The sequence below is a fragment of the Vitis riparia genome, chromosome 2 (genome assembly GCF_004353265.1).
Source record: "Vitis riparia cultivar Riparia Gloire de Montpellier isolate 1030 chromosome 2, EGFV_Vit.rip_1.0, whole genome shotgun sequence".
Lineage (NCBI taxonomy): Eukaryota > Viridiplantae > Streptophyta > Magnoliopsida > Vitales > Vitaceae > Vitis > Vitis riparia.
The window spans coordinates 12,477,493-12,580,284 of NC_048432.1; the positions used below are offsets into that span (position 1 = coordinate 12,477,493).

Consider the following 102,792-nt stretch of genomic DNA (forward strand, 5'->3'; position numbering starts at 1 on the left):
TTTGAACTAAATACATTTGCCTAGGATGAGTTTCAAATTTTATCAAATACCTCGTCTATGTTATGTCAAAAAAGAAGTCAAAATAACACATAAATATATGAGGGAACATGTTTAATGAAATTTTAAACTAGTAGTGACTAGGCATATTTAACCCAAACCTGATGAAAATAATCCTAAATTCTTACTTTAAAGCGTAATTGCAAATATAAGAAAATGATCATTAGAAATATATAAAAGATATGCGACTGATCAAAAGTCGTAGAGACCAAATATAAGAAATTGAAATTCTCTTAATTCACCATAAATCACATGATTTATTTAACTCAAAGTTCATCTAACATAACATAATTATCAAGTTTTTTTAGCTCTCTAATTTCATATGATATAATATACTCTTACCATCAAGTTTTGCCTTTTGGAAAAGCCCTAAAAACTCATCATTGTTTAGAGTTTTATAAACTGCACCATTCTCCTTTACCAGGTCTTGCAAAGGTCCAATCATTGCCTTAACATTTGGAAAGTGAAATGCGGCAATGGAGAAGCGTTCATGTTCTGGATTCAAGACTGTTTTGTGCTCTATACTCTTATATTCTCCATTGCTCATTACCTGCTCACAAATGAAATCATAGTGTATTTATCGTCTTTTGGTTTTTAAATGAACTATACTAATACACAATTTGCCTATTTGGTTTAATAATGACCCTATTTAGATTGACTTGTGAAAAGTCAAAAACTCTTTATGTTCGATAAAAGTTTTTATACTTATTATACTAATTTTATTTAAAGAACTTATGACTTAAAACATAATTTAATGTAAAAGTTACGAAAAATATTGCTTTTTGTAGAAGCTCTATTTTGGATTATGTCAAACGTTTTTTCATGATTAAGTTACGAAAATATTAATAATTTGATAAAACAGGAAATTATTTAGTTCAATTTCCTTTCAAAAGGCTTTTTTAAAAAGTTACAATAAGTTTCTATTTTCTCTTTCAATTAAAGCAAAAAATAGAAAACTATTTCAGGCAGATTAAAAAAGAACTCAATATAGAAGTTAGGAAAATGTTGCTTTTTGTAAAAGCTGCATTTTGGCTTATACAAAAAGTTTTTTCATATTTAATAAAAAATTTACAATATCAATATTTTCCTTTAAAATTATAACTTTGACCGCAATTTTCACTTTTAGTTAAAGCCAAAAACAGAAAGCTATCTCAAAAAGATTAAAACTAATGCTATTAAAGAATTTAGATTTAATTACCTCAATAATGTCGCCAATGTTGACAATGAATGCACCAGGGATGGGGGTAATTGGTATCCATTTACCATTTCTTTTGATTTGTAGACCTTGCACTTCATTGACTTGAAGAAGTAGGGTGAGTCCAGGGGCATCTGTATGGGGAGTGATGCCCGTAACATTGCTTTCATTCACACAAGCTGGATAATAATTCATTCTTACTGCTTGTCTTCCATTCTCAAACATGTCTGTAAGATGCTTAGGATTGTTCCCAAGGTTCTTAGCCATCAACTTAACAAGACAAGTTGAAACTTTTTGGAGCTCCAATGAATACTTGTCCAAGGTTGCCCTAATTTACAGGCTGAAAACTTAAGCACTGCATAAAAGAATTCATTTAATCAGAGATAATTTAGCTATATTTACCTGAAAGAAGAAGGGTTTTCAGGCCAAAACTTCATATTTCTTTGAGAGGCTGGTTGTGAGCCAAGCATAAACATATCACCACAATCAAGCTTCCGGCCCTGTCCAAAAATATAGGGTTGGCCATAGCCCTCCATGCCATTTGGTAGCCGTGCATAAGCATTCTTCTCCTCCAGTGGTAATTTAAAGAATTCTTGTAGGTCCGCCTTCATTTTCTCTATTACTTCTTCTGCTACCCCGTGATTTATTAACTGGTTTATCATAACGTAACTCAAACCTAAAATGCTTCTCCATAAGGTTAAAAATAAGAAAAAAAAAAAAAAAATTCTTTCTATTCTCCACAAAGTGGTTTAGAAATTGAGATTAGACATTATTTGAATAACAATAAATTCAAAATTCTTTTATTGAAAGTGTTTTTTCTAGAAGGTTTTTATTAAGAAGCATTATAAGTGATTTTTCAAATTTTTAAAAGTACTTTTTAAATTTCGTCAAACATTTGATTTTTCTTCAAAAACATTTTTTTTATACTAAAAGTATTGTCAAACGGACTCTAAAACCTATTCCATTTCAATACTATATAAAAAGGTGAAAATATTTAAACAAATTAAGTAGTGTTTAGGAGGGAATTTTGGATAAGTGACACCAAATAGAAATGAGGACTTGAAAGGAGAAACTATTGAATAATTAAATTTGACAATCTTCAAAGGTATAAACTTCCAAAGAAAAAAAGACATCAACCAAATCATAATTGAGTATCTTAATAAAAGTAATTCATTCTAAGTAAGAAATCACAGAAGATAGAGAATATGGATTAACTATTGGATTGTGAAGTTTAAATCAGTTTTTGTTACACTTTGCTTAGAATGTTGGGAATCAAGCTACCCAATCAGCTCACAGGGGTTGAGTTATCCGGTCAATTCATGAGAGTTGAATTAGACAACACCCCTTGGAGAATTTTTTTTTTTATGTGATAATTGACTAATTTGTCTCTATTACATATTTTAACCCATTTGTTTTAGGGTTTTGTTTTCTAAGAAAGTGTGACCACAATTAAGAGATGTTTTTCAATAATTTCACAATTGTAACTCTTTTTGTTCCTTTTGATTAATGATATTGATGCACTCCGTGAACATAAGGATCACATTGATCGTTGAACCACATTAAAAATCTATGTTCTTTTTATTTTTTGTTCTCGTGTGTGCGTGATTTGGTTAACATTAACAAATAGGTGATATGGTTCCATGATGAGAATAGCAAGTGAAGTATGGCTTCCACTTCCAGTTGATAATTGCATGAATTATTCCCAAAGCCCATGCTTAGAAATTACACTGATCTTATTATTGTTGTTTAGAGGGTGATCCTCCTATATCAGATCAGATATTGGATCACTTATCAGGCCTTTGAATTGAAGAGATCAAATCAGATCATATGTAGGATCACTTGTCAGGCCTTTGAATCCAAGAGAATTTGCCATAACCTCCCAATTTTTATTTATAATTAGATAATTGGATGACCTGTAGAAACTATCTCTTTGTTCTACCTTAGGGTTCCATAGAAAACCATAACCCAAACCTTCAGTCCTCGAACAAATCTATAAACCAAAACCAAATCCCTGCATGCATTCTAACCCAATCCCTCCATTCTTAGAAACCCAGAAAAGAATTGCTTATAAGAGTCTATAAACAACAGCTAGAGACAAATTCCAAGAAGTAAAGTATAGATGCAGCTCAAAATAGGAACTTGATAAAAATCCCAAGAGAGAAGCACCCGGAGCAAACATATATAAATAAGATGACTATACCTGGAAAAAGCCCCATTCTTTACAGGCCAAGTGAAGTTTACCCATTTCATCATCTTCAACCATGAGCTTCCTCATGTCTATGATGGGAATTTGGAGAGACTCATCCACCAAGGGGTTGTTGGAAGCAAGAGCTTGTACATTTTCAACTGGAAGTGAACCTCCCAACTCTTTCCTCATCTCTTCACCCACCATCTCTGTCTACTCCTGATGCCACTCTCTCGTAGCTAATCTTCCTGTTTTGTAGTGTGCATAGGGGTGTTTCAGTTCAATAATCCAATTCCTTCTTCAATTATTGTATGCTTTAGTTTTCAATCATTGTATGGGTTGGGTAAAGTCAATGACCTAATTCATTGTATGGGTTGGGCAGTTAATGCATTTGCTCTGAGCAAGAAATAAAAAAATAAAGATAGTTGACGGTTTTCTGTTAGCAATTATTACGAAAGAATCAATAGTTTCAAGTGTGAGAAAAAAAAATTAGGAATTAGACTATTTTAAAATTACTAATGATGCTATTGTTTGAAAGTTCATGGTCAAATAATGCATAAAAATGGCAAAAATAATGTCATTTAAAAATACTTCTTGGAAATTTTTTCTGCATTTTTTGATCTTGTGAGTTCTTTTTTCTCAGGTTCTACTTCTGAAATTAAGGCTAAACAAAATCCCTGTAAAATTTTAATTTGGAACATGGACAAAAAAGTATTTTCTTTCTTGGTCAACAGAGTTTATAGTTCAGTGTATCAAAAAACTGCATGCAAATTGAAATTCTTTTATCTTAGAATAAATCACATCATTTATTCAATTCAAGCCATTGATCACCATCTTCTTTTAGTTCTCAAATTTCAGATGACCTGATAAATTGGGCATTTTTCCAATTTATCAGTCCCCATCCTCACAAGGAAAATCACACCTCATTGTCATTCATTTTAGTGGCTATTATTTTCTTGGATCTCATCTAGTTATCTCCGTTGGAGTTAGGTTTAGGTGCCCAAGTGAATAAATCTAACCCGACTCAATAAATGAAAAACGGAGGAAGCAGTTTTTGGGAGTTTTAAAACCCAAAATTGCTACTATTTATAATAATAATTTTAAATATATATATTTTTTTCTTAGAAAAATCATAAATAACATGCTTCTAAAGAAAATCCTCTATCCGTATGTGTTTTTCTTTTTTCGTGTTAAGGCACTAGTGTTGTGGAAATAGAGTGATTCTCATTTTTGTAGTTCCATTCAAAAACAAAAAAAAAAAAAAAAATCATCAATAAAACCCGAAACCTTATTTTCCATCAACCTCAAAATCAATTTACATCCGGTAAAGAAAGGTTAAAACTTTTGTGACATTCAATTACCATTATTTATTATTTATGTGACTTCTTGGACTTAAAAATAGTATTGATGCACCCCTATAATTCTAAAGATTCTCTGCATAGTTAAGTACTATAAATATCACATTGATAAATATTCTGTTTCAAAAGTCCTATTTATGTTTATTTAGTTTGAGAACTTTAATTAAATAATTTAATTGATAGAGAAATAATTAAATAATCTCAAAGCTTATTTACTACAAATTAAATATTTTATTTACTAAAAATTCCTATTTCCATATTTCTCAGTTATTTAATATAGTTTATTAGAATGGAATGGAACAAGAATTTTAACTTTATGAAAGGGCATTTTAGGGGGGGGGGAAAAGTAAATTTATGTATTTATTTACTTTTTAAATTTACAATATTGAAACAAATATTTTAAACAATAATTATTATAATTTAATTAAAGTAACACATTTATCGAAAATCAAAGTAGTGCACCAGAAGCGTGGTGGGCCAATAACCCTTTCTCTGATAAGTATTTTTATTTTTAAATAGTGATAAAAATTAGGGATAATTGGGGTCCAAAAATTAAGTTTTGTTCCACATAAGTTCACCATTTATACTCATGACCTAGAAGAAGTGTAAAAATTGAGAAGGATGATATAAATTTTTTATCTTTCTAAAAATGTCATTTGTTGACTAAGAAAAAAAAAAGTAGAAAAATATTAATTTAAACTTATTCATTTTGTAAACCTCAATAAAACTCAATATAATTTTGTAATTTGAAAAAAAAAATACACCCTTTTTCAAAAAAGTAAAAATAAATTATTATTATTATTATTATTATTATTATTATTTAAAAATCAAACATCTTAAAAAGTATATATTTTTAAAATTGTATATATAAAAATAACTAAAAATATGTTAAATTTATTTTTTTAAATAATATGTTTTTAGAATATATTTTTAAAAAAATTAGTTTCCTAAAAATAATAAATTTTTAGAATAATTATTTAAAAAAAATTAAGATTAAAAAAATGGTCAAACTCTTTGAAACTTTTTTCGAAAACACAATTGTACATAAAAAATAAAAATTGTCAGATGTCAGTATGTACAACAAAAATCAGAGTGGCGCAGCGGAAGCGTGGTGGGCCCATAACCCACAGGTCCCAGGATCGAAACCTGGCTCTGATAAATATTTTATTTTGTTTAAGTGCTAATAAAAAATTATAAATTGCAGATGTCAGCGTACACAACAAGAATCAGAGTGGCGCAGCGGAAGCGTGGTGGGCCCATTATCCAGGTCCCAGGATCGAAAACTGGCTCTGATATCTCGAGCCTGTTGCTCAACCCAGATTTAAGCTTTTTGTATCTCCTCCACCATGCTTTTCTTTGGATTGGTGGATTGTAGTGATCAATTTTGGGATGTTTTGTTAAGCAAATAGTGTTTCTATTAGGTTTGGGCTTATATAGAGGACACTCAGGACAGGAAGCTTCGCAGGAGCATAGTAAAAGACTAAGTCTGTGATAGGTTTTCTTTAACATTGGTGCATTCTCTCATCTGGGTTTTGTTTGGATTTGGAGCTCATTGTCACGACCTGCTCAAATGACCTCCCCATGGGCTTATATAGAGGACAGGAAGCTTCGCACGAGCATAGTAAAAGACTAAGTCCGTGACATTATGGTGATTTACTTGGATTCACGACTGCTGGATATCTTCCTTCTTCTTATAATTTATCTAGCAAATAGTCCTTGTATTGCTAAATTTGCAGGCTTTTTATAAATTTCTTCTATGATGGATCTTCTGGATTGGTTCCTCCTCCATTCATCAATCTGCATATGCTCTTTATCCCATTCCACTGTGTTTCTATCAGCTCAAACTTCCAAATTTCCCTCTGTTTTAAATGTCTTTGCATTTAGATTTTGGAATATCAACTATCATGGTGAAGTGTGACTGGAGTTCAGTGTTCTTCCTGCATAGACTATAGTTGGGTAAGCCATGAAGCTCATTTTAAATTATGAGTTGATGCTGATAAAGAACTGTTTGGCTGAAAAGGGATGTGTTGTAGGCATGTTTCTAAAATATTGTTCATATCACCCCATATGCTGGTGCAAAATAAATACCAGCATTTTTTTAATTGAAGAACCTTTAGTTGAAGCTGCAAGAAAAACACAGAAGGTTGTATTTTTAATGGGAAGTCTCATCTTTATCATGCGGTTTCATCTTAGTAAAACACAGATCTTGCACTTTAATGAGAAGCCTCAGCTTCGTTGAATGGCTTTAAATTAACTTAAAGTAAAGAGGGTCATTTTGAACAATGAAATCTGTAGTGCTTTGAAATTTATGTTTCTCAAAACATGTGGTTGATAATAAAACATTTCTTGCTTTGAGGAAGCTTACCAACTTGTTGAATGTTTTTAGGTTGAGATTTACATGAAGCTTTCTCCCTCTTAGCTGATGGCCAATGTTCTGCTTTTGAAAAGCTATTCCCTGTTAATTTTGAGTTGTAATGACATTCTATTTTGGCTAATTAAATTAAAAGTCCTGCCAACAGAAATCGAGACCTTAAAATGCCTAATGATTCTTTCTTCCTGACTCCTTTTAAAGTTTGTAGAATTCCAATTTACAATGGATGGGGCCATTTGACTTTTCTTTGTTAGAGTTTACGCCAATTAAATGAAGCTACCCAAAAGCTGAATATCCTTCATTTATCATGGATTCAACCACCATTGCCTATTCAGCAGCCAGTTCAGGAAATTGAACTTGTATCAGAACATTCATTATTCAACTGAAATTCTTGTTGCTGAACATGAATCAATCTGCAAATTTCATGTGTCCTAATAAACTCTTACCATCAAGTTTTCTGGTTACAAGAATTCTTACAAAGTCATCATGACTTATAGTCTTATAGTTTGAGCTGTTCTCTTTTATAAGGTCTGGCAGAGGACCAATCATGGTCCTATGATCTGGACTGTGAAATGCGGCAATGGAGAGGCGTTCTTTTTCTGGATTCACCACCGCTCTGTGCTCTATGCTCTTGTATTCCCCATTGCTCATGATCTGCTTAGAAATGGAAGAAAGAAGTCTTTTTATGTGGCAGTTCTAAAATGGTGGCTGCAAAGCAACAAAGGACTGATCCACCTTGGTATGCAAGTTCTACTATTAAGTTAACAATTTTTATAGATTATTTAAGATTAATTACCTCAATGATGTCACCAATGTTGACAACTAATGCATCAGGGACAGGTTTAATGGGAACCCATTTGCCATTTTTCTTGATTTGCAGACCTTGCACTTCATTGACTTGAACTAGTAGGGTGACTCCTGTGGCATCAGAGTGGGGAGTGAGGCCCATAACCTTGTCTGCATGCACACAAGGTGGATAATAATTCATCCTAACTCCCTGTGTGCCATCCTCAAACATGCTTGCAAGCTTGTCGGGATTTACCTCCAGGTTCTTGGCCATTGACCTCAGAAGGTTGATTGAAACTCTATGCAGCTCTGAGGAGTAATTGTCCAATGTTTCCCTGACATACAAGGTGGAAATTCCAGCAACCGACCAACCAACAAGTTAGTATATTTCCCATCATAGATCAAAACTTGAAGGATCATGAGGAATAACTAGTTTGACGCTTGGAACCTCAATGCCCTAACATTATGTACAAAAAAATAAACTAATATATTCAATCTAATCTACTGTACAAAAGATATAAACGTTTTCTGCTTTAATATTAAGAAAGTGATTTAAAAAGGCAAGCATCAAGGATTGAATGTGTTGTCTGTTTTTATGTATGGGATATGTGCATGTTTGTTTTAGATCAAAAAATTTCCAACTTTAATTCACATGAAATAAGTATATATGTATGGGTGTTATTGTTATTTACCTGAAAGAAGTGGGATTCTCAGGCCATAGTCTCATATTTCTTAGAGAGGCTGGCAAAGGATGAAGGAAAAGCATGTCACCCCAATCAAGCTTCTGGTCTTGAGAAACAACAAAGGCTTGACCATAACCTTCAATGCTATTTGGTGGCTGTGCATATGCATTCTTCTCCTCTAGAGGTAGCTTAAAGAATTCTTGGACATCCATCTTCATTTTCTCAATTACTTCTTCTACCCCATGATTGATTAACTGTTTCACCACAACATCCTCAGTTTCTAATATTCATAAATTCAAACTGTATAGTAAACTCAAGCACAAATCTTAATGTATTATGTCGACTAGAAACAGAATATGAAGCCCTGGAGTTAGTTATACCTGAAAGAAGCCCCAATCTTTACAGGCAACATGGAGTTTTTCCATTTCATCATCATCAACCATGAGCTTCCTCATATCTATGATGGGAATGTGGGGAGACTCATCCACCAAAACTTCTTCTGACTGGAGTTCTGGCCGGAGGTACCGGATTGGTATGTCACCAGAATTGTCGGAAGCAAGAGCTTGGACATTTGCAACAGGGAGAGAGCCACCAAAATCCTTTCTAGTGCTCATTTCTTCACCCCCCCATTTCTTGCAATACATCAACCTCTCTGTTGCTTTACCTGCATTTTATAGTGAGTCCCCATTTCTTGTACATATCATTTGTCTTTTGCTTGATCTCTTTTTATTCCCTACCCATTTGATTTCTTGACCTACTCAAATCCAAATATCATATTTTCCCACCTACCCACTCAGTTTCATTCCCAAGGCTTACCCGTGTAGCCATTGGGTCTTTTTCTCCCTACCCTTCAACATTCATTTCACCTGCGACCTCTCTGTATATTCATTCAGTTTATCTCTGCTTTGCATTGTATATGATCTCGATGTCTCAATAATTTAACTCATCTCTTTGTTGTAGATTAGTTAGGATATCCCTAGGCCTCACCTAACTCTAGGAAATCTCCACAAGTTTGCTCAACATAAGAATACTTCTATACGTATTGTACTCCAAGTTGGTCATAACACCTTTTAAACAGAATGGACGGTTACATTTTCTTGCTCTTGTTGCCCTTTCCTTCCTTTTTTTTTTAACAAATAAAAAATACTAAATAGGGAAATAAAAATTCGATGGATTGGGACAGATATGTTTTTTATAGTGATCCTCATGTGTTGGATGATTTCAAAGTCGTACCAGAGTTAGCTTCTGATGGACTTGAAGCATATGAACAGATGCCAGGAAGACAAAGGCAATAGAAATTTTATAAATTTTAATGGAAGTAAAAAAATATTTTCTTTGTTTTTGTCTCCTCTCCCAAATTTGTCTTGAATTGAACTGGATGACAAGAATACAACAAAAAGAGACACAGAGAAGTTATTGGAATCATTCCCAAACAATGCTGGTATCTGATAGCCGTCTGACACAATGTGGAATCACTAACAAAAAAATAATTCAGCTCAGAAAGGGTCTACTACTTTCATGATGGTGATTAATAATGCTATTGAATAATGTTTTGGAAATAAAGCTCCAAGATCATACCCCAGAAAATGATAGAAAATACACATTCTGCAATGGTAGTGGTTGTTTCTTTTCTCCCCTTTTGTTCTTCATATGCTAAATGAGTAGGGGATGGGAGAGAATCAATGCAGAACCCTTGGTGGTTGTTTCTTTTCCCCCCTTTTTCTTTTCTGTTTTTGAGGCAGACCTAAAAATATACAAGTCTTCTGCTCCAGGGTCTGTCATGCATACCCAGAAAGAAGCAAGTCAAGACTCAAGAGTAGCATAAAACAGAGATGGAATTATGAAATTTCAAGCTATAAAGGATTCAAAGCAAATATCAGCAAAGATATAGTTTGCCTGACCTGTTTGTTCTACATGAAAAGCCCCAAATCAATTGTGAAATACATCAAAGCAAGCATTCCCTTGCTCAAATAAAATGATAATTTATACATGTTACAGTACCAATAACCAGGAAGCGGTTGTTTGCCCTCAATACATACAAGCTTGGTGGGAATAAAGAATAATACATACCAAGAATTTTCATTATAAACTTGAAAAAGGGAATGGCATTGCCAGACCCGTTTATAAATATTGCAACTTTTGCCCTTTCTTTCCTTTTGTCATAACTATGTCCAGTTCAACCCATTAACCACTTCTCCAATCTCCAATTGCCGAAGGTCCCTTCACCCTTGCTGAATGAATACAAAGTCTGTATGCTCAATAGATTTGTTGAGAAAGTAAGCATCTTTATCACCAGAGATTTGTTAGATACATGGGTCAAGGGTCCTGTCACAATTTTGAGTCTCGTCTCCATGGGCATCCACCTTCAAAAGCCTGCTCCAGTACATCTTCCATTCGCTTAGCAAGCAGTATCTGTTACAACATGAAGCAGTGAGAAGACAGGAAAAGCATTCTACCAGTACAGCTCATAGAAAATAAAGTAATCCAATTATCACAAAAAATGAGCAGCTCTAATGCATCTGTGGGAAACATCTGGAGAGAGCCTATTATCTGACTATATCCCACCCACCAGCAAATTTGACTATAATTTTTAGTCTTTGCTCCCATATTCATAAAAATATGGTTAAGGAGATATAGAAGGTCATAATTAATGCCGTTCAAGTTTCTGAAGAAACCCAAGAGATTCCTTCAGGAGACAAATTAAAAATTGCAGGCTAAAGCCATCACAAATCAAATGCGAGCCCATGAGAATTTAGATCCAAGTTTAGTTAAATGATCCAAACATGGATGTACCACTGAGAAGTAAAAGAAAATTAAGTCCCAAGAGCAAACCTCAATTTTTACAGTTACTCTTATATTCAACAAACACTGTAGCCACTCAGAAACAAAAATACCTCCAAACTGGCAAGCACAGCTGTTGGCACTTCCACTAAGTCCTTCAAGTTCCTCTCTGGCAGAATAACTCTCTTGATACCATAACGATGAGCTGCCAATATCTGCAATGTAAATTCGAATAAATAATCTACAAGAACTTCATTTCCCATGTATGCAGTGGTACATATCGAAGTATGCATTTTCAATAATTCTGAGTACTTTGCTACTAAACTTGCTGGTTAATGGATATAGTCAAAGAATAATGAACTGTATCTTCATCTGCATATAACTGTAAACATCAAATTTGACTACCTAAGCGCACATGAGGATCCATAAGCCCAGGTTCCATAAACAACCTGTACTCAAAAATCTTTTGATGACATTTCATAATTTTCTTTTAAGGTGTAAATTTTATGATACAAAAAGGCCCCCATCATTGTTGGAAAGAGTAATCAATTGCCTGGTGGGATGGGTAGTTTCATCATCTGAAAAATGAGGTAATAGACATGACAATAAAAGGACTCAAAGCACAATATAACTGCAGTGTGGATATATCCAACATACTTGACAAAGCATTTGATGGTGATCAAAAAGAATAATCATTACCCAAACCAAGATGTAATAACCAATAATAGAGGAAAAAAGAAAACAGCCTAATATAGTTATGCACAATATCACAACCATTCTCTTACACAAACCAAATAAGAGTAGAACTAGCCCACCAAATATCAGAAGCATACCTTATCTTTGATACCACCTACTGGTAATATTAGACCCCTCAGAGTCATCTCTCCAGTCATTGCTGTATCCGCTCTTACTCTTTTCTGACTGAACAGTGAAACCAATGATGTTACCATAGTCACACCTGCTGAGGGACCATCCTTAGGCACAGCCCCAGCAGGAAAATGTATATGAACATCCCGTCCCTGCAGCAGATTGATTTCCTCAGCAGCTGCCAGCTTAAGATCTGCTGCCCTTGCTCTTACCTATTAAAATAAAACAATAAATAAATCTGCAAAATCTGACTTTCCCAAGGAAAAAGAAAAAGGCCAAAATGTTAAGAGTGGCGTGTTAAAGAGTACATTTTACAATGAAACTACAATTGTACAGCACAGAAAAGACATTCTGGTATGTAAATGATTGCCACACAATGTAAGTTTGCTTCCTATTCTAGTCAAAGAAAATTGAGCAACAGAATACAATTTCAACAGAACTATGCTCTGTCATATGAAGAGTGTTGATATATGTTTGCAATGAAAGGCTTGCAGAAAAAATGTTGTTGATAGAAAACATAAAAGCTTTTTCTGCTTTATTTGAGTAACAGTGTTTAGGTGATATAGTACAATCTTAGCATATAAGACGAAACAAGTAAAGTGAAATAATACATTACCCATGTAAGTGCTATTTGTGCTGATTCTTTAATAACATCACCAAGTTGCCCAGTTAGATGTAAATCACCCTTTCCCAGCATCGCCGTAGCCTCAACAAATTGAACTTCTCCACCAAAAGCAGTCCAAACAAGCCCAACAGATACCCCTGCAGTTGCAACTCGTTCCGCAGTCTCTTTGTCATCATATCTTGGAGGCTACATTAAGGTACAAGAAAAAACACTCTCAGATCTGTAAAGCATGATGAGAAACTCAACCAGGCTGTAAGTAAATAAGAAAACAGAGGTATTTGGTCTAACTGCAGTTTGCTTTTAGTTCAGGACAACATCTTACATGTGGTGCCTTAGCCTAATGCCCATGCTAAAAAGATACTTCCCTAGAACTCTTTGAATCATATGATAACAAAAGGCATTTGAGAACATAAAAAAGGAACGTGGAAATTCTTTCTCCCAGGTTCCATTCCACCAGAAGAGAAGGGAAACACTTCAAACTGCCTTCTAGTGTGCTTAAATGGACAAATTATGCATCAAAAGTCAATTAAGTGGAACAGCAGAGTAAAATTTTCTAACAAAAAGGCTACAAACAGTCATTTCTATTCAAAGAGGACATGGACTTAGAACTTCAAAAATGAAGCATTCTGATTAAAAAGTAACTAAATAAAAAGAGGAATGATTACCCCAAGTACTTTATCTAGCATAGCCTCATCCACAACCAAAGGCGAGGCAACCCTGAATGTGTTTGACAACTCCTGATTGTTTACACCCATTGGAATGACTTCCATTTCCATTTCAGACCCATCAGCAAGTCTGCTGTCCAGCAATGGTGAAGCAAGCCGGTGCATGTCTTTGCTGAGTGGAATGGTTTGTTCTTGCTCAGCAACCTGAACAGCTGCTGCACGAGCCAAGGCAGCTAAGTTCCTTTCCAGACTCCGAACACCAGCTTCTCTAGTGTACCTCTGAATAACAAGTTTCACCATAGCCTACCACAACAGAAAAGAATAAAGTTTACATTGTTGACCATCTGAAAACTAACAATCAACACACAAAATCTATTAACAAAGTGAATAATTAGATGCTGGTTCTTGTGTTAAGAGTTCATTCTGGACTTCTATCTTTTGGGTGGCATGAGAAGGAAAATGACCAGAGATGGCTTTAAACTCAGCAGGTGTATCAAAGCATGAAAACACCCAACTCTCTCATAGAAAAAGTCCACATCTTGTTTATCTTGGAATGAGGCATGGCTACATATTCCTTCCATTACATTAAAGAACATGCAAATGATTTGAATAGGAAACTTACACCTACGAATGAGATCCTCAATCCCAAGAACTAAATCTGCATATGTCAAATTAATATCACTAAAGCTTCATATGTCACCTCAAACTAAATCTTTCTAAACTCAGGAAAGAATACAAAAAGGAGGTGAGAGGAAGGAGGGAGGGAGGGAGGTAGAGTAACTTAATCATCATATTTTGCAGGGCAAAACCTCAAAGTGGTTCATATAACTGAAGTTTGTGAATTAGTCTAGTGCCTCCCCATCCTCATGATAAACCTTGCATCATCAAATATCATTGTTCCAAGCTTTTCTAAGCTCTTTTGGGATAACAGAGCTCGCCTAGTTCAACAAGTTACCAAGTTTTAACTATCATAAAAAATTATGAGATGAGCCAAGAGAGCATATTATTGACACTTGAACTAACGAATGTGTTGTAATTTGCAAACTCCTAAATATGAACATCCAGTGAAACATAACCCCTTTCTTTTAGTATTATCCATAGTCCAGACTCTTGAATGACCTTCCAGAATTGAAGAGGCCAATCCCTTCAGCAAAAGTGAGATTATTGAAACTATGCACCAGAAAATTTCCAGTGTTTCAGTTTCCAAATGCAACATCATGAAGAGGAAAAAATGGCACCATCTTATACTAATGTGCATCAGCACAAGAAGTAGAACTATTTGAAACTATTTCAGACGATCTCCAAAATCATGTGGGCCCTTTGTCCGTACAAACAAGGGCACTTCCAACTAATGCATGAAATAATAAATCACATTCCGAAGTTTTCAGCTACCAATCCATCAGTGGAACAGATGTACAGACACGCATAGACATAACAAAAACCTCTAGCATTACATGTTGATGCCATTCAATAATCTTTTAGAAATGCTACTGGAACCAGCAAAAACGATTTTAATCCCATCAGCGATATGACATAAGTGAATCATGATATATGATCTAAAATCTGAAAAGCATCATGATGGAGTATTTTACAAGTTTCATTCCATTAATGCTTGGTAAAAACACTGTAGAATAGATTCATTACCTCAGATATTTCTAGGAATTCAGAGCTCAACCCATGCTGATCCAAAACTCGTGGTATTAAATGTCGCATAGCTATTTTAAGCTTTTCTTCAGGGGTATAACCAGGCAGCTCAATGACTTCCATCCTGTCTAAGAGTGGCGGAGGGATAGGCTGCACCCTATTTGCAGTTGCCACAAAAATCACCTTTGAAAGGTCATATGGAACATTCAAATAGCTATAGATGTTTGATTAAGGAATACTTCAGATACAGTTGCATTAATGAACAATATCAGAACTTAAAGTCACCCAAACCCTATTGAAAGTTCAAAAATTCATATTGAAGGTTCAAAAAATCATGCAAATGCAGTTATCTCCTGGAGAAAAAACAAGGCCACTGGAAATGGGATAATTTGTTGCACAAGATTTTTAATTTATCCATAGAGTTGGGCTGTTCTTTTACATGGATCCCTTGCTTCACCAACCAAACTGCAGATAGGCTAGCCAAGTAAGATTTTTCTGTGTTAGAGGTGTTTGAAGGAGAGTTTTTAGCTCCCTGAACTTTGTACCTTGGTTTTGGGGTCAGCCTACAGTTATTTTTTAGTGCTATTTGTCATACTTCCCTTTTGGTGGTTCGATTGTATTTTGTTGACTCAACTATACTTGACACTCCTAGTGTTCTTTCTGGAAGGACTGCTTATTCCCTATGCTTTTCTTGATCATTGATCAATGAATTTTGTTGTTTCTTATCAAAAAGAAAATGTTTCATACACCAGAGACAAACCCTATCCAAATATCCTGTTTGTAACCTATGAAATTTCCTACAGAGGACAGGGTTGTAAGCAAGGTAATGAAGAACCTTGCCTGGTAACTGGAAGGAGCCAGGAAACAGAAAAAGTTAAAAACCTTAGCATATGAATCATCCAATTTAGAGTTCTAACATTCAACAGCCAACTATCACATGATAATCACTGGAAGCAAGACTTTTAGATCTGTATAATAAGATATTAGTACACAAGTCTTGCACAATGAATAAAACACATGTTCATAAGTCATAAGGTGTAAGATTTGTAAACCATTTTTTTTCAATGAATTACTCAAGAGTATTTAATCTTAAGGGGAAAAAACAGGCAGTTTAGAAGAGCCAAAACTAAGATTCATTGAAGAACATCCTGAAGAAAATAGGATACTGATCATTGAATGTTTTGTTCTGTTCAGGGTCAAGAACCTCCAATAGTGCTGAAGCTGGATCCCCACGAACATCAGAACCTGTTTTATCAATCTCATCTAGCAGCATAACTGGATTGCTAACACCTACTCTCTGAAAGTTATAATAAGAAATGACAGTTTAGTCTTCCTCAAGCAAGCAAATCAAAGTAACCATAAATAGATATTTAACCAGTACATTGTGTTCAGTCATAGAATATTAGAAAAGAATCCAAAACCAAAATAAGAATCCACCAGATCACATAGTTCAACACACTGCTGCATTCAGAATCCAGTCAGCTAGACCTACATTTGGTCACATATCAGCTCAGCCCCCTGAGGACCACAGGATCTGAGTGCACAAACAAATAATATCAACAATTTCAAACTCAACCAAATGATCTTGATTTGTAGCCTGTGGATTAAATTCTTGATTCTTTCAACAAAAAATTCAACAGATTAATGATACAAGATTATGCAGTCATCCATATCAGTCAATGTTCACGTATATTCACCCCTGAGGCCTGTTTAACACTTAGTTGAAACTCGTGACCACCTCAAGGGAGCCATAGAGACATTTCTGCTGTACTTTCTTTTATCTGCAACAATATTTATTGAACATTTCTGCTTTTCTTTAAATTATGAAAAGCATAAATCAAAGGAGAGAGGCAAGCCACTCCAAGGAAGCCATGGAGGCAGCTAGCCTCTAATTAGACACGCTCAATGGAGTAAATCAAAAGGGAATCCTTAATTCCATAATAATGCAAGCACTATAAGATGCTCACATGAAAATAGACTAATTTATGTTGTCAGTAATATGCACATACAACTCCTAGAATGTGAAGTAAAGATGATTCAAGGATTACAGGGTAGTAGCCCATAATAACAGGGGGTTACAGGGAAAAATCATGCTGAACATATTTGGAAATTGCAGAGCAAAGAAGCCAACTAACTAGTCAACAATTTCTTGAATTAATTAATGCATGGAAATACAGTATAGAACAGCTCTCTATGATGCTTTATCAATTGAAGAACAACCTTGTAAGCTCCATCTACAAAGCTAGAATAGGAGTGGGGAATCAGACAATAAATGGTTCCAGATATATATTAAAGCATTTCAAAAGACAATTGCTACAAAAGAGCATGTGTACAGAGAGCTATCCTAAGAGAAAGGGCTTTACTTTATCTAGGCTATCTGGATCAACATTAGGTGAAAAGCCAGGGTGTAGGATCCTACTTCTTTTTTTTTTTTTTTTTTTGATCAGTAAGAAAAAATGTGTAGGATCCTACTTCTGATATATTATTACTCATCCAACACCTCTCTTCTTTTTTTATTTTTATTTTCCCTTCCTTTTTTTTTTGTGGGATGTATCCCGCAGGTTTATTTTTTGGTGCTATCCAACATAATACCAATGTAATAGTGCATCACAACCCGTGTATGTTATAACACATAATAGACAGATAGTTGTCGTACATAATCAACATATGCATCTGAAAGGATACCATAAATTTTCTAAGAATTCTATTGCCAAAGAATACCTTGCTGCAAGCATTTAACAAAGCTAACGACAAACATTGCAGAAAACTTAGTATAATGTTGTATCCTTAAAATAGTTTCAACCTTTAATCCTTCAATAAGCCGGCCTGGCATACTTCCAATGTATGTCCTCCTATGCCCTCTAATATCAGCCTCATCCTTAACACCACCAAGTGATATGCGTACAAATTTCCTGCCCAAGGCAGAAGCAATAGATGATGCCAGAGATGTTTTCCCAACACCTGGTGGACCAACAAAGCACAAGACTGGGCCTCTCGCATCTGGTTTAAGCTGTTATATAGATAATTAAAATAAAACACACATGAGTTTCAATACAAAGCATTAGGGACATTCAACACCCCTAGAAATAGATAATTGGTCAACCTTGCGAACAGCCAGATACTCTATAATCCGTTGCTTGACCTTGACTAAACCATAGTGATCACTGTCAAGACGCTCTTTTGCAGCTCTTAAGTCCAATTCATGTTCTTCACTGGCCTTCTGCCAGGGCAGATCAGCAAGAAGCTCCAGATAAACACGTGAACTATTATATCCAGGTTGTTGAGGTTGCATTTTCTTGAGTCGCCTGAAATAAGTATTTGCAGTAGGAATCAAAATAAAGTACCAACTAGAATCTAGATCTTCAAAATCAAAATTCAGCACTTGATTAGAGCGCTGAGGGCTGAGAATGCAAGCATTGAAGTTCAACATAGAGCAAGTATTCAGCAAAAGTTTCTCATTAAGAAAGAATCATAAACTAGGGTGTATGCTACAAGATCTCAGAGCTAAATTACCAAGTATTCAGCTTCCTAAAACTAACAAGTTTAAACAAATATTAGCCACAAGAAAAAGAAACAAACATCAAGTACAATTTCCAGCATCCTCTTGAAATATAGGTAACTATTATTGATAATCAACAATCACATCATTGTATAGAAGGTGCCCCATAATGCTTAACAGTAAACAGTCCACCAACAAAGCATGAAAAAAGCTTTAAAAATCCTTTTCTGAAGAGAAGATAGATGATACTAAAAGAAAGCTAAAAGAATTTTAAAAATATAAATAAAGTAGAGAAGAAGATCTATTCACTAACAAAGAAACATAAGAAGATACAAGAAAGGGAAAAGGGGAAAAAAAAAAGCGCACACACACACACACATAGAAAGAAAACAAGGAATGCTAGCTCAGCATGTCTGGATAAAAGCATCACTCCCTCAAATTCGCTCCCCCTTTGAAAGCAAGAATCTCAGCCAAAGAGGGTGGGACTCCTTAAAGGTCTTTAAAATTACATAGAATATGGACAGAGAGGAGTTTACATAAGGCCTCAAACCCGATCAGCAGGTTGCCCAAGGATCATATAACTGGATGAAGAGGAGGAGCCTGAGCTAGTTTCAAGGTACTGCACAACATCACTAAAGGAAACATCCCAAAGCCCAAGAGAAACAGATGCCTTAAAGTGTGAAAAATCTTGGACTCAACCACATGAACAATGTGAGATATTTATGGGTACAACTAGTAGAAGATACAACATTATGCACTGGTTCTGGTGGATAAATTCTGTACATCCAACTGTCTGAAACCATGAGTCATCCTATTTTAGCATACCTTTTACCATGCCAAATGAATCAATACATGTGTTGAATACCATCTTGGGCACCAACACCCTATCACAGTTCATTTTGTACTGAAACATTCCAGTCGGACACTTCTCAAGTGCATATGTTCCAACAACCTGTCCTAATCACCTGGTTAGACCAGTTTTGGACTTTAAGACGAAGATCTCTACAACTTAAAATATAACTCATGATGGTTGAAGATCAAAAAAACCTCTCAAACTCCTACATTAGGCTTTTATGATTCTCCAAAGCATGAAAAGCATCCTTTTCTTTCATGCATGCTGAAAGACAATATCTATACACCCTTAGCAGGATAGTCATTCCTTTAAATCTACATTTACAACATATTATACCTTAACTCCCTTTGTGCATGCTTCCAGATATTTGGAGGCATTCCTGCACTTTGCATCTTTCTTTCCAGTGCAGCCACATCATCCTCATCGTCATCATTGTCACCAAGCTCCTCTTTTATAGCCCTCATCTGGAATACCAAAAGAAATTGTCCAAGGAAAATAACTCAGATATGTAAAGGTCAGAAAAGTGCAGCAAAGAATTTTAAAATAATAATAATAATATTTTTTCTTTTTATAACCGAGGAATCTTCCATGGCCAAGCCCTTAGGACTCTCCATGGGGACCCAAACCTCAAGGTGCTAACCGCCCTACAACAACCAGCATCAGGTAAATTCAGGTATCATCAGTGGCAGGAAATAATAAGAAGAAGAAGGCTGAGAAAAAGGTTCTTTAGCAGCACAATCAGCCAAGATGTTTCCAAAATATTCAATATAAGAAGTCACCCGAACATCTATATCAAATGCCCCAATAAAGCAGGAGCAGTTGTTCTAAACAAGGGCCATGTAACAGTATCATTATCATTAAAGCAGCTTAAGCATATCTAAATTTTTGCATGTTGCTTCTTAATGTGCCATAGATGGATGTGTCTGATTAGATCTAACAGCTAAAATCAAACATTAACACAGTCTTAGGGTTGGTTAGTATGCTTACAGATAGATACTACTAAACATTGTATGGGACTCACGTTGTTAAAGGAATTTTACTTTGGCCTTTAACTTCTTTTGAGGAACTTTCTAAGTTTGCCTGGATTAGTACCCTCTAAAAGTCTTTGGCTTTGTTTTGCCTTAATAAACTTGATGGTTTGACAAATGTTGAAGAGTATGGCTTTCTTCTTTAAGAAGTTCCAACCATGTCAGTACAAAAAGCCAAAGACAATCCACAACTCTTGATCAATGAACTTATACTCTGGGTCCTTACTACTGCAAATTCAATAAAATTGAAAACAAGAAAAGTTTGGTACTTCGTCCTTGATTGTCACACAAATTTGATGTCTAATGTACAGGAATGCATGCAAATTTAAATGCTTGAATGTATTCTAACCAGTTTAATAACTTGCAATAAATATAAACAGTTACATAAAGACATAAAGCTCCTAGTATGGCTACAGAGTGACCAGGCTATTTAAAAGGTTTGAAAATTATAATTCATCCCCAAAAATTATATCTTAATTCCAAGGCATGACTTCACTGGATCATGTAATCCCCAAAAAATGACTTTCAGCATGAGTGGATGACATAGAACATAGATGGTTAGCAAGAAAACCAATGGAACTACGAGCAATAATTTCCATCACTATATCCAGAGACTCAGATAAGTATTACAAACCAAATAACTTTCCCCTTCAATAGCATGCAATGTTTTAAAAGCCAAGGGATTTAAACTTACATACAACTATTAACTGTTAGTTTCAAAAACAATCATGGAAGAACAGATCCAAGAAAGAAAAAACCGTGTAGATGACAGAAGGTGTGCATATGCATATGTGTGCGTGACATATATATATATATATATATATATAGAGAGAGAGAGAGAGAGAGTTCCCTCCAATGCTGAGAAAGGAAATCCTTGATTTGAAATCCGGAAGGCATTGAGGGAAGAGAATTAGCTCTAGTGCATTGACCATATGAAATTTTGGTCATAGCGTGTAATTTTTTCAGAATTTTTTTTCTAAGTATGAAAGATGAATGCTTCAGATATAAGGATAGTCCATGAGGACAGTGCTGCGTGCATCTCAAAATCATAGGTGCAAGCATAAAAAGATATGAAACCGTAATTTTTCTTTTTAGGGATTTGCTCAAGTTTTTTCCCCAAGACAAAGTGCAAGCATCACATGCCTTCAAATATGGTCAACAACCATTAACTAATCAAACATTGTCGTTCCACCTTTTATGGCAATAAGGGCAAAACCTCACATAAAAAATGTTAGTACAAGCTCCAAACAAAAGGCCAATATTTTTTTGGTGAAATTCCTCTCACTTCTAAAGAAGGGTATCTAGTCAATAGAGAAATCAAACCTGCTGACGGAGAAGAAATTCCTTTTGTGACTTTGACAACTGTCCCTCCACCTTTTGGGTAATCTTCTCTGCTACACGTATCGACTGTCATAAGCAAACATAAATGACATGATTCCGAAAAGGCCAGAGGAAATATCTGGACAACTGGATCTAAATGAAATAGATGTTAAATGCCACTGAATTAATAGCTTACTTGCAAATGCCGATCAACTAACTCAGTGGCTTTTGAAAGCCTTACTTTCAGATCAACTGAATCCAACATTGATAACTGTTCCTCAAAACTTATCTCAAAGCTAGCAACAAAAATATCTGCCAATTTGTGAACTGGAACTGTCTCCAAAAGTACTTTCGTTCTTCCACCAGTTTTTTGCTTCTATGAACAAAAATTAGAACAAGAGTTACTAATAGAACAATGCTCCCAAAATATCATGCCAAACAACAATACTTAGACACCCTTATAGTAATAAAAGAATCAAAATCTTAAGGCAAAGTTTTCCAGTCAATATGAAATATATGCACTAATACCAAAATCAGATTCTGGTAGCATTGAGTGTGTGAACACACATTCAATCCTTAGCACATGCTACACATTCAATCCTTACATGAAGAATCCAATGACAATGTTCTTTAACCATGTCTTAGAAAGACAAGTCATTTTCTCTAACAATCATAATAAATAAGCAAAACATTAATAAGAACAAAAAATTTCAAAATGCTAGACTACCAGTCGCAAGATCAAGAATTGGGAAATGAATTCTCAGTGAGATCATTTTCACCAAAATTTTGAAGTTCAAAAAGTTACCTGCTCAAGAACAGAGATAAGTTCCATGGCAGTAGCTTTGAATTGGCGAGACAATGCTATGAACTCTGGATCTTGCTCTACTTGCTCCATTTCTGATTGGAAATAGAGAAATGAGAACAATTCAGAATCTAGACATGATGAGTGCTTAAAACTAGATCCCATCATTTACACAATAACGGTCATGTTATCATAATATTAAATTACTCCACTAAATGTTTTGAAAATAGGTATCATTACATCTAAAATCACCACTGAGGATGATCTGAAACAAGGTCTTTTAATACAGTGAGAAACTATTCATGATGCACGGCTTTACCATCAAAGAAATGTTAGTATAATGAGCTCAGAAACTCCATCAACTAAAAGACTACAGGTCCTTATAGAGAAACAAAGGTACAAAACCTCCTGGAAAAAGGGTTTACAGAATGCCCATAGACTGAAAAAATAATAACTACATGAAAAATAAAAATAAAAAACCCTAGATTTTCTTCACAGAAATTAACCTCCTAAGATATATTTATTATTTTAATGTAAAATGTCTTTGTTACCTGAAAACTTATCTCGACTTACGCCTTATTTCTAAGCTGGCCCATCTCAACTAGGTCCCAATCCCAAAGAGAAAAGAAAGGAAAACGGAAGTGAATAAAAAAATTAAAAAATATATATACATATATATAAAAACAAAAACCTTCCTCATAATCTGCAATAAATCATGCCTGAATTTTTTACAAAGTCAAATCAATGAAATCTGCTGATATCATACTTAAGAACAGTACTTCTCAGTGAATACTTGCAATATTATAATTCCAAAATGATAGTTTAATATAAACATATTTGTTCAACCTGCATTCCCCAAACAGATAAATGAAGTTCAATAGTTAATGGTGATCCATGGTTTAACAAACACGTAGTGATGCCATAATAGTAATGCCACAATAGAAATGCTCCATTTGAACAGTAACACATATATTCAAACTTGATTCTAGGATGTTAGCCCAAGGTTTCTCAACCTAATTTTGATGATAATAGAACAAAGGATTGGCACTTAATCATTTTCCTCAAGCGAATGCAGGATATAATATTACAAGTTGTATCAAATCAATTTCAAGAAGAAAGGAGGAGCTTGAAAATGAAGAAAATGGGAGTTTAAAAATGAAGATCATGCATCAACTAAAATTTCTTTTATAAAGTTAAGTCAAGGTATAATGAAAGTAGACTTTAATCCATTTAAAAAAAAAAAATTAAAGCATCCTTAACAAGATAACTATTTAATGATAGGTTTTTTCATTTCACGAAAACATTTTCAAAGTTGAGCTCATTAAAATGAAAAACCCATTTTAGATCTTATAAAACTTAACAACCTATCTAGCTTACCAACTACATGCCATTATTTGTCGAATTGAGAAAGGTAAGTTTAAAGCTGCAAAGGTCCAAGGGGATTTCTTTTGGGGAGAAGGAATGCTTGAGAGGAGTGGGGGCTTGAGTATTAGAAGCTTGTCCATTCTTAACAAGGCTCTTCCCAATAAATGGTGTTGGAAATTCACAACCAAGGACAAATCCCTTTAGAAACAGGTGATTACAGGAAGTATGTGGAGGAAGAGAGGAGATGGTGCTCTAAAGAAGTTAGGGAAGAGTATGGGGTGAGTGTGTGGAAGGCAATCAAGAGCGAGAGAAAGGTGTTTAATAGCAGAACTGGAATTAAGATGGGAAACAATCGAAAATTTTGGAAGGATAAGTAGTACGTTGATGAACCCATGGGAGAGGTCTTTCCTATGTTATTCTTGATAGACATCGCTAAAGATGCATGGGCAACTAAGGTGTTGGAGTAAGAAAGGGAGGAAGGTTGTTAGAACCCTAGGCTCACAAGATAAATTCATGATTTGGACGTAGACGAGGTCAAAGACTTTTTAGGAGATTGCAAGCGCAAACAATTAGTGGGAATATAAAGGATATAATAATTTGGCCAAATTCAAAGTGTGTCAAATTCACAATTAAATCTCTATATTCCTCTTTATCTAATGGAAGAATGGCAGCATTCCCCTCTTGTATTGTTTGAAATATGTGGGTTCCGATGAGGAATGGCTTTTTCGCTTAGGAAGCTATGTGGGGAAGAATATTAACATTGGATCAACTCAAAAGGAGGGGTTAGAGGACACTAATTAGATGCTACTTGTGTAAAGGAGAAGAAGAAACAATTGATCAAATCATCCTTTAATGCTCCAAAGCAGTCATGCTGTGGCAACTAATTTGTACTCTCCTTGGTGTACAATAGGTGATGCTCTCCTTAGATAAGTACTTCTAAGCTAACATGGATCTTTTGTTGGGAAGAAGAGAAAGAAATATCGAAGAGCAGTTCTTTTGTACTTATTTGAGACCATATGGAAGGAGAGAAATAGGATAGCATTTGAAAATACCAAAAGAGCAGGTCAATTGATCAAACAACCTTCATATATAATTCTTTAGAGTAGATTAGAGGGTAAATAGAAAATTACTCATTATCTTTATTGATTGGTTGAACTCTAAGTAAGACAAGGATGTTGTTTTTTGTATCTTCCTCCATTGTATTTAGCCTTTTGGCACTCTTGTATGCATTGTGCATGCTTCTATGCGCTCTTTTGTTAGGCGTTGTTAATATATTTGATCTACACCTATCAAAAAAAAAAAAAAACACCTTAAAAATAATTTCAAAAAAGTGCTAGAACCAAAACTAGACCAAACCAAGATGCTACAGACCCCAAATGTGCTACCTATTGGAGAAGTGCAGCACAGGTGCCAACCAGTTGGTTGACCAGTTAGGCAATGCTAACTTCCTCCAAAATTGTGTCTTTGGTTGTGGCTAAGGGGACGAGTGACTGATCAATCAAGCAATCTGTCTGTTTTGCCCTATAACAATCACCTGCAAAATGCATTTATTGCCAAAAGGTGGTCAGGTGGTCAACCGGTCAATCAACCAATTGAGCGGAATTTATATCTATGGGCTCTTTCTTGCATTTATCTGATATAAAAGACTCTTGAACCTCATCTATGACCTACCTAACTCTTGAAAATCATTGTTCTCAATCATTTTGAGTCTTCAATACATCACTAGTGTAATTATAATCAACTTGTATACCTCATAAATGCACCTTTGGGTCTAACTACTTTTCCTTGTAATCTCACTTGTTTAAGCTCTTGGATTAATCTTCATTCATACCAATTGTACCATGTGAGAGTGGGTTTTTGAGTGAGAGACAAAACTTAATGAACTTTGTAAAGATGATTACTACCTTAAAACCTATCGTACTTTGAAGAAACTTTGGTTTGAAGGATCCTTACATGGTGAAGCAACCATAAGGCTTCAGTGGAGCTTGAGGATCGTGGACATAGATAGGATTCTGCCGAACTATGTTAAATTAGGCATTTGCTTTTTCTCTCCCTCTATCTCTCTAATATTCTATTGCACTTGTTATTGTTGAATGATTGCATTTTCTCATTCTTGCATTGAATTTGAACAAAGGAGTTCACATAGAATGCCAGATGCATAGACTCTGGTTACTGATCAAACAGAATAGAGTTTTAATAAGTTCATGCATAACCATCACTGCTTGAGCAAAATGCACAACTAGAAGCTATGGTTGCATTTTGGCTTGTGAGATCAACTTGGTTTATTTTGAATAGTCTTTGTATTGGAATCATTTGAAAAGGGATTACTAGGTCTATGTAAACAACTTGGTTTACGAATAGGGATCACTGGTTTTATGTAATTAGTTTTTTTTTTTTTTTTTGGATAAATAAAGAATTAAATTAAAGAAAAAGAGCAGCCAGAAAAGCGCCCCAAGCTATACAAGAAAACAAACTCCCCTTCACCACCAATGCTCAACCAAAATGTAACAGAAAAAAACCTCAACAAGTACCCAACCATTCAAAAAAACCTACCAATCAGTGGGCAATCATCTACAAACAACTTAGACTCAGACCATATAAAGCAAACAAACTCCCTTTCCAGCTTTTGGATGGAAAAAAACCTCATTATTCAAAGCAATGTTGTTCCCGGCCTTCCACACTGTCCAAAACAAACACAAAGGGCTTGCTACCCAAACCTTCTTCTTTTTTTTGCCCACAAAAAAACCATGCCAACTGTTTTTATCAATAAGTTAATACCCACTAACTGCAATGGCAATGTTGTAAGTCACTTTAGTGGGCCCCTTTACACTATTTTTAAGGTTTTATTTTATGTTTCTTTTTCTTTTCATTTCTTATATCATACTTGTATGCTAAGGTCAACGTTAACGTTCCTGCCTCCTATCACTACAAATTGCCATACATAACAGAAAAAACAACATCAAAACATAAGAAGATAACACATGATAAAATCCTTCAGTAATTAGTGATCAACTAGGGATGCATAAGAAAGTAGGGTTATTTGATTAAAAGAGTCATTGAAAAGCCAATTTTGGAAATCTAACCCTTCATCCTTTTTTTACCTCATTTTAACAAAATGCCCTCATTTTTTTCTTGTAAAAATAACCCTTCCTTTTAAAACACACATGTAAATACTTGAAATAATGGAGGGCATTTATATCAAAAATGGGTTACACTTCAAACAAAGACATAGGAGGGGTTAAATTCACAAATATGGGGATTATTTCATCCTTTTTAATTAATTAATTCAAGAAAGTACAAATCAAAGCATCTAATGTAGAACTTATATAAATATAAACGAGAAATTCTAAGTTTGTCATTGTTCACTTACCAGTTTTGTTCATATCAAGAGAAGAAATCCGAGCAGTATAATATGTTCCCCTTGTACTAAGCTCCTGGACACTAAATCTGCACAAACCTTCAAGGACAACTATGTACGTAACCCTCCCACTAGGTTTCTCCACTCCTCTAGACAGATGTAGAGCTCGAGCAGCAACCCCTCTGAATTTTCAATTCAAATATGGTCATCCATTACATGTTTAAAACTCAAGTTGAGGAAATACTGAACAAAAAAAAATGTTACAACACATCAACAAGGAACAAATTGCAGCAACACCAAGATGAAACATGCTAAATGCACCAACCATCTCTACTATGTTGTGGGTGGTGATTGGTGGTATCAAAGGTGACAAAGGCAAAATACATATTACATTCTGATTACTTTTTCTACTACCACATAAGGCGGTGGTAAAAACAGTGATGGAATTAGTGCTACATGTGACATAAGCTTATCAGAATACTTAGAGAAATAGGGAAGTAAATACAATGGCAGTATCAACCATGCAACTGGAAAAGGACATTAAAACAAATACCGAGAAATAGCACAATAAAGGTGGGTCTTCCAAAAATTGTTGGGACTAAGATTGATACCTAGAAATTTCTATAAAAAAAAAAATTGAAATCACAACTAGATGGATGGTAAACTGAAGCATATAGATATGTTTGTACTTCTCCCCAATTACCATCTCATACATGTATACTATAAGTTATCATTGTTTTTATAATTGGACATTGCTGAGATAAAGCCAAGTCAAGTTCAGCATTAATGTGAGGACCTTCCTGCATTAGTTAATGACATAGACTTTATTTTACTTCATTCTATGAAGAATACCTTGTATGCCAATGAATAACTTCCTGCTGATTTTTTCCATCCGGCTTGTTAGATTCTGATGTGGCAACTTGAATTTTTGAGCTTCGCTCTCCAGAATCAGTTCCTACACCTGCAGATGAATAAAATGCATTTCCCTCAAAACATGCAATGAAAGAAACTTAATCCAAACGTGCTCATCACTACCAAAACAAAAAAGAGTTTTTCTCTTTCCCCTTTTTGATAGATAAAAGTATAAAACAGACTAAAACGCCTAAAGGGGTTGACCCAAGTACACGGCTGAGTGTATAATGGACCACCCAATAGGGGGGCCAACGTAACAAAAAGGAAGTTGCGTTCACCTTGGGATAACAAGGGCCCAACCGTGGTCATCTCGGCAGTATCCCGAACAGGAAGAATCCCAATTAATCCTTTCTCTTCCCTCTGCCATAACTCTTGCTCCACCAATTTCACACTGTATATATCAAAATACCATGTTGATTAGTTTCAAAAAATAAACAGAAATATAAGGATCAAACGATAGAAGGCGGAGAAGAATTCATGACAAATAAATACCAGATTCCAAGTACAACACTATTTTTGGATACAATAGAGATTCTCTCACTTTTCAATACAAGCATAGACCAGGAAAAGAACATGATGTAAAGGAAAATTTAAGAACATAACGTTCCGTTTGACTGCCAAAAAAAAAATGGAAAACGAGTCTTTGTGGTAGGACCACCACACAGATAATTCTCTTTCTCGTTTTCCATGGTTTTCTCATCAATCTTCACTAGCTCAAAGAAAACCCCATGATCCAATTTGAAAAATAATAGCGAAAGAAAATTCGTTATTTGGTTGCTGAGAACATGAAGAAGATTAAAAGAAAGACCAGACCTTAAGCTTTCATTCTGTCCGTTCCCAAGAACCAAAAAACCACAACTCAATTAACTCAAACTCAAACAAGTGGGTCTCAAATTATCAATTCCCCTTCTTTCCCCGCATTTTCCTACCTCCCGAACAGACCCAATTCAATTCCAACTCATAAAAGCCACCCAAAAAGGATTGGGTCATTTTCTCACAGAAATGACACTAGAAAACCCAAAAAAAAAACAAAAACCCAGAAATTTTCATCTCGAAAATGCCTCAAAAAGTACCTGCTCGGTGAAGTACATCGAATTCTAATTATCGCGCCAGGCAACAACACCTTGTTTCGGAATGGAAGAATCGCCAACCGGCTCGGTAACTCGACCGACTCCGCCATGAACCAAACTTAGATGAACCCTCAGAAAAAGGGCCGTAGAGAAAGGTTGAGGTTGAGTCAGAGCAAAACTGCGAATTCCATTTTGGGTGATTCTATTGCTGTATATCAGGTTTTCCTCAGCAGATTTTTCATTTTTCATTTTTCAAGTATTTTTTTCAAATGCCCTTTGTGTTTTCCTATATTGCTAAAAAAACCTCTTCATCTTTTGGTATTTTCATTTGTCGTCAAATGATTATTCCACCGTTATAAATGCACCTTCATTTTCCGAACGTTTGAAAAAATTAATTTTAATCCTTAAAATTTAATAATAAAGATCACCAGACCACAACAAAAACTCATCATTGTTTTTTGTCTGTTTATATTATTGAGATAAAAGAAATAATGATATTTAAATATTTAAATTCAAAAAAAATATTATTATAAATGAGTTATTTTGGGAAACTTTTGAATATTAATATTTTTATTTTTTTTACAATTTTTAAAAGACATGGACAATTTTAGCCTTGGAAACAATCTAAAGATCCACATTTTCATTATTTTAGAATAATAATTTTTTTAATAGGGTGATATAAAGAGAAATAATGGAACAAAATTAATATATATATATATATATATATATATATATATATATATATATATATATATATATATATATATATATATTTAAATAGGTTTTTCTAACATTTATATTCAAGTTTTATTTGATTAAAACTACTTCCTTTACTTTCATTTTCTTTTAAATCCCCTTAAAAAAAAGTAAAAATGATACGATGTTGTTTGTTTTTAACTTTTTTTTTAAAGAAATTTATTTTAAAATTTAAATCATTTGATTTTTTTAACTTTTTATAAATTTATTACTTATTTCTTAAAAATTTTATTGAATAAAAAAATATCAAAATATTTTATTTTTCTTAGGGTTAAAAATATCAATTGGTTTTTATTTTTATTTTTTTAATATTTAATAGAAATAAATTATTAAAAAAATAAATAAACAACTTAATACTTAACACTATTAAGTACTTTTTAATTTTAAGTTTTATTTAGATTTTAATACCTTTTTAAAATAGAGAATATAAAGTCAAAATTAACATAAAAAGCATATTTTGAAAATGAGACTTTCCCTGAAGTTGGGACAAATAGTTGAGGTTGGTTTTGGGAAATGGTGTATTTTGTCCAAAATAAATAAAAATTGGAATTTTATTTATTTATATTATGAGAGCGAGTCAATGTTAGAGTCCACTGAGACACAAATGTGCTAAATTTTGGATCTAAAAATTAATAAGAGGAATGTTGTGGTAGGCAAACCTTCACATCATATTAGAAAAATGGATACATTTTTCTTTCTTTCTTTATTTTTTTAATCATTTATAATAAAAAGCCAAATTCCAAAATTAGAAAGAGACAAAGTCTAAAAGGCCTACCATGAGCCACCCGACATCACAACCTACCAGGCGGCCATGCGTCACTTCCATTCACCTCATTGACTCAATCACATGCCCATAAAAATCCACCTTTTTTTTCTAATTAAATTTTATTTAAAGAATTTATAACTAATTTTTTTAATATAATATAAAAATATATTATTTGATTACCAAAAAATTTAAAAATTTAAACAATGAAATTAAACAAATCTTCACATTAACGTCTGAGATTGTTTCATATCCGATGTGAAACATTACAAATAAAATAGAAAAAAAAAATTTTAACTCAATGAATTATTTTTATATATTACTCCATACTTTTTTCATATATTTAAATATTTTATGTAAAAATTAAATAATTTAAAAATATATAATTTTTTTAATAATTATAATTATATTTAACTTTCTTTCACATTTTTCATTATAAAATCAATTATGAGAAAATTATTATTTTTAATATTTTTTTATGTTTTAATATTTTTTTTAAAAACCAAACATAGTCTAATATTATAATTTAAAAATCATGATTTTGGATTTTTACCTTCGCTTTCAACTAAAATTAAAAATAAAAAGTTATTCAAATGGACCATTTTTTATTCAAATTAATGCGGTAACCGCTCCGGTGGGTGGGCGGCTTCGCTGTGGACATGGGAATTCCGACATTTCCTTATTAAAAATTTAAAACTGCCTTCAAGGCTTCAACAAAGAAAAGTAATCAGATATGGGATCACTTCATTAAAAATATAATATTTAATAGGATTGGGGTCCAAACTCCAATTTTATAAAACCAAGAGGGCACCAAAATAAAAGTCAAACTCAGTGTCCAAAAATAAGTAACAGTACGGAACAGGAGGCTAGGGCGATTTATAAAGAGTTATGAGCCGTTGGATCTCCGGATAAGTTCGGTGGTACACGTGTCCATGGATGGGGGATAGCTGCGTCAAACTCAGCGTCGGCTGGGTGTGAAAGCCACCGCCGGTTTGTCGGCTGCACGGACACATGCCACGTGGCAAATTTGGATAGGGAATGGGATGGTGATGAGGAATAATTGGTGCAGTAAATAACGAGTTAATGACCATACATGGATCCACGTCACATGTGATGATGATGATATTGGGACTCGGGAGCAACACTAGCCACATGCGGTCTTAACCCACTTGTGCTCACAATTTGCTAGTCACGTTTTACGCATTTGAAACATGATTTTTTAAAGCAAAAAGCTTAATAAATAAATAATTTGATTAAAAGGCTTGAATTAAATTCACATGTATGAATAATCTTCACTTTTTATAAAATATGAAATAAATTTTTTGACATAAAATTATCTACAAAAAAAAATATCATCTATTAATTTTTTTCTATCATCTACATATATGAAAAGACGAGAATATGATCTTTTACATCTTAGATTTTTTTTGTTATTTTATATGACTTATGTTTTTCATATAACATTTAGATCGAATAACTATATAAAATTACGTCGATACTTTCATATATTACGAGTAACATAAAAAATATCTCTATTTTTCTCTCAAAAATCTTTAAAATTACCATCAAATGAAATATGAATAATTCATCATCCTCGTAATTTTAAAATAAAAATTAATTAAATAAATAAAAATTTTATTAATTTTTTTAAAAAAAACTTTTAATTTCTCAAACGTCAATTTAACAATAACATAGAGAGTATCTCTATTTTTGTCGTAGTAAAAAATAGATTTGAAAACCGTAAAAAAATTATCAAATTTAGTTTACTTTTTTTATGGCTTTTCTCATCCAATGTGAGATATTTATATGATAGGACGTATGAAGAAGACTTCACATTCGAAAGAAAGAAGTAAATCATTACAATGTGGACTTCTATGTTGATATATCTAATGAATATGGTGGTTCTAGTCTTCTAGATGAAGTAGAAAGGTCAACAAGATATGAAACCAACCTCGGCTAGTGGATTAGTAATGAACCTCATCATGTTTAATACACAAATTGCTTGTGGCAAGTATAATGAAAAACGGTTCTAATTACATTAGACAAAATTGTGAATTAATATAACAATCCTATCCTTTGACAACACCTTCGTTAATCAAATTTGGATGGCTTAGTCCCTTCCTTTCGTTCATCTACAATTAATTAGGAATAAAAAGTGGAGCTACCAAAAATTGGGATAAACATACTTGATCATGTTAACTTTAGGATGAATATATGCACAAGGTTTTTACAATTACTAATATGGAAGAATAACTCCATCTTGGAAGATATAGATAAAAAATAAAATTATAATGAAGTTAAATACATGCGGAAAATATTTGTTACTTGAAATATAGGTGAAAATGGACGTTAGAAATGACTTGATTGACAAAAAATTGTAGAGATATAAAGAAGCTCAAAAACTCCACAAAAAAAAATAAAAAAATAAAAATCAATGGAATCACCTATTATTGTATTATTTGTAGGCAAGTTAATTGGTGAACAATAAAAATTTCAAACTGAATGAAAAATTATCTTCATTATATTTTTAATTAATTGAATTAAGAAACAAATTTTGAATTTTATGGAATTTTATCTATTTATACTTTCCTTTTTTTCTTTTACCTAATTGTGGACGATGAATTTTATAAAAATATTTAAATTCCAACATCTCCCAATTGCCTACATTGGATATCATAAAATTTATATATCTTTTTTTCTCTCATTCCTACATCAAGTTTTTTTTTTTTTTTTTTCATATAGAAAATGGAGTGTGCAACACGACGAGAAGTTGTAAAACAAGAGTACTTATGTTAAGTGTCCATGTCATTAACACAACACATCACTAAAAAAAATTATCTCGCCTAGACCTCAGATTTGTCAATCACACCACTTCAAACACTTTCAAAAACTCCTCAATGACTCATATCTCAATTAAAAAATGATGAACCCTAACTTATATTAACATTGATGTGAGCATTCAACTCATATATTTTACATTGTATATGATTTAGGTGCATTAGGAGTTGCACATATAATATAAGTTATGAGTTATTTATAAGTAAATAAGTTGTTCTTGAATTTCTATAATCTAGTAAAAATTGTAGTGCACTACCTCATAATTAGAGGGATAACTTGTCTTGGTTGTCGAAATGAGTTTTTATGGTGAATGCATTAGTGTACGTGATGCACATTAGACAGGATCTACGGTGAATCATAATGTAAGACTATAGATTGTCATGATTCATCAAGCTACCATTGCATGCATTCTTAACCTTGAGAGGATATTGAACCTATACAAAAATTAATATGAGACTTTGACCTATGAGTAAAACCCTAAAGTGGTTATATATCTCCAAGGATTGATCGCTATTGATGAAGGCTAGTGACAATAGGTATTTTCAATAGAGGCACCATGATATATCATGGGATTGAGATAGTATGTTCATTTGAGTGATCTAAAGGACATGTGATCATAAAATTCGTGCCCACAATAATTTCTTTAGTGAAATTTGATATATGCTCATTGGAATTAGAGTATGTCAATTGATAACATAATAAATGAAATTTATAACTCAAAGATTGGAGATGAATTTTTTATAAGTGTGTGGACCCCGTATTTCGGCTCAATGCATTTCCCACTCGATGGCGAAACTCGCTTTTTATTTTATTAAAAATTAATTTTTATTTGATTAAGAAAAATGACTTGGAGTCGCCACTTATTTTTGTTTTATTTTTAAAAGGGTCAACAAAATAAAAAAGAAAAACCCTAAGTGTGACTCCTTATTTTGGAAAAGGCGGTCTGCGAAAAACCGGATCGAGTTTGGGGGTCAGGTTACTTATCAAGAAGGTACGGTAAAAACCGTAGCACCCTTCTAAGTCCCTAAAGTCGGGTCTCTACTAATAAAATGAAGCTGACGTGGCAATTGACGAGTAAATCAATGAATATTATGAATGATCGTGCACACATAAGAATCAAGACATGCATAGACAACAATTAGAGGGAAAATGGGTACATACCTGGGCGACGAGCCACCACGCGCTATCAATAGAGAGGGTTAGTACACCATATAGAGCACAAAGCATATCACAGGCATCACTAAACAGAGATTAAAATTGTTCGAAGGGAAACTAGATTTTTGAAATTTATTCGAGAATCGGAATCTTATAGATTATTTGAAAATAGGATTCTTAGGAATTAAATGTAAAAATGAGAATTTTTAGAAATTAAATTTGAAAGAAAATTAGGATTTTGAAGAATTATTTGAAAGTTTGGGATTTTCAAGAAAAATTAAGTCACGAAAATTGGGATTATGGGAGTTAAATTTTGAAAATGGATCAGAATCGTAAGTTATTTGAGACGTAGAAATTATGAAAGTTGATGTGTAAAAGTTGGAAATCTTAGAACTCATTCGAAGGCGGAATTTATAGAAATAATGAATAAGATGATAATGATAATGATAATAATAAGTAGCGAGATAAATACGGGAATTGGAGCATGGGAAACTGAAAATTAAGTTCAGAGATTGGAAAATTGGAGTTTCAAATAGCTAAATTTAGAAATCGGAATTTTGAAGGATTAGACCTTAATGATTGAGATTTTTAAGAGAAATAAGTAGGTAAATATGGAATAATGTTATTAATTAATCAAAACGATATTTGGACGGATGAATAGTGAATAGTGGGATTTTTGAAAATTAAGTTTGAAAGTCGGATCTTTGAATAATTGGACTCTATTTATTGGAATTTTCAGAAGAAGGAAATAAGTAAACGTGGAATTTATAACAGTGATGACAAAGATGATATTTGGATGAATAAGAATGAAAGGTGGAATTTTTTAGTCTAAAGGTTAAACTTGGAAATCCGGTTTTGAAGAATTGAATTTTAATGATTGAAATAAATGAATAAATAAACATGGAATAACGATACTAATTAAGAAAAATAATGTTTGAACGAATAATAAAAGAAAAGATTAGGGGAATTTTTCTAATTGAGAATTTGATTTAGGGCGTTGGGTTTTTAAAGGATACGACTTTGAATAAATTGGTAGGTATGAAATTATAATACTAATTGACGAGAATAAATATTTAGGCGAATAACGATGGATAGTAGAATTTTTGGGATTGAAGTTTTAATTCAGAAATTGGATTTTTGAAGAATTGGACCTTATATAAATAAATAGATATGGAGCAAGAATCCTAATTAACCAAAATAACATTTTAGACGAATAATGGAATTTCTGGGATTGAAAATTGAATTAAGACATGAGGTTTTCGGAAGATTGGACTTTGAATAGATGTGGAATAATGATTCTAATTGATGAGGATAAAATATAGACGAATTGTAGAATTTTTAGGATTGAAAAATTGAATTAAGACAAGAGATTTTGGAAGAACTAGGTTTTAAATTAATAGATGAATATGGGATAATAATCCTGATTGATGAAAAATAAGATTTAAATGAATTATTGAAAAATTAAATTAAGACAGAGAATTTTTTTGATGGATTTAAACTTTGAATAACTAATAAATACGGGATAATAGATTCGGTTTATGAAAATATGAATTAAATGAATTATTGAAAAATTAAGTCAAGGCGTGGGATTTTCGAAGGATTAAACTTTTAATAAATAGTTAAATGGGGGAAGATAATTCTAATGAAAATAAGATTTAAACGAATTGCGGAATTTTTAGGATTGAAAGATAAATTATGACATTGGGTTTTTTTTATGGATTGGATTTTTAATAAATAAACTAATACAGGATAATGATACTAATTAACGAAAATAACACTTGAAACGAATAAAAAAGGAATAGTGGAATTTTTAGGAGTTTGAAAATTAAGTTAGGACATCAGATTTCTGAAGGGTTGGATTTTAAATTAGTAGATAAATATGGGATACTAACTCTAATAGATGTTAATGAGATTTGAACTAATTATTGAAGAATTAAATTAAGACATATGATTTCTTTGAAAGCTTTAGACTTTAAATAGCTGGATAATATGTAGTAATGATTCTTAATTGATGAAAATGGGATTTAAACAGATTATTGAAATATTAGATTAGGATATGGGATTTTTCAAGGATTAGAATTTAACTTTGATGACTGAGATTTTTTTTTAAAAGATGACAAATAGATACATGCGAAACAATTATTAACGATCATAATGTTTGAGCCAGTGAAATTGGATAATATAAGCTTCAAGATAAAAATATAATTAACAATAATAATTTGACTTTCAATTGTCTTTAAGATGAGTTAACTAAATGGGTAAAAATAAGATGACAAATAAAAGGGAATGATTTGATTAATTAATTATGGATATTAGAGGTTTTGTTTTTTTTTTTTTTTAAAAAATATTATTTAGGAATTGGGCAACTTGATGGGCTAACTTGAAGTGGGCATGGGCCACTTTAATAAGGGGAATTGGCATAAGGCCTTCATCAATGTAAATGGGCCTGGGCTCCAACTTAAGCCCAAGTCCAATGACATTACTGGGCAAAACTCAAAGCTCCATCTTTAGCATAGGCTTGGGCCTGGGCTCCAACTTAAACCCAAGCCCAAAGCCATCATGGGCAAAACCAAACAGCCCTTCTCTTCATAGGCTTGGGCCTGGGCTCCAAGTCCAAACCCAAGCCCAAAGCCATGAATGGGCAAAACCAAACAGCCCTTCTCTTCACCGTTTGCCTCTCCGCCCGCGCATCAACATCAAAAAGAGTCTTCCACCACCGGTGGCATGATGAAGAGGGGAGCCGCGGCAGCACGGTGAATAGAGAGGAGCTGCGGCGGTGTGACGAAGAAGGGAGTCGCGGCGGCGGTCTGGCGACGTCCAGAAGGTGCTGCCGCCGTTGGTTGCTGGTGCGGATGCGTGCATAACCGGAGCGGGTGATGGCGGCTAGTGGCGAGCAAGCGCCTCGCCGGCGCGGTGCGCACAACAAGGAGATACAGGGAGAGGCAACAAGCGTGCTTGGACTCCACGCGTGCAGAAGAGCGACTTTGGGAGTCCTTGTGGAGTCGGGTATGGCGGTTAGAGGGAGAAAGAGGTGATGGGGAAGATAGGTGAGGGTGACGGCCATGCATGGGACGTGGGTAAGGCAGAGACGAGCATGGGGTTCGGAGAGAATGGTGCCAAAGCAATAATCAACAAGCCCAATGACAGAGAAGAATAGATTCACAACATGAACTGAGTAAAAATAGCGAAAAAGAAAGACCCAAAATTGAGGAGATGGTCGTACCTGAGCTCTCCAACTGAAGGTGGTGCCGTCTGCTTCTTTTTCTCCTTTTTCCCCCCTGTCCTCAAAACCCCCATGTCCCTCTTTTGTTTCAGTCTGCTCCCCGGAAAATCAGCACCCGTTCCGCTGTTCCCCACCTCAGCATCCCTAGGAGCCTCACCCACCACCATGGCCATGGTCCTCTAAAGCTAGGTGTCTCTAGTAGGAAACTTCCTTGAAGCCGGGTCCTCCATGGGGTACTCCCCGAAGGTGGCGTGAAAGTCTCATAGTCAAATGGGGGGGCTACAAAGTGATAACCAATGATAAAAATATTGGTAATCACGGATATATCGGTACTTGGATTTTATGGATATATCGAAGATATATCGGCGGATATTTTGATACAAAATATCGATAGACCAAAAATCCATCAAAACTTATGAAAATGTAAGAAAAAACTCTTAAAAATGAAATTAGAAGTATAATAGACATTTTAAAGTTGTTTTGTTGAACAAATTAATATATGTATGATATGATTTGCGATATTAAATTTAATTATATAGTATCGATTGATAAGAAATGTGAATTTTGTAAATGTAGACTCATTATGAAGTTAAATTATTACAAATATACTAATTATATGATTTAAATATATTACTATATTAAGTTAATTTACTTACCTCTATTGAAAATATATTAATTAATTGTAAAAATGTACGAAGTTAATTTATTCTCAATATACTATTATTACACTTGAATATCAAAATAAAATAAAATTATTAATTTAAAATTAAATATTTTCCAAATTTACTAATTATGTTATTTAAACATATTTATTATTTTTATTTTAAAATATTGGTACATTTTGATACAAAATATTTTTATTTAAAAATATTAATAATTTTATTTATGATTTTATATTTGTTTTATATTTAATTAGTATACAAAATAAATTATAAGATAATTAAAATTAACTTATTTATAATAATATAATTCTTTACCATTTTTTCATTGATATATCTCTGATATATCCAATATATCTCCGAAATTTCAACGATTTTTTCTCATTTAAGGTCGATATTTTGCTTATGTCACCGATATATCCGTGATTATTGATATATCGCCGATATATCACTGATATTTACAGATATTTATCGATATTTCCGTCAAACGATATATCTTATCTATATATCATATCTACTTTCTCCATTACACGATATATCGGTGATATATCGACAATATATCCCGATATTTTATTCCTCGGTGATAACACTACCTTGTTAGATTATGGATACTAGTTCATGGGGAATTTGCATGTAGTGGATAATAGGTCATAGTCGAGCTTTGTCTCATTGTTATTTACATTGAGTGTTGGAGTATAGTTAATTCTCTATAGTAGGATGTTGAATCAAATTCAAAAATGGATTCCAAGGGATCCAATACTCTTATTGGTCTCAGTGGCCCCTACTCTAAGCTAATATACCATGTTGGCATTGTTTATAAGAGTTAAATTGATTTTAGGTTCATTCTTGTGCATAAAGACGTTTTGGTAATTACGTAAAATCACATAAGAGATAGTAAATAAAGTCTCTGGATTAGACTAATTGATTAATTAGATGACCTTATGTAGTTAATTAATTAATTAAGATCCGTTTTAGGCTAGATTAAGTATCCCAAGCATATATAGGCTCAAGTTACTTAAACCCAATAAGGGAACCCTATAAATACCCCTTAGGGTTAAGGTTTCCATGACTTTAGACAATCTTCTTCCATTTCTTAAGAGAGAGAAAAAATAAATAAATAAAATCCTAGGTTTTCACATTTCCAAAGTCCATATTTTGGAGTGTCAAGGTTATGGTTCAAGTAATCGGGTGGAAGATCTTAGGTGAATGAGACCTCCGGACTATTTAGGCAAGTTCATCACCTCAAGGAATTGATCTAATAACATTTAGATCTAGGTATGAGTACTATACCTCTAGATCTATAGTTAATAATGGCTTTTATTCCAATTTTATTCTATTGTGATAGATTTAGAGATGCCTAAGCATAAATGCATGCACCCTACAAGATCCAAGGCTTAGGAGTGAAGTAATACGGGTTCCCAACACCTTAGTCTTTAGCTTACTCCACTTAAGCATGAAAGCTTTGTGATGTACTTTTCTTGAAGTTGAAATAAGGTTATCTTATTCTTCTTCTCAAAATTTTATGATATTGACTTCATTTTAGCTTTGATTTTTTCATTTTCTAATTTGACCTTCTCAGTCTTTGCAATTACAACAAATGGCTTATCTTGCAAATCTTCATATTTCTTCTTTATATTAAACTTTTTTTCATGCAAAATTTGGAAATGTTGGTCTTCCACTTCCTTTGCTTTCTTTAGCTCTTCTAGCACAACCTCTTTCTTATAAAGCGATTCATCATTGCCCTAATAGATAACGTCAAGTTTTGTTAACGCTGCCATCATCTCAACAATGATGGCTAGAATCTAGAATAAACAAATAAATTTATGATACCTACAACCTCATTGTTATATAAGTGGAATCATTTGAAAACTAAATGTGATTCACTATGTTTTAAGCACCTTCAATCTTTGTAGTTAAGTAGGAAAAAATATTTTTTAACACATCCTTGTTAGACAAGTTTATTCTTAGTGAAACAAAAGCCACCTTCTCAAACGTTTTTATTAACAATTACCTAAAAAACCTCTAGGATCTCCATGGGGCTAGGTCTTAGGGTCTTGAGATCAGGGTCTCGTATTCTCACCCTTCTATTAGAGCTTGGCTATCTAGATTTGGTTTAGGAGGCTTTTCTCTTGCGTCATCTCATAATGTTATTTGAGCTCTTATCCACCAAGACTAGTAGCACAATAAGGTCTCTATCTTTAGGGGGCTCAACGTATTCATTTCTAAGTGAAAGATGGAGCACTTGGCATATTCAATTATAGGTGAAACCTTGAACTTTGGTAGGACTTGCTTTTAATTTTAAGCGGCTCCTCTAATTCAAAATAATCAGAGTTAATAGAATGAAATATTGCTAACACCCATTAATCATTTTTCTCTATGGGTAGAGATGATCTTCCCTACCTACCATCTTTAGGGTAGTAATAGCAACAATGGTCTTGTCCTCTCTTCAAAGTGAAATAAGATCTTTCATGACTATCTACATTACATAGTTAATTGAATTAGTACTTGAACGAAATTATGGGCATTTAAAGTCAAATAAGAAATGAAACCTACCCACTTGATTAAATTGTGGGGTATATCCCATAACTTCTTGAAATCACAAACATCAAAATCTCATTACTGTCAATTCCATGTATCCATTCTCCTATCATTTTGTGTAATTATGAAGGATTTACATGAGAGAATATAAGTTCTTCAATAGAGAAATAAAACAAGTGTTCTCTTTCTTTGCCTTCTTGAGAATATATAAAATCACTATATCCCCCAATTTGAGATTATGTGATGAATGTGATTAAAGACCAAACACCAAGTTAGTAACCTAAATTAATTAGGGTGAATTTGAGAGGAGGGGTGAAGGTTAAGAACATGTAAGAAACACCTAATTAGTGGGTGCAAAAGAAGTCTAATGTCAACTTGGAATTGTGAATAATCACGAATAATCTTAGAAGAGTAATCAATATGGAAATTAGATATTCAAAATAGTGTAAACAATTCGCTGCCTGCTGTTCCGTTCAGAACTCCGTCCGATTGCCGAAGCAGAAGCACGAAAGTGTAACGACAGCACAAAAACCTTATCCTAACCCTAATTCTAGCATTTCGTCCGCTCTGAATTTCTCACAACATACATGGCATCCCCATCGCCTGCCCTAAGCAACACAAGCAATGACACCACCACCACCGCCACCACAACCACCGCCACCACCACTAACGCCGCGACTGCTGCCCTCGCCAACATTGCTGCCGCCGCCGCTGCCGCCGCCACTCCTTCCTCAATCACCTCGCAGCCGAAGAACCTGCGCGGCCTCAACAAACCCAAATGTATTCAGTGCGGCAACGTCGCTCGATCCAGGTATTTTATTTTATTTTTAATCGTTCAGTTGCTGTTCAGTCGAAATTTGAAAGATTAATTGGAACCATAGGGTTGATGCGTGGATGAATTTTGTGGAGTTGACAAAGAATCTGATGGAGCTTGTGTCCATCGTTAGGATTTTGCTAACACTGCTTAAAACGTCAATAATCAGAATGATTCGAAACGGGGAAAGAGGATGCTATTTCTTGATCATCTTGAATTTGGACGACAACCAATGTCAAGACTCTGAATGATGTCAAAACCTTTTAATGGATATGAACCATAGGGATTATCCCCTATGTGGTGGTCGCATTTTAATATATCCCTGTTTGTCTATCAAAAAAAGAACTCTAGGAATCATCCATGGAATTCAGGCATTTGTCAGTGATGGCATTGTTTAATAGAGAAACTTTGGGCTGGTGGCTCTCCCATATTTGGAACCAGGGAGAAGTTAGAAGCTTTCTCCAATTTTGGTTCCCTCTGAAATTCTCTTCACAAGGCCATAAAATGTTTTTGATGGCAACCCCACATTGCTTGTAGATCCTCATCCCCTGTAAGATCATCTATAGCTCTGATAACTTCCTCAGACTGAGGCAAGTTATCCATATTAGGAGGCCAGTTGAATGGCATTTATAGTAATGCCAGAGTCTGTTTTTGCTTATCTTCTTCTGTTTCTTGGTTCTTCCACTCTTTGTCTTTTTAAGGGGCAAAATAAATGCACCAATGACATAAAAAGAAGAGGGATCAACTCATATACATGGGAAATATACAAAAATAAAGCTGCCATCCTCAACACATAAACTACATCCCCGACTTTTCATCTTGAACTTGATCCCTCCGTTCTTTTGGGATCCTAGGTTATCTTTCCCAATCACAGTCAAATATAGTTATTTCCATTCTCATCCATTTAGTTTAATTCCTTTAGATGGACACTTAATGCAAAGATGAATAGGTGGTTTTTAGTAGTCACGTGTTTGTAGAGAACTTGAGCTTCATTCTTGCAGCTTTCTTTGAACTATTAATCATAAGGAACTTTTAATGAGTCTTTCTTTAACATTTTAAAGCTCTAGCCTATTACTTGTAGCCTGTTCAAAAGTCCTAAGTGATAAAGTGGGTGCCTATTGCCTCATCTTTAATCCTCTCACCTTCTAGCATCTCACTTCACATGTCCTCTCTAGGACAACACCAGCTTCCTTTTAGTTGATTTCTTGAATTTGAATCTTGAAGTTGATACTTGTCCTCCACTTGGCTAGATCAACCCAAATCATCTACAACCATCTTGTTCCGGTGATTAAATGGTAGGAAGGCTTTTCCTCAATTCATCAATTACAATCACTTTGCTTTCCTCATTGTACTTCCAAATGAGAATAGGGCTCCCCTTTTTGGATGCATAAAATCTTGAATGTTGTGCTACTCCCTCTCTTGGGTTCCCCATTCGTCCAACCAAGTCACAAACCAGTTAGTCAAAAAAGGAGCCATGCATTTGGCATCCCTTAAGTGTGCTATATTTCTCTCCTTTTGCATTCTCTCCTCCATTGAGGTTTGGTTACTTTTTAACTTTTTTGTACATCCTTGAAGGATTGTTTCTCCTTCTTGTACTTGTCTTTCCTTTTTCACTCAACCCATTATTTGAACAGTTGTTTTTGTTTTTTTAATGATAAGTAAAGAGAAGATATATATTAATAAAAAGAGCTATAAGGTCAATAGGTTGTATACAAAGGATAACAAAAGGCATAGCCAGGAAGAAGGTAAAGAAAAAATATTGATCCCTCTATCATTTAGATCCCACCCAATCCACAAAATCAATTAAAGGCATTGTCCTTCTGCTATGTATGACCAAACCCATGTTGACAAACTTTTAACTAAAGAGCTCTTCCATGATTGAGCCTATTGCTCTGCATTTTCAAAGGCTTTTCAATTTGTTTCCTTTCACAAAGTTCAAAAAATACACAATACGGTGGCTCTCCGGACCTTCTTGATTTCTTCCAAGAAAGGAGCCATGTCGATTGAAGAGGGTCTCCCTAACCGAAGGAGGACCCAAACAATTCCGAATAAAGAAAATAGTTAGTTCCATAACTCTGCAGCTTTAGGGCAACTAAGAAAATGTGATCGATGGATTCCAACTTGCTTTTATAAAGGTAACATTTGTTTGCCAAAGATCATCTCTTCTGACATTGATTTAAAGTCAGTGTAATCTCCTAGCAAGCTTTCCAAGCAATAAAACTTACTTTAGATGGAACCCACGAATTTCAAATAATGTCTTCTAGGCAAGGGATTGAGTGCCCCAGCTTCAACATGGAATAAAGAGATTTGATAGAAAAGGCACCACTCCTTGAACCTATCCATACCACCTTGTCGTTTCCTCCTCATTTCACAAATTTCCCTTGCAACCTTGAGAAAAAAGACTCCACAAAAAGGATGTTGAGAGAAAACCTGACTTGGTTAATTGGACTACCATGTGCCTAGACAAAAAGGATGGGGGGCTTGACATCAGAAAACGCCTTACTCTTAACAAGGTTCTTCTATTTAAATGGAGCTGTGGACTCACATCCCAAATAGAGTCCCTTTGGAAATAGGTTGTAGTTGGAAGGTATGGCTTAAAAGAAAGGCAATGGTGCCCGAGAGTGGCCACGAATGGTTATGGGGTAAGGTTGCGGAGGGCCATTGATTCATGCCTAATTGGTGTCTCAGCTGATGTATGTCCAACTGGTACTCCTTGATGGCAGGTGTAATCAACAAAATTTATAACCTATAACACCATGAACTAGGGTAGCAAATACAAAGCTACTATAGCATAGTGGCTCTAGGATCGTTCACTGGGATGGGTTTTCACTTCACAAATGATACTAATTCAAAGCTGAATTGGTGCATTTTCATTTCAAGGTTAGCTTTTAAAAGAAAACAAAAAGACGTTTGAATGAAAAAGATTGGTTTTAAGCTAACCAAAAATAGTAACTGATTTTACTTAGAAAAGAAAAGTGTTTCTTGGAGTTTCAGATCACTAGGCTCAGATTCCTCATACAAAAAGGAGAGTTCCGGTCACTTGTTTATTTTCCTCATATTAGAGAATTAACATAAAGTCAATTCTCTAATAGGTGCTGCACAAATGCTTCCCATTAATGGGTTCAAACACTAAATCCCTCTCACTGATGCAACTTGCAATGGTTCAAGCCTCTCACTTAGCCTTTACCATTCAAGATGATCTTTAACCTTGGATTACCCGTCTAAAGCTCGCAAGAGGTAACTAATGGATGTCTCCTTGGAGTCCAAAAGCTTACCAAGTGTTGGCTATTCTAGAAAATCCTACCTTTAAGTCACCTCCCAAAGGCTCGCAAGGGGTAAACTAGTGCATCTCCATGGATGGAGATCACTTGCCTTACCAAGTGTTGGCCCAGGTGATTTAAAGGAGTTTTAAGTTAACTAAAAAGATAAAAACCATCAACAGACACACTTTCTCTTCATTAAACACTAAAACAACAAAACTTCCAATTTATGCATGTGGAAACTTACCCGGTTACCTTAGCTCCAAGAGACAAAGAGCCTAGCCTCTCATCCTCTGAGGAAAAATCCTCAGAGTTTGGTTGGCTAGAAAGAAAACTAAAGAGAAAACAAGAATATAAAGAAGAAACAGAGCAAGTGCTCTGTATTTTACTTCCTTCCCCAAAACTGTACAAAGGATCCCCTCGGAACCCCAAAACTCTAACACCCCCCAGAACAGGCTCCTCGGGCTCCCTTAATACCACAATTACACTTACAGCTATTACATAGATATTTTTGCCAAATTCCTAACTTAAAAACTAAGGAATTCTATCACTGGTGGTTTACAAGGAGAATTTGGGCATTTAGACAACAAAAATCTAATAAAAAATATCTCCAAGTGTCGGTTACAAATATCGGGAAGCACTCAGGACCACTTCGCAGGTGACAAGTGAGGTCTGCGAGATTTCGCAGGTGCACAAGAAGGGCTGCGAAATTTCTTCATAGCAGCCAGCTGCTTCAACAAGTGGACTTCCATCATGTGGTGTTTGGCTTCCATCGCGGCATGAAGCTTCAGGGGAACTCCATAGCACTGTGCAAAAGTGTTGCGAAATCATTCCGCAACAAAAATGGTGATTTCGCAGCACTTTACTGAAGCCTTTCTTCCTTCAGCTTGGAGCAGTTATCATGCAAAGGCTGTAACTTTCTCATTTCGGCTCCAAATTGCACACGGTTTGAAGCATTGGATTGTTGACTTCCTAAGCTTTCAAATGACATATAGCATGCAGGAAATGGACTTCGGGAAGTGCTCCAAAAATGGCTGCAGTGACTGTCATCAAGAGTGCTCCACGGCTGATTTCTCTTTGCTTCCCCTTTTTCACTTCCACTTTGCTTATGGCAAAAGAGCTTCAAGGCTTTGGTTCTTCATGTTTCTGAGCTCTTCATTGCTTTGCCATGGATTCCAAATAACTCTCCTCAATCTTGGATTGCTTTGGTGATCAAATTACTAACAAAAACACCAAAACTTACACAATTTGATTAGAAGTGATTGTAAGGGTCCTTAACATGTTAATTGGGTTAAAAGACAATAACTACTACTCAAAAGTGTTTAAAAGGATTAATTAGAAGCTATCAAATAGCACTTTTTGAGTAGTAATCACTCCCCCCAACCGACATATTGCTAGTCCCTTAGCAATGAAGGAGAGAAAAATAAAATAAAAGTACCATAATTTACAACATCATGCTGATCACTTCAAAAAATGTTTAAGTGGCATGACTAATCAAACTCTCACATGGAACATTAAAGAAATAAAACTCAAACTTCAACAAGAGTTATCAAATAATTTGTCTAATCACAATTCTTAAAGAGAAGACATTATGCAAATTTAAGCTTCAAAATAATTTCCACTCCCAAAGGTCCAAACCTTACTCTTCCACAAAAATCTAAGTGTTACTTATTAGTTTCCGAATATAGTATGTTGAACTAATCTCTCCCCTCAACCTAGTTTTTTTTTTTTCAAAGCTTAGCAAACTAATCAACCTCCAATAGGCTAAGAACGCACCTCTTTTCTCACAATTTTTTTCATTGTAGGAGTACAAGGCTTAAAGGTATTCTTTTCTAAATTGTCCATGTAACGGGGGTCCATCGATGACTCCCAACCAATCAAGGTTTAGGGCATCAAGCTTTAAGGATCTTTCAACCACTAACTCCTCGGATTTCACCCCGGACTTTTGATAATGAATTTTAATACCCAAGCACCTACAGTATGTTAAACTCCACCTATCCACCCTTATAACGAGCATTGAGGTCGGTGACTCCCAACCAATGAAGGTTTAGGGCACCAGGTTTTAAAGATTTTCACCATATACCCCTCAGACCTTGCTCGGGTTTCAAGGTAAGCAAACATTTTTCTTTCTTTCTTTCTTTCTTTTTCAAAGGCTCATTGGCCTTTTATAAGGTGTCCTAACACTATTAAATGAGGTCAAAGGTACCAAGTCTAAAATTTTCCTAAGTCAAGAGGGAAATAGTTTTTCATCTTATAATCGGAACCTAGTGTGCACAGTGTGTGATAAGCTTATAGTGGAAGAAATAAGGTTGAAATCAATAGGAGTTTCAACAATTCATCAACTTTAGTAAGCATAATACAAACTCTAAGTCAAGTAAAAAGACAAAAATTCAATTTTTCCCTTTTCATTTTGAAAATTTTTCCTTAATAACCATGGAGAGTAGAATAAAAAACTTAAAAATTTTAAAAATTAAGCAAAAAGCAACTAAATTACCAAAATAACTTAGCATTAATAGCAATACTTACTTCCTCAACTCTCCCCCCAACCAAGCTGAACATTGTCCTCAATGTGACAAAAGCGATTAAAAATAGGGAGGAAGTGGTACCTCTTGAGTGACATGGAGTTTGAGTCGTATAGGAGAAACCACATGTTTCAAAAAAAACATAAGATTCAGTGAGTAGAGAAAATAAAAAAATGCTAAGCTTAAACAAAAAATGATGTCTATGTATGATTCTGAGAAAGTAAAACATAAGATATGATCAATGGATACCTCCAATCCCAGAATATAAAGCATCATAACATGGAGCTATGTATACTAATATAATATGTAAAGACAAAAAATAAAAAGATGATCAAGTAATGGAAGGGTCCTGTGGAGCTGATGCATCTGTTGTGGCCTCTTGAGTGGATTGGATCAGGACTTTGGCCTCTGCTCTGGTAGTCTCCTTAGGTGGCATAGTCTCCTCAACTGGAGCTCTCAGTTGGCAGCTATGGGATTTGATGGTTTAAAGGAGGTAAGAAATGGAATGAGAGGCTTCATGTGTGATCTCAGGGTGCGCGGGCCTGTCCTCTAGTCTTGGCCATGACTGAAATGGAGAGGTGGTTGTTCATGAGTTCCAGAGGGTACTCAGCTGGTGCGTGGGGCTCTGTTGGTATTTTAGCAACTTCCCTTGGCTTTGCAAGGTGTTTTTGCAAACTTCCCTCCATTTTTCAAGTCAATTTCACAATTTGAAGGCCATTTCGACTTTTGGTGGTGATATCGCAGCCATTTCGAAGCTTTGAGATCATTTCATAGCCATTTCGAAGCTCAAAAGTGATTTGGCAGTCAAAAAGTGCCCTGCAAAATGGAGCTTTGGCTGCGAAATTGAGAGTTTTTATGCTTCGCAGCCATTTTGCAGCTTTTAAATATCCTGCGAAATTGGGACTTTGGCTGCGAAATTGGGAGTTTTAATGCTTCACAACCGTTTCGCAGCTGCGAAATAAGGGTCACCGTGCTGCAAAAATGGCACTCGGGTGCCAAAAGTTGCCTTCGCAGCTTCGAAATCCTCTGCGAAATGGAGCTTTCCCTGCAGAAATGGGATCTTTCATGTTTTGGTGGTTCGCAGCCCACTTCGCAGCTGCGAAATTGGGGTCACTGTACCGCGGAATGGCACTCGTGTGCCAAAAGTTGGTTTCGCAGCTCACTTCGCAGCTGCGAAATTGGGGTCACTGTACCGCGGAATGGCACTCGTGTGCCAAAAGGTGGTTTCGCAGCTGCGAAACACCCCGCGGAATGGAGAAATCGCTGCGGAATTGGGGCTTTTTTACGCCTTAGTGGTTCGCAGAGCACTTCGCAGTTGCGAAATGGGGTTCCTGTGCTGCGGAGTGGCACTCGTGTGCCAAAGACCGGTTTCGCAACTGCGAAACACCCTTCCAAATGGAGCTTTCCCTGCGAAATGGAGGATTTCATGCTTTGGAGCTTTGCAGCCCACTTCGCAGCTGCGAAATTGGGGTCACTGTACCGCGGAATGGCACTCGTGTGCCAAAGACCGGTTTCGCAGCTGCGAAATCGTTCGCAGAGGGCTTAAAAGTGTTGCGAAGTGATTTTGCAGCAAAAGGCCGATTTCGCAGAGGCTGCGAAATCTCGCAGACCCCTGTTTTTCCCCTGTTTTTGCTCTGTTTTCGCTCCGATTTCTTCCCGATTTCTTCCTTTGCAATTCCTCTTGATTTTGATCATCCAAAAACCTATATTACATCAAAACAAAGTAGAATTAAATCATTAAAATCAAAATTAAAGCATTGAAATCAAAATTAAAACATTGAAATCAAAATTAAAACAAGTAATAAATAAAACAAAAGGATATGGACTAGATAGTCTTTAAAAAGACTAAGTCCATCAAAAAATTTGATCCTGATTTAGCTTGCCCGGATCCCATATGAAGTTTGCATCTCTCACTTGAGACTTGCTATGTATGATGGCAACAAAACCAATTCCCTTTTTGCCATACAAAGCTTGGAGAAAAAGCGGATGCATGTGTTTCTTCATTTTTTCCTTGATGACTATCCTCTGTGGTTCTTCATCCAATTTAAGATCATAGTCATCTTTCTCTATGCTTTTCCCATTTTTCTTTCCTTTGATTTCCTCCCTATTTTCTTTCTCTGTTTCACTCTCTACCTTATGCTCTAGCTTGCATGTGGGCAGATCAACCTCTTTACCACTCAAAGTGATCACTTCTTTGACTTCCCTCTTTTGTGAAGATTCTCCCTCCTTAGCCTCCATTTCATGGATACTCATGGAATTTTGATAAGGTTGAGAATGAGAGTTTTCTTTCTCTTGCACTTTGTTGAGGTTGGCAAACCTTGAGATTGAATCTTGGAGATTATCTATCTTCTGAGATAGATAATTTTGCACTTCATCCATCTTTTTCTCTACACAGTCATTTCTTTGACTGAGCTGAGCATTGATGGATTTGTTAGCTTCAACAAAGTCTTCCATGACCTTGTTAAGATTCATCATAGCTTGGTCAAGGTTTGAGGCTTGCTGTGGTGCTTGAGCAGGTTGCTGGTACTGAGGTGGCTGTGATTTCCAAGAGAATTTTGAATGGTCCCTCCAATTGGAATTGTAGGTGTTGCAATCACCAAACATTTCCCTCTTTGTTGGAATGATAGGACACTCTTCAACCAAGTGCTCATAAGATAGACAAATGACACAAGGCATAGCTTGCAATGGTGTTTGAGAGATAGCTTGCACTTCTTGCATGTTCTTCATTTCTAGCTCATCCAATCTCCTTTCCATAGCTGCAATCTCTGCCTTCATGTCCATGCCATCATTTAAAATATACATCTCACCCTTAGCTTTAGGTTGAGACATCATTCTTCCCATATCTCTAGCTTTTGGTTCATCCCATTCTCTTGAAACTTCAGCCACATAACTGATGAAGTTCATGGCTTCCTCTGCTATCTCGTATTCAATATGGCATGCACAACTAGCAAATTGTGAATTAAAAACAGAGAACACAAAAGAAAACAAAAGAAAAACAATTCAAAGAAAAAACTAAGGTAAACTAAAAACTAAATAAAAAGTATACTAAAATATGAACAAAGAGAGAAACAAAAACAAATAAAAAGAGTTAGTAAAAGGAAAAGAAAAGTCACCAAACTTGTGATGAAGATCACAAGTGTTCTCAAAAGATCATATCACTGCAAAGTGGCACCATTCCTCGGCAACGGCGCCATTTGATTCATGCCTAATTGGTGTCTCAGCTGATGTATGTCCAACTGGTACTCCTTGATGGCAGGTGTAATCAACAAAATTTATAACCTATAACACCATGAACTAGGGTAGCAAATACAAAGCTACTATAGCATAGTGGCTCTAGGATCGTTCACTGGGATGGGTTTTCACTTCACAAATGATACTAATTCAAAGCTGAATTGGTGCATTTTCATTTCAAGGTTAGCTTTTAAAAGAAAACAAAAAGACGTTTGAATGAAAAAGATTGGTTTTAAGCTAACCAAAAATAGTAACTGATTTTACTTAGAAAAGAAAAGTGTTTCTTGGAGTTTCAGATCACTAGGCTCAGATTCCTCATACAAAAAGGAGAGTTCCGGTCACTTGTTTATTTTCCTCATATTAGAGAATTAACATAAAGTCAATTCTCTAATAGGTGCTGCACAAATGCTTCCCATTAATGGGTTCAAACACTAAATCCCTCTCACTGATGCAACTTGCAATGGTTCAAGCCTCTCACTTAGCCTTTACCATTCAAGATGATCTTTAACCTTGGATTACCCGTCTAAAGCTCGCAAGAGGTAACTAATGGATGTCTCCTTGGAGTCCAAAAGCTTACCAAGTGTTGGCTATTCTAGAAAATCCTACCTTTAAGTCACCTCCCAAAGGCTCGCAAGGGGTAAACTAGTGCATCTCCATGGATGGAGATCACTTGCCTTACCAAGTGTTGGCCCAGGTGATTTAAAGGAGTTTTAAGTTAACTAAAAAGATAAAAACCATCAACAGACACACTTTCTCTTCATTAAACACTAAAACAACAAAACTTCCAATTTATGCATGTGGAAACTTACCCGGTTACCTTAGCTCCAAGAGACAAAGAGCCTAGCCTCTCATCCTCTGAGGAAAAATCCTCAGAGTTTGGTTGGCTAGAAAGAAAACTAAAGAGAAAACAAGAATATAAAGAAGAAACAGAGCAAGTGCTCTGTATTTTACTTCCTTCCCCAAAACTGTACAAAGGATCCCCTCGGAACCCCAAAACTCTAACACCCCCCAGAACAGGCTCCTCGGGCTCCCTTAATACCACAATTACACTTACAGCTATTACATAGATATTTTTGCCAAATTCCTAACTTAAAAACTAAGGAATTCTATCACTGGTGGTTTACAAGGAGAATTTGGGCATTTAGACAACAAAAATCTAATAAAAAATATCTCCAAGTGTCGGTTACAAATATCGGGAAGCACTCAGGACCACTTCGCAGGTGACAAGTGAGGTCTGCGAGATTTCGCAGGTGCACAAGAAGGGCTGCGAAATTTCTTCATAGCAGCCAGCTGCTTCAACACCTTAGCAAAGTGGACTTCCATCATGTGGTGTTTGGCTTCCATCGCGGCGTGAAGCTTCAGGGGAACTCCATAGCACTGTGCAAAAGTGTTGCGAAATCATTCCGCAACAAAAATGGTGATTTCGCAGCACTTTACTGAAGCCTTTCTTCCTTCAGCTTGGAGCAGTTATCATGCAAAGGCTGTAACTTTCTCATTTCGGCTCCAAATTGCACACGGTTTGAAGCATTGGATTGTTGACTTCCTAAGCTTTCAAATGACATATAGCATGCAGGAAATGGACTTCGGGAAGTGCTCCAAAAATGGCTGCAGTGACTGTCATCAAGAGTGCTCCACGGCTGATTTCTCTTTGCTTCCCCTTTTTCACTTCCACTTTGCTTATGGCAAAAGAGCTTCAAGGCTTTGGTTCTTCATGTTTCTGAGCTCTTCATTGCTTTGCCATGGATTCCAAATAACTCTCCTCAATCTTGGATTGCTTTGGTGATCAAATTACTAACAAAAACACCAAAACTTACACAATTTGATTAGAAGTGATTGTAAGGGTCCTTAACATGTTAATTGGGTTAAAAGACAATAACTACTACTCAAAAGTGTTTAAAAGGATTAATTAGAAGCTATCAAATAGCACTTTTTGAGTAGTAATCAGCCATCAGAAAAGGGTGGGATGTATTTAGAAGTAAAACCCATTTCATTATGGGTAATGGTGGACGAATAACATTCTAGAAAGATACTTGGTGTGGTGATATCTCTTTGGAAGAGGCTTTCCTGGTTTTCTTTGCCATAGCCATTGACAAAGACTCTTGGATAGCAAATTTGTGGGAGAAAGACAACGAGAAGGGCTGATGGGGCCCCCATTTCAACATATAACTCTATCATTGGGAATTAGAAGTAGTGAAAGTCTTTTTTCAAAAATTATATCATTTCTCAATTAGAAGGGATGAGGAAGACAATTTGAGTTGGAAGGAAGCAAAGACTAGAAAGTTTTCCATCAAAACTTTCTATGCATTCTTAGTTAAAGGAAGTAGTGAGCTCTTCTCCCTTGCAAGCATCATTTGGAATCCTTAGGTGCCAATGAAGGTGGGTTTTTTCTCTTGGGAAGTTGTTTGGGGAAGGATCTTAACTTTTGATTGGCTTAAGAGGAGATGTTGGAGTTTTCTGTGCAAATGCTACATGTGTAAAGGGGGTAAAGAATCAGTTGGTCACTTGCTTTTTCATTGCCCCATACCAAAAATATTGTGACAGTTGGTTTTCTCTTTGTTTGGAGTGGCCTAGGTGATGCTACTAATGCATTACTCCATCAAAAGCAACCTTTTGAGTTGGCATGGTTCTTTTGTGGGAAAGAAGAGAAAAAGCATGGAGGGTCGCTCCTTTGTACCTATTTTAGGCGTTATAGAAGGAAAGAAACAATAGGTCTTTTGAAGGCGTAGTGCAGTTGGAACAAGTGATTGAATCTTCCTCTATATATAACTTCATCAATTGGGTTAGATTGTATATAGTTGATCATGCTTCTTCAATGATAGGCTTTGTGAATTGGCTGAGCTCGAAGTAAAGAGAGGCAAGTTGTTCTTTGTTTTCATTTTTTACTTTTCCCTTTTGTTTGCCTGTTTTGGTGCTCTTTGTATGCATCGTGTCTAGATTAGACACCTTTTTCTGGTGCTTTCATTATAATATTTGCCTCATTTGCTTATAAAAAAAAATATCAATGCTCGTTTTTTGTAAATAATGATCTTAGCACCAGGTTTTGGTAGATGGATTGGTTACTTGAGTTATTTGGCATCATAATAAACTAACATGCCTAGGTACTTATCAAAAGAAAAAAAAAACTAAGATGCCTAGGTACTTGATTATTGTAGCATGGAGGGAGGAAGAGGCCAAAACCTTCTTTTCCTTAGGGGATTTGTGATTGGGAGATTCAGTTGGTGGTGTCCTTATCTAGCATTTATGAAACCATTGTGTACTAGGCGAAGAGGAATAAATTGGTCTACACTATCTCTTAGGGTGGGTGCTTCTTGATTAAGTGTTTCTACTAGGTGCTTTCTCCTAGGATAAATACTAGTCCTTTCTTTATTCTTCAGATTTGGGATTGTTTAGGATTTCTAGAAACTTCTCATTGTGGATCAACTCATAGGGAAAGAAAGGACTCTTTTGAACATTCGTTGCATATGTAAAACAATGAGAAGTCAACAAATCATCATTTTGCTCATTATTAGATGGTTGGACTCTTTAAACCTTGTTTTCTTCATGTTTGAACCTAAACAAGCCTTCAATCATGTAAGTTGATGAGGGAATCACATGGCAAAGAGTAAGACAATTTGGAGGACAACCTTGTTCTCTTTTATAGATTTCTCCGATAGGTTGGGAACAACCTACATTTTTACTTGAGTCTTTGGATAATCTTTTATTTTGCAGCCAGATTTGAGGAGCCAAAGTCTTCCAAGATGAAGTTCAACTATTGTTTGGCAGGAGAGGCTCATCCTTCTGATGGCGTCTTTAGTAAGCTAACTGATTTTAGTAGCTTTGTTGGGATGCTAGTAGTGGGTCTTGAAAAGGAGATTATCTCCCTTTTAAGGAAAGATGGAGGCAAGGAGAGGGCATGGTATGAATGCCTCAAGGGGGAAAGGAAGCCAAACTCGTCTACCCATTTTGAGAGGGAGATCTACAAATTGGAGTGTACGGTTAACTATAATACGTCTCCTTTGGTAGTTAAAAGCAGAGGGTGAAGCAATGGGCATCAAGTTCTCATTGCGTAAGCAATTCAAATAGATTTGTTTCTTGGTGTGGTGAGCAATGAGGGATTGAGAGTTGACTAGGGGCAAGCTTGTTTCTAAGGTGTTAGGGTAGTGTATTTGTTTGATTGGTTTTCCATTATTGTTCTCTTTGCTTTCTTGCTGCCTCTGGGTGCCTTTTGTATACTACGTGTTTACGTTAATGGGCCCTTCCTAGTGCTTTTAATATATCTCGTTTTTTGCCTATAAAAAAAATTATGTTTCTTTTGTGGGTTTTCCCTTATATACATCTCTTTACCAAGGTGTCTAATGATATCTTGATTTTCCCATTAAAATTATGTTAATTAATAGGCAAAAATGAAAGAAACAAGTATTGTTTGTGTTTGACCTCTTATTTGAGTAATGGGATCACAAAAGAGATCGTCTCATTGATCGGAAAACTTATGTAAGCCTTAAGATTAAGAAGTTGTTGTTGTCGTTTTTTTTTCTATTTTTTGGTAAGAAAGGGTTAAGAGTGGTAAAATTTTGTTTTAGATTGGGTTTAGGTCTTTTAGGGGCTTTTATCTAAAACAAGGCTCTCATGGGTAAATGGATTGAAAGATTCTAGCAATAAAGCTATGATAGTTACAATGGCTACAAAAGCTAACAACTCTCAAGGGTTTCCTCCCCTTTCCCCTGGTCGGACTATTGTTGGGTTGGTTGGGTGGGTGGAAGGTGGAGTAAGCAACTTCTTGATGGATCATTTCCTTGTATTTTATTTTTATTTTTTAAACACAACTATTTTTTGCCTTTCCCTCAAGTTCTTTTCCATATCTCTATTGAAACTTTAATTCATGCAAAAATCATTTTTTTTTTGATAGGTAAAGAGAAATGTATTAAATAGAAAGAGGAAACATCAAACTAGTGCCCTCTAGGTATACAGGGAGTATACAAAAGCAGCACACAGACTTGAAACCAAGGAAGGGGAAAAAAACAACAACCCCTACCCTTACTTAGAGCCTAGCCACTCAAAAAAGCTAACAAGAGAACAAGAGCTCAAAACTATAAATATCCTAACCCAAGACCAAAGATTACATACAAAAGGATGTTTCAGCCTTTGGAGTGAAAACACCTCATTCCCAAAAGCCAACAAATTTCTTTCCTTCCATACTGACCAAAATATAAATAAGGGGGCCATTTGCCACGCCTTTTTACGGGTTTTCCCCACAAATGCTCTATGCCATCCAAGGAGAGTTTCCTTAACTGAATCAGAGAGAACCCAAGCCACACCAAAGAGGGAAAAAAGAAGATTCCACAATGCCCGCGTCTTAACACAATGAAGTAAAAGGTGATCCAACGTTTCTGCTCAGAAAGACAAAGAAAACACCTATTTGCCAAAGAGTACCCCCTCCTCTGAAGTTGCTCCAAAGTTAAGATTTTGCCTTAGGAAGCTTCCCAAGCGAAGAAAGCTACCTTAGTAGGCACATATGCTCTCCAAATACTATAAAAAAGGAACAAAGCAGAACCTCCGGGCTGCAGAATAGAATAGAGCAACTTGACTGAGAAAACTCCATTTCTAGATGCTGTCCATACCACCTTATCTTCTATCTCCCTTTGCATCCTAAAGGGTTGGATTTTTAGCATAAATCGCTCCACCATCTCAATCTCCCAATCATTAAGCGCCCTTGAAAAAAGCGGGGTCCAACCATCCCTTACACCATCTGGGTTCCACACATCCGATACCCAGGCATCTTTAGTCAGGGAAATGACAAATAAAGAAGGGAATGACTCGCAAAGAGGCTCATTTCCACACCACTTATCCTTCCAGAATCTCACTCTCCTATCACTGCCCATGCGGTAGGCTAAACTGCTATACATACCCAACCATTCCTTTCTAATAGCTTTCCAAAGCCCTACACCATGTCTCCCACTTACGGCCTTAGTACACCATCCCCCCTCCTCTACACCATATTTATGACTTATCGCTTGCTTCCACAAAGCCTCACTTTCAATGGCAAAGCGCCAATTCCACTTACCCAAGAGAGCTTTATTCATCAAAGCTAAATTTCTCACACCCAAACCACATTTCTTTCTTTCCAGACAAACCAAGTTCCACCTAACAAGATGTGACCTCTGCTCCAGAGCTCCTCCCCTCCACAGGAAGTGTCTTTGAATCTTCTCCAACCCCAGCCTTACTTTTCTGGGCAAAAAGAAGAGAGACATGAAGGAAACCGACAAACTAGAGAGAGTGCTCCGAATTAGGGTGAGTCTTCCCCTTTTTGATATATACTGTCTCTTCCACATAGCCAACCTTTTCCGAAACCTTTCTTCAACACTATCTCATACCACCTCTAATTTGAAGGGTGCCCCCAAAGGCAGCCCCAAATAACAGGAAGGCAGACCACCCACTTTATAGCCCAACTCCAAAGCCAAATCCTCTATATCATTCACCCTCCCCACCGGGATAAACTCACTCTTCTCCAAGTTAACTTTCAACCCTGAGCAAGCCTCAAACCACATGAGAAGCAAGCTTAGATGCGTCAACTAATCCTGAGACTCCTCACAAAACACCAAGGTGTCATCCGCAAAAAGCAAGTGAGATATCAGAATTTCCTCTCCACCCCTGCCTCTTACCCTCCACCCTGATAAAAGGCCCCCACTAATGGCCCTTCTCAATAAGCAACTAAACACCTCCATAACTATCACGAACAGATAAGGGGATAGGGGGTCTCCTTGTCTCAAACCCCTTGAACTTTGGAAAAACCCGGAGGGAGAACCATTTATAAGAACAGAGAATCTTACAGTAGAGATGCACCACTCTATCCACTTAATCCATCTCTCCCCAAAGCCTATTTTTTTGAGCACTGCCAACAAGAACTTCCAGCAGACATGATCATAGGCCTTTTCTATATCCAACTTGCACATCACACCCCCTTGATTGCTTTTCAACCTAGAATCCACAGCCTCATTTGCAATCAAAACTGCATCAAATATTTGTCTACCCTCCACAAAGGCATTTTGGGGTTCCGAAATCACTTTTCCCATTACCTTCTTGATTCTATTTGCCAACACTTTAGCCAACAACTTGTAAAGGCTTTCCACAAGGCTAATTGGTCTGAAATCTTTCAAATCTTCTGCACCTCCCTTCTTAGGGACTAAAACCAAGAAGGTGGCATTTAGAGATTTTACAAATCTGCCCCTTTCATGAAATTCTCTAAAAATGCCCATAATCTCAACCTTTCACCACATCCCACCAAAAAAACCAAAACGCCATGGTAAAACCATCCGACCCCGGGGCTTTGTCTTTGCCTAGATCTGAAAGAGTTGCAAACACCTCTTCCTCCGAGAAAGGATTTTCCAACCCCTCAGCCTCACTGCTATCTAACCCCATAAAGGACAGCTCGTCAATACTAGGGCGCCACTCCTCTTCTTCTGAGTACAACTTTTGAAACGCCCCCACCACACTGTTTTTTAAATCATTTTCCTCTGAGTGCCAACAACCATTAACTTTCACCTTGGACAACCAGTTTCTTCTACTGTGAGCATTCGCCATCCTATGAAAAAATCTAGTATTATTGTCCTCCTCCTTCAGCCACAACTCTCTAGACTTCTGTCTCCAAAAAATCTCTTCCCTCATCACCCAAGACTTGTAGGACTCCCTTGCTCCATTTCTTGCTTCACACTCTTCCATATTTAAAGCTGCATATTTCTCCTTTTCATCCCAATACTCAACCTATGTAAGAGCTTCACCATTTTTAGTCTCAACGTGCCCAAACTCTTCTTTATTCCAAATCTTCAGAATATTTTTAAGGGCCCTCAATTTTGCATCTAAAATGTAGTTGGATGTCCCTGTAAATTTTAAACTCCCCACCACATCTTCATCTTGTCTTTGAAACCCTTCTCCTCCAACCACATATTCCCAAATCTGAAAGAGGAAGGTCCCCTCTTCAACCCTCCTCCTTCTAGGAGGACCAGGAAGTGATCTGAGACAGGTCTTGGGAGAATTCCCTGCATAGCCCCATTGAACAGATTATCCCAATTGTTCGTCACTAAGAACCGGTCAAGCCTAGACTGGGTCTGGTTATTCAAGCCTCCTCTCCAAGTAAATGGGCCCCCGTCAAAGGAAAATCCCTCAGCTCCAAATCCTCTATCACTTTTGAGAGAATCTCCTTATTGAAGTAGTAAGCCCATCTCCCCTACTGCGCTCCTCTAGAAACCTTACCAAATTGAAATCCCCTCCCACACACCATGGGTCACTCCATAACCCTTTAACTGACCCAAGTTCCTCCCAGAATTCCTCTCTATCTCTATTGCATACCGGCCCATGCACTTCAGTGAACACCCACACTACACCATCCACACAATTTTTAAACTGGCACGAAATTGAGAAAACCCCTTCTTCCCAACTAACCAGCTCCACCAGTCTATTGTCCCAGAACACCAGAATACCACCAGCTGCACCCCTAGAATTGATTGCTCTCCATTCTAGATTTCTTCCCACTCCTAGACTACGAACAAGCCCCGTAGTCATTTCTTTAATTTTAGTTTCCTGTAAACAAACCACGTCCACTCTCTGGGATTTAATGACTGACTTGATAATCTTCCTTTTATGCCTATTATTAGCCCCTCTAACATTCCACGATAGAATTCTTATCTTCATTTACACCCTGATCTTGAAGCCCCTCTGAAAATACCCACACTAGAACCCATTTTAGCTTTTTTGTAGCTAATAGTCCACTCTAGCTTCTTGAGTTCCCTACTGGATTTTGAAGATTTTAAACTCGTCTTCCTAGTCACCCCTTCCTTACCCTTTTGCTCAATTCTCCCCTTCATTCTCCTTAAGAAGTACAAAATTTCCTCTTCGAAGCCTTCCGTCGGCATACCCAAGCAGCGACTGAACATCGCAAGACTATTTGAACTCCACCCTTCATCACATCCTCCTTCTTCTAGGTGACAGATACTCCTTTTCTCAAAAGGACTCGTAAAGTTCAACCCACCGGGACAAGTGCTAACCCATTCACTCTCTTAGCGTCAACCGAGTCCCAAGAAGGCTCACTCTAGCCTCTAAAAGCCGACGCAGCTCTATTCGGCACCACACTCAACGGAAACCAACCCAACTCCCCTTCCGCTCCTTAAGCAAACCCCTCCGACACCCCTGCAGCTTCGGCATGGCCCTAGAGAGAAGAAGAAGAAGAGGATTCTCGAAGCCCCAAAGAAGAAGAAGAATTGGGAACAACGTAATACTTGGAAGCCTCCTCCATCAGAGCCTCGTCGGTGACCCTCCGCCGGCGCGGTAGCAACTCCGCGGCGACTGCAACTTCAACAGCCAAGAGCTCCGCAATTATCCCCCCAACACCCCCCGCGGGAACAGACGGAGCCCTAGCCGAGGAGTTTATAACTTGTTCAAAAATCTCATTGCTATGGAAATTGATGGCCTACCTTTCCCTCTCATTCCTCTAAGAATGTTCACCTACCTCTCTTTATTCTTGACGAGTGTTTTGGACTACAAATAAAAGGGTTTTTAATTCTCTTATTATTATTATTATTATTTATAAACAATAAGAGCTTGTATTAAACAAACCCTAAAGATAGGGGCATACTCTATGTATACAGGCAATACACACAGACCATCACATTACAACACCAAAAAAGACATGTACAAGAATAACCTCCAAAACAAGCCATGCTATCCATAAGGAGGAGCATCTAAGAAATCCAAAAAAGAGAGGCTTTCCATTTCCAATGATGCATGGGACTATGTCAATAGTGATTTAATGAGGAACTTTTTAAATCTTTGATATGCGAACTCTTCTTCATTGGAAATCCTTTGGTCATGCTCTTTCCATATGAACCAAAGTAAGCAAATTGAAACCATACATCAAATAGTTGTTCTCTTCTTATATCGCCCCCAAATTTCCACTTAAGGAGGAGATTTATCATTGAAACTGGAAACCCTCTTTTTAGGCTAAAGACTGCAAAGAGAAAGTCCATAGTACTGTTGTTTTATCACAATGAATTCAGAAATGACTAACTGATTTTTCATTGTCTTTACAAATGTTGCCTTTGTTGACCATGGACCATCCCCTTTGCATTAACATATCTAAAGTTAATGTCTTCCCCCAAACAACTTCCTACGCAAAAAAAGGCATTCTTAGGGGAGCTCGGGATCCCTAAATCTCTTGGTTGGGAATACTATATTACTTTCAACACTTAAGGGTTTGTAGTACAACTTGACACAAAAATTTCCTCTCCTATCATCTTTTCAAGGTAAAGTGTCATCTCCTTCTTGCACTCTCATAGGGTAAATAAGATCCAAGAATTAGGTCACCTCCTCTATTTCTCAATCTTAGAAGTGTCCTCTGAATTGAACCACCTCCACCTCATCCTCCCTTTTATAAATCTATAACCATAGCATTCTTGGAAGAACCTATTCTGAAAAATTGTAAGAAATTCATCTTTTATCCTAATCTCCTCTACTCGTCTATCCTACCAAAACTTTTGTTTGTTTCCATCATTTTCTAATGTCTTGCCACAGGTTATCAACACTAAGTTTTGTTTGAGGTGGGGGATGTGAAGAGGGTGAAGTTTTGAGTGGATAGATGGTGTGCGGAGGAACCCTTACATGCGTCTTTTCCCACCATCTATGCCTTAGTGTTGGGGGGTGGGGGGGCAGCATTGGAACCCTTGTTTGCTAGACATACGAATGATGAAGAGTTGTACATAATGGAGTCTCTTTTCTCAAGATTGATGAAAAGTTTGTGAAGTGGGGAGAGAAGGATAGGTTGGTGTGGGTGGGCTCAAGGAATGGTGCTTTCTTGGTAAAATTATTGTTTTCTATGCTGGAGTTGGGTGCTTAACTATTTTCTCGAAAACATCATTTGGAATTCTTGGGTCTTGACTAAAGTGAGTTGTTTGTTTTTTTTTTGGGCTTAGGAAGTTTGTTGGGGTAAAGTTTTGACTTTTGAGCAACTTCAAAGGAAAGATTGGTCCTTGGCAAATAGACATCATCTTTGTAATAGCGAAATGGAGTTTACTGATCATATCCTTTTTCAATGTCCTAGAGCTAGGGAACTATGGAACTTGTGTTTTACTTTAATTGGTGTCGCTTGGGTTCTCTCTTTGTCGGTTAAAGAGGCCCTGTTAGGTCGGTATGGCTTCTTTGTGAGAAGAAAGCAAAAGAAGGCATGGGGAGCTGCCTTGTTGTGTATTATCTTGACTTTGGGGAAAAAAAGAAACCGAAGAACATTTGAAAATATAGAACAATAGGTTCATTCTTTGAAGAGTTCATTTCTGATTAATCCGTTGTCATGAGTTAAGCTGTATATTTTTTTTTATAAGTATGAATTAAGTTGTATATTGTAAAAGGTTCTTTGACTTCATTTTAGTTTGTAGATTAGATAAGGTCTAGTTAAGGGAATGAGTAGCTTTTTGTATTTTCACGCCGTTTTGGCTAGGCCTTTTGTTTTCCTTTGTATAAAATGTACCTTGGTGTATAAGCCTCTTTATTAATGTATTATTCCTCTTGCTTAATTATCCATATATATTATGTGTATATATATATCGGGGCTGAAAATTAATTTGGATAAAAACAAGTTAATTCCACTAGGAAGGGTGGATAATTTAGAAAAGCTGGCTTTAGAGATTGGTTGTAAGGTAGGTAATCTTTCATTTGTATACTTGGCTTTTCATTTGGGTGCCCTTTTTAAATCTATGATAGCTTGGGATGGGGGTGAAAGAGAAGTTCTATAAAAGACTGGTAATATGGAAAAGATTATATATCTTCAAAGGTGTAACATTTTTTATACATCCTTGGAGGATTGGTCATCCTTCTTGTACTTATCTTTTTAAGATAAATGAAGGTGATTGTTTATGTATGTATATATATACATATATACATATATAAAGAAGGGAGGCTCACTCTAATTTGAAGCTCTTTATCTAGTTTGTCCATCTATTTTGTTATCTTTGTTGTGTTTGCAAAAGATAATCAGATTAAGGTTGGAGCAGATTCAAAGGGATTTCCTTTGGGAGGAAAGGCAGGGCTCTTGAGCAAAAACCACATTAGTAAGGTGGACGATTGTTTGTTTAGATAAAAGGAAGGGGGATTGGTTGCTATGAGTCTCTCAATGCTTAATAATACACTTCTTTGCAAATGGAGTAGTCATTTATGTGAATGAAAAGGGGGGCCCTACAAAAGCAGGTTATAAGTGGAAAGTATAAGGAATAAGAAGGGGGGTAGCACTCTCGTGAATTGAGATATGGGTATAGAGTTGGGTTATGGAGAGCTCTAAGGAAGGATTGGGATCTACTGAACAATGGGTAATGGGTTGAGGATAATGTTTTGGAAGGATAAGTGGTATGGAGATGAACTTTTATGTGTGTCTTCCTTTCTTTATTTGCCATTGTTGATTTCAAGAGGCATGGGTGCAGATGTATGGAATCAATTGGTTGGGGGCGATTGTTCAACTCCTTGCTTCTCTAGGCTTTTCAACAATTGGGAGGTGGAAAATTTGGTGTGGTTCTTTTCGAGATTACAAGGGAAGAGGGTGTATAGGGAAGAGGAAGATAGGGTTATTTAGACGAAGTGTAAGAGCGGTAAGTTTTCTGTCAAAGCCCTCTACACTGTCTTGGAGTCAGGGAGTTCAGTATCTTTTCTGGTGGGTGTTATTAATTCATGGGTGCTAATGAAGGTGGGTTTCCGTGCATGGGAGGCCACATGGGGAAAGATATTAACTTTGGATCAACTAAGGAGAGGTGGAGATGTTTTCTTTGTCATAATGAGGAAGAATTCGTTGATCACATCCTTATTCATTGTATTAAGACAAGAGTGTCATGGCAGTTGTTGTTTTTCTTTTTTCAGCTTGCCATGGGTGCTTTCTTCTTCGGTTAAAGAGACCTTCTTAGGATGGCATGACCTTTTTGTGAGTAAAAAACCAAAAAAAGCGTGGTGAGCAACTCCCTTATGCATTTTTTGGATAATTTGGAGGGAAAGGAAAAGAAGTTCATTTGAAAAAGAGAAGCAATCTAACCGAAGGCTGAAATACAATTTTCTTTGTAATCTTTGATCATGGACTAAGGTGTTCATGGATGATAGTACTTTGTCTTTAATTGAGGGTAGTTGTAGTTTCTTGTTTACTTTTGGATATTTTTTTTACGTTTTTTTTTTAATACTCTCTTGATTTACATGTCTCATATATCACGTGAATGAAGGTCTTACTCTGGACATTGAAAAGTATTTTCTTTGCACAAATTAGGATGTTTCTTTGTTTGTCAATCTGACATTAAATGAGACTACAACATTATGTTTTTTGATCTCAAACACTAAGGGGATTACATCCAAAGAAGAATATTGGAGCATGTAGGGAATGTCTTCTTTAGCTGCTTCTAACTACCATCCATTTTCTTCCTTATGAGCAAATAATACAATTTTATAGACAAGTGCCAAAGAGATGACACACCATAGTATACAAGAGATATACAATGAGTGCCAAAAGGTACTAGCACAAAGAAGAACAAAAAAAAATAATTCTCTCTCTTAGTAGGAACCCAACCAATCTACAATATCATTTAAAAACATAGAACCTATATCTATGTACATCTTCACCCACAAAAATAAATTTCTAAGAAAAGAACTTTTCAAAGCTTGAGCAGACTGCTCTCATTGTCAAACAATCTTCCATTCCTTCCTTTCCAAACAGTCCAAAAGATGCACAATGGAACCACTCTCCAAACCTTCTTGCATCTTTTACCCACAAAGGATCCATGCCACCCTAAGAGAGTCTTTTTAACTGTAGCAGCTTGCACCTAATGAATACCAAGCTTAGTGAAAAGCAATTGCTAGAGGACTCTTGCCTTGGAATAGTGAAGAAAAATGTGATCTATGGATTCTTCTTTGACTTTGCTAAGAGAACATCTATTGATCAAAGATCACCCTCTTCTAACTGCCATCCTTACTTATCTGCCAAGAAATATTGTCTCAATATGGCTATTGGCTTATAATGTACACTGATGCAGTTCATTCTCAGTTGATACAAATTGATGTGTTGAATATGGGTTGTTATGCTGATTATCACATTCATTCAGTGTATCAGGTACTGTTACTAAGACATTGGCTACTATCTAAGATGATGTTCAGGTGTTAATTGCACAGTTCTTATCTGATAAAAAATTTGGATGTTAATTGCTCTTTGGATTTTTTAAGATGTAGAAGCTTCAACTCTACACTACATGGGAAAATATGATTTTCTTTGTACTACTTATAAAATAAAAATAAAAAATGATTTGCTTTGTACTGTTTTACCAAGTTGTTTGAAATGTTGTATTTAGGGATAACCGATTAAAAGGGATGAAATCATCCCCACTTTGAAAAACCTTCACATTTTTTCAACCTAAAAAATACCCATTTTGGACAAAAAATGCCCTCATTTTTTACTTGCAAAAATAACTTTTTTTTTTTTTAAATACATATGTAAATAATGAAAATGTTGAAGGGTATTTATGTAAAAAATGGGTTACTTTTCAAGTTCAAAAATGGGAGAGGTTGGTTTTACAAATTTGGGATCTTTTCATTCCTTTTAATCAATTAATCCTTATATTTATGCATTGAAATGATATTTTTTCCCTTCTTTAAACTTTTTGATGAGCCGAATTAAACGTGCAGGTGTCCATACCAGTCATGCAAGAGTTGTTGTGCAAAAGCTCAAAATCCATGTCACATACACGGTATGCACACTTTTAGTGATTAGTTAGTAGTGGAGAACAATTCAGTTCATTGCATATTTATATTTGAGCATAATTGTGAAATTATAAAAATGTTTAAGAGGCCATTTTCTTGTATAGTGCTAAAAGTCATACAAAAGCTCAGCTAAGATATGAAAATCTCAATCCCACTAAAAAAAGGCTGGATGCATTCCTTGGCTATTATTTTCATTTTGAGGTGGAACCTCCACCTTTTGGACAAGTTACAGTTCCACTCTTTGGTTGGTTGAGATATGAGTGTCATGTTTTTCATGTTTTGACGGGGCAAAGTCGTGTTTGGGGTGGCAACTTTTCCAATTCTTAAGGAGTTCATATATATGATAAGCAGTTCATATATACTTGATATTTATTTTATTTGTATAGGCCATGTAATGATCGATGTTTAAGCATATGTATACATGCTGAGTAACTTATTTGAGAAAAGCCATGTTGAAAACAACTATATGATAAGTTATTTGAACAAAAAGTTATGACATCCCTTGTATATCTTCACTGCTTTCTAAGTGAATAAGGATGGTTAATATAAATGAAAATAACCTTTTAACCATTCGTATTACAACCAATGTTTTAAAAGGCTTTCAAGGCCTATGCCTCAAGGCTTGCCTCAAGTTGAGGCATCAGGAAACAACCTTGCAGCTTTAGCCTCCATACAGGGTATTTGAGGTTTAAGTCTCACCTTGCTGAGATGCATAACCTTGAGGCTGTTGAGGCTTAAGTCTCAGATATTTGTGGCTTTTTTATGTGGATTGTTGGGTTTTTGCTTTTAAAGGACAGATACTTCGCTCGTGGAGTTGCTGTTGCAACAGGATTTGCTGCTAGAGTTGTTGTGTCACCTTTTTCTGTTCTTTCTTTTTATAAAAAAACAATAGTGTACTAGAAATCGTTAAGGCAAGTACATGAGAAAGATGAGGAGTCCATAGATTTACATAAGTTTATTAAAAAATTGGAGATTGAACCTTCTCTAGTATACTAATAAAACCTCTATTGCTATACATCCATATGGAACCATATGAGAATATTCAATATAAAACCTCTCATCATTCTATAAGGATTAATACATCTCCTTCGAATAGAAATAGAAACAAATCATCTCTTCTCACTATCCAAACCCTTACAACGTATACACCGGATGCCAATCAAGCTGAACAACATTGAGAGGAATGCCCTTAAACGCCATGATGCAAGAAGCCTAGAAAGAGGAATAGAAATGAATTAAATCCCATAGTATCTTTGAAGTCCTCCACTTATACTTGAAGATCCTAGTATTTCTTCCCCTCTACACAAATCCATATCGGCATGAGACAAGCATTTTGCCATAGGATTTTGCCTCTGATGGAGCTCCCCAAACCCCAATATGAGATGGTCATCATATGATTCATGTCACTTATGCTTCTAGGAGGGCTCCAATCCATGTTGTGCCACCTTACTGCCACTGCTTTGATAAAATTTGAAACTGTACCACTGCAATTGGCAGATGAAGAAGGAGAATGGGTAAATTGACGTTGATAAAGAGGCTAATGGAGGAAATAAATAAGACAATGATTCCTTAATAGTTATATTGATGGTGATATTAAAGAGTGAAAGACTAATTTGATGGGGTCATGACTCATGAGAGAGTGGATTTCGGAAGAGAGGAGGAACTAAATTAAAAACTATTATCACAAACAAATCTTATGGTTTACTTGTTGCTCTGTTTTTATGTGTGCATGTGTGTTTTTATTTATTTTTTAAATTGAGGTTTGCGCCTCGTTTTGCCTCAAAGCTTTACATCTTGCCTTATTTGAGTAAAACACCTAAAGACTACCTTTAGCCTTTTAAAACTCTAAGTACAACCACCATGAAGGAGGATGGAGGATAAAGGAAAGCTCTTTACTTCATGATAATTCCAGCAATCTTGTTGCCAATTATCATGCCTACTGTTGGATGAGGCCAAATATTCCTGTATATCATGAACTAAATATCTTAATTGTTGTTATACCCCCTGTATACATGCGGCTTCTTAGCCTTTTCTAATATATTTGATTGTTTATCTATCAAAAAAAAAAAAAAATCTTAATTGTTGACTAGCAGTCAACTTGGACTTTTGAGCTGTTGGTTAACTTAAATATTTTGACTAACAATTGATGTGCTCGTATTGGTGATGATCATGATCCTTGTGCATGCTTTATTGTGTTCTCTATGTCTCATAATTAAATGCATTATTTTTCATCTAGTACATTTGACCACTGAAGTCATTAGACCACTTTGACCATTTCCTTTTGTGCCTTGAAATGGGCCTGAAGAGAGTACTGTTATCTAGGTATAATATGACGAGATCGAGCCACAAACAATACAAATTGCAAAAGGGGTTGTGTTGGTGTCCATTCTCCCTAGTAAGATCAAAACTTTACACTGCAAAGAGAGTATGTGTTGAATCCTTTACCTCTTTGATTTAAGAAAGACAAAGCTAAATTTGCCATTGTGTTAAATCTTTTCCTTTGAAATCAATCTCACTCTTTACCCCCCTAGAATGGATTCCGAGCTCTACCATTATGGAAGACAATTGGCAAAGTGCTATCTAGTGACAGTGACAGTAATTATGGCACTTATATTCCCAAAACTTCCTTTTTGTAGTTATCAATTTAAATCATTATGACACCTTAACTGTGCCGCCTTTTTCTTTTGTACATGTGAAAGGTCTTCTTGCCTTCCCTTTGTACTTAAGAAGTCAAAAAGGATTCTTTTTCCCTAGTTTGCATTGTATCAGCACTGAGAGTGTCACTATTCTGTAGCAGCTCCGTTTTCATCCTTTGATTCTTTGGGTACTATATGATTGTTAAAGGGCTGCATGCCTTGGCCCAAGGTGCAGACCTAATTGTGGTCTCTCATCTAGCCTTTCAATGAAGTGCCTTTAACTAGGAGCTACCTTACGTGAAGGCATGCATCTCGATTAAAACAAATATGTTCACCCTGTCTAGGTTTTTTTCCCATAACTCATACTAGATGATGTCATTTTGGCCCCTTTTTTTCCGGAAAAGAGAGAAAAATATAAAAATGACAGGCAACAGCAGTCTTTTGGCTTCTCCTAAAATCCTCAACTGAAACCACAAACACTCAATCTCCTTGCTTCAAAGCATTTGAGGGCTTTAGAAGAAGGAAGGTGACTTTCAACTTGAACATGTGACTGCACTGTTGGGTATTCGTTCATTAGTTTCTAGTGATTTATTTTAATTAATTTTGTTATTTTGAGTTTATTACTGTTTGGTGATTTTTGACTTTATTGTTGTTTGCTTGATTAATTTCCTGAAGATACAAGCATTATCTGTTTCCTCTGATTATGAGTTTCCTATGGCCCTAAGGGCCTAATTAGTGAAATGGAACTTTTGTTTGGCTTATTTATTATTATCCTTGGAAGTTCTAATCATATACTGAAGTTTTTTTTGTAGAGAAAGAAAAGATAGATGTGACCTTATGTTCAAATTTCTGAAGTGCCATGGGCTGAAATATTGAAAATATTACACTACGTTTTTTTGGGCAATTTTTTTTGGTATATTGATAATTTCCTTTTTCTGAATTATAGAAAAGCACCTAGTGAAAATAGGGCACAGCCAGTACATAGGATATGTAAAAGTACACCTATAGGCACAAAGAAAGAAAAATTTACTAAGGCCAAACATGATCAACCCAAATGATGAAATCTAGACATATAAATTTTATTTAACACTAAGATGGAAATTGAAGGTAAGTAAGGATTTGGGAGTCAGGGAGACATCTGGCCGATATGCTGGCCTAAACATATGTATATATATATATGGTCTAGAAATATGACTATTTGTGCATATATGAGATTGATGAAGATGAATCTCTAAGATATACATAAAGAAAGAGAATTAGTATTAATTGCAATTAAAGTAGAATTAATATTACTTGGAATTAAACTAGATTAGTATTTGTTGGAGTTAAATTTAGAGTAGCTAATTAGGTTATAGGAGAATTACAATTAGAGTCATAATAGTTTATTAGAATCCTAGTAAACTTTGGATTTCATAGAGAAACATATGAATAAGGTTAATTGATGGAAACCAAAATATGAATTGATTGATGATTAATAATATTAAGTTTTTTTTTTCCAAGAGTTGCAATCCTCAATGTTAAGACTCCATTGATTTTCCTTTAAGTGAGACTCCTAGAAGGTCTTAGTGAGATTCTAAGGTTTCTATCCCTTCTTCTTCATATCTTCTTTCTTTATATTTTTTATTTTATTTTTCTCTACCATAAACTTTATCCCTTATTCCTCTCTTTAAACCCTAAAAGTAAAAACCCTAGCCCGCCCATTTGATTGTAGACAACCATCCGAGGGTTTTTCTACATCAGTTTTGGTATCAAAGCAGAAATTCTTCGTTTGAAGGCATATGTAATGAGGAGTAGAGCAACATATGCAATCATGATTGAAGGTTACAACTTTTCTTATGCAACTGTCTGTGAACATATCAAGACTAAATGAAAAGGAGGATTAGCGACGTAATAGCATCTTTTGAATTCGTGTTGCTTGCCAAGGAAGACTATGTACTATGATTATTGATGGAGGTAGTAGTTCCAACTTAGCTTCAGAGGAACTTATTGAGAAGCTTAATCTAAAGACAAAAGAGCATCCATATCCCTATTAAATAGCATTGGTAAATGATATATCTATTTTGGTGAGTTCTCATTGCCTAATGACATTTAATTTTAGTAATAATTTTGAGTTATCAGTATGATGTGATGTCTCACCAAAGAAAGTTGCCCATATTATGCTTGGAAGCCATGGATTTTTTATGAAAACATCCAACATGATGGATATAAGAACGGTTACACACTTGTGCACAATGGGTGTAAGAAAATCCTTCGTCCAATGAAGGAAATTCCACCACGTAAGCAACTAGAGGAAAAATAGTATCCTTGAAACTAGAAGAGCCATCAAATACTTCCATTAAGAAGAGATTCGAAGTTACTAGTAAAAAGGAAGAAATCGTCAATTATGAATCTAGAATGCAAGAAATGATGGAACCAATCATATAACCTATAGGAGAGCTTAAAGAAGTCGTAAAAGCTTCAAAAGAACCGGTGCTTGCCTTTTCAAGGCAAAACATTATCATGATTGGTGGCAAATATGAACAATCTTATGATATAGTAAGAATTGCTGAAATTTCTTTTGAATATAAGGAATTCAAGAATCTTATTCTTCTACAAGACAGTTTGAAAGAAGAGTATGGAAAGCAACTCTCCACAAGCTTGTTGATGACACGTGATTATTTCGAGAATTATCAACTTGTTTTGCAATATAAGAAAGTTTTTCAAAGTTTGATATTTGTCTTGCATGAAATTAAACAAGTTCAAGTGATCTTGAGATCTTGTCTTACTATGGTAAAGAGTTGACAAAGAAAGATGGGTGGAAGGCATTGCTCGAGATTTCAATTAACGGTGGAAAATCACTAAAACTCCAGGTCGAGGTTTTTTTTTTCAAGTCAGGGGGAATTGATGAGGATGAATCTCTAAGATATACATCAAGAAATAGAATTAGTATTAGTTGCAATTAAAGTAGGATTAATATTACTTAAAATTAAATTAGGATTAATATTTGTGGGAGTTAAACTTGGAATAACTAATTAAGCTATAGGAGAATTAGAATTAGATTCATAATATGTTACTAGAATTCTAGTAGATTTTAGATTTCTTAGAGGAACTTATAAATAAGGATAATTGATGTAAACCAAAATATGAATTGATTGATGACTAATAATATTAAGTTTTGTTTTTTTTTTTTTTTTTCCTCCGAGTGTCGTAATTCCCAATGGTGAGACTCCATTGGTTTTTTTCTAGGTGAGAGTCCTAGAAGGCCTTAGTGGGACTCTAAGGTTCTATCTCTTCTTCTTTGTATCTTCTTTCTCTACATTTTTTATTTCATTTTTCTCTATCATAAATTTTATCCCTTGTTCCTCTCCTTAAACCCTAAAAGTAAAAACCCTAGCCTACTATTTGATTGTAGGCAACCATCCTAGGGTCGTCCTACATCAAAGATCTTGTTGATAGATTTCGAAAAGCCAAAAAGTGTTGAAATGTCCACAACATGTTGGAGAAGAACTGAATAAACACATGTATTCCAAATAGAAAAAAAAAAGGGTAAAAGAAAAAGAAAAGAATGAAGATGAGTTTGAAGTTGAAGAAGATGAAGAACATGAGGAGATTTATGGTAAGGGATTTGTGTGGGAGTGCTCCAATTGGTGGTGGCCAAGGAGGCAATCCCAAGGCAAGAAGGCATTACAGATTCGTATTTCGTTCTCAATTCCATGGAAGTTGTGCAAAACTGGAAAGATGGGAATGCTAGGGTTACTTAAAAGAAAATGTGGCTCACACAGAAAAAGTGTATTTTCTATGTTTTCATGTAATCTTGAGTCTATTTTCAAGTATGGTATGGTATGGTATGAAAGCAACAACTTACCATGAGGCTACGGTTACTTAAAAGAAATGTGACTCTGTAGTGAGAAATCGATGAAGGATTGTCCAGTGGAATAGAGAATAAATAGGTGTTCAATTAGATCATATTATGATTCTTTGAATTTGGGAGATGCATTCACCATTCCATCTAAGCTAATTTGGAATCTTAAGACACCTTCAAAAGTTGGTTTCTTTGTTTGGGAGGCAACATCGAGAAAATTCTTACCATGGATAATCTCATGAGAAGGGGATGGAAGCTGGTCAATAGGTGTTGTCTCTATAAACATGATTTTGAGTCCATAAATCCTATTCTCATCCATTATGAATAGATTTTTGAGCTATGAGTTTTGCTGCTCGGGCTGGATGTTTTGTTTTTCCCTTTTTCTCTAGGCACCGATAATATACGTTGTGTGCACATGTTTGTGCTCCTGTTTTCATGGTTTCCTTTTCCAATGCGCTTCTATTTTTTCCTATATCTATGTGCGCATGTTTGTGCTCCTGTTTTGATGGTTGCCTTTTCTAATGTGCTTCTACTTTTTCCTCTTTATATATATGTATGTATGTATGCATGCATGTGTATAAAAGATGTTCATTTGTCGCAAATGAATGGATTGACAAAAAGGAGAATTTTAATAAATTGTTTGGTGAATTGTTCAAATGTTTGTGGAGTCTATTGGTGCTCCCTCTGTTATTAAGACAAGAAAGAATGTTCAGTCGCTTGATAAATGGGTGGAGCACATTGATGAAGCAAATTCAGTGAGTAAGAATGGATAGTCACTAGAGTGGAGCACAAAATTAGTATTTATTTGTCAGTAATATCAGATTGGGAGGATGCTGGTATTAAAATGACCAAAATTATTTTTGACAAACAAAGCTGTTATAAACTGCTTTATGTTCTCTCTTATGTGGCTTTGTCTTTTTGTGCCTGTTGTATACGTCCTGTGTACTCTAGTGTACTATTTCTTTTGCTGAATATATACATCTTTTATTGCCTATCAAAAAAATGAAAAAAGGATTGAAGCAGTTATAAACTCTTAGGTTATTCTTTATATCCAAGTTTGAATGGAAAAATTCTGGGCTTAAGAAGTGTCTAGTTGCATTCAAAAAGTGGAGTTGAAGTTCCCACCTCTGGTCAATTTCCAACAGGTCTGCTAGTATGCATATGATCCAAAACAATTATTATTTGAAGTCACGATAGATTGTCTACAGTCACTATATCCTTTTTCTTTTGGGAATTGTTCTCCCATTGTTGTACTATTCTCTTCCTCAATGTTGGATGTTTAAGGATTCCATTGAAGAAAAGATAAGGGTTCTAACTTTGGCTAGTTCATTCTATAATAATTTTCCCGTTCATATTATTTATTTATTTTTAACTTTTGTATTGTTTATTCTCATTTATTTATCTGAGAATTCAGAGGTTATATGTTAACTGCAGCTGGAAGTTTGTGGTTATCATGACTTGCAATATGATATATATAAGAGATATAACTGGAGCCATTAAGACCTAAAACTCAATTGGTAGGCTCTCCTAATACAAAGTAAAAACTTGAGAAGCAGTGTATTTGAATCCATGAAGGGTTTCTCTTTCAATTTCATAATTCAGGAACTCAGTAAATATCCTATTAGCCAGTTAGCATTAGATAGGTCCAAACTCAGCATCTGGATAGGTATAAACTGTAAGTCCATATAGAGATTTTATTTTGTCTTTTGCCTATTATATTTCCTGTTAATTTGTTTTTTTTTTTTTTTTTATCAGAAAAAAGAAGTGTATTAATTAAGTATAAAGATTTTGTGAGAGGGATGAGGAATCCTTCCCACAAATATACAAACCTGATCTAAACCATTAAAAACCTCCAATATACAAGGAGATTTGTACAAAAAGATAGATTACAAAAGAATGTACAAGGGAAACCTCTCTTGAAAAAATAACTAGGCTCCTCTCAATGGTGGCCCGATCCTAGTGGTATACATACTGTTAGCCAATTAAGCTAAATGATGTTCAAAGGAATGCCTTTAAAATCATCATTACAAGAGGTCCACAGAGAAGTAAAGAAATGAAATAAATCTCATAAAGGAATGCCATTAAGCAACCTTGTTTATTATTTTTACTACTACTACTACTACTACAACTATTATTATTATTCTTGTTATTATTGTTACTATTATTATTATTATTATTATTATTGTTAGTATTTGTTTTAAGTGTTCTATATTATAATTGCAGTTTTGAAAGCAAATGCAACTTTTCCGGACAGGACGCCATCTTCAAGCTCCCCTTTGTTTGACCAGCAGTCAACTGAAGTATCTCCCTCAGGGTAAGTTGTAAGAGTATCTTATCCAGATGTACATCTAGAATTCAAATCTTCTGTCACATTTTTCTGAATACATTTTATGGCATAGAAATCAAAGGAACTGTTCTTCCCTAAAAATTTCATTCTCCACGTGTCTTAAGTCTTTTCCCCCCTTCTGAATGACTAATGCTTGGAGATTGGCCTAGTAGAGATTTGTCTATTTACACACATGACAATATATGAATATCGAGTTTCTAAATTCACAGGATTTAATGATTTAATGTTTTTTTAGGAGCAAAACTGGTTTCAAAATAAAATTCCAAGTTCTCACCTTCTTGTTTCTGTTGGATCCAATTACTTATTTATTTCACTTTGCAATAATTCCATGGGGACTTGTTTAATGCATTTGTTTCTAAATTTTCTTTGTCTGTTCCTTTTAATTTTCACCTCCATTGACTTGTTTGACTTGGGTTTCAGTTCTCAATATCACAGATTTTGCCAAATTTTATCCTTGGGTCTTGAAAGCAAGTTCTAAATTTTGTTCTGGTTTTGAACTTTGGTTGACCCTTTCATATGCTGGGCTCTGTTTCAGGACTTCACTTAGAGTTGCATCACTTAGGCAACTTTCAAATAATTTTGCCCAATTTAATAATGTGCAAATGCCACTTCGGTCGAGGAAGCCACTCACTAGAAAGGTGCATATAACTAGCCAATGTATTGTTGTTTCTGGTTGTTACATACTACATTATGATGTAAGAATGAATTGCACTAATCTAGGAAGCTATTTCAGGATGCTGCGACTATAAATGAATGGAGGTTTTCCAAATTGAAGGAGTATAAGAATAGAAACATTGAAGTGGAAAATGAAGCTTTTGATCGATACATGCAGAACATTAGTTTACTGGAGGAGGTATTTTCTGTAAAATCTACACCAGATGGCACCACTGACCATGGAATTTCTGTATCAGATGCTGCTAGCCCTAATCTAGAAGACAATTCAAGTGTCATGGTTTCATGGCTCAAGTTGAGACTAAAATCAAATCCAACTAGAAGTGATAACTCTAGAAAGAGGATACTAGAAATTGTTGATCGGGGACTAAAGAAGCTTAATTATGTCAATGGCCTAAATGATCAAAATGAACTTCCCGCAGGGTCAAAGAGGCCAAAAACTGGGCGGGCTGACAGGCTTTCAGCTTTAAGCGAGCTTATTGATAAGTTGAACAAAGCCCGAAATGAGGAGGATCTAAATTCTTGCATGGAAATGAAATCTCAGATCTTTAATACGAATACAGAGACCAGCCAAGCAGAGACTGAAGAAGTTGACACATCTACTGAGCAGACGGCTAAAGATGATTTGGCACCAATGCATGAATCAAATTATACTCTGCCAAAATTCTTAGGAACCACTGAAATTGATCAAGAATCCCTGAACAACATCGATGCGCATTTCTCAACCACTGTGCAGATTGAAGATTTATGATTTTAGTGCTTGTATCTTGCGAGCTGTAGTTAGGTCAAGTTTTGATTAGTTTATAGGGAAGATCAAAATTATCTGACCTGTAGTGTTATGCAGTGATATAATGGGCTTATATTTCTGTGTTGTATCATTCCCCAGTTGCCTATAAAAAGAATAGAGAAACAGAAAATTCATACTGGCAATTACGAATTATATTTTTGTGGATTTGACGTTGTCGATATTTTATTGCATTAATAGACAAGGAGGGGTGGTTCCCTGTTTGGCTTCAATGGATTTTATGCTCGAGATTTATGAAAACGGGGTGCTGTCATCTTTGAGGTAGGGGCTGTGATGGGATGACCTTAATGGCATCCATTTCAGTTTGAAATCAAATTGGTTTTCTCATATCCTTTTGGGCCAGAATCATGTCAGCTATTTTGAATTTTTGTCCCAAATAGCTGGCCTATACTCAACCTGCTTGTGGGTCCTTGGCATTTATCTAATACCAATTGAGCTGAATTTGCCGTTTGCTAAACAACCACCTCTTTCAGGGTGGAGTTGGATGAATCAGAGCTTATTTATTATAAAAGTTGGAAGCGACTTGTTTTGGTGGAAGCATAGAAATCGCTCCCCGAATCATAAATTGGAGGATTCAATTATTGTTGCAAATAAGTATTGGGATCAGTCTGAAGGCCAAGCACAGGTTCCATTAATTGGTCAATCTGTATGGCCGCTGCCCCCCAAAAAAGTTTCTATAGACTTGACTTTTCCAAATCTGACTTTCAAAGGCCAGCTGAAGCCTGAAGGCGATGACCCTAAAAATCCAAAATTACAATTAAAGAAGAAAAAAAATCTGCCTAGGGCAGTCTCTTTGGGCTAAGAAAGTGGGTCAATGACCCGAATGAGACTTCCAAGCAGGCCATTCACATGCCCACATAAAAGTATTCTATTATAATTTGGAGTTGATATCTTGTATTCTCAAGAATCTCAACCTTGAAGAAATCCCAAACTGGAATATGTGGTTTTCAAGTGATATCATGTCCTTAATGTCACTGAAAGCCTCCTCCATAAACTATGTCTTTTTCTGAGGGTCATAATATAGGGCTGGCTTGGATGACCATGGAAATGGAATCATTCTGTTTTATTTTCCATGGCATTTTCTATGCACGAAACCACCTTCTGAAATTGAAACTTTACCAAAAGGGAGGTCATCAGCATATCGGATAATAAGATGCTGAAATGATATCATTTCATTGAATCCTAAAAATGCCTCTCCACATGCAGCCAAGATAAGGCTCATGTGTGGACTGATATGAAAAACAAAATGAGGAAATTTTCAACAACCAACCAGCTCCCCATTCATTATTTGTCTTTGAATCAAAGTCATTTTAGTTGCAGATGGATTGCTGGTGCCTTCATAAAAGGAATCCTAAATGGTTTCTAAAGGCACATACCATTATGACAGAGAAGTTCCAACTTTCTCATATATATATAAATTTTTTTTTTCTTTAGGCTTTGAACCCACCAAAAGAAATGGAAAATCTTTCTGAATTTTTCCTCAAAGCTCCTTTTAACACATTAAGCTTTGTGGGTTTGTTAATGGGTGAGTGCTTTTCTTGCTTTATTCTCCTATATACTTCCCAACCCACAACACCTTTCTTGGTGGACAACTATCTTTCTAGGCCATTTTCCCTTGAAACAAGGCTGTCAATACTTCCAATTTCAATGGCTCTACTCATCTCAACATCACCTTTTCAAGTCCCTTTTGTATTTTTATCAACCCCATTATCATAGCCAGTGCTCTCAACCTTATTGATCTTAATCATGATTCTTTCTTATTGATCTTGATTCATTACAGACTCAATTATTAACCCACCCAAAAAAAACAAGAGAGACTAAACTATTGAAAAGAAACAAAATTGGGTGAGCATATTGGCAAAGAAGACTCTGATAATGTAAAGGACAACTCTCAATATTTTCCAGGAAAGAAGTGGCTGCCTAAGGAAGAAATACCCCATAAAAGTGGGTATTTTCACTTGGATTATTAGAGAAACCCCAAATTTCAAGTCAAGTATGATCATTTGGCAGGTAAAAGAATATGGGCTCTTTCCCTGATTCTGACTCCTATCCAACCATGCCACAATCAATACTAAAATTAATGACATGAACCCATCACACTCTAGCTAGGACTTCATTCTCACATGCTCTCCATCTGTATTCTTTCTCGATACTAATCAAGTAGATTAATTTAAGGAAAGCCACACGAAGACAGGAAGATGAACTATAATTATGTTGGTCCAATGAATTAAATAAAAAGCTGTAAGAAATATCACATGCATGGCAATGGTGATTTCCATGCCCATTATTTATAAATTAAAATTAAAGTATAATTTTTTCACAGATAACTATTAGGAAAGTTGGGGAGGAAGCATCATCCTATGTGTGCTGTTTGGTGGGTTCTCTTTGTGAAAAGTCTTTCCATGTGTATGTGCAGCCAAGAATCATGGTCTCTCTATAATTGTGTACTATTACTGTTGGGGCAATGAGGCGATGCCCTTTGCCCATTTGTTGATGGGTTTTGAACTTTGCATCTAAAGCTTTTTTACATGCTTTGTCAAGTACCTCAGGGCCACATGCCCCTTCACTATTCTAAACCTTCTTGTGTTTGGTTGATTCACTCGGTTTCTTCACTTGCACTACTTTCCCAAAAAACCCCATTTCATTGTTTCATCATCTCTGCTAAGTTTTTTTAAATGTCCATCTCTTGTATGCTGTGAGTTTATTAGTCTTTGACCATGATGTAGCCCCAAATCATCATACATATGAAGGTTGCTTGGCCAATTTTATTACTCGGAATGACTTGTTATATTGGTTTCAGTCTGTTTGGCAGGCTCTCTGGTTGAATGGTATTTTGCTTAGACCAACCTCCTAATCTAGTCTTAGTCATCTAATATTTGGACGGCGTGCAATGACCTAAAGAATGACATATTAGGAATAGTTAGGAGGGCAGATTGTTGATGATCAACACTCCGGGTCCCCACAAGACATTAAAATCCCTGAATACCTGCAATTTGTCCTTCCCAAAACATGACCAAATATATATTCCAATGTAAGTGGCTTATCCCTAAGTTCAAGAAATGTCATTTGATTAATATTTAAACTTAACAAACAAGGCGAAAGAAGATGTGATCATGGGATGGGGTCAAGGGAGGCAGGTGGAACTATATGTATACGTTCCAAATTACGTGTTGCGTCGTGCTTTGTAAGGCATTTGGGACAATAATCCAAACAAGAAACTCCAAACCCCACTTAAGGGTTCCACAAAGGTGCCAGTATCGCGCATCGATCAACCTCATTAGATTAGCATTTAGTATAATAATAAGAATAATAATCACCATCATGAATGTGGCATATGAATTCCAAGCTTTGTTACTTATCTCCATACTCAACTTTTTCTCCAAATGGGCTCTCCTTGATGAGTTACTTTTATTGAGAGCAACAGTCTAGGATGGAGATTTGATTTCAACTTTTGCTTAATATTCAAACTTTGAACCTCCACAAGGAACAAGGCCTGCCTGCCTTTCTTTCTTTCTCCAAAGATAAATTAAAAACATTATACAAAGACAGTGATTTAAGCACCAACTTTTCTTAGTCATTTACTCCCACAAATATATATATATATACATATATATATATATATATATATTAGGGTCAATAATGAATAGAAATTAGTGGGTTTTCATTGAGACATACACAAAGGGAATCATATGCAAGTGGGAGGAGGAAGGGGTTTGAGCAAAGTACAAAGGAGTTGTGGGAGTGGGAGAGGGTGAGATTGCACATAGATACTAGTGTATCCTCCTTGGAACAACATGCAATAAGTGATTGTTTGTCGGCATTTACTATATGTAATAATACTCAATATCAATCTCCTACCATTCCTCCCTTTTTTTACTTGGAATTTTTTTCCTAGTCCCATCATCTTGACTTGGATAAAAAGAAGCTTTGAATCATTCCTCTTCCTATAATCAACATCTTCATCTACTACTTACAACATGTAAATCAGGTTTAATTATTAACCCTTTGTTGTTTTTCTACTATTCATAATTGAATTTAAAAAAAAAAAAAAAAGGAAAAAAAAAAGAAAGAAAGAGTGCTTGGTTTTATCAAGAAAGGTTGTTGGCCATTATAAAGACTTTGATTATGACTAGGTACAACCCTTTTCTTCAATTACCTCTTCTGAGGGTTATCACATAAAATCCTACGTTATTATTAATCCTATTCAACTATTTTGAAAGATATTTCAGAGTTCATCATTTTATAATTTGTCCAATCAATTTCTTCCAAACTGTAAAAAATCACACATGAAATTAATTTAACCGTAATAATGAAATTTGACTTATAATTATCTCCCATCATATTCAAAACTTGAAGGAAAATCAAGAAAATTTTCTTTCTCAATTTTCCCACATACCATGCCAAAAAGAGAAAACACAGTGGGCCAACTGAAATATAATGGCTGAAATGGGAGTCCCCCATATGTGTACACCATGTATATCCAAGAGATCTGACCCCCACCTAATCAACTTGAAAGAATCAAAAGATTTTTTTATTTTTTTTCCAATGCTCACCTTCCTCTCGCCAAGTCTCTTTCTTCCTTTTACTTTAATTTTTAAAATTATAAAAATAAAATAAAAAATATATTCTGAGAACCCACCTTCCAATTTTGGTTGATGACATGATGAAGGATGGAAACAAGGCCAAATCCTCCATAATAATATCAAAAAAAGAGAGAGAGAGGGAGAGAAAAAAAAAATTTACATTGCAAGAATGTAATTTACCAAGACAGAAGTGGATCCATGTGTACTAGATTTTGTACTGATACTTGGTGTGTGCAATCCTATGTGTCCCAGGTCACATGTACAGCACATGACATGCCTGTTCTCGAGTGTAACCTAATCCATAATTATTCTATAAGATATGAGACATATATGCATGTACATTTGGCAAGCATTGTGGCCATCATGCTAAGAAGACAATTAAGGCTCGATTTTAATATACATATATATATCATATATGGGGTTGTGGATCAAACTTTATATATTCTACCTCTACATCATATAATTTCCTCCACATAGGGTCTCATCAGTGGACCTAGACTCATTCATTTTGATTCTTTTGAATACCAGAGATTTTAATTAGAAGTTGATTATGAAAAATGATACATGGAAGCACATGAGTTTGACAAGACAAGTCTTAATTTTGTGGACCCAGTGCTTGAGGTCCAAACCCTAGCACTGATTGGCAATGGGCCGGGTCCTTGGTTTATTAGGTGGGTGGTGTGTTTTCTCACTTTGGGTATAGTAAGGTTTGCTTATCGATGATGATGAATTTTACTTTGAAAGGGTCAAAAAAGTTTTGTAACTTGGTTAATGATAATGATTATGGTTGCAGAAACAAACTTAAGGAAAATTTTAAAGGGGATAAGAGAGAGAGAGAGAGATTGAAAATTCAAGGGCGGAGAAAGGAAGGGAAGCATGTGATGGGAAGTTGGAAAAGATTCAAAAGAATTGGATTGGAAAACCAAAGAAAGATGAAACATGAGAACCCATTTAATAAATACCCATGAAGTAGGAAGATTGGAAAAGATTCTAATAAAGCTAAGCCTGCCATCTGCATCCTTCCCATCGTTGTTTTTTTTTTTTTTTCTTTTTTTGGTGTCTGGATATTTTTTACTAAGGTAGGTGGGAGGAGAGAGAAGTGATTTGAAATGGGGATATGTGCCAAAGAAGACTGGAGAGGCATGAATGATAGCAAAGAAAGAGAGATGAAGACTCTTCTCAAAGAGAGGGAAACAAGGCAACGTGGAGGCGAAGGAAAGGGAAAAAAAATACTGACACCATATGCTTTGAGAGTGAAGAGAGGAGGAGGAGGAGGAGGAAGGGGGTTGGGGGTTGTACTAAGCAAAGACTTTGTTAATAATGTTGGTTGAGGGAGGCCATATGTGTTTGAATGAATTGACCCAACCATCTCCCATTCCCCACCCCCTACTCTCCCTCTCATCACCTCTATCTCATCTCATCTCATCTCCTTTGGCTATCTTCCAAGATAGTCCCCAACCCCCAATAAAACAGACTTTAAGAAACTCTAAAGTCTTTCCTCTCTTTTAATATTTGAACTTTCTCCATTCTATGAGGCCCATGATGGCAAAATTGATATATTCATTTTCATTTCGTATCGGTTTTTTTTTTTTTTTTCAAGAAAAGGTAAAATTGAATGAGTATTTCACTTACAGTAATTAAAAGTTTTTTTATTCCATCTGTTTGCATGGAGAGGAGTAATTGGGTGTGGATCCACTAGGAAATTCCCACTACGGTGGAATATGGTCTCCCACTTTCTCTTCCAGCATCTTCCGTGCTTGGTGATACCTTATAGCTTTGAGGATTCTAACATAGTAATTTTCTTCCAATATAGGTTTGCCCATGAGAAAATCTGAAAGGAAAGTCTAATGAATCCACTGTTCCAAACAGTAGTGCTGTTGAATTATTTGATGCTAAACAAGAAAGATGGGACACAGATATGTCCTTGCCACTGCTACTCCATGCGCCATACTGCTCACCAAATCAATGTTTAAAGGCTATTAAAGGTGGCAACTGCTCTACATCTTTGACTCCCCTGCCTTTTCAAACACAAGATTCATCAATCTTTCCATCCAGGTTTTTGCTTTGATTCTTGACAAAATATATGGGGAACAGTATTTTATACAATGAAAAGTCTAGGGTTTTTGAAACTTATGGGAAGAGTGAAGAGACAGCCACGTTAACAGCTGACCCAATTAATGAAACTCAGGGTTCTTTAATATGCACCAAGCTGAGCGAGCTCAGAATGTTCCCAAGCGATTCACTGAGTTTAGATGTTTCCTTGGGAGATGGGTTTCACCCATTTCTTGGATTCAATTCCATTTGGTGACCAAAAAACAAACCAGAAATTATAAATAAAAAATAAATAAAAAATGAGTGGGCATGATGAGTCAAATTTGGGTGGATCAGCATTGAAAAAGAAATGGCAGATGATAACCATAATGTCGTTGAAACTCCTTTTCCCAAACTACATAGAAGTTGTGTTGGGCAATACTTTTCTTTTTTATTTATTATTTATTTGTATGATAATTGATGAAATTTCCTGTATATTAAAAGGAGTTTTCAAATTCAAAGTGCAACCCCACATTGCACAAGCTGTGTGCAATCTACCTGTTTTAATGTCATGATTTTCATCACACCTATGCCGAGAAAAAAAAAAAAGGAAAAGTTTTTTTTTTCCCCCAGAAAATGACCTGAACCAAACGCCTTACTCTTACCTCCATGAAAGTGACGGGGCAATTTGAATACAAACCCTACAAATGAAGCCAAAACCCATGAAAAAAGGGCCTATTCCACAACACAGAGAAAAGATATAGAAAAGAAAAAGACCCAAGAAGAATCAAATAAACGAAACAAAAACAAAAAAATGAAGATGTGGGGGTGAAGGATAGAGCTTTTTCTTGAGGGATTTTCACTTTATAGCCACCATGTCCCCAGAAAGAAGAAAAGAAAAAAGATGCCAATATTTGATTTCTTATAGCAGGAGGATGGTGGGAGTGTTGTTTGTTTGCAAGCTTTGTTGGATTCTAACAAGAAAAAAGGCTGTGAGAATCAGTGATGATAGAGAGAGGTAGAGAGGTTCTCTCTCTTTTGTAATTGTATGTGCTTGTGTGCATGTCTGACGCGTGAATGTTATTAATGCGTCTCGTTTTCCCAGAAAATAATATCACAAAAATATTCACGCATTTTCACACATCCCTTCTTGTTGTTGTTGTTGTGGCTATTATTATTGGGGAGGTTGCTGTGTTGTCGAAGTTATAGGGCATTCTCGGAATCAAATCATCCATTTCCCCCCACAGCTTCAATCACATTCTCACCAACTTGGTGTGGGGTGGGAGGCAAAGCCAGAATCATGCCATTTCACTTTGTTATCTCCACAGTCCTCTATGTCTCTACTCTACCCACTTTGGATTTTCCAAATTTAAAAATTAAAAAAAAATAAAATGAAGAAGTTTCCTTGGAGCTTTCATGGTTGAATTCATCACAAGGGTTGGGTGGAGAAGGGTTAAAACACAGGTTTTATGTGGCTAATGAGAAGGGTTGATTTTTTGGTACCACTTTACCATATGTATGTAGGAATAAAAGTCATGTACGTGGAGGAGGAGATGGATATGTAGTGGAGCAAATGAAGGTAAGATTGAGAATGATCACAAATGTGGGAACCAATAATTTTACACAAAGTTGACCAATTTGGTGGTTTGAAATTTTCTGAGTGTGCATGTTTTGAATTTTCTCCATGGATGTTTACAATTATAAAATGGTGATCTACCACCCCCAACCCAAAAAAACGACCACAAATTGGTGAGGTCAGGGGTGGTCAGGCTTGCTTATTGGAATAATTTGAATACCAAATTTTCAAAGCATTTAGTGGGGTTTTGCTTTAGGTAGCTACCACTTTTATGGTAATTCTCCTATTAAAACGCCATCATAACCATTGACAAGAGCACCTCCGACCTCAATAGAATTAGGGCCTCCGTTTCCAAAATTACCCTTCTTTGATTGACCAAAAACCATAGTTCTAGAGGGGGCAGTATCGTCATTTTAAAATACAGAATATCTTCTTTGCCGAAAGAGGAGGTGCTAAAATCAATGACTCCTCCCACCCTCCCCCTGCATTTGAAAAAAGGGAAGGGAAAAACCAAGGGAGAAGAGGAAGAAGCCATAGGCCATTTGAAATAATTATATTCCTTTGGCACCGTTGAAAGAGAAGAGAAGCTTCTCTTGTTTGCATCCAAAGTCAATTATATAGTGCCAATAAGCAGTGATTCCAAGCAAATGCCAACCCCATCACTATGCCTTGATTCCCCCATTTTAATCCTTTTGGCCTCACCTCATGGTCCCCATGATCATGAAATTTTCATATAGACAATCTCTGTGTCCACCTTCCTCGTTGAATTGGCCAATTTTTTTGGCTTATAAGTGTGGACATGCCTCTCTTGGGTCGTGGCTCGTGGCTCATGGCTCCACGCATCCACAAACCTTATCATATGGGCTGCCTTCGCATCATCCTCTTGGTTCCTCATCATCTCTTCCATTATATAAGCTCAAATCGCTTTCTTTATACGTACTTCCCTAAACGTATATTCTTGTTTGCTCATTGAGAGCCATTCAAAATTAGATAACAAAAAAATTTTGCGTTACCTTTGGATATGTATACTTTGTTTATGTTGGACCTACAATTCAATCAAAGTTTATTCATGACGAAGCTATCAAATATATAAAAATGGTATTTAAAATAGATGATCTATGTTGATCTTTGTTTCATGTTAATCTTAATTTAATGCGACATCGACCGACCTTATTTATTCATAATATGAATTATGATTATAATTTGATACGTGCAAGCGTTAAAATTGTTGAAACTAGCACATTTATATTATTTTTTATTTAAACGATGTTTCTTTATATTCATATTATTTTATTTTAAAATAGTAAAAGAACTCCTTTAAATGTTTTATTTTTTTAATTTTTTGTTAAAAGCAATTTGCTTTTAAACTTTACATTATTTGTTTTTCTAATTTTTTTATTATAAATTTTCGATTGAATGATTAATAGAAATAAAATATTATAAAAATAAATATCTTAATACTTAACACTATTAAGTACTATTTAATTTTAAATTCTATTTAGAATTAAGTGATAAAAATAAATCTCACATAAGATATAAATAATAAATTTTTTTTATCAATTTAAGGGTTCGGATTATTTATGCTTTTCAATTTTATTTTATTTTCTAAATTTTGGTGCCATTTTTAAAATTCTTAAAAATACCAAAATGCATCAAGTTATGCAACAACACTAAAAGGCTTCCATAATTACATTTCCCTGTTAAGATGACAAAGTCTTTCAACATGATGGCATAATTTTTATTCATAAAATACACAAAGTATAAATTAAACTATACAAAGGGGTAATTAAAATCAATCATGACAAGTTGGAATGAATTAAAGATGTGGGAATTATTGTGTGGTAAGTTTTCACAAGTTTGAAAATGAAAATCACATTGATCTAGGTCTTATTCTAATAGCCCAAGGGTCAACCAAGTTAATATGCAATCTACTTTTATGTTTTTCCAATAACTAGATGAGCTTTTAGTCCTTGTTTGGATGGAATCTAGAGCATATGTAAGACCAACACAAATCCATCTACTTTCTACTTTTTCATTCATGAGACCAATTCTTGAGAATAGTGACATTAAAAATCAAATCCCAATTCCCAAAAATAGACCAACCCATCGTCCAAGTAGTCACAATTACAGATCTAATACTATGGCATGATGGGGAAAATGGAGAAGACAAAAGGAGCCCACTGCTTGATGTTAATGCAAAGATAAATGAACAAAATATTTTTTTATTTTTTGTGGTGGAAGGAAAGGGGGATTGTTGGTCAAAGTGGGTGAAAAACAGAAGGCTAAAACAACAAGGGATGCCCCATTTGAGGGAAATGGGAAGTGCCCATATCAGTAGGCTTATACGTATATGGAATCATGATAAATGGAAAGAGAGGTGAGTGGTGACACATACTCAAATCTTGTATACAGTTATGCTGATGTGATTGGTGTAGCACTCTCAATTTATGACTATCATACCTCTGCTATACTCCCTTTGATTAGGGGACCACTCTTTCTTGTATTTATTGTCTTTTTTTTTTCTTCTTAACCCCTCCACCTTTCAATTTTGCTTTCTTGTGTTTCCTCTTTTTCAGCTTCTGTGAAAACCTCTTTTGAGAGCTAGTATAGAAATGATTTGGGTAGATGGTTCAAAGTTTGAAGGGAAACTAAACTTAATTTAGACAAAGGAGGATGATGAAGGAAAGAATTAGGAGTTAGACAATAGACAGATACCAAATTTCACAAAAGGGGGAAAATGATATAAAAGCAAAACCAAAAAATGGGCCCTGAAGATGGCTCCAAAGGGGTGTGCCCACAAGGAATAAGGGTGGGGGTTGGGGTTGCAGTGAGCTTTGATTCTTTGCAGCAAAATACAAGACCCACCACCACCCACACTCTCATGTTGCTTCTCCAATACCTCTTTCTTTCTTTTTCTTTTTCTTTTTTTTTTTCTAACTTCGTGGCACTGCCATTATCATCATCGTCATCAGAAGAAGAGATGCCAAAGTACTTGCAATGCCTCATAAATTATAACACCACTGCCCACCTTCCTTCAGCCTTCAACTGACATTTTTCATAAATAAGAATCTCCACCTACCTTCCTCTCTTTCCTTTGTTTTTCACACTTTTACCGTTTCCCCAATGCTTCTCAAAGACCCTATATGTATGTACACGCATGGATGATCATTCAAGAGTTCTCCTAAAAATTAAAATAAATTTTTGCACTAACTTGCCAATTTATTAGTACAAAGCACATTTGTTTTTTTTTCTCAATTATTGCATATTCAAATTGCTTATACAACTAATTTTAGGTTGAATGAGTTTAAAGTTTCAATAATCTTATTATACTATACTCAGTGATCGATATAATATACATGTACCGATCATACCTTAATGATCAAATCTTTAATTATTTTTAATTAAATATATTAATTTTGAATTTTACAAATTTGGGTCTTCATTTTATGTTTATTTTCAAACATGTGTATCAAAACACATTTTTTTCTCTAAAGATAATTAAATAAAATAATAATAATAAATCATTTGTTTATATTAGTTTCATTAGAAAAGAGGTTTGAACTCTTTAAGTAATAGAAACTCTTATCGCTATTACATAAAGCTTTCCCACAATAGAACTGTGTGAAGTGAAAGCTTAACAACAAGTCCATTGAGAATAAAAAATCAAAATTATTTTTATTAATGTGTTTTAATCACAATTGGAATGACTTTTGTATTAATTTCAAACAAAATAGTAAAAATATATATTTTAAAATGATCAAGTAGGGAAGAAGGGTATTAAGTGTTATAAGCACTATAATAAAGGCTATTATACTGCTCACGTGAATATTAGTAATCTCAATTCGATGTGTGTTGAATTTAATCATGTTTGCTAGTACTCCCTATGTCATTCCTTTTGTTTTTCTCACCCTAAAATAAAAGTAATGATAATATAAAAGACAAAAAAAGGCCAATGAATGGAATGATGTGATTATTCAGCTAATACAAATGAATTGATAAAGATGAAAGTTTGAAGGATTCTTAATATTGTTTTAGGTGATTGTTGATTATGTTGTCATATGTTAAAAAGTGTAGATCATCACTAGTTGCCCTATTACTTTGTTTGTTAACCCTGATCACCTTCATGAAAGATAAGATAAGATAGCATATTATATATTATATTTCACATTATATTACTTAGTAGCATCTTTCACCAAATCCATGCTCTTGGTGCCTCTTGTTAGACTACTTTTTGCAAGGAATGCTAATTTTTCCAAAATACTAATCAGCATAAATTTTAAATAAAAATTAAAAAATAGGAAAAGGGTTTTTTTGGGAAATGGATATTAAAAAAGGGGTAAGAGGGGAAAAAAAGAGATGATGGATGGTTGGAGCAATTGTGGGAGGTGATTGGGGAAGGTTGGGAGTGGTTTTGGTGTGAGGAAAGGAATGCATAGTGGGTGGAATGTAGGGGAGCGGTGGAGGTGAGAAATGAGGATGGTGCCATGTTTGAAGAAGAAAACAAAGGGCGAGAGGCAAAATTGAGTGTAAAGAAAAGAAAAGAAAGACAAGAAAAGAAAGAAAAGGAAAGGGAAGGAAAACCCAAGAAAATGAAAAGGGGGTTTTGGGAGTGTGTGGGTCAAGGAAATGGATGGGGAATGGTTGGATTGGGATTAAAGTAATGTCTCAAGTAAAGTGGGTGTATTTTCAACCCCAACCAAATGCACACTTCTAGGAAATGATGACTCACATTACATCTCAATAAATAGTCTTACCATATATTGTTTCAAATTAAAGAAAAATTAATTTACTTTGATTAATCGATTTTGGAGAATTGAGAACTTAGGTGAGTTAGTGGGTCTTCTTTTTTGGGTTGGGGTGTTTTCATAACCCAAATTTTGAGATACTAGGTTGCTTGCTCCAAAACTATAATTATTATTATTGAAATCGTGAAAATTTTAATTTAAAAACACATTTTAATCAATTTAGAGGTTAAAGTATTGATTATTATAATTATGAATTTTAAAAAACTTCTATCGAGAGATATCGAAATTCAAAATTTTGAAAAAAAATACAAATAAATATCATCAAGTACACTGAATCTAGAACTCGACAAACTCATTTAAATGCATGGTAATAAACAATTATAAAAAATTAAAAATTTCAAAGGCTTCCCCTAAGTTCCCATTGCCCCAAGCATAAGTTCCTTACATAGTTTCAAGGAGACAAAACCAAAAGAAGAATCAAAATACATCTAAAATAACAGTTCAATCTTCTAAAACTTGAGCTGTAAATTAAATTAAAGCATTCTCACTAGCTTAAACCATTTGATTCTCATTTGGTATCGGTTAAATCAATGTTCATATGTTCTATACTCATGAACATAATATTGAAATATCATTAAAATATATAGGAGGAAAAGTAAAAGATAATGAGGGTCCAGGTCTTTGTTGATGGATTAGCAAACCAAGTAAAAGATACAAAGGTGGTTCCCTTTTAACTATCTACATACAAAGCCACTATACAAATAAAAAAAGGAAGAAAAGAAAAGAAGGGAGAGAAATGAAAGGGAGAAGAAAACAATGGAGCAGTGAGTTGGGTGGGGAGAGGGGAGATTGCCGTGAGGGAGTAGAAATGCTAATAGAGAGAGAGAGAGAGAGATTTGATAAAGAAGAAGAAGCCGACCCTTTGGCTTTGGTGGGTCCTGAGCAAAGACAAATTGCGTGATGCCATTCCAAGAACTCTCTTTCACATTTCCTTCTCTCTTTCTTTGTCACCCCCATTAATTAAAGTTCAAAATCCTTCTTGGTCTTGGGGAGGATTACCATTACCAAACTTAACTTTTTCTTGTGACATCCACTCCTTTTTTATTTTTTTCCTTTTTTTTTTCTCTATTTTTCATTATATTTCTTTAATCCTTGTGAATTGAATTTTGGTGATGGCGTCAGTCTCAATGTCATCAACCAACCTAATAATGTGTATTGAGAGGTGGGCTGTATCCATGCCCAGTTGATCTCATCAATACAATAATCTTGGTTATGGGATTTGACTTATTAATTTTAGCCATCGAAGTAACCCCAAATGCTTTCATATTAAGTTTCATTGTTTCATACATTATTTCTCTGCTTGTGCATTAATTAGTATATAAATAGTCTTATGTAATTGCATGATCAAGACTAATTATTATCCACCCATAGAGAATATCCATAGGTTTAATTTATCATGTATTTGAATTCCAACCCATGATTTGGATTTAAGAAAAAAGGGAAGGGCTAATGAGGGGACGAAAGAAGTGAAGACTCCCAACCACAAAACAGAGGAGAGGGAGTATGAGGTTGGAATGAAGGTGAAATGGGGTAACTCAAAAGGAGAAGAAAAGAAGAAAAAAGACAGAGAAGGGAGATGTAACTAAAACGGTTCAAATTTTGAAAATGTCTTGAATCTTGAAATAGGGGTCCTCAAATAAAGGGTGCTACAAATGTCAATTGACATGGTCATGAGGTGAGGGAAGGCGTTTTGATCAAACTACTTACAAAAGGAGGTGGGGGGCTGGGGGGCTGGGGGGCTTGTGGGTTGTGAGAAGGAAAAGAGAAATCAACCAACAACCATGCAATTAGGTCGGAGGTGTTCTGATGATCCCTTCTCTCTGTCTATTCTTTATTTTCTAAGATAAGGAATTCTCTACCCAACCAAACATTGCTCTTCACACTTTGAATCTTCAATCCCAAGTTTATTTCTCTCTTTTTCCTTTTTTTTTTTTTTTTGGATTTTACTAAAAAAATATTTTTGAAACTAAATGTCCTCCCCATATTTAAAGCTAAATTGAATTTGTGTGGAAGAAGATTTGCATAATCCCAACTGTATAAATAATTCAGTCTATGGGTCTTTGATTTAACCCTCACACAATTAATGTGACCAACTAAGCCCAAAAAAAAAATTGAAAAAGGCATTCCAATGGGTAATTAAGACCCCACTTTTCTCCTTTTTCAACCATCATTTTAATAGAATCATAATTGTTTTTCCACCCAAGACTTAGCCCCTAATTTGTCTGGGTGTTTTTTCTTACTTAAATATCTAAAAAAGGAAAATTAAATAAGGGGGTATATGAAAAGGAGAGAGAGAGAGAGAGGGAGGGGGGAGAGAGCTGGCGAGAGACGCATGGGCCATGTACAAACAATTCCAGCGGCAGCGGTAGCGGCAGAGAGACCTGCACTCCCTCAACAACAACTTCTACTACATCATCCCCACCTCCTCCACCCACTATTATTCAATTTTTCTCTCTCTTTTTTTTCTTTTATTAGTTTTAAATAATTAATAATTTGATTTATTTGGTAAATAATTTAATTAATTAGTGGATTGAATTTAAAAGCCATGTTTAAAATAACCCCAAAACTCCCTCGTCAACAGGGCGAGAAAGCAAAAGAGGAGAGAGAATATATATATATGTATAAAAGGGAGGGGGAGGGGGTGTCTCTCTTGGACTGATTCGTTTCAATCGCATCTGTTCTTCTCTCTCTTCCTCTCTAAAGAAAACACACTACAAAGCAAGGCATGGGAAACAAGGCAAACCCAAATTAAGGAGAGAAGCAAAACAAATAAAGTAGGTGAAAACAAAGTGGAGAGATGAGAAGGGTCATGGTGGCCTCTCAACAGACATAATTCATTTACTACTCTCTCTGTCTCTCTCTCTCTAGAAAACTCCCCCTCTTCCTCCCCCTCTCTCTATCTATACATCTGTCTCTATTTTTTCTTTGATTTCTTTCTCTCGTTGAAGAGTCCGTCTTCTTCTCTCCTTTCATGCTTGTTATGTGCCCCTGTTAATTACTCCCCTCCGCTCCCACATTGCTCCATACCCTTTTTCTCCTCTCCCTTTATCTTCTCCTCAATCCCCATATTTCTTTCTTGTTATCCTTTTATGGCCGTTCAAGCTCAGTACCCATCCAATGTTCTTCTTCTCAACAGGTTGGTTTCACTTCGGTGCATTTATGGCTTTTTGGCTCTACCTTCGTCTTTCAATGTTCTGTTTTTTTTAACGGGTCGGTGATGGTGGTGGTGATGTTTACAGAGGCGTGCAAGACGGGAAGATTGATTGCTCTTTACAACCGCAGCCGGGTGGGTTTCTGGACCAATCCCATATGTTGTTTAACAATGGAGGTGAGCTTTTTTTCTCGTTCTTTTTGTTATATTTTATTTTGGTATGGAAACGAATGAATTAAGATATGGGTTGTGATTGGCAGTGGTGGCAAATAGCCGGAAAAGAGGAAGAGAAGTGTTTGGCAACACCAATACTGGCGGTGTAGTTGCGCCTACGGTGAATTCATTTCCGCTTCAGCCTCAGCCTTCTCAGCTTATAGACCTCTCCGTCCTCCACAATCACCAGCCAAATGTGGTGTCCACCGGCCTCCGCTTAGCCTTTGGAGAACAACACCTTCAACACCCCCAACAACAACAACAGCAGCAGCAGCAGCAGCAGCAAAATCAACAACAACAATCAGCTGTATTATCTCTATTATCAGAAGATTTCACTGCCCAAATAAAACACCAAAGGGACGAAATCGACCAGTTCCTTCGAGCCCAGGTACCGATTCTCTTTCAATTCAAATGGGTTCGTTTCAATTTTCATTTTTACGGTGCCCATCTTCAATGCGAGAGTGGAATTGTTTTGTTTTTCTTTCTTTAGGGAGAGCAGTTGAGGCGCACATTAGCGGAGAAGCGGCAGAGACACTACCGTGCCCTGCTCGGCGCGGCGGAGGAGTCTGTTGCCCGGAGGCTGCGAGAGAAGGAGGCCGAGGTGGAAAAGGCCGCCCGGTGCAACGCGGAGCTGGAGGCTCGGGCGGCCCAGCTTAGCATGGAGGCTCAGGTTTGGCAGGCAAAGGCTCGGGCACAGGAGGCGACGGCGGCCTCGCTGCAAGCACAGCTGCAGCAGGCTATGATGAGCGGAGGAGGGTGCTCACAGGATAGGCGTGGGGAGGAGGGGCTAGGATGCGCGGTGGGCACAGAGGGTGGGGGATGCAGCGGGCAAGCGGAGGACGCTGAGTCGGCGTATATCGACCCGGAACGAGTGAAATCGTCAGGACCGATGTGCAAAGCGTGTAGGAAGAGAGTGGCGTCAGTGGTGCTGTTGCCGTGTCGGCATTTCTGCATCTGTACACAATGTGACGGCGTGGTACAAGCCTGTCCTCTTTGCCTCTCCCTCAGAGATTCCAGTGTTGAAGTCTTTCTTTCTTAAGCCCCAAACCTCAACCTCAACCCCAGGATTGCAGAAGATGGGGAAAAAAGAAAAAGAAGAAAAAAAAAATGAAAGAAAAACAGAAAAACAAAAAATCAAATAATATGAAGTATAATAAGAAGCATATTTCCCCCCTTTTTTGAAGCTTTGTTTCCACCCACCCAAGACTGAAATTTTCTTGTTTTTGTTTTCTCTGTTTTTTTCTCCCCCTTACCCCTCTTGGAGTGGAAGTACCTAGAGGTAATGTACATGGCCACATGGGCAGTGGCATTGGTTTTTGTTCTTTCTTTTTTGAAATTTAATTCATATATAAATTCTTTTATTCGATAATCACTTCCCCTCTGTTATTTTTTTCATTCAGTTTTAGACTTTTAGTTTGCATTCCATGGAAAATTTTAGCCATCAACATATTTGCATAAATGCATATTGCATTATAGTTCCCTAAATGGGCTTTGTTTTAGTGCACTGATTGATTACCTGAAAAGCATTCATCACTCATTACTGTATAATTTTTGAAAGATGGAGCACAATGCTGAGGAGGGGAGTAAAGGCATATCAAATGGAAGGCTCTCTTCTCTCCTGGTCTACCTGCAGAATCCAAACTTCCCCTCAGGTTTTTAGAGCTTTCCTTCTCTAGAATTTCATTGTAGGGCATATGTCTTTTGCCAACTTTAGTGTGATTCTCCTGCATTAGAATGCTCTTAACCAGTTTAGATTCGATTTTAGAAGTTAAAGTTCCATTCAGCATGGTCCAGTAAAAGCATTTTGCACTCCATATAGGGGTGCCATACTTATTGGGCAAACAAGGTGGGGATATTCATGAGGGCATTTCATATCAATTGAAAGCATTTTGTGCTTCTCGTGATTTGCTATAAATAGGAACCTTCACCCTCCATGTGAACAAACGAATCATATCAAAATTCCAGTTCATGAACTTGGGAAATGATCTATATCCATTTTACTTCGCATTCTCACTTTCTTTTTCAAATGACAACAATCCCAAATTCGAGTTTTTCTTACTTTTTTCATTGTTCTCTATGTTACTTTGGATATAGCAGTTGTGTAAAGAAGTTGCTTTGTGAGTTAAAAAGAGTATTTCCATTTAGGGTGTTACTCAAAGCAACTTCAAGAACTCTTTGTTATGTATAATGTCAAATCATAGATTTAAAACACGCCTCTTTACCAAATCTATACCATAAAATTTAGCATATTAGATAGCCATTTGATGACTTCCAATGAAATCTTTGGGAAGAAGTAGAAAAGGAGGTTTGCATTGAGGAAGGGCATATGGGAATGTAAACAATTGTAGGAAATGTGAATTCTAGGAAATGCTTTTCATGCAATCTTTCATGGACCCTCATTACTTCTTATTAGACGGGTAGCTTTTGCTTATTCTAATAAGCTATTCATAACTAATCACAACTTATGCGGATATCCAACTGTATTACAAATAGGTTTAATGAAAACCGAGAAAATAATACACCGAATCGATCGATTGGATTCAAACTAGTGTGTGCATTGTTGATTTTGGTGTCAAACATATTCTCAAGTTGTCAAATTTTGAGGGTAGTGTGAAAGTTTTACTTTAACGCAAATGAGCATGTGAATTACAGGAATAAAAAAGGAATCAATAAGCTGCATACTACACAAAAATTCAAAAATGCTTTTTGGACTCCTTTGTTGTTTTTATTTTCTGTGTGTCTGGATCTCCTTTGTCTCATGATATGAAATAATTTATGGTAACATACAACATAGGTGAGTTTTACCTCTTAAGGGACACACCATGAGCCATCTCTTACAACCATACACATCTACCCCAATGCTTTATTTGGTATTGAAAGGGACATCTAAAAGAGAGATAAATTTGGAATTTTGCAAATTGCAACTAGGTATCAAGAATTGGAATCAGTCTAATTCAATGCCAGTAAAATTTCATGACTTTTGTTTGATCTTAAAAATGACAAGGAAGATGGGAAAAGAATAGAATAGAAGAGAAGTTCATTTTGATCATGGAAATCAAGAGAAAAAGTTCTATATTCTACAGCTCTCAGTTTTTAGTAAAGGTAGAGAAGAGGGAAGGAAAAAATTTGTAGCCCCCCTTGTACTTATCTTTGTTTTTCTTTCCTTTTTCTTGTTTTCTTTGTTTCCTAATCTTTTCCAATAATTTCCTTGAACCAAACAGAGCCTAAATTTTTTCTTTTTGTCCATTTTCCAGACCACCAAACAGAGTTTAAGAGAAAGATAGTTGTAATTTTACTTGAGAGAAGAACATGGCCATGTTTCTTTGGATTGCAGAGAGATTGATTGATTTCAATCATTCTGCTTTGTTTTTCCTCCAAAGGAAAGCCCGTTAAAGTAGTCCAGCTTTTCAGTTTTCACCTACTCATGGGCCAAGGCCCCAACATTATTTGTCCTAGTTTTGCTTAGGCCAAGGCAGTGGCTTCTAGACATAGAGTTTAGGCCTGTAAAAATTGGCCCAAGTTAATATTAATTATATGGTTGGACAAAATTCACTTTCTTTTTAATAATGTATGGTAGGAATTCCATATTCACAAACAAAATAAAGGGATGCCAAGCCCCACCATCCCCCCTATGCACTTCAAAAAGCAGGAACAACAAAGGAAATAAAGAATAAAGAAATTTCAAATTGGTTTTCAGGGGTAAGAAAAGGATATAGGAATTTCCCCCTTTTTTTCTTTAATTAAATGATTAATATTTTGCTTTGAAAATATTTTCTTAAAATTTTAAAAATATTATTTTATATATATATATACACACACTTTTTAGTATTTATAAATTTGGGATCTATTTGAGAAAATTTTCAAAATCATTCATAAAACATAATTTTTAAGAACAATTTTTAGAAAAAGCTTTTTTTTAATGTTTTCTATAACAAAATTTTGTTTTAAAAACTTATACTTGTTTGATGTATTTTCAAACATTTTTTAAAATAAAAAGAATTTTTAAACTTAGGTCCATTTGATAATATTTTCTGAAACTTATTTTTAAACTGAAAACATACTCAAGCAAATTGATGTTTTTCTTTTATTTTTAAAAACTAGTGAAAACAATTTCTACGTATTCTCTACAAATTATTATTTATTCCATTTTGTTTCTAAAAATTATTTCATAGAACAACGATCAAACAGTGTTAAAAAAAATTAAAATGGTTTTTTATTTTTAAAAATAAAAAAATGTTTTTAAATCACACCACCGAACAAGCTTTTAACTTTTATTTATAATTAAGACATAAGGTTTTGATATGATTTTAAAATATTAGGTGAGTAAGAAGAGATTGGATCATGCAAATACACATATAATTAAGTTGAATTATATAACTTAGACTCTCTCTAATAACTGGAATCTGATTGTCACCACATGCTGATCACACCACCCTGTCCAGTGCGTGCTAAACCCATTAGGGTTTGTTTGGGAGTTTTAAATTTAGAATAAAAGGAAGCCCCACTCAGTCTCTGTCACACCTTCCCTAGAAAAAATATAAGAAAAGAAAAATGAAAATTTTCGTCTGGTGTCATAATTGGGTTGGACAATTTCACAGCTCTCCAAAACAGCCCCTTAATTTTTACTTTTCCCTTATCAAGGCCATAAAGATTCTTCCTCAAAGTAAGTGATTGAATCCCACAAGCTTATCCAAAAACTGGTATAAGAAAGAGACGTGATGACAAAGCTCTCACATTCACTGAACTATAGAAATAAAACCAAACATAAACAGAGTTTTATTTACACACTATAATCTCATTCATTTTCTTTCAATCACATGACCCTATTGGAACCAAATTTGTCAAATTTAGTTCCAAATCCAAAAGGCTTTCCCTTCTGTCTCTTAAAATCTAGTAAGCACTTCCCATTAGTAATAATATAAGTGTCACATGAGAATTCTGAAAATCGATGAAGGTAGGTCGGGAAGAATGGCATGATTTTTTTTTTTTTAATATTTATATAAAATAAAATAAAATAAAATAAAAATACCGACCCAATAATGGTAGGGCGGAGTTAGGAAATTTACAAGTATAAGATGGCCGACTGTCGCCAAAAACAACCCAACTCATGGAAACAAGATAAGGGGGTGTCACATGGAGGAAAAATAAATAAATAAAAATTGGGCCAAAGATTTAAAATTCGGGTGTGATGGTGATATAGGAATTACCAAATGAACAAGCTAAAAGGACACATATGGAGGAGGAGAAGCCCATGTATGTTGTGTTTTTGTTTCCTTGACACTTTCCATCAATGCATGTACAGGGAATACTTAATGTTCTGTCGTGGTGCTGTGCTTGTCGTTTTGCCATCTCCTTTTGATGAGATCCCACATCGGTTTAGTTCTTTTATTTATTGCATTGATTTATACCTTTTGTTTTTCTATCAAGGTTAGGCCAAATTTTGGTGATTGAGTCGAAAATGGCGTTTAACTAAAGTTACATTTTCCTTCTCGTCCTCAATTTTCTTGAATTTATCAACATCATTTTCCCAGCAATCAAACCCAACCAAACCCTCTCCGTGATCTTTAAAGAGAAAGGAAAAGGGCCAGTACAAGCTGTCTTCCCAATAAAATCCAAGTACTATTTAGGGGCAAGTAGGCAAAAGATGAAGCAATAAAGCAGTGTACTGAAGGGGACCCTCGATATGATATACATTAGATTGAAGTTTGACACAACAGAGAGACATGAAACATCAGACTCATATGTATTTTTAGCACTCTTTTTATTAGTAGCGTGCATGCTCTTTAGTGCATCTTTTGGCCTTTTCTTCCCTCCTGATGTGTTAGGTGAGAAGCCACATTCCTTTTCTTTTTCTCATTGCTATCCCTTCTCAACCAGAACTCATCATCACAATGATAATGATGATTGAATTTTCCTTCACTCCCGCCTAATCCAGATTAAAATTTTCGAATAGGAAATCATGAAAGCGATCTCCAAGCAACCATTGATTTACTTACAACTCTTTAGACCTTAAATTTAAATTTCATCTTCACATGTGGGTTAAAAATAGAATACATAAGATTCCATCGCCTTTGGATTCAATAAGCTAACAAGGAGATAAACTTTCAACCAAGGCTTTTGTAGTGTCTATGTCAAGAGATTAATAGGCTCTACCAACACACATTGAAAAGACTGTAATTCAAGATACAAAGACTTCAACAGGTATTTAAATTAGCCTAAATTTTTATTTTAGATCCCGTTAGGTAGTGATTTTAAGAAGCGTTTTTAATATTTATAATGCTTAAAAGGGAGATAAAACTATCATTTATCAATGACCTTGCCTATAAAGTAATTATTGATAGGGAATTCTTTCAAATTTTTCTATCTTTATTTTTCTTTCAACGAAGTCTTTTGTAGTGTCTATGTCAAGAGATTAATAGGCTTTGCCAACACACATTGAAAAGACTGTAATTCAAGATACAAAGACTTCAATAGGTATTTAAGTTAGCCTAAATTTTTATTTTAGATCCCGTTAGGTAGTGATTTTAAGAAGCGTTTTTAATATTTATAATGCTTAAAAAGGAGATAAAACTATCATTTATCAATGACCTTGCCTATAGAGTAATTATTGGTAGTAAGAATTCTTTCAAATTTTTTTTTCTTTATTTTTCTTTCAACCAAGTCTTGTCTATATCAAGAGATTAATAGGCTTTGCCAACACATATTGAAAATACTGTAATTCAAGGTACAAGGATTTCAATAGGTATTTAAGCTAGTTTATATTTTTATTTTAGATCTCATCAGGTAGTGAATTTAAGAACTACTATTAATATTTATAATACTTAAAAAGGAGATAAAACTATCATTTATCAATGACCTTGTCTATAGAATAATTATTGGTAGTCAGAATTCTTTCAAATTTTTCTATCTTTATTTTTCTTTCAACCAAGTCTTGTCTATGTCAAGAGATTAATAAGCTTTGCCAACACACATTGAAATACTATAATTCAATGTACAAGGATTTCAATAGGTATTTAAGCTAGTCTATATTTTTATTTTAGATCCCGTCAGGTAATGAATTTAAGAACTGCTATTAATATTTATAATACTTAAAAAAGAGATAAAACTATCATTTATCAATGACCTTGCCTATAGAGTAATTATTGGTAGTCAGAATTCTTTCAAATTTTTCTATCTTTATTTTTCTTTCGACCAAATCTTTTGTAGTGTCTATGTCAATAAATTAATAGGCTCTACCAACACACATTGAAAATACTATAATTCAAGATACAAGGACTTCAACAGACATTTAAGCTAATATATATTTTTATTTTACATCTAGTTAGATAGTGATTTTAAGAAGTGTTTTTAATATTTATAATATTTAAAAATTTTCATTATTCAAATATTAAAAATACTAAAAATTCTTTTCAAAATCACTCTTAAACGTACTATTAATGTTGTAGTATCGATTCAACACATATTGAAAATACCGTAATTTAAGCTACAAAGATATCAACGGGTACACTTGTCAGTAGAAAATAGAGGTGTGATTGAGCAATTTCAATGGCAAAGATAAAGGGTCCCGTGACAGGACACTGGAAATTGGGTGTGGGTTTGATGGCAAAAGATTTGAGAAATCATTAATTTGATATATGTAGTGGTACTCTTTTATCCCTAGCAAGCTGTCTTTGTGCAGCTTTTGTTTTCCTCTATTGTTGATACTAAGTTAGGTGGGCAACTGATACTGCTATTTTCCTCTTTTATCAGCATTACAACTCAAATAGTAACACCAACACGATTTATCATCTTAGTAAGCGGTTCAGGAGGATCTAGTCGAAGCTTGGAGGGACGGGTGGAAGAAAGTTCTAGACCACTAAATGTACTGGGCCTATTTGGGATCCACCCAGCCCAATTTGAGGAAACCTGGGCCAAGAATTGTCATATGGGTGTCGGTTCAGTGGACTTTGGCCACCTGTGATGGCCCAAACAAGTAACTGCTGTCCTTCCAACAATTGAACTTGACTCAAGTTGTATGGGCAGGCTGTCCCGCACTAACATCCGCAGGTCCACATGGAAAGCTTGAGCCCATTTGTCAGATCTATGGGCCAAGAAACCCAACCCAAAGGTGGAAGTTTATAATTTGCTAGGGTTGCAATTTAGGCAAGTTGGGTTGTGTCCGTTGCCAAACCAAACCTAATATGAATTATGACACACTCAATCCAACCCGACATCTAACCCAATATGCTCAATTTAAGCTTAATCTCACCTCCTTTTTCTAAACTCAAATTGGATTTAAGTTTAGTTAGGTTCGGGCTGTCCCAATAAATACCCACTCTCATTTTAAACTCATTTGTGAGATCCATGGGCTAACCAACCTAAATTAATATTAGGTTGAAGGTTATAATTTCCTACGGTAGGAACTTGGGCAAGTTGTTTTAGGTCTTTGGCCAATTTAATTATAAAACACTCGATTTGATTTCAACCATACTCAACTCTAACCCAACTTCACTTTTCCTAAAGTTTGGTTGAACCCATATTAGGTTTGGGTTTAGGGATGGCAATGGGGCGGGTCATTTCGGGTACCCGCCCCACCCCGCTCCTAATGGGATAGGATATTATTTTCCTAAACGGGTATGGGACGGGTTTGGGATTTTTTTTGAAATCCGGGCGGGTTCGGGGCGGGTTCGGGTATTGCCCCGCTCCGATTATATATAAAATTAAAATTTAATTTAAAATTTAAAATTAATTTAATTTAATTTTTATTTTATTATTTTTAATATATAGATAATAATAAATATTTTTAATAAAATAAGTTATAAAAAATATAATAATTTAATTATTTATAAAATATATTTATTTTAATATAATTAGAAATTTTAAAAGTAATTTTTTTAAAAAAATTAAAATTAAATAAAAAGTTAAACGGGGCGGGGATGAGAATTCCTTTAAATAAACGGGGCGGGGTTGGGAGGGGGGCGCCCCGCCCCGAACTCGCCCCGTTGCCATCCCTGTTTGGGTTTGTTATAATATAAATTCTAATATTATAAAAAATACCAAAATCCAATTTGGTTTAGGTTTGGGTTGTTCGAATATAAGTGTTAAAAATAATTATTCAAGCCCAAAGCTCGGGTTAGATTCGGGTTAACTTGTCCAAGATAGCAACCCTATGATTTATATTGCCAATTTGGAGTAGGATTCTGCCTGAAGCCATTCACACACCAATTCAAGCCCATTCCAAATTTCTAATGAGCCCAAATCAAAGCTATCCATAGAAAGTGGGTAAAGCCTTTCGAACCAAGATAGAATTATTTTTTGAGATGTTCTACCAGATATTTTGTAGCACATTTTGTAGATTGAAGCTAAGGAAATGAAAATTAGAGTGTGAAAATTTGTTTTAAGGATAAGAAGTTGAAATTAAAGCTAGAAACTTTAGCTGCCAATGAGTAATCATAAAACTTTTAGTCATTACATTAAAATGTGGATTAAGAACTCTTGAGATTTGTCATAATAGCTGTGTTTTTTTTTTTTTTCAATGGAATATATAGATATTCTACTTTTAGTTTTATATATATATATATATATCTCTGAATTAAATTTCGGTCAAACTTGAATTAAGAATAAAGATGATAATTGGGAGGGTTTTTTTCGGGTACCTATCTTGTCTCTAATAAGACAGGTTTGAGAAATATATAAACGAGTTTGAGATGGATTTGAAAAATTCTTTTAAAACTCCGGGTTAAAGTTGATTTTATCTCATCCCAATTATATATAATATTAAATAAAAATTGATTTAATTTTATTTTTTTTCATTTTTCAACCCTTTTTAACATATATAAAATATTACTTTTTATAAAATAAAGTATAAACACCTATAATATTTATTAATTATTTTTATTTTTATTACCACTTAAAATTTTATAATTAAAAGCAGTTTAAAAAATTTAACAAAAAAAAAGGTTAGATAGGTTAGAGTAGGACAAATATAAAATTTGTTTTTTATACAAAAATAAATATAAATAAACGCAATGGGTTTGGGATGGAAGTGACCCATCCCATCCCAAACCCACCCATTGCTATCCCTAATTGAGAATTCAATATCCCTAATTGAGAACTCGATACCCCAAGTGAAACTCAAATCTAACTATATGTTACATAAAATTTAAAATTTTATTTATGTTTATATACTAATATTCATTTTGTTTGTAGTGTGATATTTTGTTAGACCAAT

At 35.3% G+C, this 102,792-nt stretch overlaps 5 protein-coding genes and 1 non-coding gene across 7 annotated transcripts; 3 read left to right on the forward strand and 3 right to left on the reverse strand.

Moving 5' to 3' along the window:
* Nucleotides 1-249: 249 nt before the first annotated feature.
* Nucleotides 250-3,716, reverse strand: LOC117928625 (S-norcoclaurine synthase 1-like). Of its 2 annotated transcripts, none has more exons than XM_034848565.1 (4): nt 3,453-3,716; nt 1,655-1,902; nt 1,256-1,580; nt 250-607 (listed from the first exon to the last, which is right to left on the reverse strand). In XM_034848565.1, exons 1-4 carry the CDS (start codon nt 3,642-3,644, stop codon nt 362-364), a joined length of 1,011 nt encoding a protein of 336 aa, XP_034704456.1. In that variant the 5' UTR covers nt 3,645-3,716; the 3' UTR covers nt 250-361. The 2 variants fall into 2 exon arrangements, with proteins under 2 accessions (XP_034704456.1, XP_034704465.1); XM_034848574.1 differs by having other exon boundaries at nt 1,655-1,928; nt 3,453-3,527.
* Nucleotides 3,717-5,881: 2,165 nt separating this feature from the next.
* Nucleotides 5,882-5,953, forward strand: TRNAM-CAU. Its single transcript has one exon. It is a non-coding gene; the product is annotated as a tRNA-Met (tRNA).
* Nucleotides 5,954-7,437: 1,484 nt separating this feature from the next.
* Nucleotides 7,438-10,068, reverse strand: LOC117926908 (S-norcoclaurine synthase 1-like). Its single transcript, XM_034846229.1, has 4 exons — nt 9,016-10,068; nt 8,645-8,889; nt 7,963-8,287; nt 7,438-7,820 (listed from the first exon to the last, which is right to left on the reverse strand). Exons 1-4 carry the CDS (start codon nt 9,277-9,279, stop codon nt 7,575-7,577), a joined length of 1,080 nt encoding a protein of 359 aa, XP_034702120.1. The 5' UTR covers nt 9,280-10,068; the 3' UTR covers nt 7,438-7,574.
* Nucleotides 10,069-10,554: 486 nt separating this feature from the next.
* On the reverse strand, nt 10,555-29,623 carry LOC117926903 (lon protease homolog 2, peroxisomal). The gene is made up of 17 exons (XM_034846214.1): nt 29,428-29,623; nt 28,633-28,745; nt 28,295-28,403; nt 27,455-27,624; nt 22,723-22,814; nt 22,114-22,293; nt 21,921-22,004; nt 19,906-20,033; nt 18,321-18,522; nt 18,021-18,227; nt 16,384-16,514; nt 15,218-15,431; nt 13,574-13,876; nt 12,900-13,094; nt 12,250-12,495; nt 11,530-11,631; nt 10,555-11,047 (listed from the first exon to the last, which is right to left on the reverse strand). The coding sequence occupies exons 1-17, from the start codon at nt 29,532-29,534 to the stop codon at nt 10,964-10,966; spliced, it is 2,667 nt and encodes an 888-aa protein (XP_034702105.1). The 5' UTR covers nt 29,535-29,623; the 3' UTR covers nt 10,555-10,963.
* A 12,092-nt stretch (nt 29,624-41,715) lies between these two features.
* Nucleotides 41,716-76,487, forward strand: LOC117903980. The gene is made up of 5 exons (XM_034816511.1): nt 41,716-42,167; nt 65,848-65,909; nt 74,623-74,713; nt 75,282-75,384; nt 75,480-76,487. Exons 1-5 carry the CDS (start codon nt 41,944-41,946, stop codon nt 76,167-76,169), a joined length of 1,170 nt encoding a protein of 389 aa, XP_034672402.1. The 5' UTR covers nt 41,716-41,943; the 3' UTR covers nt 76,170-76,487.
* A 15,385-nt stretch (nt 76,488-91,872) lies between these two features.
* On the forward strand, nt 91,873-93,943 carry LOC117907892 (BOI-related E3 ubiquitin-protein ligase 1). Its single transcript, XM_034821576.1, has 4 exons — nt 91,873-92,354; nt 92,458-92,546; nt 92,630-92,970; nt 93,073-93,943. Exons 1-4 carry the CDS (start codon nt 92,308-92,310, stop codon nt 93,619-93,621), a joined length of 1,026 nt encoding a protein of 341 aa, XP_034677467.1. The 5' UTR covers nt 91,873-92,307; the 3' UTR covers nt 93,622-93,943.
* The last annotated feature ends 8,849 nt before the right edge of the window (nt 93,944-102,792 follow it).

Coding starts and splice junctions, on each gene's coding strand:
- LOC117928625 (XM_034848565.1), bottom strand. CDS start 3,644: ATGGTGGGTGAAGAGATGAGGAAAGAGTTGGGAGGTTCACTTCCAGTT. Junction 1,903..3,452: donor AAGAATGGGGCTTTTTCCAG/GTATAGTCATCT, acceptor ATGATAAACCAG/TTAATAAATCACGGGGTAGC. Junction 1,581..1,654: donor GAAAACCCTTCTTCTTTCAG/GTAAATATAGCT, acceptor CCTGTAAATTAG/GGCAACCTTGGACAAGTATT.
- LOC117926908 (XM_034846229.1), bottom strand. CDS start 9,279: ATGTATTGCAAGAAATGGGGGGGTGAAGAAATGAGCACTAGAAAGGAT. Junction 8,890..9,015: donor AAGATTGGGGCTTCTTTCAG/GTATAACTAACT, acceptor GTGGTGAAACAG/TTAATCAATCATGGGGTAGA. Junction 8,288..8,644: donor GAGAATCCCACTTCTTTCAG/GTAAATAACAAT, acceptor CTTGTATGTCAG/GGAAACATTGGACAATTACT.
- LOC117926903 (XM_034846214.1), bottom strand. CDS start 29,534: ATGGCGGAGTCGGTCGAGTTACCGAGCCGGTTGGCGATTCTTCCATTC. Junction 18,523..19,905: donor CATGCACAAAGGGAGTTAAG/GTATAATATGTT, acceptor TACTTATTTCAG/GCGACTCAAGAAAATGCAAC. Junction 12,496..12,899: donor CACAAATAGCACTTACATGG/GTAATGTATTAT, acceptor TTATTTTAATAG/GTAAGAGCAAGGGCAGCAGA.
- LOC117903980 (XM_034816511.1), top strand. CDS start 41,944: ATGGCATCCCCATCGCCTGCCCTAAGCAACACAAGCAATGACACCACC. Junction 65,910..74,622: donor AAATCCATGTCACATACACG/GTATGCACACTT, acceptor TTATAATTGCAG/TTTTGAAAGCAAATGCAACT. Junction 75,385..75,479: donor GGAAGCCACTCACTAGAAAG/GTGCATATAACT, acceptor AAGCTATTTCAG/GATGCTGCGACTATAAATGA.
- LOC117907892 (XM_034821576.1), top strand. CDS start 92,308: ATGGCCGTTCAAGCTCAGTACCCATCCAATGTTCTTCTTCTCAACAG. Junction 92,355..92,457: donor AATGTTCTTCTTCTCAACAG/GTTGGTTTCACT, acceptor TGATGTTTACAG/AGGCGTGCAAGACGGGAAGA. Junction 92,547..92,629: donor TATGTTGTTTAACAATGGAG/GTGAGCTTTTTT, acceptor TGTGATTGGCAG/TGGTGGCAAATAGCCGGAAA.